The following is a 140,228-nucleotide window of genomic DNA, read 5'->3' as shown; positions in this document are numbered from 1 at the left end:
GGTTCTCGTCAGAAGCCGTGTCGCCGGTGACCATTGGACCTCCATCTTCGACTAAAGGACACGATAACTCGACGACTTTTCCGCCATCGATTAATTCCGACTCCGACGGTGATAAAATTTCAGAGAAATCTGTGATGTGAGCTCTGGCTATTTTCATCTTCTTTTTGGTAAAATCTTGACTGGTCTCTCATGAAAGTTCAATTGGTTCAGTAGCTTCTTGAAAATTAAGTTGGGTATATTGAGTGTTATTGTTGTATGATCTACTCTGCTTATCGTTTGCCCCTTATTCCCTGGATCATCAACTCAGTCTGGCTAACTGATGGTATTTGGTGTTATAAGGTTGATATGTTATGCTTTGGTGCTCTGGTGAAATCTATTCATATGTTGATTGGAGATATGCAATTGTCCTGTGTCACAGCCTTTCCCTTCGAGTTGCTTTTTGCATTTCTTCAATTTTCTTCTGTACAATTACCATGGAAACCAATTCTGTACAATTACCAAGTCTCTTGTTGATTTCCTTTAAGCTTTTCTTTCAATTTGCTTCTGTCCAATTACCATTCAATCCTTTTGTTGTCCTGTTCATTGTTCAGTTTTTGCTTCTGTACAATTACCAATCAAAACAAATCAAGATCAAAATCTGTACAATTACCGTTCAATCTTTTGCCTTCTGCACTTATCTTTGTTTTTCCTCTTCTTTCCTATATTCTTCCGGGCTGTGGCTGTTGGCATTTCCTAGGACTGTACTGTTATTGTGAAAAGTGATAGAAGAAGATAGATGTACTATCATAAAGATGCTGGGGGTGTTGAAGGTGAGAAGATGTGGCCTGGATTGCTTGGTCAGAGTGTTTTTTGGATGTTGGACAATGGCCATTGGTGCAATGATTTGGGGAATTGGATTGAGTGGGAATTGATGTAAGACTGCTTGTGGTTTAACTAATAAACCAAAATAAGTGATTGTTGATATTGCTGCCAATGTTGCTGGTTTATTGTTATCATCAGCTGAGTTGAAGAATATATCAGAAATTCCTGATAACATGTGTTCTTTCTGTGGATGAGAAGTTGTCAAGTTGACAAAGCCTTGGTAGGAGTAGCACAAGGCTTGGATGAGATTGGATGCATTGCAGCTGTCCGCTGATCACAACACAATCATTGAAGAAGATGACCTGTGCATTTGGGATTTATATCATGTGTTCCAACCATTATGCTTGGTACCCAAGCATATGGTTGAGGGGGGATGTTAAGGGTAGTATAGTAATATGGTTTACAGTATATAAAGAAATTGTTGTAATTGTTTTCATTCTATTCCAGTCAAAATGTAGTTGTTTAACTCTCTGCGTTTCTCTTCCTCCTCCTTTCTTCGTCTTTCTTCTTCTTCCATGGTTGAAATTCTAGCATGCGAAGAGTGCACTTCTGGCTACTCTATTCGCTTTACAGATTCGGCCACATAACGGAAAGTAAATGCTTACTCGAAGCCATAATATACTAATAAGATCAGCTTTCCCACTATGTTGCCACCGAAAAACAAGTCCGGTAACACGTAGTTTCATCCTGCCACTAAAAGGTTGAGACCATTTGGAAACTCACAACCTAACTAGGGCAAACCAAGCGCACACAAGGTGCAGTCCGGGACTGAGCCCATGTCGCGCGCCCTGCCCTAAATTGACAGGGACTTATTGCCGGCATATAGCCACAATTACCTAATAAAGACAGAAAACAAAAAAAACATACATTTAATAAAATAAAGCGAATTTTGTTATTAGAACATGTTTAGAACCAATTGTGAGATCTCTCCCGAGAAGTTGTGAGTTCGTGATCGACATTCCAAACCACCCATATAAATATTTCAAAACGTTGAAGATGAACATTTCAAGAAAAATGTGTGCAAGCAGCTTGGTATTTTAACCAAAACGGAGGTAATGCTAAACCATGCAAAGACCAACTTTCATCACATTCATATTACAAAGCAAAAAGATTAGTACTTTTGGGGAAAATTTTTGGTTCTTGTAGTCCAACGTACGTGTTTCTCCTTTGTTAGTATTTTGAAACCCTAAACATTAGAGATATTGAATAAGAATTGTGCTTACAAAAGGAATCATTTTTAAGGAACCGTAAGAGATAATGAATTTTAGCCACGTATATTAAGTTCAACCACTGACATTATAACAACTTAAAATTACAATTTCTCAAAAATTGATCCTTACACCAACAAAACTGCTACTAGATAGTCATTGGTATCACTTAATTGTCGTCAAAATATATCTAATGGCCCTCTTTTGTCGTCAGTTATACATATATGTCTAGCTACACCACCAGCATTCCACTGAAATGTTCATAATCGTCTAATTATATTAGTTTATTATTAACATAACTCCTTTTGACCCCACCTCACCCTTACATATGCCAATGAGAATCAAACCCATAACCTTTATAATGTTGGAATTATATATAACTTACTAACAGGTCATAGCTCACCGACATAATTAATTAACTCTTGTTGTACAATTGAAATGATTAATTGAATTAATGGTTACCACATTAGACCGTAAATCCTTAATTAATGTTAGGCATAATGAAAATTGTGTGAGAGAAACGGCGATCGCTTTCCTTTAGTATTTTCAAATTTTCGCTATTAAAACATGTTGTTAGGTAACCCATTCTGAGAAGTTGTGACATTGCTATATCACCCATATAAAGATTTCAAAAAGTTCAAGATGAATTTTTCATGGAAAATGTGTGCAAGCTTTGTATTTTAACCAAAATGGAGGTAATGCTAAACCATGCAAAGACCAACTTTCAACGCATTCATATTATAAAGGAAAAAGATGGGTAAAAATTAGTTCTTTTAGTCCAACATGTTTCTCCTTTGTTATAGTCTGAAACCCTAAACATTGTTTTTAGACAAGAAAATCAACACGTTTATTAAGTTCAACCGCTTACATTATTGTTAGCTTTATAGAGAAACTCGAAGAAACTTGAAGAAGAAGAAAAAGAGAGAAGAGGAAGGGAGAAAACAGAGCTATATTACCAAAAATGAATCTGTCGAATACAATTGTACCTATAGCTACAATATTCTTTGTATTTATACCTATTTGGCTAATTACACTTTTGACCCTTAACACCCCCCCCCCCCCCCCCCCCCCCCCTCAAGCTGATGGGAGGGAAGCTAACATCAGGTTGCTACAGAATTAAAGGACTTCAAGGCTATACAGGAACCTTGAGTTACACTCTTGGTATTGAACTCAGCTGGAGGACAAGTATCAGCCGGCCAAAATTGTTGTTTACATTGACAGGATGATGCTGGCATAGTTTTAGTTGAGAAGGAACTAACCACAGCTTGAGGTGTTGGTTGATAGGCATATTTATGCTTACAAAGACATTCAGTTGCACTATGACCTGTCTTGGAACAAATCTCACACTGCATATAAGATCCAGAAATAATAACTTGCTTAGGGGCAGATCTTTGAGGACAAGCTTTGGCAAAGTGACCAATCTGTGAGCATATTTGACAAATATCACTAGGAAAGTAAACACTCTGAGAGTACGTTACTATTATAACCAGCTTTAGTAACTTTATCATTGGGATAGGATGGCTGCTGCATATAGCCATTGGTTCCACATGCATTTAATAAATGCTTCCCACTGATTACTTCGTTTATTAATTCTTTGGCTGCCTCAATTTACTCTTTCCCTCCATTTATATATACTGATCTCTCAGTTGTCTTATCACCAGGAGGAAGGTGCAATGGTACAATCTGAATACGAGATCCTGATTTGGTTTGCATATTCTTGATAGTCTCAAACCCCTTGCCAATTATCAAAGCAACCATATTGTTTGGAACTTTCATTACAAACTGTTCATCTCTAGGTTGCATTGAGTTAAATCCCTGAGACAAACTGCTTCCATTGTTGGTACCAAAGTTACTTTGTAGACTTCCATTTTGAGTCACAAATCCAGATGGGGGAGTAAATTATCCATTGAAATTATGAGCAGGATATTGAGGGTTTGTGATTGATATGCATTTGTAGCAGGTATGGCAGGTGGTTTCACAAATCCAAGGTTGGTTGACATAGTGGTTGGTGGTGAAGCATATCCTACTTGACTTGTGCTAACAGGAGACATAGCATATGCACTATAGTGTATAGGCATATTATATGTGTTTGTGCTAGATGGAGTAGAGCAATTAAAATGCATAGCTAAACTAGCTAGCAGGATTAAAGCCACCAAGATGTTGAGAAAAACAAGTAGGAAAATATGGTGAGGTGTGAACAAAATTTCCATCAGGAGGATGAACAATGAAATCAGATGCATTGGGAGAGGATGTCATCATGTAGCCATTACTTGACATATGGGGTCACCCAAAATTTCTATTTTTCATCATGGCATTAGCAGCATATGCAGTATTCATACTAGAAATAGATGTAGTGACATATTTGGTATTATTAGGCATAGTGGTGTGTTGAGGTACACAAGCAAATTGAGTAGTAAGATGTGTACTAGGAGATTGGTTCACATGATTACCAGCAGATGTAGCCACGGGAGCAGAAGCAAGAGAACTTGATTCTTGAACGATGTCAGACTCAAAATCCAATAATAGTGTGCGAAGCTGGCTTAGAGTGATCGGCATCTTACTAGCTCTGATGACAATCTTTATGGTTAAGAAATCAACAGGCAATCCATTCAAGATCAGAGTAACTATATCTTCATCAGAAATATAAACTCCAGCTAATGAAAGTTTGTCTCGAATAGTTTTAAACCGCTCCATATACTTGTCAATGCTATCATTACCTTTCTGAATTTTCCGCATAGAGTTCTGGAGGTCGAAAGCTTTGAACTTTGAAAGTTTAGCATATCTCTCCTCAAGCAAAAACCAAACTTCTTTTGAGGTTTTACTCCCAACAATGAATGAAAGAGCATCTGATGACAAAGTAGCAGCTAGTAAAGTAATCAAGGCAGAGTCAGTCTTCCTCCAATCCTTATACTCTTGTGTAAACTCAGGGGTAGTACCAGCCTCTGTGATTTTGTATTGTGGAGGACAAGGCACAGACCCATCAATATATCCCATTAGATCATCACACCCTACCAACATTGACTCTAGCATGAATCTCCAAGTGACATAGCTAGTGTCATCTATCTAACTGCAGAGTGATGAGATTGCAGAAGTTGGAAAGGAGACAATCATCGAATCGACTGGTATTCATGATTATGAGAGCAGAGGTAATAAGAAACACATAACCAAATACTAGTATAAGCTACTTCTTCACAAGAAAACCAAACAAAGAAATCTGGAGATACCCAATTTCCAAGCCTTCAACTTCTTCACAAGAAAACCAATAAAACTGAGTTGCTTCAATTATCCCCAAAATCTCAGAGCTCAGAGACGTTCTTCTAAATTTCACACTATTAATCAAACTCCCCAAATTTCTGAAGATCAAAGTACACATGCAAGAGCAATTAGAGACTGAAAGTGAACCAAAAGACTGTATGCTAGAGATGAGTAACTTCAAGTAAACACAAAATCAAACACAGGTAATAAAATGATGACTTGAATAGTATCTGAATGTATGTAATATCGATTATCTCTCACATAGAGAAGAGAGCAACAAATCTGAGTCTTGAATTTCAATTCTTCACTTTCAACTTTTCAAATCAAATCACTAGAAATAACTTGCTTCAATCACTAAAAGTATGCTTTTGTACTACAACTCTTCAACAAATCATTGATATATTTCACCAAATCTTGACAAAATCAAATCGCAAAACTATGAAATTGAGCTTATCTCAAGAACAAACACACAAAATCTCTGAAAAGGCCGATCAAGGACACCGAGAAAGTAAGCTTTGCTTGAGTAGCTCGAGCTCCGATGAAGATTCTGGTTCTCCGATGATGAAACCCGGTCCCGATCAGAACCTAGCTCTTGATGCCATGTTACCAAAAAAGAGAGAAGAGGAAGGGAGAAAACAGAGCTATATTACCAAAAATGAATCTGTCGAATACTGATAGGAGCATAAAATGCGACGAATTTATAGTTTAATCCTTTACACTTTTGCTTAGTTATTTCGTTAAAAAGATCAAACTAACTTTGTTATTTTCTTAGGAGGTTTGTGGATCAACCATGGAAAAATAGGAGCTCAATTGTGGCAAGTTAAGGCTCAGATGTATAATACTGATGCAAAAGATGAAGGACAACCATTTATGTGGTCAGAAACAAGAAGGGAAGCTTGTGGAAAACTTCGTGCAAAACAGTTGCTGAGAAGCAAAATATGAAAACTGGAATCTGCCTTATTTTCTTCTATATTTGGACCCCATTTTGAAGATATTTTGAGTGCACCATGGCAGCAATTCTTGACTACATGTGAAAACCAGATATTTCACTACAATAAAGCCAAATCAAGTGATCATAAGAGTCAAGGATCAAGTCAGAAACGTTGCACAAAGTAGGCATCCTGATCAGCTTTCCACCTTCAGTCTTATCTATGAAGCATATTGGAGCTGTCTTTTGGAGACTTTGTTGGAAAGTCTTTTGGAAGGATATTGTTTGGACGTCAATAAATGATATCATAGGGCATTATAGGCCTAAGAAACGTTCAGAAAGATAGCTACAAGGTCGGTGTACAAGCCCATAAAATTGACCAGAAGATAAGGAAAATCTGGAAATTTCTGACAGACCTTATCTTGAAGGCTTTTCAAGGCTGCTTTTGGGCAGCAAGTTGAGGGGATTTTTAAAAGATCTTTATACACTCTTAAAGATCAACATCAAGGCTGTTATCTTGTTAAAAATCACATTCAAAACTGAAATGAAACCGAGTTAAAAGAAGGGCTAAAAAGGCAATCCTAAGTGAGGCAGATAAGGAAGTCACCTTCCTTATCTCTTGGCAGATTGTTTTGAGGCTTCTTGGGGATCCTTTACTGAGTTATACACGTTTTATATGAGCTGTTAGCATGTTTTATATCAGCTGTAAAGGATCTACAAGTCAAAGAATTCAGCCTAAGAAGAGAAAATCAAATAGAACAAGTAAACAAGCTTGGCCTAATTGCAAGAGTGCCCTTGAAACTTGCAACTCCTACATAAAGGGGCCTCCTTCCATGTTTTATAAATAGAGTGACCAACCACATACAGACAAGATCACATAAAAAAGAACCAGAGACACACCAAAGAAGAAGAAGAAGAAGAAGCAAGACTGCAAAATCACACCAGAGACGATCGATCACTGTTTCTCAAAGATCGATCATTGATCGTATTTTTCCCAATTTCTGATTTTTGTTGTCTTCCTTTCTCATGAACTCCTTTGTGTTTTTGATTCCGATTATGTGTAACTAAATTTCCAGTAGCTAGGGAGCTGTTGAAGCCCCTAGACATGATCCATAACATGCTTTGATTTTTGGTTTGTTTTCAATTAATAAAGTTGAGGTTTTGTTTACCAATTTCTCATTGATGAATTCTATGTTTGTATGCTTTGGAGGACTACTTAGTATGCATGCTAGGGTTCTAATACTTTGATGGTTTGATGCCTGGATCAATAGTTGGATTCCTCAAATTATCTAGAGAAGTAATTGGTAGTTTTCACTAGCAAGTAAACAAAATCCTAGGTTTAGCAAGGCTCTAAGTTATTTGCGATGCTTAGTGATTGCTCAAACTCTTTTCAAACTTAATGATCTCTGCATGTTTAATCTAATAAACGTACCTTTAGGTTGCATTGCTTGGGAATAGTCTAGGTGTAGAGCACTTCCTGCCTAGCGTACAAGGTAAGAAAGAGTAATAGGTTGTGTTCAAGCGTACCGAGCCAATCTGAGTATCTTCAACTAAGTTAATTGGTGATAAATTGGACAAAGTGTGTTGTGTGTGATTGTTAGGGGTGGATACTTCCTTCCTAGCTAGTTTCATTATCTTGATATCAACCAACTTCAAATCTGCTTCAGTTTCGTTTTTCTTTCTGTTCTCTGTTTTTCTGTATTTTATTTCCATAGCAAATCAACTCCAAAAATTCCCAAATTTTGTGTGCTAGACACTTTACGTGTCTAGTATACTTCTGTAAATTTTAGTATTTTTCTGGGTTGTTTTAGTTAGGTTTTTAGTTTGTTTTTCGACTGCGGTTCAGTAGGAGCTGCAGTCACGTTTTTGTGACTTTTTAATTATTTTTGTAAATAATACTTTATTATTTTAATTCTTTATCTGTTTACACAATTACAGGAGTACCCTCAATCCCCGGAATGAACGATCCCTGCTTATCCTATACTGACAACTACATTTTGCAGGGTTAAATTGCGTGCTACTTTCTAGCGTGTCAATTTTTGGCGCCGTTGCCGGGGATTGAAAAATCACTTGCTAAATTGTGTCATTTATCGTATATAATTGTTGTATATAAATTGTTTGAAACTTAGTTTAAATATTATTTATATTATTGAACACGAATTTTAATTGTAGGTTGTAAATTGAGAGGAATAGGTGAAGTCTCTTTTGTTAATATTGGTCTAAACCCCTTATTGGTACCTCGTTTAGGTCCCTTAAGGTTGAGGGCGGCCTTTATTAACACTTGTTGAACTGTCTTCACACTTATAAACTTTTTCATCTTAGTAAGTATAGCCTATGTGGAATGGTGTCTAGGAAGGGGACAACGTTCATGACGGGTTTTTGAATCCAGAAGTGCTTGCAAATGGGCCTACACCACTAAGTGGGAGTAGCTCATGCCAAAATGGATTTTTCCTCTCATGTTCGTCCTCCCCCACCTGACCATTTCAGTAAGGTTGCCCAAACGATTTGAAAGGGAGTTTGTGTCTAGGCGACTATACTTGGGCCGCACGTTCACTTGATTTACCGCTTGGAATTTGATTCGATATCAATAATGTTTATAACAAAAGAAATACTTGTTCATACTCTTTACGTGTAAATTGTTTTTGTTTGTTTCACGTTTTATACTTGTAAAAATTGTGACGTTTTATTCTATGAAGTATTAATTTGTATTTCTTTTATTATATAGTTTACTAACTTATTTAATTTTTAATGTTGTTCAGGATTTCCATGAATGTCTGAGCCTTCTAAAATCCCTAGTGCACGAGAGATTGAAGAAGGACTTGCACGTTTGAAGAATCCTCCACAACCTGAAACCAGAAGACCTTCTCCTTTGCAATTCAAGCCATACACATTTAACGAGCAAGGAAAGAGGATCTTACATTCTTCTGAGGAAACCACGTCTAGGCTGAGAAGACGTTAAAATCAAGCGCTATTTGGGAGGCAACCCAATTCAGAATATAATCAGATTTGCTTTCTCTTCCCCTTTTACTCCTCCATTTTCTTTTTGTTTTAGTAGTTATTTTCGTAAATTTCATCCCTATATGCTTACTTATTTCATTGCATGCTTTTAATTGATTACATTGAGGATAATGCAATATTTAAGTGTGGGGGAAGGGATTTATATATTTGTCTTTCATTTTGAGTCCTATAAATATTTTTGGTCTTTCATTTTTGAGTCCTTTATATTAAAAAAAAAAAAAAAAACTGCATTCATTCAGTCTTATTAAATTCAGCTATTTACAAAAAAAAAAAAAAAAAAAAAAAAAAATTAAAAATAATAATAATAATACACTTTTCTAAACCATGTCAGCATCTCCGGAGGAGTTGAGGCTGAGCTCAAGAGAAATGCGAGAACCACCGTTGTTGCCGTCCCAGCCACCGGAGTAGTAGCCATAGCCGTTACCTCCCTCGGAAGTAGTCTTCATGTTGCCACATATGTCCTCACCATGCATGGGGAATAGTGGAAGGGTTTCAATCTCCTGGTGATCTCCTCCTCGTTGTTGCAGGGATGTTTGTCCTCCTGTTGTGCCAAAAGAGTTGTACTGGTATTAGTGTTGAAGTGTGAGGAAGAATATGAAACAAAATTTAAATCAAGAAATCCTTCATTACCAGTAGAATCGGTGGAACCAAAGTTGAGATTAATGGATCTACCATCATCAGTACAACTAGCTGGCCCAAAATTGATGTCAATGGATCCACCAGCTGGCCCAAAATTGATGTCGATGGATCCACCAGCACCAGTAGAACCAGTGGACCCAAAATTGAGATCAATGGATCCACCAGTACCAGGAGAACTAGTTCCCATGGGCACTTGAGCAGCCTGATTGCACCTCTTCATCTGCTTCTCTCGAGCCCTGACATTCTGGAACCAAAAATAAATGTTCTTGCCCTCAACATGTCCATACTGGTTCAGCTGGAGACAGATCTCGTGAATTTGCTCTGCAGTTGGGCACTTAACTCCCTTATCGTAGTAAAGATCCTTGAGGATCCTTATTTGATCTGGAGTAGGAACCCACCTGGCACGGCTTCGCCAGAAATCTGTGTTGGCACTACTCCCGGCTGCTTGGTTGTTTCCTCCATCCTCGATTTGTTGCTGGGTTTGTAGCTCCATCAGTTGCAGAGTTCGTGGTTCCATGGTGATGGGTTGAGGGGATGTGAAGATCGAAGAGTAAAGTTGTCGAGTGTTTGAAGGAGTTGTTGTTAAAGGGATTAAGGATGATGATGGTGTGTTGGAGATCTGAAAGTTCAGAGGAAAGATGGGATTGAATCAACTAGATGGGAGAGAAGATCAGAAGAGAAGGATTGAATCGAAGAAGAAATATTTTGAGTTTTGAAAGAAGAGGAAAGCTGAAGAGTTGGGAGAGAGGGGCTGGAACTCAGGAGAGATTTTCGTTCCTTTGGAGTGAACAGTTGCGCCCTCAGAATGCACCTATTTATAGAGCGAGGTGAGCAGATCTCCACCGTTGGATGGACGATTCCTGTGATTCATTCTACGCGTTGGATTAAAGTCGCCCTGAAACCCGGAAAAGTTGTTGGCGCGTGGAGAGCGTGTAAGGGGACCGAGGGAATCTCGAGGCGCTGTGGCAGACAGCTGTAGCCGAAAGCAGATTTGACTGCCGTAAATCACGGAAGGGATAAGCCGTGACACAAGTGGGCCGTACTTGGGCCTGTCTCGGATCAAGGCATCACTGTAGCTGTGGGTGGAGGCCTGATGGGCCGAGTTTCAGAAACAGTTTTGGACATGATGGGCCGAGTTTCAGAAACAGTTTTGGATGAGTTGGGCTGGGTTTCTGCAACAGTCTTGGATGTTTTGTGCCGAATTGTTGAAACAGTTGAAACAGTTGGTTTAAATAAAAGGATTGGTATGGATAATAACGTGAGCAGCCGTGCTCGAGTGGTTGAGTGTAAAGTTCGTGTACAAGAGGTCTGAGGTTCGAACCTCGCCTCTCGTTTATTTTTATTATGTTCGTTTATGACATAATAAGTATAAAATTTGTACACATTATATTAAGCACAGCTTGTGCTCCAGTGGTTGGGGACAAAGGTTTCGTGCAGCAGGTTAAGGTTTCGAACCTTGCCTCCCCCGTTTTTTTTTTTTTTTATTTATGTCACTCCATCAGAACCCTCCTCCGAAGGCTGAAACCAGCAAGAAGGCTGCCACTCGCCCGCATACCGCTCCTCCAAAGGAGTAAATGGAGGTACAAGTCTAGGCTGAAAGACTTTAAACATTAAGCGCTGCATGGGAGGCAACCCATTTCAAACCGTAGCTGTGGAGGAGTCATCAACGCAGATTTGCTCTCTTAAACTCTATCTCCTCTATTACTATTTTCTGATTGTATCTATGTTATTTGCATTTTTAGTTTTTGTTTTTAGGTTTTCTTGAGTTAATCATTCCTTTCACATGATAATTGTTCATTACATGCTCTAACTTGTTTAACATTGAGGACAATGTATGATTTAAGTGTGGGGGGAAGGATTAATGCTTGTAGTTAGTTTTTGTCATAAAAAGAAAAAACAAAATAAAAAATCGGAAAAATCAGAAAATTTAAAAATCTTTTTGTTTGTTTGTTTGTTTATTATTAGAGTCAAAATGAATTTTGGGTAAATATCTTCTTCATCGTAGGCGCATCCAATGGGATGTGATGTCTAAGGTCTAGTTTGGATATGAGAAGTGCTGACAAAGGGTCTCGTCCCCTGTCAATCCAGTGAGCTGAGCTCCGCCAAAATCGTTCCTCTCTTCACCTGGTCATGTTCCAAAGGAGTTACCGAAAGGAGAAGATGAATATCCCTAAGTCCAAAATGTTTTTTTTTCTTGTATGTTGCGTCACTTTATGTGTTGTTCTTGTTTTTGTTTTGTTTTGAGTCTTAGGATGCTCCTAACGTCGAGGATGAACATGTCTCTGAATTCATGGCTGAAGGTTTTCACAATTGAAATAGGACTTAATTGAATTCTGTGGTTAATCGACATTGTGATACTTGTATGAAAATTTGAGATAGGATTGTAACTTGGTTCATAAAGCATGCTAGGATAAATTCAGAATTTAAATGGCTGTATTTGCAAGACCTCATCATTCTTTGAAAATCCAATGATCATGTGCCATAGATCTTAATGGACTAGAGAATACTAGAACTCGACTTTTGTGACTGTCAAAACTTGTATGCCATAAATTGCCCTGATCTTGGATAGGATAGAAGGCATTAGGGTAACTACCATAGCCAAACAAGCATGTGTCCCCAATAGTGCCCGTCGTGGGACTCCTTAGAATGAACCCCTTTGAGCCTACATTGAAAACCTTTGTTTCATCACCCTCACTACCCTACCATGAGCTTAGTACAGGATATCTCTACCCTTGTGCTAGGGACTTAGTAGAGCATGACATAATGTTTAGGGGTGACGATGAAAGACAAGTGTGGGGTGGGGAAAACCCAAGAAGAAAAAGAAAAAAAAAAAAAAGGAAAGAAAGAAAAATGTCAAAAAGAGAAGAAAAATTAAAAAGAAAACTCTTGGGAAGTTGTTGAAGTGTGGTTTTGGACTTTCAAATTTGTAGAAGGCTCAAAGTTGAAAATTAGGCCTTTGTCCATTCTCATGTTGGTTAGAGTGAAAGTTGGGTCCAAAACAATGATAATTGACCCATAAAAATGGTGACATAAGGTGGTCCATATATGCTCTGCTAGGTCCTTAGGATTTTTGTATCCTTAATCTTCATTTCGAAAATCCTAGCTGAGCCCCATTACAACCCGTTTCAAGTCCTTACTTGATCCTTGAGATGGGCAGCCTTTGGTTAGTGGAGTCAGTTACAAAGTCAAGCTTATGGTTTAGGTCCATTTGTGCACTTAATCATTTCTTGAGGTCTTTAAAATTCTTCACAAAATGCTTTTATTGATGAAATATACAAGCTGTTTGTTGCCTTACTATTTGTTCTCTTGCATATACTTGAGTGTGAAGCTTTTAAGCATAGCCGTTTCTGAGAGAAAAATTGAGAGTATGCCTTGTGAGTTTGGATTGGACTTGTTCGAATCACGCTATCATTCACTATATAACTTAAGTTCTCCATATCTTACTTAGTCATATGAGTGTCACATGTTTATTAACCTTGGAATTATCTATGTGATTAAGTGTTTAACGTGAAAGCCATGAGTTTGATATCTCTGAGACAACAGTTCGGAGCAGTAGAGTCATTTACTTGCTTTTTGTCAAGTCTTTGTTCAGTCTTGTTAGTTTTGATTTTGCTAAGGGACTAGCAAAAGCTAAGTGTGGGGGAATTTGATAGGAGCATAAAATGCGACGAATTTATAGTTTAATCCTTTACACTTTTGCTTAGTTATTTCGTTAAAAAGATCAAACTAACTTTGTTATTTTCTTAGGAGGTTTGTGGATCAACCATGGAAAAATAGGAGCTCAATTGTGGCAAGTTAAGGCTCAGATGTATAATACTGATGCAAAAGATGAAGGACAACCATTTATGTGGTCAGAAACAAGAAGGGAAGCTTGTGGAAAACTTCGTGCAAAACAGTTGCTGAGAAGCAAAATATGAAAACTGGAATCTGCCTTATTTTCTTCTATATTTGGACCCCATTTTGAAGATATTTTGAGTGCACCATGGCAGCAATTCTTGACTACATGTGAAAACCAGATATTTCACTACAATAAAGCCAAATCAAGTGATCATAAGAGTCAAGGATCAAGTCAGAAACGTTGCACAAAGTAGGCATCCTGATCAGCTTTCCACCTTCAGTCTTATCTATGAAGCATATTGGAGCTGTCTTTTGGAGACTTTGTTGGAAAGTCTTTTGGAAGGATATTGTTTGGACGTCAATAAATGATATCATAGGGCATTATAGGCCTAAGAAACGTTCAGAAAGATAGCTACAAGGTCGGTGTACAAGCCCATAAAATTGACCAGAAGATAAGGAAAATCTGGAAATTTCTGACAGACCTTATCTTGAAGGCTTTTCAAGGCTGCTTTTGGGCAGCAAGTTGAGGGGATTTTTAAAAGATCTTTATACACTCTTAAAGATCAACATCAAGGCTGTTATCTTGTTAAAAATCACATTCAAAACTGAAATGAAACCGAGTTAAAAGAAGGGCTAAAAAGGCAATCCTAAGTGAGGCAGATAAGGAAGTCACCTTCCTTATCTCTTGGCAGATTGTTTTGAGGCTTCTTGGGGATCCTTTACTGAGTTATACACGTTTTATATGAGCTGTTAGCATGTTTTATATCAGCTGTAAAGGATCTACAAGTCAAAGAATTCAGCCTAAGAAGAGAAAATCAAATAGAACAAGTAAACAAGCTTGGCCTAATTGCAAGAGTGCCCTTGAAACTTGCAACTCCTACATAAAGGGGCCTCCTTCCATGTTTTATAAATAGAGTGACCAACCACATACAGACAAGATCACATAAAAAAGAACCAGAGACACACCAAAGAAGAAGAAGAAGAAGAAGCAAGACTGCAAAATCACACCAGAGACGATCGATCACTGTTTCTCAAAGATCGATCATTGATCGTATTTTTCCCAATTTCTGATTTTTGTTGTCTTCCTTTCTCATGAACTCCTTTGTGTTTTTGATTCCGATTATGTGTAACTAAATTTCCAGTAGCTAGGGAGCTGTTGAAGCCCCTAGACATGATCCATAACATGCTTTGATTTTTGGTTTGTTTTCAATTAATAAAGTTGAGGTTTTGTTTACCAATTTCTCATTGATGAATTCTATGTTTGTATGCTTTGGAGGACTACTTAGTATGCATGCTAGGGTTCTAATACTTTGATGGTTTGATGCCTGGATCAATAGTTGGATTCCTCAAATTATCTAGAGAAGTAATTGGTAGTTTTCACTAGCAAGTAAACAAAATCCTAGGTTTAGCAAGGCTCTAAGTTATTTGCGATGCTTAGTGATTGCTCAAACTCTTTTCAAACTTAATGATCTCTGCATGTTTAATCTAATAAACGTACCTTTAGGTTGCATTGCTTGGGAATAGTCTAGGTGTAGAGCACTTCCTGCCTAGCGTACAAGGTAAGAAAGAGTAATAGGTTGTGTTCAAGCGTACCGAGCCAATCTGAGTATCTTCAACTAAGTTAATTGGTGATAAATTGGACAAAGTGTGTTGTGTGTGATTGTTAGGGGTGGATACTTCCTTCCTAGCTAGTTTCATTATCTTGATATCAACCAACTTCAAATCTGCTTCAGTTTCGTTTTTCTTTCTGTTCTCTGTTTTTCTGTATTTTATTTCCATAGCAAATCAACTCCAAAAATTCCCAAATTTTGTGTGCTAGACACTTTACGTGTCTAGTATACTTCTGTAAATTTTAGTATTTTTCTGGGTTGTTTTAGTTAGGTTTTTAGTTTGTTTTTCGACTGCGGTTCAGTAGGAGCTGCAGTCACGTTTTTGTGACTTTTTAATTATTTTTGTAAATAATACTTTATTATTTTAATTCTTTATCTGTTTACACAATTACAGGAGTACCCTCAATCCCCGGAATGAACGATCCCTGCTTATCCTATACTGACAACTACATTTTGCAGGGTTAAATTGCGTGCTACTTTCTAGCGTGTCAATTTTTGGCGCCGTTGCCGGGGATTGAAAAATCACTTGCTAAATTGTGTCATTTATCGTATATAATTGTTGTATATAAATTGTTTGAAACTTAGTTTAAATATTATTTATATTATTGAACACGAATTTTAATTGTAGGTTGTAAATTGAGAGGAATAGGTGAAGTCTCTTTTGTTAATATTGGTCTAAACCCCTTATTGGTACCTCGTTTAGGTCCCTTAAGGTTGAGGGCGGCCTTTATTAACACTTGTTGAACTGTCTTCACACTTATAAACTTTTTCATCTTAGTAAGTATAGCCTATGTGGAATGGTGTCTAGGAAGGGGACAACGTTCATGACGGGTTTTTGAATCCAGAAGTGCTTGCAAATGGGCCTACACCACTAAGTGGGAGTAGCTCATGCCAAAATGGATTTTTCCTCTCATGTTCGTCCTCCCCCACCTGACCATTTCAGTAAGGTTGCCCAAACGATTTGAAAGGGAGTTTGTGTCTAGGCGACTATACTTGGGCCGCACGTTCACTTGATTTACCGCTTGGAATTTGATTCGATATCAATAATGTTTATAACAAAAGAAATACTTGTTCATACTCTTTACGTGTAAATTGTTTTTGTTTGTTTCACGTTTTATACTTGTAAAAATTGTGACGTTTTATTCTATGAAGTATTAATTTGTATTTCTTTTATTATATAGTTTACTAACTTATTTAATTTTTAATGTTGTTCAGGATTTCCATGAATGTCTGAGCCTTCTAAAATCCCTAGTGCACGAGAGATTGAAGAAGGACTTGCACGTTTGAAGAATCCTCCACAACCTGAAACCAGAAGACCTTCTCCTTTGCAATTCAAGCCATACACATTTAACGAGCAAGGAAAGAGGATCTTACATTCTTCTGAGGAAACCACGTCTAGGCTGAGAAGACGTTAAAATCAAGCGCTATTTGGGAGGCAACCCAATTCAGAATATAATCAGATTTGCTTTCTCTTCCCCTTTTACTCCTCCATTTTCTTTTTGTTTTAGTAGTTATTTTCGTAAATTTCATCCCTATATGCTTACTTATTTCATTGCATGCTTTTAATTGATTACATTGAGGATAATGCAATATTTAAGTGTGGGGGAAGGGATTTATATATTTGTCTTTCATTTTGAGTCCTATAAATATTTTTGGTCTTTCATTTTTGAGTCCTTTATATTAAAAAAAAAAAAAAAAACTGCATTCATTCAGTCTTATTAAATTCAGCTATTTACAAAAAAAAAAAAAAAAAAAAAAAAAATTAAAAATAATAATAATAATACACTTTTCTAAACCATGTCAGCATCTCCGGAGGAGTTGAGGCTGAGCTCAAGAGAAATGCGAGAACCACCGTTGTTGCCGTCCCAGCCACCGGAGTAGTAGCCATAGCCGTTACCTCCCTCGGAAGTAGTCTTCATGTTGCCACATATGTCCTCACCATGCATGGGGAATAGTGGAAGGGTTTCAATCTCCTGGTGATCTCCTCCTCGTTGTTGCAGGGATGTTTGTCCTCCTGTTGTGCCAAAAGAGTTGTACTGGTATTAGTGTTGAAGTGTGAGGAAGAATATGAAACAAAATTTAAATCAAGAAATCCTTCATTACCAGTAGAATCGGTGGAACCAAAGTTGAGATTAATGGATCTACCATCATCAGTACAACTAGCTGGCCCAAAATTGATGTCAATGGATCCACCAGCTGGCCCAAAATTGATGTCGATGGATCCACCAGCACCAGTAGAACCAGTGGACCCAAAATTGAGATCAATGGATCCACCAGTACCAGGAGAACTAGTTCCCATGGGCACTTGAGCAGCCTGATTGCACCTCTTCATCTGCTTCTCTCGAGCCCTGACATTCTGGAACCAAAAATAAATGTTCTTGCCCTCAACATGTCCATACTGGTTCAGCTGGAGACAGATCTCGTGAATTTGCTCTGCAGTTGGGCACTTAACTCCCTTATCGTAGTAAAGATCCTTGAGGATCCTTATTTGATCTGGAGTAGGAACCCACCTGGCACGGCTTCGCCAGAAATCTGTGTTGGCACTACTCCCGGCTGCTTGGTTGTTTCCTCCATCCTCGATTTGTTGCTGGGTTTGTAGCTCCATCAGTTGCAGAGTTCGTGGTTCCATGGTGATGGGTTGAGGGGATGTGAAGATCGAAGAGTAAAGTTGTCGAGTGTTTGAAGGAGTTGTTGTTAAAGGGATTAAGGATGATGATGGTGTGTTGGAGATCTGAAAGTTCAGAGGAAAGATGGGATTGAATCAACTAGATGGGAGAGAAGATCAGAAGAGAAGGATTGAATCGAAGAAGAAATATTTTGAGTTTTGAAAGAAGAGGAAAGCTGAAGAGTTGGGAGAGAGGGGCTGGAACTCAGGAGAGATTTTCGTTCCTTTGGAGTGAACAGTTGCGCCCTCAGAATGCACCTATTTATAGAGCGAGGTGAGCAGATCTCCACCGTTGGATGGACGATTCCTGTGATTCATTCTACGCGTTGGATTAAAGTCGCCCTGAAACCCGGAAAAGTTGTTGGCGCGTGGAGAGCGTGTAAGGGGACCGAGGGAATCTCGAGGCGCTGTGGCAGACAGCTGTAGCCGAAAGCAGATTTGACTGCCGTAAATCACGGAAGGGATAAGCCGTGACACAAGTGGGCCGTACTTGGGCCTGTCTCGGATCAAGGCATCACTGTAGCTGTGGGTGGAGGCCTGATGGGCCGAGTTTCAGAAACAGTTTTGGACATGATGGGCCGAGTTTCAGAAACAGTTTTGGATGAGTTGGGCTGGGTTTCTGCAACAGTCTTGGATGTTTTGTGCCGAATTGTTGAAACAGTTGAAACAGTTGGTTTAAATAAAAGGATTGGTATGGATAATAACGTGAGCAGCCGTGCTCGAGTGGTTGAGTGTAAAGTTCGTGTACAAGAGGTCTGAGGTTCGAACCTCGCCTCTCGTTTATTTTTATTATGTTCGTTTATGACATAATAAGTATAAAATTTGTACACATTATATTAAGCACAGCTTGTGCTCCAGTGGTTGGGGACAAAGGTTTCGTGCAGCAGGTTAAGGTTTCGAACCTTGCCTCCCCCGTTTTTTTTTTTTTTTATTTATGTCACTCCATCAGAACCCTCCTCCGAAGGCTGAAACCAGCAAGAAGGCTGCCACTCGCCCGCATACCGCTCCTCCAAAGGAGTAAATGGAGGTACAAGTCTAGGCTGAAAGACTTTAAACATTAAGCGCTGCATGGGAGGCAACCCATTTCAAACCGTAGCTGTGGAGGAGTCATCAACGCAGATTTGCTCTCTTAAACTCTATCTCCTCTATTACTATTTTCTGATTGTATCTATGTTATTTGCATTTTTAGTTTTTGTTTTTAGGTTTTCTTGAGTTAATCATTCCTTTCACATGATAATTGTTCATTACATGCTCTAACTTGTTTAACATTGAGGACAATGTATGATTTAAGTGTGGGGGGAAGGATTAATGCTTGTAGTTAGTTTTTGTCATAAAAAGAAAAAACAAAATAAAAAATCGGAAAAATCAGAAAATTTAAAAATCTTTTTGTTTGTTTGTTTGTTTATTATTAGAGTCAAAATGAATTTTGGGTAAATATCTTCTTCATCGTAGGCGCATCCAATGGGATGTGATGTCTAAGGTCTAGTTTGGATATGAGAAGTGCTGACAAAGGGTCTCGTCCCCTGTCAATCCAGTGAGCTGAGCTCCGCCAAAATCGTTCCTCTCTTCACCTGGTCATGTTCCAAAGGAGTTACCGAAAGGAGAAGATGAATATCCCTAAGTCCAAAATGTTTTTTTTTCTTGTATGTTGCGTCACTTTATGTGTTGTTCTTGTTTTTGTTTTGTTTTGAGTCTTAGGATGCTCCTAACGTCGAGGATGAACATGTCTCTGAATTCATGGCTGAAGGTTTTCACAATTGAAATAGGACTTAATTGAATTCTGTGGTTAATCGACATTGTGATACTTGTATGAAAATTTGAGATAGGATTGTAACTTGGTTCATAAAGCATGCTAGGATAAATTCAGAATTTAAATGGCTGTATTTGCAAGACCTCATCATTCTTTGAAAATCCAATGATCATGTGCCATAGATCTTAATGGACTAGAGAATACTAGAACTCGACTTTTGTGACTGTCAAAACTTGTATGCCATAAATTGCCCTGATCTTGGATAGGATAGAAGGCATTAGGGTAACTACCATAGCCAAACAAGCATGTGTCCCCAATAGTGCCCGTCGTGGGACTCCTTAGAATGAACCCCTTTGAGCCTACATTGAAAACCTTTGTTTCATCACCCTCACTACCCTACCATGAGCTTAGTACAGGATATCTCTACCCTTGTGCTAGGGACTTAGTAGAGCATGACATAATGTTTAGGGGTGACGATGAAAGACAAGTGTGGGGTGGGGAAAACCCAAGAAGAAAAAGAAAAAAAAAAAAAAGGAAAGAAAGAAAAATGTCAAAAAGAGAAGAAAAATTAAAAAGAAAACTCTTGGGAAGTTGTTGAAGTGTGGTTTTGGACTTTCAAATTTGTAGAAGGCTCAAAGTTGAAAATTAGGCCTTTGTCCATTCTCATGTTGGTTAGAGTGAAAGTTGGGTCCAAAACAATGATAATTGACCCATAAAAATGGTGACATAAGGTGGTCCATATATGCTCTGCTAGGTCCTTAGGATTTTTGTATCCTTAATCTTCATTTCGAAAATCCTAGCTGAGCCCCATTACAACCCGTTTCAAGTCCTTACTTGATCCTTGAGATGGGCAGCCTTTGGTTAGTGGAGTCAGTTACAAAGTCAAGCTTATGGTTTAGGTCCATTTGTGCACTTAATCATTTCTTGAGGTCTTTAAAATTCTTCACAAAATGCTTTTATTGATGAAATATACAAGCTGTTTGTTGCCTTACTATTTGTTCTCTTGCATATACTTGAGTGTGAAGCTTTTAAGCATAGCCGTTTCTGAGAGAAAAATTGAGAGTATGCCTTGTGAGTTTGGATTGGACTTGTTCGAATCACGCTATCATTCACTATATAACTTAAGTTCTCCATATCTTACTTAGTCATATGAGTGTCACATGTTTATTAACCTTGGAATTATCTATGTGATTAAGTGTTTAACGTGAAAGCCATGAGTTTGATATCTCTGAGACAACAGTTCGGAGCAGTAGAGTCATTTACTTGCTTTTTGTCAAGTCTTTGTTCAGTCTTGTTAGTTTTGATTTTGCTAAGGGACTAGCAAAAGCTAAGTGTGGGGGAATTTGATAGGAGCATAAAATGCGACGAATTTATAGTTTAATCCTTTACACTTTTGCTTAGTTATTTCGTTAAAAAGATCAAACTAACTTTGTTATTTTCTTAGGAGGTTTGTGGATCAACCATGGAAAAATAGGAGCTCAATTGTGGCAAGTTAAGGCTCAGATGTATAATACTGATGCAAAAGATGAAGGACAACCATTTATGTGGTCAGAAACAAGAAGGGAAGCTTGTGGAAAACTTCGTGCAAAACAGTTGCTGAGAAGCAAAATATGAAAACTGGAATCTGCCTTATTTTCTTCTATATTTGGACCCCATTTTGAAGATATTTTGAGTGCACCATGGCAGCAATTCTTGACTACATGTGAAAACCAGATATTTCACTACAATAAAGCCAAATCAAGTGATCATAAGAGTCAAGGATCAAGTCAGAAACGTTGCACAAAGTAGGCATCCTGATCAGCTTTCCACCTTCAGTCTTATCTATGAAGCATATTGGAGCTGTCTTTTGGAGACTTTGTTGGAAAGTCTTTTGGAAGGATATTGTTTGGACGTCAATAAATGATATCATAGGGCATTATAGGCCTAAGAAACGTTCAGAAAGATAGCTACAAGGTCGGTGTACAAGCCCATAAAATTGACCAGAAGATAAGGAAAATCTGGAAATTTCTGACAGACCTTATCTTGAAGGCTTTTCAAGGCTGCTTTTGGGCAGCAAGTTGAGGGGATTTTTAAAAGATCTTTATACACTCTTAAAGATCAACATCAAGGCTGTTATCTTGTTAAAAATCACATTCAAAACTGAAATGAAACCGAGTTAAAAGAAGGGCTAAAAAGGCAATCCTAAGTGAGGCAGATAAGGAAGTCACCTTCCTTATCTCTTGGCAGATTGTTTTGAGGCTTCTTGGGGATCCTTTACTGAGTTATACACGTTTTATATGAGCTGTTAGCATGTTTTATATCAGCTGTAAAGGATCTACAAGTCAAAGAATTCAGCCTAAGAAGAGAAAATCAAATAGAACAAGTAAACAAGCTTGGCCTAATTGCAAGAGTGCCCTTGAAACTTGCAACTCCTACATAAAGGGGCCTCCTTCCATGTTTTATAAATAGAGTGACCAACCACATACAGACAAGATCACATAAAAAAGAACCAGAGACACACCAAAGAAGAAGAAGAAGAAGAAGCAAGACTGCAAAATCACACCAGAGACGATCGATCACTGTTTCTCAAAGATCGATCATTGATCGTATTTTTCCCAATTTCTGATTTTTGTTGTCTTCCTTTCTCATGAACTCCTTTGTGTTTTTGATTCCGATTATGTGTAACTAAATTTCCAGTAGCTAGGGAGCTGTTGAAGCCCCTAGACATGATCCATAACATGCTTTGATTTTTGGTTTGTTTTCAATTAATAAAGTTGAGGTTTTGTTTACCAATTTCTCATTGATGAATTCTATGTTTGTATGCTTTGGAGGACTACTTAGTATGCATGCTAGGGTTCTAATACTTTGATGGTTTGATGCCTGGATCAATAGTTGGATTCCTCAAATTATCTAGAGAAGTAATTGGTAGTTTTCACTAGCAAGTAAACAAAATCCTAGGTTTAGCAAGGCTCTAAGTTATTTGCGATGCTTAGTGATTGCTCAAACTCTTTTCAAACTTAATGATCTCTGCATGTTTAATCTAATAAACGTACCTTTAGGTTGCATTGCTTGGGAATAGTCTAGGTGTAGAGCACTTCCTGCCTAGCGTACAAGGTAAGAAAGAGTAATAGGTTGTGTTCAAGCGTACCGAGCCAATCTGAGTATCTTCAACTAAGTTAATTGGTGATAAATTGGACAAAGTGTGTTGTGTGTGATTGTTAGGGGTGGATACTTCCTTCCTAGCTAGTTTCATTATCTTGATATCAACCAACTTCAAATCTGCTTCAGTTTCGTTTTTCTTTCTGTTCTCTGTTTTTCTGTATTTTATTTCCATAGCAAATCAACTCCAAAAATTCCCAAATTTTGTGTGCTAGACACTTTACGTGTCTAGTATACTTCTGTAAATTTTAGTATTTTTCTGGGTTGTTTTAGTTAGGTTTTTAGTTTGTTTTTCGACTGCGGTTCAGTAGGAGCTGCAGTCACGTTTTTGTGACTTTTTAATTATTTTTGTAAATAATACTTTATTATTTTAATTCTTTATCTGTTTACACAATTACAGGAGTACCCTCAATCCCCGGAATGAACGATCCCTGCTTATCCTATACTGACAACTACATTTTGCAGGGTTAAATTGCGTGCTACTTTCTAGCGTGTCAAATACAATTGTACCTATAGCTACAATATTCTTTGTATTTATACCTATTTGGCTAATTACACTTTTGACCCTTAACAATTATAACAACTTTATTTAATCTCAACAGTTAAATTTACTTTTCTCTTATAATTTCTCAAGAAATTAATTATTAAATTAGCAAAACTCCTACTAGCAGATAGTCATGGGTTTCATTTGGCATCAAAATATATATAATGGGCCTTGATTCGAGCGGACTTGAGAACCCCAATTTGTATAATTTTTCAAAGTTGTTCAACATCACCCCGGCACATTTTTTTCATCAGCACATTTGCCGGCTATTGCGCCAAAGGGAAAAAAATTGCCACTAACTGGACCAATTCCGCAGCCGCGGTACCTGCTCAATTTCCAAGTTCAACAACAACCACTTAATCCGCTCTGCCACTCAAATTTCTCTCCAAAAGAGTTAACAAGCACGACAACAAGAAGAAAGTGTCACTGAAACTTATAAAGAGGTCTTGAGTCATTTATTTGTTTTCATTTTCCCAGTCAAGAAAAAAAGTTGCACTACATTCTAATAAGTACTATTTACACCATGTATATGGATGATCCATAAACCCGAATAACATGATGATCATTTAATTTACACTTGGGAATCAATTTTTGTCTACGTTTGGGTGATGCAAATATATGCAGAACACGTTCTACAAATTATGTTTTATCAATGGTGAAATTAAGATCCATGATAATTTTAATAGAAATAGACTTGACATGGTTTAGCACGTTGGTAGATGCCATTGGAGCACCCATTGAACACACAAGCGTGTCGAAACATGCAGACCCGACCTTGCTGCTAGGCCGTCTTGGCGACAGCCCAGGGCCTCAAAGCATAAGGAGCACCAAATGTAAAACCCCATTATATATTAGTAATATATATGTATTTGCTATGAGTCCATTTTTATAATGATAAAGACAGAAAATGTTAACCAAGAGAAACTGGAAAAGTTAAGATAGTTGTATTTAATCTATACTATTATTAAGAGAAATTGAATTTTTTTACCAATTTAACCCTTATATTAAAAAACTATGAAATATAAGTAATCAATAGGGATAATATAGTAAATTGTATAATAGAAAACAAAAGAATAAAAAAAATAGTAGAAACTGTGGTAGTTGTACAAAAAGTTTTCCCACTACCTTTAACTTTTCTCCACATACAAAGTAGGTTGGCCCTGCTAGTTAGAATTAATGTTATGATCGGGAAGAAATCTGCTGTCCCCAAATCCCCTATACCAACCCTGTCACCTCCTTTAAATAATGCCATCTGTCTCTTCACTAAACAGAAGATTAACACCGTTTACTTTATTCAACTTACATTAACGACAAAAATAATTTATAATACAAGCATACAACCACTTCCGCCGATCCAGTTCTACCACCATCCACACTACAATGACTCTCATTTCAATCTCCATGTATGGACCCATTTTACCCATCACCATCGGCAAACCTTGTATCTATAACTCGTAAAGATGAAGAGATAAGCACCCATATTAGTTTTCAATTAAGAGAGAAATTTTGTTTTGTTTCTGTGTAGATGTGTTAATCCTCAATAAATTTTGAAACATGGATTTATATAGACTCTTTAACAAACATGGATTTATATAGACTCTTTAACAAACTGCTAAGTGGTGCAGGTTTTGGTGGGGAAGTAAAGTGGAGAATAAGAAAATTCATTGGCTATCTTGGGAAGGTTTGTGCAAACCTAAAGAGGAGGGAGACATGGGTTTTCGTGATTTATATGCTCATAATCTTGCTCTCTTAGCTTAGCAGGGGTGGCGTTTAATATGCTATCCTCATTCTTTACTTAGCCGACTTTATAAGGCTAAGTATTATCCTGATGGTGATTTTTGGAGTGCCTCTTTAATGTCATCACCATCCTTTTGTTGGCATGGAATTTTTGAAGCTAGATCAGTGCTTAGAAGTGGGGTGAGATGGCAGGTGGGAGATGGGAGATGGCCAATCCATTCATATTTGGGATGATCCTTGGTTGCCTAGACCTAACTCGTTCCAACCTTTCATTAGGAGGGATGGTGCTCCGACTTTGGTTAGGGAATTATTGCTCCCTGAGTTGTCTTGGAATTCTGATTTTATAGCTCAGTGGTTTGAGCCAGAAGATGTAGCGTTAATTTTGTCTATTCCTCTTAACCAACGGAGTGTCTCTGACAGATTGATTTGGCATTTTGACGCAAAAGGTCTATTCTCAACTAAAAGTGCCTACAAGCTTGCTATTAATTTAGTTCATGTAGATCCCTTCTGCCTCCAACCCTTCACCTATTGTGGAGACATGGAAACGGATTTGGAATGCTGGAATCCCTGGTAAGGTGAAGGTTCACATGTGGAAGGTATGTGCTTCTATTCTTCCTACAGTGGCTCAACTTCGAACCAAGAGGATTTGGATTACTGATGGTTGTGTTTTCTGCAATGATGGAGATGAATCTATTCATCATGTTAGTAGAGATTGTTCCTTTGTGCATGCTATGTTAAGAAAGGTTCCAAGCTTAAGTTCGGTGATCTCATCCAGCAGTGACTATCAAGCTTCGATGTTGGATTGGTTATCTCACTCTATGCAGACTATTTCTTCTGAGCTTTTTGACTTTCTTCTGTATCTGTTATGGGCAGTATGGAAGGAGAGGAATCAAAGAGTGTGGAATGGTAAGAACCTTGATTTGGAACAACTTTTCTTCCAGGCAGCCTCTAGTTTCTCATTGTTTACCTCCCTTCATCCGGGTAGGAGTCCCAAAATAAAACGTGCTTCAGCTCCATTGGGTGCCTCCTCCGACAGGGTGGCTTAAGGCAAATCTGGATGGAGCATTTGATAGCAGTTCTAACATGGGAGGGATCGGTGTTGTAGTACGTGATTCTGAAGGGCTGATTGTTGGTGGCTCTTGTTGCAGAATTTCGTCAGTTATCTTCTTGTAATTGAGGCTCTTCCTGGGAAGGCTGCATGTGCTTGGGCTGTGGAGTTCAACCAGTCACCTAATATCTTTGAAAGTGATTGTCTTCAGTTGGTCAATTCTTTGAAGTCTGAAGAGGAAGATCATTCCATGATTGGGAGGGTGGTTGATGACATTTTGGTCCACTTAACTTCTATTCCTAGTTCTTTCTTTCAACATGTTTACAAAGAGTCCAATTTGGAAGCACACAAGCTTGCAAAGCTTGCGTTGTATTCTAATGTGTTTGCTAATTGGAAGGGTTCTATACCTTCCACCATTAGAAGCCTTGTTGCTTCCTATTGTAATACTTCTTCTCATTGAGTAATAAAATTCTATTGTCCTCCTATAAAAAAAAAAAAAAAAATTAGAGATTTTTTTTTTTTTTAAATACTCTTTAACAATTTAGAGATAAGGGGCTTAACGATAATTCTCGCCTGGGGCCTCTAAAGACTCAGGACCGACCTAAAAACATGATACCTATTAACACCATATTTTCTTGAAATTCTCCTTACCATTTGTGAAGTCCCGTACTTTTGGTTTGGCCCAAAACTAGAAGAGCTTAAAGGCGCAAAGACAAAACTCAATACAAACTTTGTGTATCAAACTGAAAAGAAATAGAAATGGGCCAGAGTTTTCACGCTATTCGCTACCTTCCATTTCTAAAACCTCTCTCTCTCTCTCTCTCTCTCTCTAAAGCTAACACTGACAAATGAACCTATCACTATACGTATCTAGTTTTCCAACTAGGAATTTGCACCAGCATGCATATTACAGCTACCAATTTCAGGGTGTCATACACAATGCACATGACATGTATAGTACGTTCTTTGTGAAATTTGGCTGGACTCACTCAACTGCTTTCCTAAAATCCGAGAGCTAACTACTTGAAGAAAACAAGACTGAAACTTTGTGGGAAATTTTCTGATATTACTTCATAGAATTAAACTGATTACAAGAGTCACTACAAGAGAAAACGAAAAATGTGATGAATAGAATTCCTCACAAAAAGTCTAAATTCCTCGCTTAAAGTGATGAGCGAGGAAATCAAGTCGTCGCAAACTTTCCTTGCCTAAACCCCCTCACGGATTACTATATGCGATGACTTTTGGTTTCCTCACAAATTAAGAATTGCGAGGAACGCATATTCCTCACAAATTGAGAATTGCGAGGAACACCTATTTCTCTCGTATTAATATTTGTGAGGCTCTTGTATCCTCATAGTTAAGAATATGTTGTTCATTTCACAATTCTAATATATGCTGTTATTTTACTTGCTGGAAGCCTTGAAGATAAACAACAAATAAAAGGCATAATTAAAGAATTATCAATCACTTTGGACTTATTAAATAAAGAATAATTATTACAACTGCAAGAACAAAAGATCTTGGAAGATGTTTAGTTCCTTAATTACATATACAAAAGATACTCTCTAAGTAGAGGTCCATGAAAATCAAGGCATCAATTGAAATCCTCCATACCAAGACACCTGGGAAGTCATCCATGCCTTCAACATTATCAATCCTGGTGCAAAGCATGCCATTGTTTTTGCTAGTAAAATACACCCCTGTAATTTGTTAAAGATCATCCACTAAAAAGATTTTAATTTTGCTCGACTATTATTGGAAGCTTGTCGCTCAAAGTCACTTGTATGACTGAAGATGAGTATCCAATGATATGCCTCTTCAACGAGCTTTGCCCTGAAATCTTTCTTCCTCTTCTTCATTTTCTCCTACAGCAAAATGAAAAGAGATGACTACATAGCTGACAAACAAATCCAGAAAATTTATATCATAAGTTCAGTAATAATCTGACATTGATCAACCCACAACAAAAGTTATACCACCACCAAAAACCTATCAAAAAGTAGTAGCTTGAACAATAAATCCTAATATCCTATTCAGCATAAATGAAATCAGCACAATCAAAGACCATAACTAGGGAAAAGCAGGATAACAATACTAGTCCAGTTGGTACTAGTTCAAAAATACAGGTGGTGTCAGCTTTATTATAATAGGGTCTCTGTACCTGCTAGCTCAAAAATACTGCCGACATAGAAACAGACCCTGTTGATCCCCCCGAATTGTTGACAGACCATCAACCTAACTCTTATCTGATTTTAAATAAAAAATAGAGCAATGATTGAGCTGAAAAGGCAGGGGAGGATGAAAGTTGACTTTAAAGTTTCTGTAGAGAACAGCTATTACAATGACTGAGCGCGAGTATCTCCTTTGAAACAAATCGAGCATTTTGGCTTTCGGGAGATGGTCAAGTGTTGCTATATAATCCTGCAGAGGTACATAGTAGATGGAATTTATTCACATTATGATGTTGCAAGTTCTACAACGTATCTTCAATGTGGATATTAGGAAGATGAATAAGAAGCTGGATTTCCGCTGCTTCATGTGATACATCAACATCTTCACCACGAAGTTTCTGTAGTGCAACTTCAAACTCTTTGTGTTTTCCTGTCTTTGCCTTCATTCATGATGAGATGAGGCTATAATCTATGTCACTTTATTGGACTTTACCATAAACTAAATAGAATAATAGAAATGAAAGTAGTCTCTTACCAACCATCTTCGAGACTCAGGAATGAAAAAGAGGCCGAAAATGATCACAGCACACGGAATAAGTCCTGCAATCACCACACAAATGAGCCCTCTGTTAATAGTGTTAGACAGCATACAGTATTCTAATTACAAGCACAAGTCGAAGAAATTCACCTATTAATGCTAGAGCCCTCCAACTCACTACTATCCCAATTATGTATGAAACGGACACTCCAGCACAGATCATTAACTGTAAAACAAACAAGAGTCGCCATCACTTGTTTGCTCTTGCTTGCTGAAAAATCAAAGCCAACTTACGAAAAAAAGGTACTAGTAGCTTCAAGGATTACATTCTTATTACATGTTTACCTGATTTGCAGTAGTTAGCCTTTCTCGAAGATTTTTTGGAGCAATTTCAGCTATGAAAACATGTACCTTATGTTGCAACAAACTTCGTTAATAACATATGTAGAAGTAGCATATATTGTTAACTTATCTTAGGAGTGTTGTGTTCTGTACTTCTATGATCCATCATATTGTGGTCTCACAAAATGCTCAAACAACAATAGAGGGAAGGAGTCACTCACCACGTAAGAAAAGGCTCCCATTCCATAACCATTTGCCAGCCTCCCACTGTCAAGAGGCCAAATACTCTTCAATAGCAAAAAATGTAGAATAACTCAATAAGGTCACAAGCATAAAGCACAGATGATTTCAAGAGTAGCATAATACAAACCTCAGCAAAGTATATAGCTAGCCAACCTGCAACACAAAAAACACTGGACAGTCTCATGGCCTGCATACAAGTTATACAGTCCAGATATTGTTAGACTGAGAAAAGCAGTGGACTAGTTTAGTCATGGATGTTCTGAAATAGGTGGTGTTCCCTGTATATTCGACATATTTACCCCTTTTCAACCAATGAAATCAGCGATGGGACCAATCGTGATAGCACCAATCATTGCACCAAATGTCAAAAGGGAGCCAAACATTGAGTACTGCATACAAATATAGAGGGAGAGAGAAGAAGCTTCAGTAGGCGATCAAAATTCAAACTTGAAATTGCAATTCAGTAAATTTAAAAGAAAAGAATCAAATCAAATTGATATACAAGTCCAAATTGACCAAATAACATATACAAATGGATTAAATTGAACGAATGTTGGCATCAAATTCAAAAAAAAAAAAAATCAAATTGAAAACCCTCGATCACTGACCGAACTAAGCTGCAAGGAGCGAAGGCAAGGCAGAGGCGAAGGCGGAGGCCGATTTGATAATCGAGAGGTTGGAGAGCGACCTGATTTTGGCGGAGGTGGAGAGCTGGTTTGAGATTTTGGCCGGCCAAGCAATTGTCGGACTGCGACCGCCTCGGAGGTGTTTTTACAGGCCAATCTCAAGGACGCGGACAATCTCGGTAGTGCTTCCTCCGTCGCGGGAAGCGGGAAGCACGTGGGCGATGCGAGTGGTGAAGTTCTTGAGCTCCTCAACAACGCCGTTGAAGGCGGTTCCGCCGGAGAAGACGAGGAGGGAAGGCTGGGCGGCTGGGATTGGGTTGCGAGTGGAGGAGAAGGAGCAGCGGCAATGGTTAGGGTTTTGGAGCGGGAGGAGATTTTCAGAGAGAGAGGGAGAGAGTGAGCAGAGTTTTTTTTCACAACTAGAGTGAGTAGAGTTTGACCGGCCTTCTATCTCTTTTTCATTCGAGAGGGAAGTTTAATATTTGGCTGAAAAATTTGGCGCTTTTAGCTCACGGCATACAAGGAATTATAACCAAGGAATTAGAAACTTCCTCGCAAACTATGAGAATTTGTGAGGAATTTTTCCTCGCAGATTTTTAACTATTTTTAACAACTCTATCTTAACAACTACGGTAAGATATGAACAGTGGAAGTTAATGTACAAACCAGAAAACCAGTAAACTAAGCCATCCTGCAGCCATCCTGCTACTGCCAATACTCCCCCTCAAGCTGGATCAAGGGGATTCATTGATCCAAGCTTGCCCAAAATCCTGAGAAACTGAGCAGTGGGAAGTGATTTGGTGAAAATGTCAGCCAACTGATCATGGCTTCGGGTGAAGTGAGTATCAATGATCTTGGATTGAACTTGAGCTCGAATGTAGTGACAGTCAACTTCTATGTGTTTGGTTCTTTCATGAAACACCGGATTAGAAGCAATATGCATTGCAGCTTGATTGTCACAGAAAAGGGACATTGGTTGACTACTAGGAAACCCCAAATCAGATAGAAGACCTTTTAACCAAATGAGCACATAAGCAATGGAAGCCATAGCTCTATATTCATCCTCTGCACTAGAGCGAGCAACAACTGTCTGCTTCTTGCTCTTCCAGGTAACTAAGTTACCACCAACAAATGTGCAGAAACCGGTAGTTGATTTACGATCAAGAGAGTTCCCTGCCCAATCAGCATCTGTGTAACCCATGATTTGAGTGTTACCATTGTTTTTAAACAACACACCCCTTCCAACAGAGCCTTTGAGATAACGAAGAATTCGTTTAACAATGTGAAGATGAGCCAAAGTGAGAGAATGCATGAACTGACTGACAATGCTTACTGCATAAGCTATATCGGAATGAGTAATGGTAAGATAGATAAGCTTACCTACCAGCCTTTGGTAATAGCTCACATTCAGGAGAGGCTCACTTTGTACATCAAATTGGAGCTTGCTGTCAAGAGGAGTGCAAGCAGGCTTGCAGTCCTGCAGATCAGTATCTTGTAAAAGATCAAGAATGTATTTTCTTTGGTTTAGAAAAAGACCTTTCTGAGAAGTGGCCACTTCTATACCAAGAAAATATTTGAGAATGCCCAAATCTTTCAAAGCAAACCTATTTCGCAAAGATTGTTTAAGAGTATTAATCTCTTCAATATTGTCACCTGTCACAATTAAATCATCAACATAGATAAGCACCACAAGCTTACTAGTTGAACCAATTCGAACAAATAAAGAAGAATCTGCATTACTTCTTTGAAAACCAACTTCCTCAAGTACTGAACTGAGCTTGGCATACCAAGCACGAGGAGATTGCTTTAAGCCATAAATAGACTTGTGAAGCTTGCAAACTATCTCAGGATCATGGGATTGAGGATGATCGGGAGGAAACTTCATGTAAACCTCTTCTTCAAGATCACCATGTAGAAAAGCATTTTTTACATCCATTTGATATAGAGGCCAAGCATGATTGACTGCAACTGATAACAAAACTCTCACTGTACTCATTTTAGCAACAGGAGCAAAAGTCTCCTTGTAGTCTACTCCATATGTTTGAGTAAAACCACGAGCTACCAAACGAGCCTTATGTCTCTCCACAGAGCCATCCGAATGAAGCTTCGTTTTGTAAACCCAACAACTGCCTACATCCTTCTTCCTTTAGGAATTCGAACAACACTCCACGTATTATTGTCATGAAGTGCTTGAAGTTCATCTGCCATAGCTTGCTTCCATACATCAAGCTGATTAGCTTCCTCAAAACTTTGAGGTTCATGAGTACAATCAAGTGCACTTAGAAACGCAGAATGAGCAGGGGAAAAATTCTTATAAGATATAAAGTGTGTCATCGGATACCTTGCAGTGTAGGTTTTATAGTCTTTGAGCTTTGACGGAGGACCTCGTTGTCGTGGAGGATTTCTACGAAGGAAAATTGCATGTGGAGATACCAAAGGGTTTCTACGAAGAATAGCTGCTGGTGGAGAGGCAGGCTCAACAACAGATTGCATATCAATTTCTGAATCAGAGATTACAGCTGGAACTTCTTGAACTGGACTATCATGATTGATAGACGAGTTGCAATCCTCATCAACAGGAAGATCAGGATTGACGTCAGGATTGACAGGCAAGTTGCACTCCTCATCAACAGGAAGATTAGGACTTGGAAACGAAACAGATAGAAACTCCCCCTGACCAGTATCACATAGTTTCTTAGTGAAATAGGGAGTTACTTCATCAAATCTCACATCCCTGGAAACAATAAGCTTCCTAGTAGCATAATTGTAGCATTTATACCCCTTTTGAGTAGATAAGTATCCTAGAAAAACACACTTATTGGCTCTAGGATCAAGTTTATCACGTTGATGAGCTTGAATATGAACAAAGCATGTGCAGCCAAAGACCTTTAAGTGAGATAGATCAATCTTTCTCCCTTTCAACACTTCAAGAGGAGATTTGAAACCAAGCACTCTACTAGGAAGTCTATTGATGAGATATGTGGCAGTGAGAACACCTTGAGACCAAAAATTTTTTGGAACATTCATTTGAAACATAAGAGCTCTGGTCTTTTCAAGAAGGTCTCGATTTTTTCTTTCGGCAATCCCATTCTGTTGAGGAGTACCAACACAGCTTGTTTGATGCACAATGTCTTGTGTGCTCAAGTATTGTGACATGTTATTGGACATATACTCAAAACCATTATCGGATCGTAAAATATGAATAGATGATGAAAATTGAGTGATGACAAGTCTATGAAAATCCTTTAAAACATCCACAACTTCACTTTTTAGTTTCAAAAGATACAACCAAGTAATCCTTGTAAAATCATCTACAAAGGTTACAAAATACTTAAATCCATCATAGGACTCAAGAACTGGACCCCAAATGTCTGAATGCACGATTTCAAAAGGATTACTAGCGCTAGACAAGGAAGAAGTAAATGGCAATCTAGAGGATTTTGATAAATGGCAGACTTCACATTGATTAGTTGCCTTGCACATATTTGGGAACAAAAAAGACAACACTTTCTCAGAAGGATGAGCCAAACGTTGATGCCACAGGTGATGATCTTGTGCTAAACTTGAACTAGCTTGAAAAGCCTTGGAGACAAAAGAGTTTTTTGACAGATAATAAAGTCCATTCAAGAAGAAACCTTCACCAATCTTCTTCTTGGTGATGAGATCCTGAAATATAACATTATAAGGAGAGAAAATGACAAGGCATTTTAAGGTATGTATAATTTTTCAGACGGATAGAAGTTGAAAAGGAAAGGAAGGAACATAAAGCGCACTTGACTCAATGAAACTAGAAAGTAGTTTTAGTTTTCCCTTTCCCAAAACAGAAACTCCTTTGCCATTTGCTACTGAAACTTTAGAAGGAATGGACAATTTTTCAAAATCATGCAAATTTTCAAGCTTATTTGTCATGTGATCTGTAGCTCCTGAGTCTATAATCCAATAATCATCCATAGCACAAACATTGAGAGCAGTTGAGAAGGATTTTAGAATACCTGAAGCTTCTTCAAACGGGACACAGTCAGTTTCAGCAAGAAAACCAGCAAACTTTCCAAGGAGTGCAGTGTGGCCTTCAATCCCAGCCATGGCTGTTTCTTCACTTCCACCATGCATCTGCTTCTTGCTGAGATAGGCCGCAAATTCATTGATTAGAGTAGTGGGATTGGAGGTGAAGTTCAGCATACCCTCAGAAGGAGTAGAAGAAGCTGCTGCAAGGTTTGCTTTTGGTGGATTCCAACCCTTTTGAGGACTTTTTCCTTCCTTTAGGAACTTTGGCTTCTGTTCAGGATGGAGAACCCAGCATCTATCCTTGACATGTCCAACACCCTCACAGTAGCTGCATTTTAAGTCAGGTCTCTTGCCTTTGTACACTTTAGCTTCAGCTTGCCTGTGATTAGAAGCATAAGCTCTAGATTCAGATGCACTTGTCTTGGTCTCCATATTCATCACTTTTTTTCTAACTTCTTCTCTTTGAATGGTGGCACACACATTGTTGAAAGATGGAAGCTCAGTATTCATGAGAATATGACTTCTCAAATCTTCATATTCTGAACTTAAGCTTGCAAGGAGCTGAAAAATCTTGTCCTCCTCAGCTCTTTTTAACAAGACACTAGCCTTAGTAGTATGAGGTCTATAAACATCTAGTTCATTCCACATACTTGTAAGGTTACCAAGATGCTGAACAAAGGGCTTACCTTCTTGTTGAAGATCAGCAATATCTCGTTTAAGTTGAAAAACTCGAGCAACATTATTCTGATTTCCATACATCTCTTTGACATGATTCCAGAGATGCATAGAGGACTCAGAAAAACTGAAAATTTCTGCTATTCTGCTCTCCATGGAGTTGATTAGCCAAGACATGACGAGTTGATCCTTGCACAGCCAAGAATCAAATGTAGGAGAGTCAGCTTTAGGCTTCTGTATAACTCCATTGACATAGCCAAGCTTAGACCTTCCTCCAAGAGCAAGTGTAACAGCTCTAGCCCAAGAAAGATAGTTGAATTCATTCAACAAAACAGAGCTAAGACGTTGGTTTGGATTTGACTCCACATCGGAAGAATTTGCAAGAGGTTCATCGTCTTTTAGAACCAGATTTCCCAGCCATCTTAAGCTAGTGAACTCAGGAACTACACAAGAAAGAAAACCAGACTCAGGCCTTGAATGCCTGCTCTGATACCATGAAGAAAACAAGACTGAAACTTTGTGGGAAATTTTCTGATATTACTTCATAGAATTAAACTGATTACAAGAGTACACATTTATACAAGGGGGAAAGACAAGAAACCATACTTTTTAACCTCAACTAAGCCCATAACTATGTTTAACAACTCTATCTTAACAACTACGGTAAGATATGAATAGTGGAAGTTAATGTACAAACCAGAAAACCAGTAAACTAAGCCATGCTGCAGCCGTAGCCATACTGCTACTGCCAATACTACTCTCTTCTGTATAAATTCAGACATCTTGTCCAGACCTCATTACCAATTTTCCACACGGAGAAGAAAACCATTCAGGCCACAGGGATAATAATATGACATTAAGAGATGGTGAAGATGGTGAATTTTTTTAGTTGCTGTTATAGCATTTGCAGCAATGTTACATAGTACAGAAGCCGTAGACTACAAAGTTGGAGACGACTTGGGTTGGACTATACCTCCGGACGGTGCCGACCCGTATGCAGACTGGTCACTGGACTGCCGAGCATACCCTTGTAGTCGGCGTTGATACTATAAGTGAGTGTAATACTGGCTAGCCACTTCTCTGAGTTAACTTTCCATTAGCTTAGTTTTCAGGATCTAGATATATCATGATCATGGTGATAATGTTGTTATTTGTGTGCAGCATTTGACTTTCCAGTAGGAGAACAAGACGTGGCTTTTGTGACAAAGGAGGATTTTGACACGTGTAGAATCGCTGTAAATCTGTATGTAATTAGGATCTTATTTAATTAGGATATCCTGTAATTATGGAAAGATTGTTTCCTATTAGAGTTAGACTACTTGTACTTGTATATATACCCTCATTGTGGGATGAATAGATTTATCGAATTAACCCTGAATTGAAGTATTCTTTTCTACTTGGTATCAAAGCAGGTTCAATCCTTTGAACTTGCGCTGCATCCTTTGAATCCTGAATCCTGAATCCCGAAGAACACCACAAACCGCTGCGTACCACCACCGTTGAAATCAAACCATCCTGAATTTCAAACCACCATCACCCTACCTTTTTTCGAAGAAAAAAAAAAAAAAAACTTTTTTTTTCAAAAACATTCATATCCATCTTGAAACACTTGAAAATCCAATCCTGCGAAAATCATGAATTCCTCAATGATGCAATCAGAGAAACAGGCTATGGGGCATTCGGTGACTACCGAATTTTCTGTTATGGCTCAACGCAAACAGGGTCCTCCAGGCTTCTCAGGACCTTCTCCACACCGTCCTCTAGGTAAACCAAATCCATATGCAAACAAAAGGTGCATTATCTGTGGGGAATTAGGTCATAGTAAGGAGCGGTGCTATGAAGTGATTGGTTACCCTGATTGATGGGACTTCACCAAGAAACCGCGAAAGAATCTGGGCAAGGCCGCTGTTGCTACTACAGAGAAAGTTTACCTAGACAATGCCTCTGCTAATGTAGCGCAGTCAGGTATGAAGGGTAAGGTTACTTTTAATAGTACATGGATAATTGATACAGGTGCATCTGACCATATAACCAATGACCCAAGTCTTGTGAAAAACCTTAGACGTTCCCCTCAAGCCGTTGTCTCTACTGCTGATGGTACTCCAACTCCGGTCACCGGAGAAGGTTCTATTGCTTTATCTGATACCTTAACCCTTGAATCTGTCTTAGTTGTTCCATCACTAGCTTATAATCTCTTGTCTGTTGGTCAAGTTATTTTAGCTCTTGCATGTATTGTGACCTTCTATCCGTCTTTCTGTGTGTTTCAGGACATTCTGACTCGACGGATTCTTGGTTATGGTGTTAGAAGGGGGAAATTATACTATCTGGATCTGACAGAGACTGGAAAGAAACAGAAGCATCTTTTGGGACAAGCCAATCAGATCAACGGGGTAGAGAATGCGAAGGAAGCTGTATGGTTATGGCATCGCCGTTTAGGTCATCTATCCTTTCGTTATCTTAAGAAGCTGCAACCTCAATTGTTTTCAGTTGTTAGTGATTTGGATTTCCACTGTGACATCTGTGAACTGGCCAAGAGTCACCGTATTTCATATTCACCAAGTCTTAATAAAAGTCCTATTCCTTTTATGAAGATTCACTCCGATGTCTGGGGTCCTGCGAAAATTCCTTCTCTTTCTGGAGCTCGGTATTTTGTAACGTTTATTGATGATTGCACTCGCATGACATGGGTGTCGTTACTGAAGAATAAGAGTGATGTATTTGGAATGTTTACCGAATTTCACAAAATGGTGGCAACTCAGTATCAACAATCCATCAGAGTGTTTCAGTCTGACAATGGTGGAGAGTTTGTGAATGGCCCTATGATTGAGTTTTGCCGGTCACATGGAATTCGTCATCAAACCTCCAATTCTTATACTCCTCAACAGAATGGTTTAGCAGAACGGAAGAACAGGCAGTTGATGGAAGTTGTTCGTGCTTCCTTATTTGGCATGAATGTACCTCGGTCCTATTGGGGAGAAGCAGTAAAATCAGCAGCATATCTTATCAACCGTACTCCTTCACGGGTGATTGAGTTTCAGAATCCTCATCAGAAGCTTCATACACTTTTGACCATCCCTTCTATGCCTAATTTGGAGCCCCGGGTGTTTGGTTGCACAGCCTATGTTCATATTCCCAAGCCTCAACGCAGCAAGCTTGATCCCCGTGCCCGTAAGTGTATCTTTGTTGGTTATGCTGACTTCCAGAAGGGTTATCGATGTTATGATCCCCTTACTGGCACTATACATGTCTCTCTTGATGTTGCTTTTCGTGAATCCGAGCCTTATTACTCAGGGGGAGCTTCTCAGTCTTCCCTTCAGGGGGAGAGAGGTTGTGAAGGGAATCCTCGTTCTATTATTGATTTTGATGTCTTTGAAGACTTGGAAAATTTGGAGGATACATTTGAGGGTAGAAATTTGGAAACAGAAAATGCAGTTGCCGAACAGAGCATTGTGAATTCCGAAATAGACAAGCGACTGCCGAACGAAGTGTTGCGAATACCGAAACAGAAAATGCGACTGCCGAACAGAGTGTTGTGAATTCCGAAACAGAAAATGTAACTGCCGAACAGAGTGTTGTGAACTCCGAGACAGAAGAGACGACTTTTCTGGATAGTTTGAATCAAAATCAAGACGTATCTGAAGCTCACACACAAGATATTCCCCCTTCTGCATCACCAACTGAAGATCCCGGTCAGAATGATCCTCCTCAGGTACCCCTAAACTTTAATGAATCTTCTGGGTTAGAAAGTGTCGAACCTAGGAAATCATAAAGGGTTACCAAGGGAATTCCTAAGAAACAATATGAACCAGATATCAAAGCCAAAGCTAAATACCCTATAGCTAATTTTATGTCTAACCATAGGATTTCTGGGTCACATGCACTTGTTGTTGATCAATTATCTACTGTATCTATTCCTAGTAACGTGCAGGATGCATTGACGGATCCAAAATGGACAAAGGCGATGAATGAAGAATTGGAAGCTCTTCAAAAGAATGCAACATGGGAGCTAGTACCTATGCCGGTTGGAAAGAAGACTGTAGGGTGTCGTTGGGTATTTACTGTGAAGCTTAATGCAGATGGAACTATTAGTAGATACAAGGCGAGGTTGGTTGCCAAAGGATATACACAACGCTATGGGATTGATTATGAGGAGACTTTTGCACCTGTGGCAAAGATTAATACTATCCGGATTCTAATCTCACTTGCAGCAAACAAAGATTGGCCCTTGCACCAGTTTGATGTGAAGAATGCGTTTCTTAATGGGAATTTGGAGGAAGAAGTGTACATGGATGTGCCCCCAGGTGTTAAGAATTACCCAAGTGACGTTGGCAAGGTGTGTAAATTGAAGAAGTCTTTGTATGGCCTGAAGCAGTCTCCAAGAGCTTGGTTTGGAAGATTTTCAAAGTCCATGAAAGCCTTTGGGTACAGACAGAGCAATTCTGACCATACCTTGTTTATCAAACGCAAGAATGGTAAGATTACAGCTCTTATTGTGTATGTTGATGACATGATTGTTACAGGGGATGATCCGAAAGAGATGAATGAATTGCAAAAGTATCTGTCAAAGGAGTTTGAAATGAAGGATCTGGGACAACTGAAGTATTTTCTGGGTATTGAAGTTGCAAGGTCTAAGAAGGGGATTTTGCTTTCACAAAGGAAGTATGTCCTTGATTTACTTGCTGAAACAGGGATGCTGGACTGTAGACCAATGGAGACACCCATTGAGATGAATCACAGACTTGCTATTTATCCTGATCAAGTTCCAACTGACAAAGGGAGGTATCAACGTCTTGTAGGAAGGTTGATTTATTTTTCACATACTAGACCTGATATTGCTTATGCTGTGAGTGTTGTTAGTCAATTTATGCATTGTCCTAGTGAAGAGCATATGGATGCAGTCTTTCGTATTTTGAAGTACTTGAAGATGGCGCCAGGTAAAGGGTTACTGTTTCAGAAAAAAGATGAATTGGAAGTTGTTGGGTACACAGATGCAGATTGGGCTGGTGATAAAACTGACAGACGTTCTACATCTGGGTACTTCACTTTTGTTGGAGGGAACCTTGTCACTTGGAGTAGCAAAAAGCAGAAAGTTGTTGCCAGATCAAGTGCAGAAGCTGAGTTCCGAGGTATGGCACATGGAGTCTGTGAAATGTTGTGGATTCGTAATGTCTTGAAAGACCTGGGTTACAAGCTTAAAAAGCCTATGGATTTGCATTGTGATAATACAGCTGCCATTGAGATTACACATAATCCAGTTCAGCATGATAGAACAAAGCATGTGGAGGTTGACCGTCATTTTATTAAAGAAAATCTTGACAGAAAGGTTATTCGCTGTCCATTTGTAAACTCAGAGGAACAATTAGCTGATGTTCTTACTAAAGGAGTGTCTAGGAAGGTATTTGACAGCTCAGTTGACAAGTTGGGCATGATAGACATCTATGCACCAACTTGAGGGGGAGTGTAGAATCGCTGTAAATCTGTATGTATATAATTAGGATCTTATTTAATTAGGATATCCTGTAATTATGGAAAGATTGTTTCCTATTAGAGTTAGACTACTCCTTTGTACTTGTATATATACCCTCATTGTGGGATGAATAGATTTATCGAATTAACCCTGAATTGAAGTATTCTTTTCTACCGTGCACCACCACAAATCCGCTATGGGAATCACCGGTTCCAGATGAAGTTACACTTGTTCAATCAGCGGGCACATTTTATTTCATTGGCACCTTCACCGGCCACTGCGCCAAAGGCCAAAAGGTTGCCGTTAACTGGACCAACTCTCCAGTCATGACTCCTGCTTAGAGTCCAACCCCAAGTTCATTTGCTGCTGCTGAAGCTAACAGTAATGCAAAGCTGCCGCTCAAGCATCTTTCTAAAAGAGTTGACAAACACAGCAACAAAAAGAGTGCCATCGATCAAAGTTACTAATTACTTGCTAGCTAGTATAATTATGAAGAGAGCTAGCTATTATGTTTCTTTATCTTTCATCTTTTTTTCTTTTCTTTTTTCAATCAATAAGAGTTGCTATAATCTTAGCCGTTTAAATTAGTACATTCGATTCAAATACACTTGTCTCATTCAATTACATAAGCATTGTCATGACTTGATAGCACCGAAGTTTACACTAAAAACTAATTAATAAGCTGGAAACCCAATATTTTTATAGAATGGTTCACATTCATTTACATCTGGACATAATTACTAATATTTACTATAGAATGGAAACCGTAGGTTTGCAACAGCTATCTTGCAATCCTCCTGCCGGATGCCATACACAAGACAAATACCACGTACAAGATCTCATGTAATTTGGCGGGGATCTCAATATATAGCTTCTGAAATCTGGCTGATACCTTCTCCCTATAGAAATCAAAAACCACGAAGACACTTAACATTTCGTACACAAGTACACATACAATTAATGAAGGATCAGGAATCTAGTTCAGCTGTTCAGGCCGGTGGTCAAAAGCTTAAAACCATGAATGTGAAGCATGTCATGGTGGTCCTTGCGATAGCATTTGTAGCAACAATGTTACATGGAACAGAAGCTTAAGTCTACACTCTACAGAGAACGTAGGAGGCGACTTGGGTTGGACTATCCCTCCCGGTGGCGCTGCCACTTATGCATGCTAAATGGGCTTCAGACATACATTTGAAGTTTATAACGATATTATAGGTAAAGTAGTACTTCACTGAATTTATAATTTATATAATTTTCATTCTTCACATAAAACGCATGAGTTATGGTTGTTTTTCAGAGGCGGAGAGCTGGAGAACATGACGTGACTGTATTAAGCAAGTAGCACTTTGACACTTGCAACACCACGAATCCCATATTTCAACTCCAGAATCCTGGGGAACCAATTAGTTCTTCCAGTCCCGGCCCAATTTATTTCACGTGCAGATTCGCCGGGCACTGCGCCAAGGGGCAAAAGTAGTCATCTATTTCACTTCCCAGTTCCCCCACCGCCTGGGGTAGCTCCAAGTCCGCCAAGTGCTTCCGATCAATCTGCGACGACTCCGCATCTCAAAGTAACTATGTTGGCGTGAAGAGATCCTTAATCGATCAATCTAAACACACCCGCAACGAAATTTATTTCCTTGCTAGCTTGTAATAATATGGTAATATGACAACTATGTTGATTTCCAATAGTGATCTAGGTATACAAATTTCCCGCAAGTTTTGTCCAGGGCTATGTTTTTTTACCATATATAAAAAGCAAGTTTCAAAGAAAACAATAATTAAGATCACATTTACATATAGTGAGTGCGCGTAACGTTAAATTTTGGATCCAGTGCACCCACATACGGGATACAAAGGCTAGCTTGCAATTTTTGGCTGGTGTCATACACAATGCAAAAGATCCGCAATATATATGTCATATATATACTTTAGATTTTAGAAGACTAGCTCACTCTAACTGCTTCCTAAAATTCGAAATGTTGTCCCTGTATGAATCCAGACACCGGCTATCCTAATTAGCTCCGAAACAAAAATCACAATTAATTGAGAAATCGGTGCGGTAGTTAAAAGTTAAGAGATTGAAAAAGAATCATATGACGGTCCTTGTTACAGCATTAGTGGCAGCAGCGGCAATGTTGTATGGAACAGAAGCTGAAACATATACAGTACGAGATGACTTGGCTTGGACTATTCCTCCACACGGCTCTGCCACTTATGCTTCATGCCTAGTTCATGGGCATTTCCCCGAGAGATGAACTGTTTATAATAGTAGCTATTATCTGTAGTGAAATACGCAACCTAATTAAGAACATATCTCAATTGTCGATGGAAAGATGGGCAACCAAAGCAATAGTAAGCCATGCGAAAGGTCGAATAGTCCAGTATCAAATGCCAAAAAGGGTTCTGATAATGACACAGAGCTAGTAACGTGCAACAGGTGTAGGTCCTAAACTCCTAATTAAGCTTCTGCTTCTAGCTTCCCTAGCCTTGGAGCTAGAGTTCATTAAATAAAACAGGATGATAATATTGTCAATCTACTCTATCATGTATTTTACTATTTTACTACTTGCACTTAATTTTTGTAAAGTTAAAAGTGGAGTGTCAAAATAACTCCCTCAAAAATATCATATTTACACACAAAATTGAGACCTGAGAGAATTATAATTTTGTGGATGCTAATTTTTAATCTTGAAGCTAATACCAATTATTATCATGAAAATTTGGTTAACTGGCAAGGTCATTGTAACCTCAAGTTCTGTTAGGGCAGCTGAAAAGAATGTTTTTTTTTTTATCCTAATTTTTTATTAAATTATGAGCATACTGACCATAAGCTCCAACCTAAGGCCTGCAGATTTCTGTTTTATACATAGAATTCAAGGGGATAGAATTTGAACGTTGATATATACTAGCAATATACAATTAAAATTGACTTTTTATAACATCTTTAGTATCGACTCTCGATCATTGACATTGACCATCATTAATAAAAATAAAATGCAATTATTTTGATAATCTCGACGTATACTTGTTGTTTTACTGTACCAAATATATACACAGCTTGCAATTGCTAGCTGGATGTGATACACAATGCACATATGAACTCTCTATGTGAAATTTGGCAGGTCTCACTCAACCGCTTCCTATGATTCAAGGCATACTCTCTCTATATATTCAGAAAAAATCACTTATTTCCTTTACTACTACTACTACTACTACTGCAACAACAGCGGAGGATTACGATCGAGATGAAAACCATGAACATGATAGTTGTTGTTCTCGCAATGGCAGTAGTATTGTTACATGGAGCAGAAGCTGTACTATACACAGTTGGAGACGACTTGGGTTGGGCTATTCCTCCTGGTGGCGCTGCTACTTATGCTGCATGGGCTGCCGAGCATAGCTTTGTAGTCAACGATGAGCTAGGTGAGATATATGATCCATTATTGTCCATGATGATCGATCTTTCATTACACTGTACTTGATCGTTGTTTGTTTGTTTGTTTTTTGCAGAGTTCGACTTTGCAGTAGGTGAACAAGACTTGGCCTTAGTAACCAAGGATGATTACGACAGTTGTAACACGGCGGATCCCTTGTTGCTATTCCAGGAGGCAGTTACACTTCAGTTTATCGCAAGCGACACATTTTATTTCACCTCCACCTTGGCCGGGCACTGCACCAAAGGCCAAAAGATTGCCATTTACATCGGCGCTGCCCTGCCTCCTAGTCCCAGTCCGGTTCCCAGTCCAACTCCATGTCCTTCTTCATCAAGTGCTGATGACGCCCTAACGGTAACGGCCAAATTTGTGTCTCACAAGATCATGGCCAAAGGAAACTAGTTTCTGCTTGTAACGATCCATATATGGAGAGTAAATGAAATTGAATAATAAATACACTTTGTACCATGTGTCCATTGTGTCATGTGATGTAATCTGAAAATGTCAATAAGATGATGATTAAACACGAAAATTATGTTTGATTATTTTTCAGCTGAGTTTTTATAATTTATTATTTATTGAAGCACGAAAATTATATCATTTCGTTAAATATTATGAGAAAACTCGTCATTAAAAACATTCAATGAAAAACATAAAAATGAACACACTTTTGTCGACCCGAGTTATCCTCCGCAAACCTAGCATATTAGTAGTGTATGCTTTTTGTGTTTCGAACGAACAGAATCATTCTTATACGTGTATAAGAAAAGACCAGTGTGTCATACGCCGGTCCGAAGACTCGAGCACATGCCACGGGCTTTTTGCGATCCAACGGAATTCTCGTATTGGGTCGGAACTTTCTTGTTTTGTTGGGCCTTATCTTTTTTGTATTTGTGTATCCGTTTATGGGATGTATTTCGTTCGGCCTTTGTGTACAGTATCTGCGAACTCCTTGTCCTCATAGCTTGTAGCAGAATATGAAGCTTTCTCATGACTTACCTAAAAGGCGATCAGAGTTATCTGCCCACTACTTAAGACGGAGGACCTCAGTGTTAAATTCCTAAGTAGCTAGTTATACTTATATATACAAGGGTAAGGCTAATTTGGATACTTGTAAATTAAATTGTACTGCACTATTGGATTTATGATCGATTAAGCCTTTTCGGCTAGAACTTAGCCAAGGTAATAAGATCAAGTCCCATGCCAAGGCCTGCAAATTAATCTGTGTTTTGCCGAGTTTAAAATACAAAAAAGAAAGGTTAAAATCCATAGTGATTTTAGACTCTGTACGTAGCAACTATCAGTTAAAAGGTTCACTTTGGCGGCATAATTAGTATCGACGCTCATTGACTCATCACTGCATATATCAATCAAATAGGAAAATAACATATGAATACTCAATTAGTTTTGATAAGAAATATATACTCATAGAGACTGCAATTGCTGGAGGTCATAAACAACAACACAATGCACACTTATGATATTACACAATGTGAAATCTGGGCGGTCTCGCTGAAATAGTACTTCTAGCTATAAATACAAGGTCGATCCCCCTCTGTAAATTCAGACAATTAATCACTTGAATTATACAAATACAAACAGAAAGATCGGAGGTGAATCAAAAAAGGATTAAAGCCATGAATGCGAATTATGTGATGGTTCTTGTTATAGCCATGGCAGCAACAGGAGTACTAATGGTACACGGAGCAGAAGGTGCAGAATATGTATAGTAGGAGACAACTTGGGGAAGACGATTCCTCCTCATGGCGCTGCCGATTTTGAGTCATGGGCTTCCTATCATAGCTTGACAGTCGACGATATTCTAGGTGATCCAACTAGCACTTCTTCTTAACCTGTTTGTGTCCGGAGAAGTGTTCATTTTTGCTTATGTATATGTTTAATGTATTGCTTGTGGCTTGTGCAGTGTTCAAGTTTGCAGCAGGAGAACAAGACTTGGCTTTTGTAAACAAGGAAGATTTTCTCACTTGCAACACGGCGAATCCCTTTCATGTTTTTGACAACCAAACTACATTCAAATTTCTTTCCAAAGACAGATTCTTTTGCACCAGCACCTTCGCCGGCAACTGCTCCAAGGGCCAAAAAGTAGTCGTTGTTATTGGTCTCCTGTGGATTCCACTGGTGATATTTCTCCTAGTCCAAGTCCAAGTTCTGCTGAAGCTTCCTGAAAAATTTGTGCCTCTCTAAAGTAGATGGATACTCAATTCTTTACTAGCTAGGCTATATAAGCTTGTTAATTATAAGAAGGTCAAGATTCATTGCATACCGGACTATACCTCCAGCAGTAAATTATGGCCCCGATATTTATTCATTTTGGGTAACGACGCTTTAGGTAAAACTACTCTTTTCAATTTGGCCAAATCTCCAAGTTCTACCGTTAGTCCGTTACCACTTTGCTTAAGGTATATTAATTTCATGAGTTCTTGCCAAGAAAAGATGTTCAATTCCTAGTTAATTTCCTACCTTTCGTCTTTCTACTAACCTTTGCATCCAGTTTTGGAGGTGCATGTGTGATTAGTGGAAACAAACTAATTCAACAATCTCTTGCTACATAAATGATATTGTGCATATCGAGTATTACTGCTTTAATTTGTTTTTCTTTCTCTTTGTTTTACAGTCTTCGAATTCAAATAAGGGAATGACAATTTAGCTTACGTCGAAGCAAAAGATTTCAAGAATTATAACATAAAACAACCAATTTTTGTGAGGAACAAAACATATGACTTTAAGTTCCACAATGCATGCCAAGACATATCATCTTATTAGCACCTTTTCCACTGTTCAAGAGGACAAAAAATAGCTATGGATATCTACCCGCTTCCCAAAATTTTGATTGAAATGGACTCTGTAACTCCAAATTTGAATGAAAACATTTAAAGAGTGAAAGAATTGACATGTTCGAGTTTATTACATAAATGATAAATTACATATACATGTTAATAACGACTATGATTTTTAATGTATGTAGTTTGTCAATGATGGGTGTCAAACTGTCAACATGAACTAGCTGTTGTGTCATGCATTATGGGCGATTCAAATTTGATACTCACAGAAATCCTATGCTGCTCCAATATTTTTCTGCTCTTAAAAGAAGTACCGTACTACCTACCATATAATGTACTAGAGAAGGTTCGATTCAAGAGATATATATAGTCTTTCTATGCTAAAAACCTCCTTAGATTTTAAATCTAAGGAATTAGTTAAATAGACTCACTTTTAGATCGCATATCCATATCTCGACCATCCAGTTTTTAGGTCCTAATATATAGATCACTTCAGTAAATTTTCAGTCAAATTGATGATCGTTAAGATATCGAATTAGATTAAATCAATGAACGAACCGAATCTGTCCAATCTGAACCGTTCGTGTTCATAATTGTAAGTTACAGTTTTGAATGTCTTAATGATTATCAAATTAGCTGAAAATTTGCAGAAATGATATACTCATATATTTATAAAAACTGAATGGTCGAGATGTGGATATTGTTAAAACTCATAGTCATAGTGAAAAAGCTTGAAATTGAAGCAACAATGGTGAACGAAACCCTAAGCTATAGGAGGAAGACGAAGAAAAAACAGAGATAGAGAAAAACAGAGAGGCAATTGGTATTAAACTTTTGGTAATCGTACAGTTTGTTATAACTGAATGAGAATGAAAAATAGCTAGCATGACTATTTATACTACTATTTCTGTTACTGGTGTAACAAACTGCAGCAGATCACGACATGTGTTCATCATGATGCAGTCCATTTTTCAACTTGACTTTGTCCTATACTCTTAACATCCCCCCTCAAACTAGTGCTGGGATCCCCAAGCACTAGGTTGCAGCAGAGAATGGTTGAACATCAGAGAATGTGTTTTCAGCCAGGAGGAATGAGAGGAAGTGATTGCCATAAATTCGTAGACTCACAAGCATGCCTGCAATGCATTAGATTTCTGTCCGGAGTGGAAGGAAGTAGCCAAGTTCCTGGTGTTCGCAAAACTTCAATTTTCTTGAGTGGAGCTTGCTGCAAATGAGGGTGAGGAGGAACTGATAATGGGTATGCAGATGTAATTGTTAGAGGCTTGACAACTTGTGATTGAAAAGAGTTGTTATTTGGCTCAGTAGCAGTGGAGGGTGGCTTTGGTTGAGCTCAAATGGAAGCAGACAACGCTTTAGGTGATGCACCAACCTGAATCTTCTTCGTGTCCTCATTTGCAGAACTTTTATTAACCACTTGCCTTGCTTCAGTGATAGACATAGCATCTTTTGAGTTGGTACTCTCACATTCAATATCCTCTGGATCCATATTTCTCTCTTGCAATTCCACACCCTCATCATCTTCAGGCTTCAAGGTAACAACAACAGAAGTTTCTACCACATCCAGAGTCTCATCAACCTGATTCTCTGTACTCAAGGTATTCTCCTTTATATCCTGACCATTGCCAGCTTCCTTCAAATATTTCATACTAAATTCAGTTACTCGAGCAGAATTAAGATTAGCACCTTCATTGTCCAATTTTTCATCAGTAGGTACTACCTCCAAAACTGAGTTATCCATCTTCATCACACCATTGTATTGAGCTAATGAAGGAGATGCAACGCTATTCCTAACCAAACCAGTACGAGGAAAGCAATTTCCACCATTCATCATAGCATTAGTATTAAATGAAGCTTGATAACCATTAGAAGTACCCATACCAGATTGAAATCCATTGCTTTGTTGAAGCCCACCACTTTGTAGAATGAAGTTACTGTTGGGTTGAGAAAATCCCCAATTATACTGGATTCTTCCATTAGAATTGACTTGTGGCTGTGCATAAGTTGCATGGGAATGATGAAAGTCACCAAGCTGTTGTGTTGCACCAGTAGATGTGTATGGAGTAACAAAATTTGAGCCAGAGTTGGGAATCAGGAGACCATTAGGTGTAGAAACAAAATCCATCATGCATCCGTTATTTGGCATAGATTGCATAGCAAAGTTCCCATTCGATGCCATAGTATTACTCATGTATGCAGTAGCAATGTTGACATTATTTGACAAAATAGCCGACTGTGGTGCACAAGCAATTTGAGTAACTGGACTTGTAGGAGTACTAGTAAGAGCACTGATACTGGACTTGGCCACAACAGGTACATGACATGTAGAAGAGTTATTATAATCAATATGATTTTTGCCACGTTGGGGCACAGTAGTAGAGGGTATAACAAATGAACTTCCAAAATGAGAGTCAGGGAATGACATAGAGCTATTATTTGCAACCACTGTAGTTAAGGGTGTCACTAGATGAGTTTTATGCTTCAATTCAAGTTCAAATTCAGCAAAGAGAAGTAAAGACCTTAATTCCTCCATGCTTATAGGATTTTTTTTCTCTTATAATTTGTCTAGTGTGACCATACTCACAAGGGAGACCAGCAAGAATCAAACTTTTAACCTCTTGATCTGATATTCTAAGACCAACAACAGCTAAATGATCTCTAACAGTTTTGAAGCCAACAAATACTTGTCTATCGAATCTGCACCTTTTCTGATATTTTGCAAAGTAGACTTTAATCGCATAATGTGAAATTCAGAATTTGCTGCATAATGTCGTTTGAGAGTGATCCATACCTCCATTGAAGTTTCACAGCCAATTACCAATGTAAGAGCCTCAGCTGAGAGAGTGTTGGTAATCATAGAGATAACAAAACTATCTTGTTGCAGCCATTTTTCACAAGCTCCAGTGTTATTAACAGAGGGAGAATCATAATCAGCCCTCTGACATTGTGGAGGGCATGGATAAGAACCATCTACAAACTTGAGCAATCCATGACCACGAAGGTAGTGCTGCATCAAAAAATGCCAAGTGGGGTAATTTGTATCATCAAGATGAACAGAGACTGTATTGCAATGTTGACCTGAGGTTGCCATATCAAATCTTGAAGATGCACAAATATCTGGATCTTAAAGATGAACTATTTTTTTCTGAAACTTTGAAGATGAACAGCTACTAAGCTTGTGACTACTGTATGAGCTAAAAGACTGGATCTTGAGAAGCAATTGCTTGAATTTCTTGCTGGTAATTGTACAGACTCGATTTTCTTGTTGATTTCAGTTGGTAATTGTACAAATCTTTGGTATTTGACTGGTAATTATACAGAAATGATGAAGAAGATGCAATTTCTAGGGTTCTTGATCTGTAATTTGGGAATTTCTGTTGGTGATTAAACAAAGAGGAAGATTGCAGCGGAAAGAAACGAGATGAGCACAGGTTAGGCCACCATGATTGCAGCGGAAGAATTGTAGGATGAGCTATGGTCAGGCCGCCATGGCTTTGATACCATGTTAAAACTCATAGTCATAGTGAAAAAGCTTGAAATTGAAGCAACAATGGTGAACGAAACCCTAAGCTATAGGAGGAAGACGAAGAAAAAACAGAGAGAAAAACATAGAGGCAATTGGTATTAAACTTTTGGTAATCGTACAGTTTGTTATAACTGAATGAGAATGAAAAATAGCTAGCATGACTATTTATACTACTATTTCTGTTACTGGTGTAACAAACTGCAGCAGATCACGACATGTGTTCATCATGATGCAGTCCATTTTTCAACTTGACTTTGTCCTATACTCTTAACAGATATGTTATCGAAAAATGAGTCTATTTAAGGAAATCCTTAAAATCTAAGGAGATCCTTAGCATGGAAAGACTATATATATATATAAGCTAAAGTTTATTGTATATAAAAATATATATCAAATTGCAAGAAATTTAATATTCGATTAAGCACGTAGATGTCTATGGCCAAAAGAAAATTGAAGAACATATAGAGCCACCTTGTTTGAAAACTCTGGCAAAATATTGAAATTGTGACCACAGTAGCTACTAGCTAGGTAGGTAGGAAGGTTCCTCAATATAAGAAAATGAGGTACTCATGAAATACATGCATGACAATGATGCCCGACCAAACCAATTAACAAAGATTCAAGTCATCCAACTGACCATGTTGTTCTAGATATCTTATATATCTTAAAATTTTCTTAGAAGAAGCAACTGAGGAGAGGTATGATGTATATAGGGAAAATCGTCCAAACAGTGTCTGAACTTTTCCAGACTATTAATTTTCATACCTATACTTCAAAAAATATCAAAATGGTACCTGAGTGTTTGAGCCCGACCCAATTTTCATACCTAGTAACAGTAAAATCGTTAATGGAGTTAACTTTTAAAGGATATTTTCGTCATTTTACTATTCATCATCTCCAACCTCTTCTTCTCCTCCACCCCATCACCGACACCTCTCTTATTGAGTAGCTTTCGACCTCAGTAGAGTATAGTCCATACTCAACTCAAACATGCTAAAGAGGGAGGAGCATGTAGCCAAAAGATCGAAAGGAAAGAGAAGCAACGAAAAGTTGGAATGGATAAAAACAGAGAACAAAAGTTGGAATGGATGCCGTACCAAAATTATGAGCCATGTAATCCCCAAATACATGGAATCACAAACCCCGAAATGAAAGCACCCACATTCAAACTCAAATAAGGTTACCAATTTTTCCTTCAATTAATGATCTTCAAACTCAATCCAACAAAATTCAGATCAATTCCGATGTATCACAAGATCTGCAAAATTGATAGTAACCCACAAACAAGAATATGTAAAAGCTCAAAACTTTACCCTGATTCATTGATTTCATTCACAAACAATACCCAACTCAATAATCAAATCTATAAGCAAAGCTCCTCAAATCATAAAACCGAGACAAGAAACAAAAGATTTCTCTCACTGTAAATTCCTCAAATCTGACCAACACTTTGAAGGACTTCAAATGATCTTCAGTTTACCCAGCAAATTCCTTCTTTGCTCCTCACAAGTTTTCTCTCACTGCAATTCCGAAACAAGCAATTCAGACCCAAACAAATTCCTCATACCATCTAAATTTCTGAATCAAAACAAAGAATCCCAAAATGCATTAGCAGTCATGTCATGTTCATCATCCAAGTGATTCACTGAGCAGTAATATTTCAAAACGCTAAAATCTTCCAACATCACAAGTACACAGCAAATCAATACATAACCCAGAACCATCAAAGACCTTATCTTTATAATCTATTAAACCAAAAAAACCCATCAATATAAACAATTTCTGAGAAAAACCCATATATGAAAAGAAGGGAGCTTGGGCAGTAGCACGTTGTGGGCATGTGAGATGAAGAGGAAGTCTTGGGCAGTAGCACGTTGTGGGCATCGTCCAATATCAAATGACAACTTGAGAGATGGAAAGATTACACAGGTTTCATGCCCTCCAATTGATAAACCCTCAACTGGGTACCCTTCAATGGTTTCGGTGGAGGAGAAGAAGAGGATGGAGATGATGAATAGTAAAATGACGAAAATATCCTTCAAAAGTTAACCCAGTTAACGATTTTACTGTTACTAGGTACTGAAATTGGGTCGGGCTCAGACACTCGGGTACCATTTTGATATTTTTTGAAGTACAGGTATGAAAATTAATAGTCTGGAAAAGTTTAGACACTGTTTGGACGATTTTCCCATGTATATATGATGACAGAGTTGTTCACTTAATGAACAGTTTTTTAGAGATTGTATGTGACAGGTGCATCTGACAGCTGAAGATAAATGTATATTTTTAAATTATTATATTTTAAGTATTTAAATTTAATACATGTTGTTGAGATTTACTTATTTTTTACCGTCCTTAGAGACTGTTTCTTTCGGTGAAGAACACTGTATATAATGATTTATTTATGTTTCCATTCAATTTCTAGAAGCCTGGTTGATCGAGATATAGACAAATTCCTAAGGCATATATCAGCGCGCCTCTTTCTAATATTTGAAAAGTAATAATGATTGACTGGACCTGAGCTTAATCAGAAAAGCCCTGCAAATTAAGTACAATAATCGAGGTTGATTTGGCCAGTACAAGGACTAAGAAGTTAGGCCGATGCACGTTGTGTTATATATTATTATTCTCAAGTTGACTTAGCAAATTAGTATTCTATGCAATCGCGGTTGATTTGAGGACATATAATTAGTTATTATCAAATTTTCTGTTTCACCCACCTCCCTGCTTTGTTAATCAAAATGCTGAAAGACAATGGTTCTATATATGTTTCCATGTATAGACTTCATAGATTCTCTATTTTATTAATGTATGTACACTGAAGTGTCCCGAATCATTTTAAAAGAGTATGTAAATGTAACTGGATCCTTTATTTTGGTTAAAAAGATTATTTATGCTTTTAATTATGTAGTATTTCTCTTGCTTCTAGCGGAAGAGATTTAAAGTTCTAATTTTTTTTTAAACAAAAATTAAAAATTTGAACCTTCATATACTCTATAGAGATACCATTAAAAAAAACCCTAAGACCCTCAGTTTGACATCTCGTTCTCGTCCGGCGGCGGCCGGATGGCGGGGCTGGCCTCCTTCCACACCGTCGTCATGGTTTTGCTGCTGGACGGGAGATCTAATGCCCATGGGATTGTCGGAAGGTTTTGGCTCGGTTTCCGTCAGAAAGTTCGGCTGGGATGGTGCGATGGGTGAGCGTGCTTCACTGGTCCGGTCATCGATTCATACTGCTGGCTTCTGGGATCGACGGTGGCGCGTGCGGTTGCAGGGCCTACAGGGATGGGTCTTCTGTGCTGATCCAGGTCGCGGAAGCGTTGGCACTGCTCGGCTTGGATCGCCGGGACGAGATGGTGTGGTTAGGCGGGCGTGGCAATGTAGGTCTTGCGATGTGGGTCGGGCGGATCTTGGCCGGACAGGTGTTGTACGACGGCGTGGTGGAAGGGACAAGGTGGATTGGCCCGAACCAATGATGGGCCTGGTGCATTCCTTGGTGGACTCCCCTTTTGGGCTGGCACTGTTTGTTGGGCTTCGGTTTACCCTAGTCCATAAACTTCTAAATTTGGGCTAGGGTTTAGGCCCTTGGCCCAACCCTATGTTTTTAGCTTTTTGTCTAATTACACTATGTTCCCTTGTATTAGGAACCTAACAACCCTATGTGGTGGGGGCCTATATTCTATGTCTCCATTTTATCCATAGTTTACAGGCTCACTTTAAGTGAGCGGTTAGTTCGAATATAAGTGGTATATTTCTATGTATCACAGTAGTTTTGCTACAACTTCTTGATCTGTCTAGTTGAAGGCAGCAGAATGATATTTAATGGTCATCTTGGCATGCGTTAATTAAATCCACATTCCTTTAAAAAAAAAACTAGGTCTTAATCAAATCTCTTTGAAAAAGAAATAGTGTTAAGAAATGTTCGGGTAAAGGGTGGGAAGAAATTTGGTCTTATAAAGATGGATCATTTCCGAAGCAATATATAAGAACTTTACGAACTATGACCTTTTGAATCAAAAGTTGAAATTACAAGTTCGAAATGGTCAATTGCGCGTTACCCTAGCTAAAGATCTTGGCTCATTTCTATTGATTATCTCAATCTCTCTTCTCCGAGTCGTGGTTATGATCTTTATTTTTTTATCCCATCTGTCTAATTCTTTAAAAAAAACAACACCAAGCGAATTTGTGCATGATTTGCTTTTTTTTTTTTCTTCTTTCTATTTTTGTTTTGATCGATCAACATTGGATAATTTCATGAATAGTGGACCAAATCAAGGAAGACTTTTTTTTTTTTTTTTTTTTGAAAAGATCAAGGAAGACTTTTTGTCCTGATCAGATTTTGCATCTTTCTCATGCAATATTTGATTCCATCAACGCATCCACATCAATTTTAAATTGGTCAAAGGGTTCTAGACCTCCTTGAATGGTCGAGGACGCATAGAACAGAGGAAGTTCCCCTTTAGCTATGACAATTGTTAATCGCCAAAACTTGCCCCACAATTTCTTCCTCCTAACAACCTCTATAAAAACACCACACCTCAATCCTCATATCTCACAAAAGCACTCTCTAACATATAAACAAGAGAAAGAAAAGAAAATCGAGATCAGGACCAGTACTCTGCTACTAAGAGACAAATATGGGTAGTGAACTCAAATATTTCGCCGTTCTAGCCATAACAGTGGCTGCCCTCCTTCACTCCACAGCAGCAATAGAAACCCACGTCGTTGGAGATGAATTCGGATGGATTGTTCCTCCCGGAGGTCATTACGCTTACGAAGCCTGGGCTTCCGGGCACAAATTCTCCGTCGGCGACATTCTTGGTACGTGCACGTAGCGGTACTGAATATCAATACATGTATATGTGTAGCTTTATTGAACTTCTGTTTGTTTCTGTTGTTCAATTTTCAGAGTTCAACTTCACAACTGGTGACCAGGACGTAGCCATGGTTACAAAGGAAGCTTTCGATAGCTGCAATTCCACAAGCCCCATCGAGCTTAAAACAACTGGTCCGGCCAATTTCACATTGGATACGATTGGGTCGTACTATTTCATTGGAACCATGGACAAGCACTGCGAGTTGGGACAGAAGCTAGCCATCAACGTGACTGCTCATTCTGGATCACCTACTCCAAGCCCTTCACCTAAACCTAGTCCTACACCAAGAGGCCCTGTGACTTACGTCGTCGGCGATCATTTTGGATGGATTGTCCCACCGGGCGGTGAACTTGCTTATTCTGCTTGGGCTTACGGCAAGACTTTCTATGTTGGTGACACTCTAGGTAAGTAATTAAGTATTAAATTATGTTCAATTAACTACGAGATAAGATGAGTATGTTTTGAGATTTTAGAGCCCGAGACGAACTATAAAGACTTTTAATCTCTTAGATGTTTTCATGTATGTATGTGAAATGATAATATGATTATACTATAACGTATACTGTGTTTATTTCAAGTTGAAAACTGGGTTATGTACGTATGTGCGTTGATGTTGATGTCTTGCTTAATTATTAATCTTCAGAGTTCAACTTCACAACCGGAGATCAAGATGTAGCCATGGTCACAAAACAAGCTTACGAGAGCTGCAATTTTAATAAATCCCAAATCACAATATTAACAACTGGACCGGCCTATATCAAGCTGAATCTCACAGGCGAGTATTACTTCATTGGCACCATGGACAAGCACTGCGAATTGGGACAAAAGCTAGCCATCAACGTGACTACAAATCCTGGTGGCCCTTCAGCCTCCCCTACTCCTGCTCCTGCTCCTGCTCGTACTGGTCCAGTGACTTACATCGTCGGCGATCAATTGGGTTGGTTTGTGCCCGGTCAATATGATTATTCTGCTTGGGCTAACGGCAAAACTTTTATCGTTGGAGACACGCTAGGTAATTGACAACACTAAGCTCTCTATAACTTGCATATTAAAAAATATTTTTATATTTGATACACCACACTAAGCCTACATATATATCAATTAAGGGTTCATGCGGTTTGGTTTAGAAAATTTTGAACCCTTAATTTTTGCCATCACGTGTCATATTTTAACAATGTGATGACGGCTGACTGGAACATTTCTCTACTCGGCGCCGGATATACATTTTCCATGCTGTCTTTGTAACTATCCTAACCTCGTGCTTTAATTGGTTGTAGTTTTCAACTTCATCAACGGGACACAAGATGTAGCTGTCGTGACCAAGGCTGTTTTTGACAACTGCACCACCAATAGCACCCTAGCTGTTTTTAAAAATAGTCCGGTGAACATCATCCTCAACACCACCGGTGAACACTACTTCACATCCACCTACGATCGCCACTGCGAATTGGGACAGAAGCTAGCGATTAACGTGACCGCCAAGAGCACAGGAACGGCCACGTCTCCCTCGAGCTCCACAACGCCTTCTTCATATGCTCCGTCAGCTCATTCACCGGCCGCTTCTGGTCCATACAACTCTGCCGCCCCTTCCACCATTAATGGCAGTGGCTACTTCTTCACCTTCTTGCTCATTGGATTGGCTTTCTTCCATTGATTATATTTACTAGTTAATCCATGTCTTGATATTGTTTATTTGTAATCGATCATCAGTTCATTACAGTACATACCTTATAGATGAGAGGCTGTATTGAGTTTATTTGATTTATACATTCCGTTTTTTTATGTACATAAGGATTTCGGACAAAGCTATTTGATTCATGGCTTGTCGTCCATTAGTTGATCCTTGTAATAATCATTGTTGTACTTTCCTTTACTCAATATAAATAATTACAGCCAATCTACATTCACGAATATATTTTTCTGATTAATTCTTTGGGTTCATTTGCATGTGATGTCATATGATAAAGTCCAAATTAGATTAGAAAATAATTAGTCCAGGCTAATTGTCAGTCACTTGGAAAGTTCTAAGAAACCACTCATATTAGTCGTATATGATCAATAATATTAGTCTTTATCAATAATCAAGTTTTTTTTTTCCCTTCCACGAAGTCAAGGCATCTGGGTTTTAATTTTTATTGGTATGTCAAATTAAGTCTTTATCAATAATCAAGTTTTTTTTTTTTCCCTTCCACGAAGTCAAGGCATCTGGGTTTTAATTTTTATTGGTATGGCTGGACCGCTGGAGCTAGGTCTCCATGCTTTTTTTTCTTTTTTTCTTCATTTTTTTTTTTAATTAAAGATGATCAAATAAGGATTTCACTTCTACCCCTATGGTGACTCGAACCCATGACCTGAATCTTAAGTACTGGGTGCTCTAACCACTGAACTCACATCACTTCATCAGGTCTCCTTGCTTAACGTAGGGGGATTGGAGATAAATTAATTTCGAGACATTACAAAGATGAGGGCAGATATTCATATAGTAAAACCCCACTACGTAGTACGTACCAAACTAGCTAGTATATGACAGAGAATCGTGGTCATTGGATGTTAATATATTCTAATTTTTTTATGACGGAAATAAATGAAGGTACTTTCTTTTCAGGGCTTCTCCTTGTTTCTCTAGTCGTTTTTGCCGGTAATGGGTGGCGGCCTTCTCGTGAAGGCTGGCCGGGTTATTTGGATCGGGCTGGGGCCTCTGAGGCTGATGACAGAGGCTGGTCTTAGGGTTGTACTGGGCAGGACCGGTCCTGAGACTCTAACAGCCTGAGGCGAAGAAATAAAATGAGGCCCCTCATATATATATATATATATAAAAGCAGTACAAAATCTTGTTTAGAATTAATATATGAATGTTGATTCGTATATAAATTTCTGAAATACAAAAGTAGTTAAAAATAATTAATATATAGGCTAGGATTTTTTGTCAACATTTTTATATGGAGAAGGAAATGAATTAGTTATTAATATGAAAAAGGAAAAGAAAATGAATTAATTGTTTGTTTTCATATGAAAAAAAAAATCAGTTTTCATAAGGAAAAGATTTTTATATGAAGAAGGAAATGAATTAGTTATTGATATGAAAAAGGAAAAGACAATTATTATTTGTCTATTTTTATATGAAAAAGGAAAAGAAAATAAAAAAATATAAAAAAGATAATACGGCTGCGAGGTTCAAACCTTGGTTTGTTTGAAAAGAGACAAACAGCTTGCCGCTAGAGCAACACGTCTATTTGTGATTGTGATAGAAAGAAAAATATATATAGTATATATAACATATATACACAATTAATTTCTCGGAGGCCCCCGGAAACCTGTGGCCTGAGACGGCTGCCTCATGCGGCAGCCCTCAGGGCCGGCTCTGGTGCTGGGATCACGTTTGCAGGTAGATGGAGGTGGACAGGCTATCCGGGTCGTGGGTCGAGAGATCATGATCCGGGTGTGCACGGGGAGTCGGCGGCGCTGCTGTGTTTGGGGTTAGTACCTTGGGTGCCCTGAGTAGAATTGGGAGGGCCTGGGCCTTTACTGGGGCTTAGGCTTCTACCTTGGTTAGGATCTGTTTTGTTGTTTTTAATTTTTCTTTTTATTTTGTCAAGATGGATGGGGAATCTTCAACCTCTCTGCTTGCTTGCTTGCTTAGACGAGATGTCCCCAAGGCTGGTTACGCCATATGTGCCTCTTTCATGCCTCATGGGTAGTGATGAGTTGATGACTAGATGTTGGATGCGCTTCATAGGATTTTAAAATGTTAAATTGCTTATGTATTGGCTTTTTTTGCAGGCCCAAACTTGAGATTTTGAGGCTTGAGGCGAAAAATAAAAATGGGGCTACATTTATTATAGAAAAGAAAGAAAAAAAGTCAAGAGAATATTTACAAAAAAAATTGAAAAGAAAAATAAATACACAAACAAAAAGAGGATTCGAACTTAGGCTAGGAGTAACATAAAAGAAAGGATTGCAATGCTTGGGTAAAGTTTTGGTTGTTTCCCCGACAAATTTTTACTCTCAAGCGTTGTTAGTCTCTTTCGATCAAAAAAGCGTTGTTAGTCTCTAGCCTATTTATGATTGTTGATCTAATGCAATCAACTTCCATTTTCATTAAAAAAAAAAAACTTACAATTTGTTTACTTAATAATTTTTTTAAATGCCCCCAGAAAAAAAAAATTAAGTGTCACGCCCCGAATTTTGAATAACATAAATTCAAATCCGAAACATGAATTAATACAACTCACATAAATACAACCTGAATTTTTTTCTCAAAACAACCACACCTCACATCGCTCGATATTACATAAACCAAATCTCAAATTTGTTTATTACAGCACACTCTCACCAAATTATATTGTAAGGCTCAAATGAGCATAACTCACCTCACAATTACAATTGCTGTAAAACTAAAACAAATTCTCTAACCCGCACGATCACCGTCCTGATTCTCCTGACCTGTAGGATTACCCGCTACACAATTTGAATAGTGTACCGGGATTGCAACAACACAAACCCGGTAAGCTTTTGACAGCTCGTATGAGTAAAAGAAAGGATTGCACGATTTAAAGTAACCAAATCGACTCAAGCATAAATTTAACTCAAGTATTTTCTTTGCATAATAATTGAAGTGTACAACGTCACTTCAAGCATCAATCAACTCACATCTCAACATGACTACTCAAAAACAAACAACTGTTTACTCAATATATACTCACAGGCTTATGATTTATTTATATAAATCATCCCATGCAGTATATTATACTTACAGGCTTATGATTAATTAGATTAATCACCCCATTCAGTATATCATACTTACAGGCTTATGATTAATTATATTAATCACCCCATTCAGTATGTCATGTCATACCCAAGGGCATATGATAACTCGTTTATCCCCCAAGCAGTATGATGGTAGACAGACTAGAGCTCTAACTGTATCGTAAAGTGTCACCTGGGCCAAGGTTCACCTTACGAATGACTGCTTTTCTCAATTCACTCGACTCCTCATTTAATTCATCTCAACGACTCAACTATCGCACTTTACTCAATTACCCATTATCATAGACAACACAACATCTAAGATAAATCACATATTCCAAAGGGTAATGCTCAAAATATAACTCAGTAAATTACACCATCCAATATATATTCCACGTAAATATATATATACGTAGTCACCCACACAAGAGTGACCACTAATACCAACTATAGTTCACATGCAATAAAATCTAGAAATTCATTTTTATAGTTTAAATACATTTTACTTACCTATGGACCGTAGTCGATCAAGTCCATATAATTTAAAACAAATATTTATTTTCATAAAACAATTTCCACAATTTCTCAATTAAATAAAATCACCGAATTTCGGTTCGTGAATGAACCATGTGCGATTTACTCACCTCGATATTCCCGCTGCGTCTTCAATTCAACACAATATACACCGAAATCGTTCACCCAAGGGAGACCGTCAATCACCTAATCACACATGACCTTATCTTAGCCAATAGCTCAAAAACATACTCAAACGACAATCCAACGGTCGGATCGAAATTAAATGATGATCCAACGGTCGGATCCTCACGGATCGCCCTTAGGATCACCCTCCAAAAATCATCACGAAGATCCAACGGTCAGATCTTCCTGAATCGTCCTTACTAACATCTTTACAAATTTATACGAAAATCCGACGGACGGATTCTCACGAATCGCCTCCCTAATCACTGTTTTGCATTTATACGAAGATCCAACGGTCGGATCTTCGCCCATGACCACACAAAGCCACTGGGACAGTCATAAGATCATCATATCAAAACTACAAGTCCATCTGACGGTCCTAACTTCACAGATCACAAATCTAACAATCGAAATCGATCTAAACTTAAAAATTCATAACTTAATCATACGATATCCAAAAATTGCGTATAATATATCAAAATGATCGTATTGAAATATAGAATCTGAAAATGTACAGAAACCATATTTTTGATCCCCGGAGGTGGCCGGAAAGGGCCGCCGGAGTTAGTGGCAGAGCCGCCGCCGACCACCACCAATGGTGTCGGGGCCGGGCTGCTCTTCTTCCTCTCATCATGCTTAACAACTTTCATAACTACCATGTAAGCTGAAAATGACCGGAAGTGGTTGAAATTACCTAAAACAGTCGAGGTGGCCGGAATTTTTCCAGAAACCGGCGAGAATTTGCAGAAACCGGCGAAGCTCCGATCAACGTAAAAATGTCCTCCTTTCGCTTCGATTCCTTCAGGAGACTTGTTCAGAACTTAAAGACGAACTCACTGGTTCAAGAATCACTCAAAACGAAGCTCTACAGCTCGAGATATCTTGATCGAAAGCGTCGGTGGCCGGAAAATTTGCAGAATCCGGCGAGCTCCCGTTCGACGTAAAAACTTCCACTACTCGCTTCGATCCCTTCTGAAGAGTTGTTCAGAACTTCAAGGCGAGCTCACTGGTTCAAGAATCACTCAAAACGACGTCCTGTAGCTCAAGATATTTGAATCGATAGCTCCGGTTTCGTTCTTGATTGGGTTTGACTTGCAGCCACTGCTTCGGGCCACGCCGCCGTGTGAGGCTGCTTCTGGGAGCTTCAGGAAGTTGAGGCGAGCTCGAGGATGAAGTTTGGTGAGGATTGATGGCCTGTAGCTCGAGTTATCACAATTGGAAAGAAATCGGGGCTGGACGTACCCGGTCTCTTCGCCGCCGTTTCCGACTGTGCCGTGACCCAAAACCGCTGCAGGTAGCTTCGCAAGGCTGAGATGATGCCACTGGAGGCTGTCCGGCGTTGAATGATGGCCTGTGGAGGAAAAGAGAGCTTGGAGAAATTTTTGCTTTGTTTCGGTATCTTTCGGACGAGAGAGAGTGAGAGAGAAAGGTCGATAGAGAAACGAAAAAAAGAAACAGAATGATGGCTCTCCGACAAGAGGAGGACCGTTACAGCTAAAGGGAGGGGTGAGAAAACTAAAGGAAAGGTGAAATGTTTGTCTTTGATTCTTTCACGAGATGGTATTATTCCTCTATCGAGGTTCGTATTATTCCTCCGACGAGTTTCGTACAATTCCTCTAACGAGGTTATTACATTAAGCCTTACGAGACACTGGCCTGGATACGGCCGATTCACGGGCCTCATGTCAGATCTAGCTCTGTTTTTTTGTTAGCCTCACGTGGGTAGATCGTTATGTAATCTGCTGGATTATAAAAGAGTTGACATATCATTATCAAAAAATAAATAAATAAATATATATATATATATATATATATATATATATAATTCTAGAGATCCTTGTACAAAAAACAAAAAATTAAGTCAGTTACAAGTATATATGATCATAACAATGTCTTAAATTAACAAATAATATTAGCTCCACAAAACACACACTGAAAATGGCCACAAAAGAACGTGAAGTGTTCATAGTCGACTTGGATATACTTAAGATGATACACGTACTGTCTAATGAAATTGCAATTTTGCTATTGAAGTAACAAATTGAATGGCACCTTTGTCTACTGCCTTGCTTTTTGTAATAGTTACCGAATACTTACACACTATATCTTTAATAAAAAACGTAATCCCTGATGAAATTGCAATATGTTTCTACTAAAGTAATAATTTGCATCACACTCTTGTTTACGTAGTCGACTTCCTTGCTTTTATGAGTTTATCTTCTATATATTCTGATTACCTAAATCGAATACTTGCACACTTTAAAAGACAGTGAAAAGATGCAAATGTTATTGCACAATCTCTTGCTAGACCTTGTCATCCAACATAAGATGAAGTACGTTCTCGATCTCCAATATGAATAAATGCCCAAAATTATGCATGTAGTTTCAAGTGTAAAGATTTAATGTATGAAAGCCTACGACATAAGTGCTTGATATAAAGTGTTTTTTCTTTTGGTTAAATCACTAAATGCTTGATGTTGAAATTAGGAGAAGAATATGCTTTAAAGGATTGTTCTTCTAAGGCCACCAATCTCCAAACATTTTTTACATTTTTCTCCATAGACTCATACATCTACATCAAATCATCATTCTTTTTCTTTTCTGCATGTTAAAAGAAAATTGTTAAGAACACCATGAATTGGCCAAGTCCATTATACAAAGTATCATTAACGAACCCACATTGGTTCACAACCTAAGTTTGACTAGTTCTATCTTTCACATTCATGATTCAATTGAATTTTGGAAAGTTCTTGGTAAATATTGGGAGTCACTTTCTCGTAGACGTCTTTCCCTTACTTTTTCTCATCTGTTTCAGTTTTTATGTATTTCCTGTATGGAATTAATATGAAGAAGAATTCCCTTTGCCAATACATCCAAGTATCCAACGACCAAGATTTTTTCTTTTTCTTTTTTCGTTTTTTTTCTCTTCTCTTAGATAATATAATATCAGCATGACTAGACAACGCAAAAGTCAGTCAATGTTTTTGTTTTTTCGATGACAAGTCAGCCATTTGTTTGTTTAGGTGAGAGCTGAGCTTTCTCAGCCTAGGGCCTCTTCTTCACGCGGAAAAACCTAATTTCTGGAAAGTCCCATATCACGGCAGCCATCATCAAATGTGAGACGTTGATACAGCCCACCCATGCAGACACGTGGCTTCCATCCAACAGAATAGAACGACCAAAGCATGTGGACGTCGCATAAGCCTTTCCCTATATAAAGTGTAGAACAGAATGACGGAGATACAAACCAAACCCTTCTCGCTGCCTCCTATCTATCAAAATCAAGAAGGTTTAAAGAAGCAGAGCAAAAACAGAACAAACAGGGGCGACCTGAATTATAACCAAGAAGAACACAAAGCAAAGCAATGGCAAGGAACTTGAACATGGCGGTTTTCGCAGCCCTAGTGGCAGCTTTGGTAATTAGCTCTGTCTCAGCAGTCACTCATCAAGTCGGTGATGGTTTGGGCTGGACCATCCCTCCCGGTGGAGCTGTGGCTTACAGTACATGGTCATCAAACAATACCTTTAAAGCCGGCGACATTCTTGGTAAGCCGAAAAATCCCTATTTTTTTGCTCATGTTCAATGATTTCAATTATATGAAAGAACCATAATTAATCCTTCCCTTCTTGAATGGCTTTCTAGTCTTTACATTTGCAAGCGGACAACACGACGTCGCAGAAGTGACCAAGGAAGCCTTCGATGCCTGCAATGCAACCGCTCCCATTTCCTTGACGACCAACTCACCAGCAAACCTTACCCTTACTTCTGGAGAGCACTACTACATCTGTACCTTCGGTAGCCACTGTGGCACCGGACAGAAGTTGGCCGTCAACGTTACCGGAACTACCTCATCCCCTTCTCCGGCTCCCAGCACGAGTCCTCCTACTTCGTCGCCGGCTCCGGTTCTTGCTCCTGAGCCAAGCAGCAGTGCTAGCCCCCCTGCACCTTCTGCCCCAGCACCAAGCCCCTCAGCTGGACCCACCAATTACACTGTCGGAGACACCGCCGGATGGAATGTCATCGGCAACGATACTTACAGCACCTGGGCTTCTAACAAGACCTTCATGGTTGGTGACATTCTAGGTAAATTGATTGACCCAAACTCAGGCTAACTCACTTTAATTGGTAGAAACCGCTTTTACTTTTAGTGCTTTTGTTATCACACACACAATATTCTTTGAAGATGCTTATTCCCAATAAAACTACTTTAGTAAGTGCTTTTCTAAAAAGCATTATATTTGCTTATATAATTTTAAAAGCAACTTTTATCTAGTTTTTATTTTATAAAAAAAGGCTTTTGGTTGTTTTAAAGAGGTACCGATCTGCTAATGTCATTTAGGATCAAACGGGCTCTAACTCAAAATGTGAATTTGGAGCTACTAATTTGCTTCTTTGTATCAAACTAAATGTCTAACATGGGTGCATTAATTTCTTATTGCAGTGTTCAACTTCTTGAATAGATCACACGACGTGGCTGAGGTGACCAAGACAAATTACGAGTCATGTGGCACCTCCAACACACTCTCTTTCTACACAAACCCACCCGTTAGAATCACACTTAACACAACCGGCGAGCACTTCTTCATCTGCACTTTCCCCAACCACTGCAACAACGGCCAGAAGCTCGCTATCACCGTTAAAGGCACCACCACCACACCGACCTCCGCCCCCGCACCTTCTCCAGGCGGCTCTGCCCCTACTCCAAGCACTACTGCCACTCCACCAAGCACCGGCGCCACCCCACCAAGCGGCGCCACCACTCCTTCCACCCCTGCACCCGGCAGTGAGCCACCTAGTGCCGCGACATCTCTTGGCGTTGCTGGCCTATCCGTCACCTTCTTGTCCATTGCTGCAGCTTTGTTCATGTTTTAAGTAAATTAATCGTGACAGTATACAGTTAATTTTATTTGTGTGTAATTCATTTTAGGCGACCACAGCTAGTGTGATTGTTACTGTTGTTATACAGATTGATCATCTTGTTTTTTTTCATGAATAATTAATAAAGCTGGTTTTGACATTTCAGCTTAATTACTTCGTTTAATAAAGATTAATCTAGATCGTTTCGTTTCAGACTTTTCTGCCTACTTTTTTCCAACCACTTTTGTTTGATTTTGCTGGACCTGATGACCATAAGAGTAAGTTGTAAACGTTTGAGTTTGACACGGTGCGATTAGACCCTTATCATCTAGATTTCTTTTTGTCTCTGTGTTTTGCCGGCATTATCATCTAGAATTAAGTAGGTTATTTCACTTTCAAAGCAAGATGGGTGACCATTTCCAACTCATGTGAAATATGAGAAAAGATTCATTTCAGAAAGGCTGGCTAACCGAGGCACCATTTGAAAACTCCTAATTAATTCATCCATTGTTATGTATCATTTAACGTGAATGTATATAAACGATGATGGCTTCATTTTTTTTAATCGGCCCTAGACCCAGACCGACCGCAAATATATAGTTCATCATGGGCATCATGAAGAAATAACTTTCAATTGTAGCTGTCACTGTATATAGACATGACATTTCTGGCCAAACTAAGCTATTAATAGCGTACTTATTCAAAAAAGCTATTAATTGCATATTGCTTCAAGAGCTTTTGCAATTGGCCGGTGTGTTGAAATTTCAATTAATGACAACCTTATGATACACTGTTTTGGGTCTAATTCGAAGCTACATTAAATATTTGGTTAGATATAACATAACCACATGGCACACGCAGGACCCCAAAAATCGAGATAGGCCACGTGGTTTCGATCCAAAGCCTAGAGACCCTCAGATATAGGGTCTTTGTCCCATTATCAAAATGGATTGGAATCAATTAAAAATGGCCATACCTTGTCCATGCTGCTCCATAGTCAACTTTGGTTGTTAACATTTCTATTAAGAAAGAAAATTATTACTATGTCACAGAATGACTTTTAAAACAGAACTCTTTTCCAAAGGTAGCAAATATTGCCCACCTCTGCGTTCCCAAAGGAAGTTTTATGTTGTAGCATACTTGTATAATTGAACAACAAATAAAAGGAAGCACATACCTAACCCTTTCTCATTTTTCTCTTCGCACATATACGTTTCTCATTGTAAATAAGCACGGACATAGACCAGAAACAGAGGCTACCGATCGAGTTAAGAGAGAGAGAGAGAGAGAGAGAGAGAGAGAGAGATGAAGAAAAGAAAGACAAGGACAAGTTAACACGTATTTGAATTTGAGGTTTGTAATACATAACCCATGATTATATATAGCTTTATGTCATCATCACAACCTAGTCAGTGTAGTCATGACTCATGCTTCGGTATATATAATATCTTCCTGTTTTTTGTTTTGCCGAAGTTATGATAAATTATCATGAATAACAATAGTTGATAGTCAATAATTTAACATTGTTCATCCAGAACTAAAATATATATGAAGGCAACAAATTAATAAAGCGCACTCCTAATATATGAGCCTCGAACTAAGAACAGGGCAGATCGACAAACTGAAGAAACACATATACCTGAAGGGAATAAGTGAAACATGTCTTTATATCTTTTTAGGGTTGAACTAAAATATCGAGTTAGTGTTGAGACATGAGGGTGACCTCATAAAAATCTTGCTTGTGGTAGTAACAATATTCCGAACTGAGAAAAGATTACCATCTGGCATCTACATACATTGACTTGAATCATAAAGGTTTCGTAGCTTCCGAAAATATCACGGGGGTCTTTGCTTCCAGAAAGACCGCAATTCTTTAAAGAAAGAAATATGTTGTCGATGTAAAATACGGTATATTGTTTAATATTATAAAAGAAAACAGTCAGCGTCAAACTTGTTCTAGATGTTGATAAAGTTGGCATCAGTAGTCGCCTATTTTGAAAGTAAGGAATTTGCTAGGTACGTACAGTACGATTAAATCTAAGTCTAGCTAAAGCTTGGCTTTTGCTCATCATTCTCTTCGTATAAGTATTCGTCACAAACCGGTTCATATGCAATAACATTTCCAAAGCAAGAAAACACAGAGATATTCATATCAAACATGGTTAGTTCTCAACTAGGGTTAATTGGGTGCTCGCTTCTTGTTGTAGCACTGGCCTTACTGAAGGGTGCCACCGCTGAGAGCTACACCGTCGGAGAAGATTTAGGCTGGAACATTCCTCCTGCTGGTTCAGTTGCCTACTCCACCTGGGCCGCCTCGAAGCGATTTCAGCTCGGTGACGTAGTCGGTAAGTTACTAATTCTCGATCATTTCTTGTGTGACGGATCGATCTCTGCATGGCCAACTATTAGTAGCGCTGAGATGAACGTAGGTAGCTAATATGCTTAACATTTGTTGCAGTGTTTAAGTGGACTGGGCCGCACACGGTGGCTGAAGTGACACAGGCTGATTTTTCGAGCTGCACAAAGTCGAACCCCATTGCTCTCTATGATTCCAGCCCGGCAAGAATTACGTTGAGCTCGCTTAACGGTACTCGGTACTTCATCTGCACCGAGGACAATCACTGCAGCGTTTTAGGACAGAAGGTGGCCATTACAATCGGAGGAACAGGTCAATATGCACCGGGAGATGATAACAGTGATGATGATGACGACTGGTGGAGATGGAACAGTGCTTCTTCTCTCACCATTGGTACTGCCTTGTCTGCAGTCATATCCACTGCAGTCATATTTTTCTTGAACTATATTTAATAGTACACATGTTAATTAATGGAAGATTTTGTATCATTTTTTTCATGATTTTTGTATTCCATTGGCCAAATCGGTTGGTTATTCAATGTTTATAAATGATTCCCGTTCAATGTTTGGCAAAACTTGATATTCGTAATTAAAAGAGTTTCGTGAACTAGCTAGCTAGAAGCCACCATAATGAATTGATTTGAAGTATACAAATACATATGGCAGATTGATCTGGGGACAGACCAAGCTAGTGTTTGAATTTAATACAATATTGATTGCATAAATGAAATTACTATACAATGCAAGCCCAAATTATGAAATGATTTAAGCTCCCACCAATTTACCTCTGGAAACGCCAAAGCTTAATGAATTATAAAGTATATAAATATAGTGAAACAAGTATTTTCATAGCAAGTGAAACTAATAATGTACATGCCTATATAATCAAGTCCCCACGCTCATATGGAAAGTAATGTTAACAGTGTTCCTGCAAGTAAGAGTGTAAGACCAATGATTCTTATGGAAATTAAGTAAGGTTAACACTTAACAGTGCTTGTGCGAGCGAGGTTAAGCACATCAAAAGATGTGGTATGATATTCTAACACGGGAGTTTCTATTCATACCTCCAATATTGGTATTTGGACCTTTCTCTTTTTCTAAATAATAGTTGACTTTGTCAACTCATGTCAAATTACCAATAAAGACATAAATAAGGAAAAAAAAAATCTCTCCTTATCTCTACGAACAGTAATACTCTTCAACTTGGGGAAAACTTTCTCTTCCAATGTAAACGCTAAAATATATATCGCCAAAAGTTATTTAACGTTGTAATCAAAATTTTCAGAATTTGACTTTGTCCTCTTAAAGTGATAGACTTCCTTGCTCAGATAGCTGACAATTTACAAGATCTATCACTGCGCTATAAAAAAATAAAAAATAAAAGGAGAGAAAATGAGAAATACAAAGACACCTCAATTGATGAAGCCTTACTCATTCTGAATGCAAACAAACATATGAACGAGCGACGATAAAAAGCAGTACTCCAGCACGTTTATATGATAAACGCAGCAATGGGTAGTTGTCCACAAGATCTTCCCGCACATCATCAGTCAGAGCAATTTTATGTGGAACTATTCTATAGATATGATAAAAAATTCAACCCTATGATATAAATCTATATAGAATGCACTAGACTCATGGTTGATTATTGTAATTTCCTCCACTATCCCATACATATCTAAAACAAAAGAACCATGTTCATTTCAAGTTGCTATTGAATCAGTTTAGAGACAATGACACCTAAATGCAATGAAAATAATACTTGGAAAACATATTTGTACGAGATGATGAGCAAACATGGTATTGTTGCCTACGCTAACCAAGAGTTGACAATTCATTGAAAAAGTGCTAGCACCTCTGTAACTCATATATGGAGGATGAACTTCCAAAAAAAAAAAATTGCTACAATTCCAAATCTTCAAAAACTAAAGGAGGTCCAACTAATGATTTTTGAAAGTATGAATAGAATCTAAAAAAAAAAGGGGTTTTATTGATTTTATTAGACGATGGGCATTATATGAAGATTAGAGAGGTGTAGATAGCAAAATGGTTATTGGTAAAAGTAAGTTGGAGGTCTATTAAGTGGGGAGGTCCAAATGTCAAATTTGGAGATATGAATAGAAGCTCCCTTTTAACACTTTGAAAATCAGTCCCAAAACTTTATCTCAAAATTTATTTTTTTATCCAAAATCATGATTTTCACTTAAAATTGTGGACTCACGCAGTTTTTTTTGGCTAAAATTACATATGTCCACTATTTTAGGGGAAAATCATGATTTTGAACAAAAACATCTTCCATGATTGTTTTCTACCGTGTTGGAATAGAATAAGTTATTCACTTATCCTTTGGCGTACTAAATCTCACTTGCATGAGTACTCTTAGCCTATATGAGTTGCAATTAGCCCATATAGTAATAATCACATATTGCATCAATTGTACAATCCCTATATGAGCTTATGGACTGTAATTAGCCCACATAATCATAATTTGTCAAAAAAATAAGAGCAATGGATATTTTTCTTTAGAAAAATGAGAGATAAAAAAGAAAGTTCTCACTCTATCGCTCCATAAAATTAAAAGAAAAATATTGATGATACAAAGGAGAAGGACCAAAACCAAAACATCTCAATAAAAAAACAAGCATAATATATAAAATACATTAAATTTAAAACGAAATTAAGGAAGACCAAACTAAATCATTAGTATAGTGTGAAGCGATAAATGAACGATGTGACTATGATGGAGCTCACGATTGCAAATAAAGTCCCAACAGCCAGAGCTGAAGCTGAGCTTGGTGGCGGCGGTGGAGTAGTTAACGTGGGACTGATAACGTTGGTAACGTTGATGGCCAGCTTCTGGCCACTTTCACAGTGATCGTCTATGGTGCATATGAAGTAGTGAGGACCAGAAGTATTAAGATCGATAAGAGTGATCAACGAGGTACTTAGTACCTTGGCAGTCTTTAAGCAGTTATCATATTCATCCTTGGTTGCATTCGCCACATTGTGCGTCCCACTCCACCTGAATTCTGTTCATTCAGCACCGCAAGCATTAAACAATTAATGCACAATGATCACCAACTATTAATTGGTACAACATCAATATTATTCTCAACTTAACTGAAAAGCTAATGAATCAATGGATTAAGAAGGTGATTTATGGAAATAAAAGCTTACGCAGTTGGTCGTAGAGATAGAAAGTGGTCGTGTTAGCCCAAGTGGTGTAATCTGACTTATTGGAGGGGACAGTCCAATTGACACTGTGAATTCCAGCAGCTGCACCCTTCATTAGCAAAGCCACCATCACGAAGCTCATCAAAGCCACACGGCTATCCATCTCTTCGAGTAATGTGTTGCTCAGGTAGTCCCTGCGAGTCTCTGCGTATTACTTGGTTAGGAATAAATGAGAAATTAAGGTGGATAGTAGTGCTACTCAATTCAAGTTTGGATATGATTTTCTTCCAAGTTGGAGTAATTATAGGTAGAGAAAAATGATGAGGTGGGTGGTGGAGGATTAATTGGCTCATGAATACAGCAGCATTGGCACTTTGCACATGCGGGTACGTGCAAGTGTGAATTATTGAATTGAGGTTGGAATGTTCTGCTTTGCGTGCTTCACTTGAACTCGCACCATGGCACTCTAGCCAGAATAGGTTGCAGGATGTGTACGAGTATCATAGGCCAGGTTATGAAAGCTGGCAAATTCAAAAGACAGTGTGCTTTTCTTTTCTTTGACTCGTCTCCACTTTCCTCAATTTGAACCGTTGTTTTCCTCACATGGCATATTTGTTGGGAACTTGGGATAAGGTAAAAAGTGAACAGGATATGATTCTGGGTTCAGGGCAGGCCGCCGGTGCCTTTTCTCTCATCTGTAGCTAATAATCTTCAAAATCATCAACCCAAGATACCTCATAGGCTCATTGAAAAGAAAAGATTTAGAAATAAAAGACCAGGTCTTGTGTTATCTCAGGAAGTCCGATTCAAAAAGGGCCGGTCCGAGTCTGAGACATGAATTAAGAGGCATTACGCAATGAACTGGTTCAACAATCACAGCTGCTAGCTTATTCAAAGTTCATGATTTGCGGCGGAACGCAACGTGTTTTCATGCAATATCATAACAAGTTTAATAGTTCAAGGTTAATTAGCCAAGTCGTACATGTATTACCATTGCGGCCTATAAATACCATCTGGCTAATGTAATTCTATGCATCGAAAACCATATTTGAGTTCTGACTTCCAGCAATTGATCTTCTGTAGAGAAACTGAGATACAAGGTATTAGAAAATGGCAAGCTGCAGGGATAGTATGATAGCTTGCTTAAGCTTTAATGGTTGTTATGGTGGGTTTGATGAAGGGTGCAACAGCAGCAGAATAAGTTGTTGGTGACAGCTTCGGCTGGACTCTTCCCCCCAACACCTCCTTCCATTCAGATTGGGCTGCCTCTAAGACATTTCAGTTGGGCGATGTCGTTTGTAAGTCCTTTAACACTACTTACGATTCTTTTTATTTTTATTTTTTTGGACTCTAATTGGTAAACAGCTTGGTTGAGCAGTTTTACTAATTGTTCCGTCTTCTGTATTGCAGCATTCAATTGGACTGGAAATCATACTATGGCAGAAGCAACTAAGGAAGAATATGACAACTGCAGTGACCCGGGAATCGTGATTGCTTCTCCGGTGAATGTGAATCTTATTTCTGCTGGTTCTCTCTACTTCATCTGCACCGTTGGCGACCACTGTGAGCAAGGCCAGAAGGTGACCATCACTGTAGGATCCTCCTCTCCAACATCTGCTCCACCACCGCCTTCAGGCGCCCATACTACTGTTGCATCTTTACTACTTGGGCTCATCAGCTCCACACTAGTCATTTCCTTCTTCACTTGCATGTGATGATGACATGTTCGATTCTCTATCATCAAGTCTGTCATGTAATTACAATAAATTGATGTTCGATCATAGTAACTTGAGATCAATGATATACATCAGTTATAATATATTACAATTCTTTTGAATATAAATGGTATGATTCTATCAAAGTGTTGTTGGCACTTGGCACAGTATGTTCTCTATTGCTGTAAATCTGCAATGTATACCCAACTGAAGAACACACTTGTCCATAATCAAAAGCTAAAATAAACATGGGTTTTTCTTTTCATTTCATTTTTGAAGATTTACTAAAAATGGTATGATGCCATCAAAGTGTTGTTAGCACATAATTCTAAATTCTCCACTTTGAGTCTCTCCTATAAATAACCTTCATTTGCAAGGCCAAGACACAGTAAACACTTCTGTTCTTTAGAGGGACTGAGGGAAGAACAGTAGAACACACTTCTGCTCTTATTTCTACTGGTTCTCACTACTCCATCTCCACTGTCGGTGGCAACTGCGAGCAAGGCCAGAAGGTCGCAATTACCATCCGATCCCCCAATGCCTCTACTCCTATTGCTGCTCCGCCATCACCACCACAACACCACAAGGTTCAATGCTTCTGCATCTCTCACCCAGCACTGTTGTCTCTTTATTTGGGGTCACTGCAGACTAGTATTTTCTTTCTTTCTTCTCTTACATGTCAAGTCTTGGTCTTTCTTGTCATATGCAACAATAAATGATCATATACATCAAAGTGTACTAATTTTTTTGAACAGGTCACAACAATGCCCCACTCAGTATCTTTTCTTGGTCACTCGGTATGTTTTTCAACAGTCCCACATGTGAAATCAACAAACAGAAAATGCAAACTTCAGGTACTTTCTCCTATGGACTAGTCATTCCACTTACACCAAACACCACAACGAGATAATATACATCCCAGATCCAACTCAGCCTGTCTTCCCCACAACCATTGTGTGCAGTGTACACACACTATAAACCCTAAACCATTCTGACAACAAAGGATTTCTTTACAGACCATCAGAGAATTGATAATATTTAGAAGAATTGAAAGTATCTTAATGATCTTCAAACACTGTACTTTCTCAGTCTGAAGATCAGCTAATGACAAGGCAAAGCTATAATCCATCATTAAAAAAAAAAAAAAAAAATAGCAAAGGTTTTCTCTTCTAAGGACCATTTCAAAGTTAAAAGGATTCAATCTCATTATTCAACATTTAAGCTATAGGAACTGTCGAGTTAATAACTAAACAAAACAAAAAAAAGAATTCCTTAATATTTCGTTTTGGTCTTGGGGAGAGGAGATTCTGGGGAAAAACCAATGTATTGCAGCGAAGTCCTCAAACATTGAAGTTCCTATATGCTATCATCTTAAACAGTACCAGAAATTCTCATATCTTTTATACACAAATTTGTTTCTATCATTTTCATTCAACTTTAAAAATGTAAGTAATTCAATATTGGCTGATCTTAGTAGTTTCTGTCAGATATGCAGAAAGTTTCATGTTTCAACCTTAAGCTATGTCACGTTTACATTGATCATATAGCATGACTCATAAAAGGAGCAAGTAACATGAACTTGTGAAATTTCACAATCAGAGCTACATAAGAAGAGAGTTCTCATAAAAGGATTCAGAACCTTATATTGAGATATTGAACTTTAAAGCATATATATACTACAAAAAGAAAAGAATGCCTACAAACCTGGCCCTGTAAATCGACCAGGAAACTTGTTGGGCTGGCCAGGTGGCTGGCAGAAAAATTGCCCATCCTCTTCATTGTTTCTAAAAGTTGCTTTGCGCTTCTTTAAAGTTGGCTCCAAACTCCGATCTTCACCCTCTGAATTCCACATGCTTGAAGTGGACTCAGAGGGATCATAAGCAGTCTTAGTAGGAAAGAAACAGAACTCCTTACTTATAGATGGTGAATAATCGTTGAACTTTCCACCCTCTTGAGAATTACTCGAACCAATATCTTCCGTTTCACTGGCGAAGCTTCTATCAGTACATAAATGTGAGACAGGACCCAACCTCAAAGATAAATCATATTCTGCTTCTCGTGGCTTCTCCTGGATGTCCATGACATCTACTTGGGGAATTCTGTGTGACACATTTTCAGCCCTTTGACAGGTGAAAATGTTCTGCTTGGTAGGCTCCTGAATTGATGTAACTGGTGTACCAACATATATAGTCCTAGAATGTGCATTTTCTGGGACCTGAGGACCTAACTGGGATGCTTCAGTTTGATAGTGAGATCCATAATACAATGGATATACTGAACCTAAGTTCAATTGGTTGTTGGTTGACATTGTTGTTACCTGGTTATGGCCACCAGGAAGATTCTCAAGGGAAAATGGGTAATGCCGAGGGTTAGTCAGGTTACTACTTTGGTTGGCATGACTGTGAGCTTCTGGGACCAAATGTGCAGAACTCACAGCTGAGGGTCTTGCAAAGTTTGATTGATTTCCCGGGTGATGTGGAGGAGAAAACGGAGGGCGTCGTTCATCAGATGGTCTATCCAAAATCCTAGAGGGTGGAGAAGGAGAAGGGGGTTCTTGTGGTCTCGGAATGAGGTAACTCCTTGGATTACTGTGGCGTTGGCTTCTTGAAGCTCTTACCGCAACACAACCCAGATTAAGCGCAGCTGGCATACAAAATCACACTTGTAGTTTATATCCATTTCACACAAAAATTTTGCTTGCAAACTAAACAAGGCTTGTACATTGAAAATAACATCAAGCCACGAAAAGGAATCAGTAGAATGGTTTACCTTCAACACACGGCGGCAAAAGGTCCCCGGTTTCAGTGCCCTCATCTCTTCGAATAATTGTGTTAATGGCGTCATTTGCTCTATCCCATAGCGTATCAGAATTCATGTACTCAGCCTAAAAGCAGTAACACTAAGCAAAATGAGCAAAAGGGCACAGAGCTAAGAAAAAGTTGAATGCAAGAAGAAAATCCTAACCGAAAACCCAGCTCAATCGAAGAGAAGCACCTCTGAATTGGCTTTGGAATACATGATTTCCTCTGCTCTCAAAACCACCATGGGCAGCTTTTCCTGCCACTCCTTGTTGTTCTTCGTTTTGGAGCTATGAACTTCACTGACGACCCTGAATCAAAAAACACAGTGGGCTGGGCAATCAACAAAATGTACAAAAGCAGAGACCTTTGCACAAAAACAAAAACAAAACCAAACCCAGAAGAACCTGAACATCTGCTGAATGATGGAGCCTCTCATGGGTTGGTGCCTATCGCTATGCCAAGCCCGCCTGACGCACTCATACGGCCTCGGACCCGGCCTTGGCATCTTAAAAAAACACACAAGCAGAGAATAGCAAACGCCCTCAAAGGCAAAAGAAAGAAGCTGGCCAAGGAAAAAATTGAGTCTCTGGGGTTTGCTAGAGTCTCATGGAGCTTTAGAAATTACAAGTGATGGGCTCCCGTCACTATTTCCCCACCTTCATTCTCTAAGTTTGTGCAAAGGGACAGTTTTTGCTGGGTAGTACATGGGGAGAGAGGAAGGGTAGCTTTCCAATGCTTTTGTCTTCCCCCAATAATTTAGAGAGTTTACCATAGTTTTTGAGGTTCAATCTTTTCTTAAGTGAGGGATCCTAAAATAGACTTATTATGGCTTGTGGGTGGGTGGGTATCAAACTATCAATTTTGTGCCTCTGTAAAAATTTGTCCCTCACCATATACCCATTTAGCAATTTGGCCCAGACACAAACAAGAGCTTAAAATCGACACCCTATCTTACTTAGCAGATTCAAAATCATGTTCCAAAAAATTTAAATGATGGTAAAGAATGTTAGGTCAATTATAAGTCACAGATAGATACCTGATACCTATCTAGATTCTAGGACTTGGAAGATGAGACAAACAAGATATGGGTTCTAATATCTCCTTTATTAGTTTTTTAACTTGTGATGGTACCTCTTGTCCATTGCACTTGAGTTGGAGTATCAAGTATGGCCTTACAGAGATGTTCCCCAGCTGACCAGGGATTTTATGGTCAATCACCGTCCGATTGAAATCGGACGGTTGACAACTCTCTAATTTTTTAAAAGATGAAAGCTGTCAACCGTCCGATTTCAATCGGACGGTGATTGACCATGAAATCCCTGGTCAGCTGCTGACCAGGGGAACATGACTCTATGGCCTTATAATGCAATTGAAGGACTCATAAGTCATAACCTCAACTGCGTACCTTAACCTCCCCAACGGTGTATTGGTGGTCCACAACGATCCGTATGGACCGTTGGATGCATTGATATCGTCAGTGGTGATGAGATTGACGCATCCAAATGGTACCTCCAGGGGCCTCTCACATTAGACATAGTGAATAATTCAAACATCGTGGCATTGTGCAGCTCACGGTGTTTATGTTGGTGTTACTGTTTTAGCAGAAAATATGCAGAGAAATCTAACCCACCATTTTGAAGCGAGTGCATTATTTCAGTCCATAAATAGAAAAAAGAGAGACATAACTTTTCTGCAGCAGCTACAGCACTGTAAAGGTGAAGCACCCTTTGCATTGAGTATTCACACCACCCTGACACTACATTGCATGTCTTGTCTGCTCTAGAAAATGGCTGCACGGTAACTAGTGTGGCACACGGGTAGTGTTCTGTAGTGCGCTCAGGAGTCTTGAGACTCCACGGCCGAGAGTCGTTGAATTAGCTCAATGTATGGAGTACACCGCAAACAGTAACATGATTAGCTCATTGTGTGAAGCACATGGCAAATGTCTCCCGGTTTCAGAGTTTCAAAGTGCACACTAGTTATGTAGAGGCATTTTCAAGTTGAGAGAAAGACAGGGGCCACTGTGTAGTGGATAACAATTTCTGCAGAGAAGGAGAGGGAGCCAAAGTTGATACTTGAGTGAGTGAGTGCCAAAGGAAACTGCAGGGAGGAGATAGCTTACCTGCTTTTCACATATGGTACTTGCAAATTGTTTAAGTACAAGTATTTTTTATGTTTCTCTTCAAAATATTTGGCGTTTGCTTTGTCTCCAGCTGATTGCAAGCTGTGTACGTGGGTCTATCTCAGACTGATAAAGATGTCACTTCATTTTTTTTTTTGGATAATAAAGATATATTACTTCATTGCTTGGAAGCCTGGGATCAATGTCAGGGCTCAGGACACACCTAATCTGATTATGATATATCTTTTCAGGTGACATGTATATATGATCAGAGTCAGTCCACCATTGTGATCATGTTCAATGAATTGGGCTTTTCTGTGCCAAGGTTTCAGTTCTCTGGCATTAGAGAGGGCTACATGTTTAATTTAAGCATTTTATCAACACGTTGTGACTTGTTAAAAAAAAAAAAAAAAAAGGAAGAAAAAGTTTCAGGGATGCTAGAGGTTCCTCGCCCCATGTATAGATGCAGATTTCATCTTCAAAAGTTTAAAACTACAGTCAATCAGAATTACATTATGAATTCATTCCACACCATGAGTTCCATTCTCCTGACTCTCCTATATATATATATATATATATGCAAGTGAATTCATTTCCTTCCGTCTTTCTAAAGTAAGCCCAATAATTCGACGGTTTAAATACTATGTGTGTAGCTGAGTAATTAAGAAACATCCTTGTTAAGTATTTTATCAAACACCTTATGATTCTATTACTTTAACTCGGACAAAGAAGAAGAACAAATCAAGAAAACTAAACATGTATTATACCTCAGTAGGGTTCACATCTCATCTGATCATAACATATGCTGATAACACATGCCCTCCTCCTCCTCTTCTCCATGTGTATACTCGCAGGTAAGCTACAGAAGATTGTGTATTGTGCTGTTTTAGTAAAAGCAATAACTTATGAGTGAGAGTAATGTCAATCGAGTCATTGTTCGATCCAATCCAACAGTAAAGTCTATTATTCACTTGGTTGTCATTGAGCCCACCCAACAAACAAATATGTCCTGAAAGATTATGAATCAGGCTTTCACTTGCTACTTGATGAAAGCCACGGACCTAAATTAAAGTTGTATAGTTTTCCGGTTTCAAAATTTCAATATTCTAAAGTACTGTAGAATACTCGCATCATTTTACCATTTAATATTTTTAGTTTTTAACCAAGGTAACGAATTGAAGCATCTGTGGCTTGAACGTTGTTTTAATGGTCATCGTTTTCAGACTGTTCACGAGGGCCACCTCACTCAGACCATATATGCATTATGGACTAGCCAGCCCACTAGGCCTGCAGGACATCTCAATCACAAACAAAAAAGGAAACTATTAACTAATAAATTTGATTCTGACCAGTTTTTGTCCTTGTTCCAACTGAAATACTTGCCTCTCTCCAAGTTGCAATGAAAGGTTTTCTGGGAACCAAACCAATTGCTATAATGTTGCTTGCAGCTGCCATCATCAATGCTCAACTTATACAAGTCATTAGGATGAATGCACCAACACAAGCATAGGGTTTAAGCCATACGTAACAAGATCCCACTCTTTATTGCATGTGTCAATGAGATCTTACAATCTGCATTGTCATCCACCATTCCACCGAAAATTCACTATTTTTCATGTTCATTATACAATATATTAAAGTTGGTGATCACGTCCATGGACTTAGAGCAACTCCAACAGATTCCCTATATTTTGATTTTTTTAGAGATTGTTGTAAAATAGGGAATCTGTTGGAGTTGGAGAAGAAAAAGAGGCTAAAGCTTTTGCTCTTCTTTAAGAAAAGGAAAAACTTGACAGAGTCAGGATTCGAATCTGTCTCCTCCAATATCAAGTCAAAAAACACCCCAACCAACTCGACTGAAGTTGATTTTAGTTCTTTTATACTTTTTATTATTATTAATACGCTGTTTGATAGAATAAATTACTAATTTCTTTAGACAATTAATTTAAACCTCTAACTTCTAAGATATAATTTCAGCAATTCTAGATTTTTAGTTTTTCGACTCTAACATTCCTAAATACTTATGCCATGTTGTAGAAATATTAATTCATTTCTATTTATTGATTGAATAGCTTTACAACTTTATAGAATTTCTAATTAGAATTATATATTATAAAAATACCAAATATTATACGGGCAACTTCAAACATTTACTCTAAATTATGTTACCTAGAGGGTTTGCTCTGCTAGGGTTGGGAGAGGGCCGCCTCCGGCCTCTCTGTACCTTCCTCCATCGTCGATGGACTGCTGTTCCGGTACCGCTCTCGGTGTCGGTTATCTTGCGCATGGCTCCTGTCATGCCTAGTATCAGGTCGTGGTTCATATCTCGCCCTGTGACATTTTCTTTTTCTCAGATCTCCTCTGATCGGGCTGCCATTCAAAGGGGAGAAGCCATGGCTGTGTTGCTTTCTAGGATCGGATTTGCACCGAGAATCGAGAGTCTTCGGCCAACTCGGGCACGACTCAAGTCACCGACGTGCGGCTTTGGATTGGTGGCAGTGTGGCTGAGTGAGGGGATCTGCCAGGTTTCGACCCAGTTTCCTGGTGCGGTGGAGCGGCAATTAGAGGGGAGCAGAGAGTGTATTCTGGGCGGGATCTGCGTTCTGGTTGGTGGCCTTGGTGGCGGAGATCGGTGTCAAGTTGGAGGGGCTGGGATGCTCTTTCTCCGACAAAGGGAGGTGGAGCAGAGATCGAGGCCATGGTCAGGGAAGGGATGGGTGTCCAGAGCGTTTCTGGGTGCCCAAAGCAGGTTGAGAATTTGGGCCTTTGCTCTGGTGGACGGCCCAAGTAGGGTGTTGGGTTGGGTCTTCATGTTTGGGGCTTTGCAACTGGTGTATGAGCCCATTGCTGTTCGGGTTCGCATTTGGGATCCAGGAGACTTTCTCTGGACCCTAAATTGTTATGCACTTTGGATCTGCTTCTTTGGTTACTTAGGTAGGAGAAAACGGATAACTCATGACTGTGAGCTTCTGGGACCAAATGTGCAGAACTCACAGCTGAGGGTCTTGCAAAGTTTGATTGATTTCCCGGGTGATGTGGAGGAGAAAACGGAGGGCGTCGTTCATCAGATGGTCTATCCAAAATCCTAGTGGGTGGAGAAGGAGAAGGGGGTTCTTGTGGTCTCGGAATGAGGTAACTCCTTGGATTACTGTGGCGTTGGCTTCTTGAAGCTCTTACCGCAACACAACCCAGATTAAGCGCAGCTGGCATACAAAATCACACTTGTAGTTTATATCCATTTCACACAAAAATTTTGCTTGCAAACTAAACAAGGCTTGTACATTGAAAATTTGGGCCTTTGCTCTGGTGGACGGCCCAAGTAGGGTGTTGGGTTGGGTCTTCATGTTTGGGGCTTTGCAACTGGTGTATGAGCCCATTGCTGTTCGGGTTCGCATTTGGGATCCAGGAGACTTTCTCTGGACCCTAAATTGTTATGCACTTTGGATCTGCTTCTTTGGTTACTTAGGTAGGAGATTGCTCTCTATTCGGTGTATTTTTTTGCATGGAGTAGGCAAGGTTGGTCACACTACCGGCGGTTACTTTGATAGAAGGTTACCCTCTATTCGACGTATTTCTTTGCGTGGAAGTATGGTCGGCCATACTATTGGTACCGTTTTACATACCCCGGATTATATCCGGTGCTTCATCAAATGCTTAATTGCATCCCTCATTACCCTTGTTAGGTTTTATTTCCGATGCATTTTTGCATCTAGTATTGTTCTTGTTATTTTATATTTTGATGTAGTTTCTACATCTATAAGTTGTAGTTTTTCTTTTGATTATTATTAATAAAGTGGTTGATGAATTCTCTCAAAAAAAAAAAAACATTTACTCTAAATTACTATAATTCACTATGAAATGAAGCTTGGTCACCGTTTGTTTTTTTTTTTCTCTTTCTTCCCAATATAATAGATAATTGATCAAATAAGTAGTTCACAAAGTTTCACTTAAAATTTCAATGATTTTCTCCCAATTTCCATAATTTTTTTTGAAAATTTATCGATATAGAAACTTTCTCGATATTTCCATCGTAATTTCCATTTTCCGAACCATCAATATTTCCTCGATGCTCGATATTTTGATCATTGGTTTCTACTCAATAGCTTTCTCAGCGATTTGTGAAGATTGAGTTGCTTCATCTACATCGTGATCTATCGTTTGATGATCATTGCGAAGATGACGAAATATTCAATTTATCTATAAATCTGAGATCTTCTTCATATCATTTTTGTTCTTTTTTTTTTAGGGAGTTCTATCATTCAGACCATTTGATTAATCATCGATTGATCTGGGTCTTTTAAAAGAAAGGATTTCGGTTGCACACATACCCAATTGGTGCTCTCTTGAAGATTGAATTATAGAACATAAAAAGTATTCCTCTTCCTTGGAGGAAAAGATTTGAGTATCATAAATGGGCTCAATTAAGTGGATCAACCTACCCTTTTCTTAAGCTCCGTCAAAATTACACCACTTTGGATTTGGGGTATTACTACTTATTAAAAGCACAAATTGGATTTGATGGACCCTCATAAGATCTTTGAATTAACCAAATAGTGTGGTATACCAAATTTGGTCGAGTGCTCTATCATAAAATTCCATGTCTAGTATTTGAGTCCTAACTAACTCTTATAAGAAGATTAATTTGACTTTATTAGAATACATTCGTAGATTTGAATCCAAATACTAATTGAGCGAGTGTGTCAGTAACTTTCTAAACACAACCGAATTAACTTGATACCTCATCCCGATAAAAAAAAAAAAAAAAAAAAAAAAAATTACATTTGAATTTTCATTGCATTGATCTTGATTTAGCTCTCACCATTACAGAGCGAAAGTTTAGAGCCTTCAGACCAAGCTATCAATCCGGGCAAGAAGAAGAAGCAAACCAGATCAGAAAATGACCTGAGATCTGTTTTTCTTCACCTCACCAGAAGAAGCGGAGGAGGAGCCTTCTCTCTCTCTCTCGCAACCATGTCGAGCCCAAGACCCTCACCGGCGCCGACGTCCACCGTCCAAGACTGCTGGGACTGCATGCTCCCTGGCCCACCCAGCCGCAACAACTTCGGATCCGCCGACGTCAGCCCCTCCGGCCTCCTCGCATTCCCCGCCGGCAGCTCCATCTCCGTCCTCGACACCCGCTCAATGCAGCTCGTCGTCTCCCTCCCTATGCCTCCCCCCACCCAATCCCAATCCCAATCCTCCTCCGCCGCCTCCACCGCCACGTCATCACTCTCCCCCTTCGTCACCTCCGTCCGGTGGACCCCGCTCCCTCTCGGCCGCGACCTCCTCTCCACCGAGCCTTCCAGCTCCCACCTCCTCCTGGCCGCCGGCGACCGCCAGGGCCGCATCGCCCTCCTCGACCTCCGCCTCAAGTCGCCGGTCCTCTGGTTCGACTCCGACACCAACAACAACTCCCGCCTCGCCGTCCAGGACCTCTGCTGGGTCCAGGCCCGACCGGACTCCTACCTCCTCGCCGCCATCTTCGGATTCTCCTCCCTCTCCCTCTACGCCTCCTCCACCGGCCGCTGCTTCTGGAAATACGACGCCGCGCCGGAGATTCTCTCCTGCATCCGCCGCGATCCCTTCGATTCCCGCCATTTCTGCGTCGTCGGACTCAAAGGCTTCTTGCTCTCCGTCACCGTTTTAGGCGAGACGGAGGACGAGGTGGTTATCAATGAGCTTCAGATTCGGACCGAATGCAGTGAGCTGCTGAAGCTGGAGAGGGACCTGGCCGGAGGAGGAGGAGGAGGAGTCGCCGGGAGCACGTCGTCGTCGTCGGCTTCTGCGGCGTTCCCGCTCTACGTTGCGAGGATTGCCTTCTCGCCGCAATGGAGGCACATTGTGTTTGTTACGTTCCCCAGGGAGCTGGTGGTGTTTGATTTGCAGTACGAGACGCAGCTGTTTTCGGCTGCATTGCCTCGGGGGTGTGGGAAGTTTCTGGATGTGTTGCCGGATCCGAATAACGAGTTTCTCTACTGTGGTCATGTTGATGGGAGGCTTAGTACTTGGCGCCGAAAAGAGTATGTGCTCGAATTTGATTGTTATGATTGTGATATGTTTAAATTTCGAAAATGTAATCACAATGTAGGAGGGAAAGAGATGCTAGGATTGATGTTCGTATAGAATTACCGGCAAGGAAATGTTTACCTTTCGTTTAGTGTAATGTAATGTTATAGATATACTTTTGACTGTGATTAGACTTGTTATCAGTTGGCATTTTGAATTTTTTTTGAATCGTTTAAGGGAATGTACTTATTATGCATGTCGTGTTATATGCAGAGGAGAACAGGTGCACATAATGTGTTCAATGGAAGAGTTGTTGCCCTCAATTGGCACATCTGTCCCTTCTCCATCAGTTCTTGCTCTGGCCATTTCCCAATCAGATTCGACCTTGCAAAACATCGGCAAGATATATTCTGATCAACCTGATTCTCCTTTCTCTGCCGTGGATTTTGATAATCCTTTTGATTTTTGTGACGAACCTGTTGTTCTCTCTAAAACCCATTTGATCTCCATTTCTGATGATGGAAAAATATGGAACTGGCTCTTGACTGCTGAAGGGCCTGAAGACAATCGCAAAGATGATAAAAACCTGGATGTGGTTTCTAATATCACTGAAGTGCTGGTTTCTGGAACCAGTACAAATACTGTAGTTTCTTCTACTGGAGGAGTTGAGATGGAAGCGAGTAAGCAATCAGAACAGAGCAATGGTGGCAGAAGCCGATCTTCAAGTTCTACCATCAGCCATTCAGAAATATCACTTAAGGTTGGTTTGTAGATTATCTTTTCCACTGTCATGGTAAATGGCTTTCACTGGTTGGTTCTCTGTCTGGACAATTTGTCATGTTGCATGAAAAATGGATGCTAGTTTGATGATTAGATGGTACTTCCCTCCTTATATAATTTATGAGACGTAGGTATTCATTGGTCACACAACCTACTTTGCATCCCCCAATAAAGGCACCCACGACCACTGGTACACCGTACGTGCAGTGCCTATGCACAACACACTATAATATATGTACGTTAATGGTTGTATGTAGATCAAAGAAGACCTGGTTTATATGTATATACTTAATAATTGTAAATTCAGTTCATCTAACTGCTTTCATTTCACATTAAATGCCATGTTGCACCAATGGTGACATAATCCTAACACCAGTTTTTGTTATTGGTGAATGAAGAGCTAAAGCTTTAAATTTAAAAAGTTGAAGATTATTTTTTCTGTTTCTCGATTTTCTTGTTGTTATAGTCATATAAAGTCAAACTGTCATGCTGCGTATTCCATTTAGGGCAACATTAAGATTTCCAATTCATGCATGCTTACAAAGCCGAATTACTGATGCAGATTAGCTTAGTAGGACAGCTTCAGCTTCTTTCTTCAGCAGTGACTATGCTAGCTGTACCTTCGCCTTCTTCAACAGCTACTTTGGGCCGTTAGTTCATCCTCTCATAATTCTAAAGCATATTTTTTATTTATGAACTAGCAGCTGGGATAAATTTTGATACCCTTTAAGTTAATTATTTGTAAAGGTGGGGGAAACTATCCTGTTGTAGCTGTTCCATTGGTTGCCTTGGGAACTCAAAGTGGGATAATTGATATTGTTGATGTTTCTGCCAATGCTGTCGCTGCAAGTTTTTCTGTTCATAACGGGACTGTTAGGGGATTACGATGGCTTGGAAATTCTAGACTGGTTTCATTTTCATACACTCAGGTATGTTGCATGTGAATTAAAATGTCATCAACTGTTTGAGGTGCATCATAGTAGATCCCTAGCTGAGCTGATTTGATTCTCGGAATTGTCTTTGATTAATGCCATTTTTCATTTAAAGAAAAAACTACAGCAACTATGATAATCTCTAGTTCCGATGAAAAAATCATTATACTTTCCAGTGTAGGTAACATAAACTTTTGTTGATTTAGGTAAGTGAAAAAACTGGAGGTTTTATCAACAGGCTAATTGTGACCTGTCTTAGAAGTGGCCTAAATAAACCATTTCGGGTTTTGCAAAAGCCTGAACGTGCACCCATAAGAGCTTTAAGGACTTCTTCCTCTGGAAGGTTTGTACCTGTGGATTATGAAATTACTATAAATTTATTATTATTAAAACATAATTCGATAATGTTCTTTTAACTTGTGGCCTATTATGAACGGCTGTCTTCTTCCTTTTAGTGCTTTTTTATTTCCTTCCCTGTACTTTCATTTGTGTGGGTCCATACAGTTTAACTTCTGAGCTACTCATTGTAACGTTTTTGCTTATTCCAGGTACCTTCTTATTTTGCTCCGTGATGCACCAGTAGAGGTTTGGGCTATGACAAAGACTCCTATAATGGTAAATTTGTTAATAATTTTGGTTCTTCTTTATTCCAACTTGAAATAGTTTCAAGCAATTGATTCTTGTTATCCATTACATAATCTAAACAGAAATTTACAATTTTTAAACTATTGTGAAAAGAACCCGCCTATTCTTCTTTATATGCATATTTCAACTTCTCCCACTTGTATAATTTTTATTTATTTTTTCTTTTTATCTTATAAGGTGGGATTAGAGTCTAAAATTCTTGATCCCTCGTCTTGGTATTCATTATGCTTCATATCTCATGTAGCTTAGATCACTAGCACTTCCATTTACGGTTTTGGAATGGACTCTCCCAACAGTTCCACGCCCTCCTCAAAATGCACCTGCTAAGCAATCATTACCCCCCACAGATCAGACATCTAGGGCATCAGATGGGACATCCTCCTCTAATGCATCATCTGATTCTAGTGAGTTCATTTACTTGATAAGCTTTAAGTTTTCCAGTTGCTTGTATTGCTTCTATTGATTGGATAAACTGTTCAAGAAGCAAAAGTAATGTTTTTAAGTTTTTCTGGAATGTAGAGGGCTCAGATGGATCCCAAGATGACACTTCCGAAAGCTTTGCGTTTGCACTATCAAATGGTGCTCTTGGTGTTTTTGAGGTTCATGGCCGAAGGATTCGTGACTTCAGGTAGTTGTCTTTGACAATATGACTACTGCATTCTGAGTTCTGTATATTAATGCAGCTACACTTTGACTTCCTGTTCCACCCTTGTTGGTCCTAATTGCTCAGGCATATTAGTTTCTTTCAGATGAAGAAGATTAATATAATATCTAATATCTAATATCTTGTAAAGGTGCTTCTTGACTAGTAAACTTGGTCTTGTAATGAGGTTTTGGATCTCTTCTGAATGGAGATGACAATTGGAGAAAGTGTCACATATTGAATATTTTAGTATAAATTTATCACAAACTTTTATATAATTTCAGTTTTTTCTCATAATGGAAGTATTTATCTTTTGTTTCCCAGACCAAAGTGGCCTTCTTCTTCATTTGTCTCATCTGATGGACTGATTACAGCAATGGCGTACCGTTTCCCTCATGTGGTATGTATCACAGATTTTGTACAAATTATTTTAGTTGGTACTAGTATCAAATCTCAATTACCCCTTGATATCCATTATGTGAATCAATTTTCAGGTTATGGGGGACAGGTCGGGAAATATTCGCTGGTGGGATGTAACAACTGGGCATTCTTCTTCATTTAACACTCATAGAGAGGGTATCCGGAGAATTAAGTTCTCACCTGTTGTTCCTGGAGACCGTAGTAGGGGGCGTGTTGCTGTACTATTTTATGACAATACATTTTCCGTATTTGATCTTGTAAGTGTTAATAAACTATATAACTATTCCTTTTCATTTTCAATATGCATATATTATATATGCCACTTTTGGTTTTGAATATTGCTGGACTTCAGAGTCAATGACGTGTTTTTTTTTTTCTTTTCCAACTTCGGTTTTGAGTAGGCAGTGGTTGAAATATTTGTAGAGTGTACTTATTGAGTTCATCACTCATATCCTGATTCTTATTGAGTTCCTAACTAACATTTCCTGAAACTATTAGTCTTTGTATACTGATTAATTTTTTGTTACCACCATTTGGTATCCTAGGTGCTTTATTGAGTACTGAAGTCTTCCCTTCCTTCCCCCCCCCCCCCCACACACACACACACACAAAACTTAACATTTCCTGAAACTATTAGTCTTTGTATACTGATTAATTTTTTGTTACCAGATACCATTTGGTATCCTAGGTGCTTTATTGAGTTCATTACTCATCCAGACTCTTGTTGACTTCCTAAGTAAACATTTCTTAAAATTCATAAGCATAATGTACTGAACTCTCTCTCTCTCTCTCTCAAGAGAAAGAAAAAACCAGATACTAACTATACATTTGGTCTTATAGGTGCTTTTTATGGATCTATTTTCATAGGATGTGACTAAGCTTTAGGTATTAACATAACCCAGTGCTCCTTGATCCATATATATAAGTCTGCTATTTGTTAAGTACAATACCTCTTTGTCGAAATGAAGTGATTACGGCTGGAGTTAAGTTGAGATGCTTTTTCTTGTACCTTAAATTGTTAGTGATTTTCTTATCATCTGTCCATAACTCAAATTGCAGGACTCCCCAGACCCTTTAGCGAATTCTCTCTTACAGCCTCAATTTCCTGGAACCCTTGTTTTGGAACTTGATTGGTTGCCTTTGCGAACTGACAAGAATGATCCACTGTTATTGTGCATAGCTGGAGCTGATAGTAGCTTTCGCCTTGTTGAGATCAATATGTATGTGTAAGATTTGTTGGCTTCATGAATAATTTATATTATGTCAACTTATTTTAGTCATAATGGGGTGGGGACATGTTCATGATATGTATGGGAGTTGTCTCTTTCTGTGCATTAATAATCTTACTCTTGTGCAGAATTGACAAAAAACTTGGTTTTGCACACCAGCCCAGATCTATAAAAGAAAGGTTCCGTCCCATGCCTTTATGTTCTCCGATACTACTTCCCACACCACATGCCCTGGTAATTACTATTTTTATATTTCTATTTTCCTTATTGAATTGTACTGAAACACTTTGTTATGTTCCAGTTGTATTGATTATTTGTTGATCATGCCTTTTACCATGGGAGGTTTATGCTTGTATCACATATGGCAATGAATCCATTTAATTCAACTCAGTGATGTTTAGTGGAGCAAAGGAAAGAGATCCATGAATTAAATTTTTTACTGAAAAGTAATAGAATTTACTGAGAAAAGTTAAGATTGGACCCAATAACCACATTCGGTTTCATTTTTTTATTGAGAATTTAGTAGAAGTTCAGTACTGACCCACAAGAATTTTGTTTTTCTTTAATTACAGGCACTACGCATGATCTTACAATTGGGTGTAAAGCCCTCCTGGTTTAATACTTGCAGTACAACTTTAGAGAAGAGGCCTCACCTCATTCCGGGAACTCCCAAGTCCAGTGAGGATCTTCGCAGTTACATGATGGATATACAAACTGTTGGTGACCCTGTTGTACCAGAATTGCTGCTTAAAGTATTAGAACCTTATCGAAAAGAGGGTGGGTCAGAGATTCATGGACGTTTCTACTCATGTTGCAGCTAACATTTGTTATTATGTTGGTATGTTATGTTCTAATATGTTCTTAATGTTACATTTGCCAAGGCTGCATACTGGATGACGAGAGGGCTAAATTATATGCAAAGGTGGTGAACAAAGGCTGTTCTGTGAGATTTGCCTTTGCTGCTGCAATTTTTGGTGAATCCTCTGAAGCTCTTTTCTGGCTGCAACTGCCTCATGCTCTTAACTATTTGATGAACAAGTCCATAAATAAGTCTCCACAGAAAGCCACTGTATCAGCATCAGTTCCAGAGCTTGATGATGCCTCTATGCTGAGTAGGATAACATCAAAAGGAAAATCAGTTTCTGGAAGAGAAAAGAAAGCTGCAACAGTAAGTCATATGTTCTAGAATAATCTTTATTAAGTTTTTGAAAAAAAAAAAACTTTCAGCTATCGCCCTTCTAAGTCTAAAACATCTTTGTAAGTGATCTTCCATTGATAGAAGTTGTCTCCACATTAAAAAAAAAATTGGTCTTTGTGGTTACCAGAGCCAAGGGCAGCTCAGGTTGATGGCTTTTGAACAAGAAGAACTGTGGGCAAATGCAAGTGAACGTATTCCATGGCACGAGAAGCTAGAGGGAGAAGAGGCTATCCAGAATCGTGTACACGAGTGAGTGCTTCATATCATTCTCATTTTTATTGAATTTTTTTTTCCTTCTCAGTTGTACCGGTTTAGTTAATATAATTTGAACATATTTTTGTGGTAAAACTCCATATATATACTTTCAATAAATATGCAAGACAAAGTACAAGTAGCCCAATTTTAGCTGAGCTCTCTTATCTTCTTTAAAGACTTGGTCCCAGGCTTGCACAGAGTAGACTGTAGATGAATATCCTGATAGAAATGCAATCTTCATAGTCTCAATGACTCATCTAGTTACTTGTACTATTCAAATTTAGGCTTGTTAAGAAGAAAGCAAAACTTCTTAATGTACTTTGTGGTGATTAAACTCTATGAACTCAACTTATTTATGTTCTTGATAATCTAGGCTTGTGTCGGTCGGGAACTTAGAAGCTGCAGTCAGTTTATTGCTATCCACTCCTCCTGAGAGCAAATACTTCTCTGCTAATGCTTTACGTGCAGTTGCTCTTTCTTCTGCTGTGTCAAAGTCTCTTCTTGAACTGGCTGTTAAGGTGAGAGTGCTTTAAACTCACCTCATGATCTGAAAATACATGTTGTAACTGGAATAAAGTGGTTTAACTGTATAAATTTTGGGTACTTCCCCCTGTAAATTAGGTGGTTGCAGCCAACATGGTCAGGACTGACAGGTCGCTGTCGGGTACTCATCTTCTCTGTGCTGTAGGAAGGTATCAAGAGGCGTGTTCCCAGGTATGTCTTTAAACTAATTTCTGTTCCAGACGTTTTTTTGGTCTGTATCATCCTATTGTGGCTTGGATGCTGTAGAATCTTATCCGGCTTGTATCGGGTTTGTATGGGGTGATACTTTTGTATGACCACTTATGCGTCTGCTTAGCTCATGATGTTTTGAGGGGGGAAAAATAGATGGAGCAAAGTATGAATCCAGTGGTCATTAATGGGTATAAGAGCTGGGGTGTTTTCTGGGTTCGGTTAGTTGTTTACCGAGGGGTGTAAATTTTCTCCACTATACATCATGCATTTAAGTGGTCTCCATATTACTTTTCTTCTTTCACTGATTTTAATGTCATCTCGTATGCAGTTACAAGACGCGGGGTGCTGGACAGATGCTGCTACTTTAGCTGCCACCCATTTGAAAGGATCTGATTATGCAAGGTTCTCTCCTAGCTAAATATATGTGTGTTTGGTTTATTTTGAGAACACGTTAATTGATGACTTGACTGCCGTGTTAATCAATGTTTGGAATTAAGCATTTTCTTGATTCATGGAGATTGTCATCCATGTGGTTAAGGAATCTTAGTTAATCTTCTTTTGTTGTTCCAGGGTGTTGCTAAGATGGGCTGCACACGTCCTCCGTGCTGAACACAACATATGGAGGTTTGCCATTTCACTTGTTACAGTTTTCTTTTCAGTTGTTTTCTCAGACATGTTCTAAGCCTATCGATGATCCAAATGCAGGGCTCTGATTTTGTATGTTGCAGCTGGTGCAATGCAAGGGGCATTGGCAGCACTTCGTGAGGTCCAACAACCTGACACTGCCGCTATGTTCATTCTTGCTTGCCGAGAAATTCATGCCACCATCATCTCTGAATCAGGAAACTCTGATGATGAATCCAAATCTTCAATCAAGGACAAGCTGCCACACTTGCCTGGGTTGGGACCAGAGAATGAAGATGTTATTGCAGTCGGTGAATATTTTGGGCAGTACCAGAGAAAATTGGTGCATCTGTGCATGGACTCACAGCCATATGCTGAATGAACTCCATTGACTGTCACTCGGTTGCAATCTGGTCATTCGATCTGTACTTTATGTGAGAACAGGCAAATATTTGTTTGAAAAACAACTCGCAGCATCAGCCATTCAGCCAGTTGAAGATATCTCATAATTTTAAGATGCTCTTTCTGGATTCATGGGGAAAAGGCAATTTTGTATAACAATGTGATATATTCGACGACCTGAGAAAGATATGTTCTCAGCCAGCTGAGAATGAGGGATTCGGGTTTAAAATTGAATTCGTATATTACCGCTGCAGCTGTGTTGTGATATAAGCTCATAAAGCTTGCTTTTTTGGTGTGAATTACAGAGGCACTGTATAAATGTAAACATGTATCTTAAAGTATAGGCGGTTTTGCCAGCTATTTTCTGGCTGTTTCCAAAAGCACTTTCAAATAGAGAATCAAAGATACCTTCAGTGCTCTCTCTTACTGGCCTTAAATATGTTTTTCACCAATCCAAAAATCACTATTTGAATTATGTTTTCAAATATATTTATACTGTAAAATCTCAAGTTCTCAACTATAAGCCCGCAAGAGTAATATATAAAAAAAAGAATTCGCAAAAGAAAAAAAGTGGAGAAACGAGAAAATCAATTGTTTAATTAAATGCATGTGAAATTAAATAAAAGTAAAAAGAGGAAGTGAAAACTTAATTAAATGCATGTGAAATTAAATAAGGATAAAGAGAGGAAGTGAAATCTTATCTTTTAATTATATTAAAATGTGAAATACACGTGGCATGAAATGAACAGAGAGGATATAAAGGATAAGGTTGTAATAAAAGAGGCAGAAAAGAAAAGATAAGACTGAAAGAGAAAATTGCTACCATTCCTCTCTTCCTTCTTCTTGGTAGAACCAAAACCCTTTGGTATTGCTTTCGGTCAATCCGCGCCTGGTTTACAAATGGACGTCGATCACGATCACGATCACGGCTACGGTTCTCATTTGGTTAGAATGGAAGCGGCGGACGTCGCCTTCGGATTTCGGCCTCGTGATGTACCCGAGAGACTGGTAAATATCACTACTACTCACACCTTTTGTTTTCTTTTCTCATAGATAATAGATTTGATCCTGTTTTCGTAGTGTTATAAGTATCGAGTGCTCTTCATTCAGTAATTTTTTGTTTTCTTTCTAAAACCCATATTGAAGATAGGCATGAGTCCATGACATGTTGGTAGGGTTAAGTTAACTCTACCAAAACATAGAAAAGGAATGCACTCGATACTTATAACACTACCGCAGATGAATAAATTGGAAGGTATTGTTTTTGTGTGTGTGTGTGTGTAGATATACGATGACGAAAGCACACCGGAAGAAATTAGCATAGATGGTGAGAGTCACTGGATACAGAAGCAACTTGAACTGTTGTTTGGTCCATTGAGCAGCAATGACATCTCCAGGTTTTTGTACATGCACCATGTGCGAAAACTGGATGTAAGTATTTTTGTTATCCAATGAGCAGGACTCAATTCCTAGCTATATATTATATGAGTCTGTTTCTTATTCCTGTTCTTGTTTTTTTTTTTTTAGATTCCTTTTATTGCAATGTACGGGAAAGATGACTGCCTTAGCTTATTGAAAGATCATCCTGAACAACCTGAAGAAGAAAAATCTAAAGTAAAGTGGTACAGGATTCTGTGGGCCGCTCAGGAATTGCACAAAAAGTGGTTGCTGTTTCAGAATCAGAAAAGGGCTTTGCGATTTTCCTACACTAAGCGCTTTGAGGAAGAATCTCGACTAGGACTCATACATGATAAGGCGGCTCCACAGCTTTTTGAATCAATTATCAACTCACTCCAAGCTGCAGAGTCACAGAGGGAGGTTGAGGATATCAACAGCAAGTTTAACTTGCATTTCCCTGCAACTGAGGGTCCGGCTACTATTGTTATCTGTAGTGATCCAGGTGTCAGTAGAGCTAAAAACTCGTTGCTTACGGAATATGGAAGGGCTTTGTTCAATAAAGTCTCTGTGGCACCGCCATATCAACGGAATGAAACTGCACCACCCAGGGTCATGGCTTGCTGTTGGGGCCCTGGGGACCCTGCAACAAATTTAGTGATGTTAGATTCATGTGGGGAGATTCTAGATGTACTTTGCACCGGGAGTCTCTTACCTGGACCATACCCTTCTTTGATGAAGCTACTCAACAGCGTATGAATTGTGATCAAGAACGTATTTTGAAGTTTGTGACTGATCACCAACCTGATATCGCTATCATAGGAGCGGCTAATATGTCTTGTCCTCTCCTGAGAGAACAACTGCTTTGGGTGAGTGTTTACTGTTAAGTAAGCATGCTGCTGATTTGGTGTTCTGTTGCATACAACATTATTATAATTTCCTGGAAATGCATGTCAAACATTATTGAGAAGTAGACCTTTCATTGTGCCTGATTATCCTTTTTGGTCTAGCTTTTTAAATTTCAGATAGAAGTTCCTTTTCATTTTGAAGTTTTTATTTTTAATAGAAGTATGTTTGCTGTAAAAGAAAATAATGCTGGGAAATGTCTTGGTGCAATTAGTCAGATGAAATGAAGTCATGGATTTTCTGTTTGTTCTTTCAATTTATTTCATCTTGTATGGATTTTTCTTGGTGGGGTAGCTGCATGCGTGTCATATTTCAAAAATACATTGTTAGTAAACCTGATGATTTTATTTATACTCTTGCCATTATCAGGTGAGTGATACAATGATGATGAAACCTAACAGTAGAGCAAGCCCCCTAAGGATTGTGTATGGGGATGAATCTCTGGCTCGCCTATATGAGAATTCTGAGATTTCATCGGAGCAGTTACCTGGACGATCAGGTACAGATATGTTTATTGACCTGTAAATCTCATGTGCTATTTTTGTGAAGATGTCTTTTGCTTGAATTTATTTTGATGTCAAGTCTTATCATCAGGCATTGCCAGGCGGGCTGTGGCTCTAGGGCGTTATCTTCAAAATCCATTGGCAATGGTTGCCACATTGTGTGGAGCTGGAAGAGAAATCCTATCTTGGAAACTACTCAATTCTCCTGATGAGAACTATCTCAACCCGGACGAGAAGTATGCAGTGATTGAACAGGTCATGATAGATGTGACAAACCAGGTTGGCCTAGACATAAATTTGGCTATAAACCATGAATGGTTATTTGCACCTTTGCAATTTATTTCTGGGCTTGGACCTCAAATGGCAGCATCTCTGAAGAAGTCATTGGTAAAATCTGGTAAAGTATCTACTCGAAATGAGTTTGCAACATTACATGGGATGGGTGCATGGGTGTATGTTAATGCAGTTGGTTTCTTGCGTGTGCGGCTGAGTGGGATGCTTGCTGCTAGCAGCATCAGCAGCCAATTTTTTGCTCTGTTGGATGATACAAGAATACATCCAGATTTATACTGTTGTGCAGAACAAATGGCCCAAGCTGTTTATGGTGACATGGATGTTCTGGTGCAGAGCATTAGGGATCTACCTAGTTACCTCGAGAAGCTTGACATCGAAGCATATGCTAGAAGCACAGGATTGCATTATTTGATGCAAACATTGTGCTGTATAAGGGAAGAGTTAATACAAGGGTTCCAAGAGTGGCGTAAAAAATATGAAGAACTAAGTGATGATGACATGTTCTATATGATGACCGGTGAAACTCGCGACACCCTCTCGGAAGGAAGCATTGTGCAGGCCACAATTCGCAGGGTGCTTTCCAAAACAGCAATTTGTACTGTGGGAGCTGGGTTGATTTGTTTGCTCTGGAGAGACGACTTTAAAGTTGATGGGAGGGAAATTTCAGACTTATCACAAGTAATGAAGGTGGGTGACACTATCACTTGCAAGATCAAATCTCTTCGAAAGAAGCAATGGGATGTGAAACTCAGTAGTTTCTAGACGGAGATGAGAAATAACCAATATCAGGACATTCAGTATCTTTGATGCTTAACTAGTAGGATGCTCTCCTTTTGCTGTCAGACTATGTGTTTTGATTATTTACTTGTGTGATGACTACATCTGCTAGGATTTAAGTATTGATGGGATGACTATCTGCTGGTCTATTATGTTCAATTTTACTTGACTAGGCACTTGTGATGACTAAATGCGTATGTTTTTTTAAAGTGAATTTCATGAGGATTAGCAAATGTGTTGGACTAATTACTAATTACTTGTGTTTATACTGAGAATTGTTTTTGGTCCTTCTGTTTGTTTAGATTCTTAGTTTTTCCAGGCCTGGATGTGATTTCTGGTTTGTCTTAAATTTCAAGCCTGAGCAATATTGTTTCAGGGGGTCTTCCCCAGAATTTTACCTTCAAATTTTAAATCTTTAGGGCCCTCCCCTGTGCTTTGTAGATCAAAGAGTTCTTTGTTATACTGAGGATTGTGGTTTTCGACTACCTTCTTCTTTTTGGCATGGATTGCTATATCACTATTGGTTTCAACTTAAATTAAGATCTAGAGCAATCCCTCCAAATCCAGTTTCGCCAACCCATGTAGCGGCGTCACCTCCTCTTATCTCCGAGGCGCCACCTGCAGCAATGACCGAATCTACAGTCCCTTGATTTGTCTTCGAATTTCATCGGCGGCCCAATTCCGTTTGAACCAGTTATCCGGGCCGATTCCCGAATCTACAGTCCCTTATGCTTCAAAGTATTATTTTTTTTTCTTTTAATTGTCAAAGATGAATTTCATTGGAATATCAATCAACACATCTAGGAACATATTAGCCTCATCAAAACCTTTCCGAGATAGGACACAGAAAGAGCATCAAATTTCACACGCACAACAAACTAATTATTTCTTACATTTAGTTTGATGTACTGGTGAAGCCATGATGGCCCCGACCTCAAACAAAGTTACGGCTGTCGACTGATCACGCTAAAGTGTCTCCTTTGCTAATCGGTGAGCAACTTCAATACTTCATTGCAATTCTGCTTGACAAATTCCCAGCTGCAGTGATCAAATTGTCCCAGCGCCTGCTTTGTTTCGTCCAATATGTGACCTTCATCACTCATATCCTCCCAGGGTCATACAGCAAATAAACAATAGTTGTGAAGACCAAAGGTGCATGTAAAGAGTTTGGTGGCCCATAATAAATTGTTTTTTTTTTAATTGTAAAAAGAAGAAAGTCGGTTTTTTTGTTTTTTTTGTTACTATATTTTAGCTATCATTAAATAGAGTTAACATTAAAGTAAACAGAGGCTAAAAGCCTAAAATAGTAAGATTGGTTAATCAAAAATTCAAAATAAAGTTCTATTCTTCTCTCCTCTGCAAAGTGCAAACTGAACCGCGCAATCATAATCATCCAAAAACTGCTCATAAGGTTTACATGGCACATCTACTAACAAAGTTCACTACAGCAATAGTGCAATGTCTACAACATCACTGAAGCTCAAATATGACACAGTCAACACCTAGAATAGCAAACTCTGCTGAAGCCAGAACCCCAAATTTCTGACATCTGGTCTCCAACTCGACCACTCCATTCCATCCATGGGTGCGAATAAAGTCAACAAGCACGGCCATATCAACATGGTGGCGGATGGTAATGGTATCAAAGCCAAGAAGGAGACGCAAACTGTCAGCATACCCTCGCAAAGTGTTCAGTGACTCCGGAGCCGGTGTGTCCTCTGGAGGCACATTCATCCTGCAAACAACAGTAATACCAACTGCTAATTAGGAAGATGAGTTTCGCTTGCTCCAATCCTCAACAGACAAGACCAGGCACATGCAAACAGACCCACAAAGAAATCATATGTAGGAGGAGTTTACTGATTTGAAGACTACAGTAAGGGGATTCATCTACATTAAATTCATATTTGACCCAAGTGTTACTAATAAACAGAAAGAAAATAGAGCATAATTAAACATACTCGACCAAGAGGATCGCCCAATGGTAGAGAATAAAAGAATTTAACTAGAATCAGAGTGTCTGATAGTTTGGTGAGAGAGGACCATATGGTGAACGATGAAGTAAGATAGGAGATGTGGTGATGTAAATTGCTGTGAGTGATGAAAGAGGAGAGGAATCAACGTCTTCTTTTTAGTAGCGGACAATTGTAAGAGTGTCAAATTTCAGATAAGTGCATGTACATATATCATTAACCTAGATATGAGCTAGACAGAAGAGAGAGAGAATTTGTTTGGACGCAGCCACACAACCGAAACTGCAATGCTTTGGAAGTAAATACACAAAACCTTAGGTTTAAACCAATCCACAACATTCAACAGAAAATTTAATCTTGTAACAAGCATTCACACATAGCTAGACAATAACTTATAAAGAATAAAAACATGTTGTGTGTGACCATTCCATTTGTGTAGACAAAGATCTGTGATTAACTTTAGAGTCTTTCAACTTCACTCTTTCTTACACCACCAACAGCCCCTCTTCATCGTTCAAGTTTTTCCAAAATCAAAATCACAGCTCACAGGAGGAAAGTAACTTTCTATTATTCTGTTATGGAATCCTCGATAATGTAAAAAATGTATAGGAACAGACTGGCTCAATTGCCCAAAATTTCACTTTCCCAAAGACTTGTACAAACCCTCTGTGAACCTGCTCATCCAGCCATTTTCATGGTAGCCATAATTGCTTCTGATTGCAGCAATCCACAAAGGTTCTCTCTGTTGGTGTGAGTAGTGGAATGGTGGCATACAAAGAATAGTGGAGCAGTAGGTGACAATGGTGCGGTGGGTGACAATGGTGGTAGACAGTAGTGGCAGAATTATTAGGAATAGGAATATTATTCAGTTGTTTAGTAGGTCCTTGATGTATATATATACTCCATTTTGGAGAAGAAATGAATCATCTGAAAAACTCCCAATCTTCTTGTTCTTTCTGACTTGGTATCAGAGCAGAGATCCAATTTGGACTCTGTTCCGCTGTGGTTTCTTTTGCCTTTTGGGATCTTTTGATTAATACAGATTGAGTTCTTTTGGGTTCTTTTGATTAAGGCACACCTAGCCATCACCAGAGACACTAGCCAATTCCTTTCTTCCGATAAAACACTATCCAACCCAGAAATTGTTCTTTCTCAAGAGGAGCACAAAGCCATCACTGGAAACACCGATTAATACTCTTCTCCTTTCTGGGTTCTTTTGATTAAAGCCATCACTAAAGCCATCTCTTTTGGGTTCTTTTGATTAAGGCACACCTAGCCATCACCAGAGACACTAGCCAATTCCTTTCTTCCGATAAAACACTATCCAACCCAGAAATTGTTCTTTCTCAAGAGGAGCACAAAGCCATCACTGGAAACACCGATTAATACTCTTCTCCTTTCTGGCTCTGCAGCTCCAGTCCTCTGCTGATCTCCGAGCAACCGATTAATAGTGAAAGGCTAAAGAAAACAGAGCCAATTTGGAGTGCAGCTGCAACACCGACACACCACTATACGCCGCTGGGTTCACCGCCGAAAATGAAGCCTCGTTGATCAGTGGAGGATCCATTGAGGATCCATTTTTCTTCTCAGAGACCCAATCCTTTTGCAGATTGGATCGTGTGTTTCTTGTGTGAAGTGAGCTGTTTTTTTGGAGAAAGGAAGAGTGAAAAAAAAAAAAAAACAGAAAACCAGAGCAAAATAAGAAGAAGAAAGTGATCGGAGAAAGTGAGAGAGAGAGAGAAAAAAAAAAAAAGGGTGCCTGCCATCACTTTATTTATGAAGAAACTTCCTTTCCTTTTTCTTTTATCCACCACGTGATAGTCCGCTACTTTCTTCCTTTCTTTAAAAACCACTTCTTCTTTTTCTTTTATCCACCACTCTCATTCCACCACTTTTAACCTTCTCAGTTCTCTAATCCTTCTTTAGGTACCAAAAAAAAAAAAAAAAAAAAAAAAGTATTTACTTTCGTTCCTTTGTATTTATAGTTTGTTTGACGGGGTGTTTAAAAAGGAAGTAAGATGGTGGATTTGATCCTCAGTGACTCTCAGGCTGAAGGAGCTACATCTATGGCTCGTGAAGTTGTGATTGTTCAAAATGTAACAGATAACTCAAGCTTTGGTGTCAAGCTTGATGGTAGCAACTATCAGTTATGGCAAAGACTTATGAAGATCCATATTCAAGGGATTGGAAAATGGAGTTATGTTATTGGTAGCACTGCAAGACCTGCTGCAGGACCAAAAGCTGATGAATGGGACACGGCAAATACTAACGTGATGGGAATTCTTCTAAAAGCAATGACTCCAGAGGTAATGCAGTTATTTGCTAATTTTGATTCTCCTAGAGCAATTTGGGACTCTGTTGCTGCTACTTATTATGATGGAAGTGACTTTGCTCGTGTTCATGAATTAAATGTCAAAGCTTTCAAAATAACTCAAAGTGGACAGCCTGTTGCAACATTTTATGCAAATTTGAAGACAATCTGGCAGGAACTTGATCAGAGAAATCCTAATCCTATGACTTGTGAAGCAGACATCACTTCCTACAGGAGTGAGCAAGATAAGATGCGTGTTCATGTTTTTCTTGCTGGTCTAGATCCTCATTTGGAAGGGGCAAAGAATGAGTTATTGCGTCTTGCAACTCCTCCAACGTTGGAGCAAGCCTTTGCCTATATTCGAAAAGATGAAGCCAACAAAGTTGCTGCAAAGGGTCTTCATACTGAAATTTCAGTTTTAGCAGTCCAGGCTAGATCACCTGAACCTTTATCTTTGTCTCCTCAGTATGGGAATTCATCTCATGTTCCATCTCCAAGTCACTATCGACCTCGAAGTCAGGGGTACCAACAGAATCAGAATTATAGCCGAGGGATGGCTCCAGTCAATAACCAAATGACTTGCAACTATTGTAAGGAAGTTGGTCATTTCAAGAATCAATGTCCTAAGCTGCGAAGGTTTAATTCTAACCATTCCGGTTGGAGAGGAGGAAGTAGAGGTCAGAGAGGCAAAGCAGCAGTCCAACTGGTGCCAGAACCTGATTTCTATGGTGTTGAAGGGCAAGACCTCTCTAAGGGTACTGTTTCCTTGACTAAGGAAACTCGAGGTAAAATTGGTATTGCTTTACATATTTCTGACTTTACTGGTAGTGATACATGGATAATTGATTCAGGTGCATCTGATCATATGACCTACGACAAGTCTTTCTTTGTGTCTATGTCATCTCCTTCTATATCTCATGTCTCTAATGCAAATGGTGTGTCTTTTCCGGTCTTAGGTATTGGGTCTATTCAGGTTACACCATCCATTGTTTTACATGATGTCCTTTATGTGCCCTCGTTGTCTCATCATTTGTTATCTGTATCTCAATTGAATTCACAGAATAAGTGCTCAGTAACCTTTTATCCAATGTATGTTGTTTTTCAGGATCTATGCAATCGGGTGATCATGGGCAAGGGAGACCTGAGGGGGAGACTGTTTCATTTGGATTGCATGTACGCAGGACAAACACAAAAAACAGAACAACCTTTAGCCCTGACATCGAGTTCTGATCGACTGAGTGAGTTATGGTTGTGGCATAGGCGTTTGGGTCATCCATCTTTTGGAGTTATGAAGAAGTCCATGCCTTCGTTATTTTTGGGAATAAGTGATTCTAGCTTGCATTGTGAAACTTGTGCTTTGGCTAAGAGTCATAGGTCTAGTTATCCTTCGAGCTTTCATTCTAGTACTATGCCTTTTGAGTTAATTCATTCAGACTTGTGGGGTCCTTCTAAACATTCTACCCTTTCTGGAATGCGATATTTTGTGTTATTCATCGATGACTTTACCCGATTATCTTGGGTGGTTCTACTTAAGTCCAAAGATTCTGTCTTCTCTGCCTTTACAGCATTTCATAGTCTTGTTCGTACTCAATATGATGCTCATGTTAAGGTTTTTCGTTCCGATAATGGGGGTGAGTTTATTAATCATTCTTTTCATGAATATTTCCAACACCATGGCATAATCCATCAAACTTCCTGTCCACAGACACCTGAGCAAAATGGGGTGTCTGAACGGAAAAATCGTCACCTTTTGGATATGGCTCGATCTCTTTTGCTTAGTGCTAACATGCCTAAGTACCTTTGGGGAGAAGCCATTTTGTGTGCTTCTCATCTTATTAATCGCCTTCCATCTGCCCCTCTTCAAGGTTGTGTCCCACTTGAGGTCTTGTCTAACTATGTTTCTATCCCATCATTTAATACTCTTCCTGCTCGTGTCTTTGGTTGTGTTGCCTATGTTCATCTGTATAAAAATCAAAGGACAAAATTGGATGCTAGAGCCCTTAAGTGTGTGTTTGTTGGGTATGGGTCTCATCAGAAAGGTTACAAATGTTATCACCCTCAATCCCAGAAGTTTTATGTCACCATGGATGTTACTTTCAGTGAAGATGTTTGTTATTTCTTGCCTCCTGTGACTCCTAGTCAGGGGGAGAAGTCTTGTTATTATGAAGATTTGTCTAATAGGCAAAATGAGTATCTGGCATCTGAGTTCTCAAAGTTGGAGGACCCATCGTCTAATATTGAAAAGGAAAATAGGGAAAACAGGGGTTCATCCAGAGAAGAAGCTTTGAGCAATGAATTACCAACTGGTCAACCGGATCAGTCTGACCGGTCGGCCGGGGAGACAATTTCCGATCAAGTGGAAGATGAGGTTCTGCCGTCTTCTGATGGTGTTTTAGACAATTCTTCAGTCTCTCCCTCCTCTTCAGCGGTCTCACCTGCTCAATCATCACCCGAGGTATGTCCCAATCCTTCATTGTCTAATAGTCCTTCTGTGTCAGGTAGTGTTTCTACCAAAACCTTACCCAGTCGTTCAACCCGTGGTCAACCTCCGAAACACTATGAACCTACTCTAAGTGCTAAGACTAAATACCCTGTTGCTAATTATGTGTCGACCCATAGGTTATCTAAACCATATGTAGCCTTTGTGAATCAATTATCTTCTGTGTCTCTTCCTAGTAAAGTGCAGGATGCCATGAAAGATGAGAAGTGGATGAAGGCAATGACAGTCGAGATGGATGCTCTTGAGAAGAATTGTACGTGGGAGTTAGTATCATTATCACCCGGGAATAAGACAGTTGGTTGTAGGTGGGTGTATACAGTAAAACATAATTCGGATGGTTCAGTGGACCGGTACAAGGCAAGATTAGTGGCTAAAGGCTATACTCAGAAGTATGGAGTGGATTACGATGAAACATTTGCACCAGTGGCCAAAATTAACACAATTCGGGTACTTCTTTCGTTAGCTGCTAATCTTGATTGGCCTTTGCAACAATTTGATGTTAAGAATGCATTCTTGCATGGTGATCTGCATGAAGAGGTTTATATGGATTTGCCTCCTGGATATGGTACTTCCACTGGAGAGCAGGTGGTGTGCAAATTGAAGAAGTCGCTTTATGGCTTGAAGCAGTCTCCCAGAGCTTGGTTTGGCCGGTTCACCAAGTTCATGAAGAAAATTGGGTACCGACAGAGCAATTCAGATCATACCTTGTTTCTTAAACATCGGTGTGGTAAAGTGACTGCCTTGATTATTTATGTTGATGACATGGTTGTGACAGGTGATGACATTGAGGAAATTCAAAGGTTACATGGTCAGTTGTCCTCTGAATTTGAGATGAAAGATTTGGGTAATTTGAAATATTTTTTGGGAATTGAAGTTGCTCGTGGCAAGGATTGTATTGTGTTGAGTCAGAGAAAGTATGTCCTAGACTTGCTGGCAGAAACAGGTATGCTTGGTTGTAAACCGGTTGCTACTCCTATCGAGCAGAACCATCGGTTAGCAGAGTATTTAGATCAAGTACCTACAAATAAAGGGAGATACCAGAGGTTAGTTGGACGGTTGATTTATTTATCCCACACTAGACCAGATTTGGCTTATGCAGTTAGTGTGGTGAGTCAGTTTATGCATAATCCCAGTGAAGCCCATATGGATGCTGTATTTCGTATCTTGCAGTATTTAAAGTCTGCTCCAGGGAAGGGATTAATCTTTTCAAAATACAGTCACTTGGATGTTTCCGGATACACAGATGCAGACTGGGCAGGTAGTATTACAGATCGGAGGTCTACTTCGGGCTACTTCACATTTGTGGGTGGTAACTTGGTTACTTGGAAGAGCAAGAAACAAAAGGTGGTGGCTCGCTCTAGTGCTGAAGCAGAGTATAGAGGAATGGCTCGAGGACTTTGTGAGATGTTGTGGTTGAGAAATTTATTGAATGATTTGGGGTTCAGACAGAAAAAGGCTATGCCGCTTTATTGTGATAACAAAGCTGCAATTGAAATTGCTCACAATCCTGTTCAGCACGATCGCACGAAACATGTGGAGGTAGATCGACACTTCATTAAAGAGAAGCTGGATGGACAGATCATTTTGTTTCCCTTCGTTCCTACTGAAGAACAGTTGGCAGATATTCTTACAAAGGCTCTCTCGACTAAAGTTTTTCATGACTCACTTGACAAGTTGGGCATTCGTGATCTGTATGCACCAACTTGAGGGGGAGTGTTGGTGTGAGTAGTGGAATGGTGGCATACAAAGAATAGTGGAGCAGTAGGTGACAATGGTGCGGTGGGTGACAATGGTGGTAGACAGTAGTGGCAGAATTATTAGGAATAGGAATATTATTCAGTTGTTTAGTAGGTCCTTGATGTATATATATACTCCATTTTGGAGAAGAAATGAATCATCTGAAAAACTCCCAATCTTCTTGTTCTTTCTGACTCTCTCTATCCAACGGAAATTTCTAAAGCCATTTTGCCACAAAGAATTACCACATAGAAATCTCTCCAATTGATTAACCATGCCTACATTAGTAGAACTCTTGCATAAACCCTAGACCCATACAAAACATACCACAGCCTTCATGTATAAACCACCCTAAATCCACACAAAACAGACCACAGACTTCATGTATAAACCCTAAAACCATACAAAACAGACCACAGACTTCCGGTTGTTATTGATTACCATACAAACAAAACTCACACCCACACCCTTTGATCTAAATCTACAGAGCTAGAAGAATTAGAGAGAAAGCAAAACATATATCAGACGGAAATGAAAACGGAGAATCTTCGGGGAGGAGAACGAACCTGAAGCAGAGAAGAAGAGTCGGAGAGAGATTTGGTTGCGTCTGGTGCTTCGCCTGCGGAGGAGAGTGGAGTGGTGAAGCAGAGGGTGAGAGGGGGAGTGGAGACTATATATAGGTAAAAGAAATTGCGCTATCTATCTGGGTTTGTCCAAAACAAACAATAAAGAAAAAGGGAGCTAGGTAGGTCAACGACAAATTATATGCTGCCACGTGTTCTTTCTGATGGACAATTCCTACTTTATATATATTCTTGAGCGCGCGCTCATTTTTGAAGTGAAGCGCATTTGCAATTAGAGACGGTCGTGTCTCATAAAATTTATATGTTTTAGTGACAATCTTCGATCTATAATATTTCTTTTAGGGTTTCTTTAAGCTCACTACTAAATAGTTTTTATTTTATTTTTTAAATTAATACTTCAACTTTTGTCAAACTGATATTTTATTATTATTATTTTTTTTTCTTTTTCAAACTGATATTTTATTATTTTTTAATTCAACCTAATCTTGGTTAAACACATCGAGAAAACCGTAGAGCACCGTCACTTTTTTCTTCTCTTCTCCGTTTGGCCCTTTGCCCTAGGGGTGTTGTTGTCAGACAGGCTGTATTTTTTCTCCGGCTGGTTATTTTAGTTCTTTAGTTTTGAGGTACGAAAGTTACTAGTAACCGATAGTTCAGGAACTGTTTGTGATTTTTTCTCCCATAAATATGACTTGCGCTCACCTCATCAAGAGTATCCATTATAGCCTAGAGCAAAGAGCCAAGAGGGTGGAGATTGTAGCAGCTTCCTTTAACTAGATTAGCCAAAATGCTAGAATCAGTCTCAATCTCTAACTTTTTGCCACATTAACATATCAAACTTGACACAACTGTTTAGTTCCAAATTTATTAGTCATATAGTAAACCTTGACAAAAAAACAAAAAAAATTGAATCCTAAACCCTTAACAGCCTTCAATTTCTTTTGAACTCTATTATTACCGGGATCAAAGTAAAAAATTGTGCAACATAAAAAAACATACACAACTATACAAATGTAACTATGATTATATGCAACTGTGACTCTGCTGAAAAAACTAATTGCTGGATCCTTTCCTTAGTACTTGGAAAGTTGGAAAAAGGCAAAAAGCCATATCATCAAAACGATTGAGTCCTCCATTTTCCATAGAAATGGGCGAGCAGTCTCAACAGTATCAACAGGTAGATTTTTTTTTTTTAGAATAAGAGATCATAAATTAATATGACCCTTGATCATGGTCAAAGAATAGTACAAAAAGACTACTCCCAATAGACAATATAAGCTCCGAGTAGTCTATGCTAACAAAATCAACTTGCCTTGTAGGCAAAAACTATTCTACCTAACCCTACTACGCCAAACACATCATTATGGTACGAGAGAGCTGGATACTTCTATAGAGACTACTAGAGAAGCTTCCACTGGCATAGACATTATTCTAAACTGCAACTAAAAATAGATCAAGCCACTACTACATCCTTACCCTTGGAGGCTTTAGGTGTACCCCTCTCAACTGGTAAAGTAAGCTCTGGTAGCCCATTCGCAAGTTTCTCTGTTTTCTTCGAATTCTTCCCTTTCTTCATAGGTGAGGTTTTCACCACCTTGCAATCAACTTTCACTTTATTCTTGACACCTCGAGGACGGCCACGCTTCTTCTTGCTCTCTTGTGAAGAATTCACAGCAACTAATCCCATTGTTACATTATCCAAATTGGTTCTACCAATCGCAAGACTAAGCCGTGGCTTCTTTGGCGAAACTCCATCATCCTCCATCCGTTTCCTTCTCAGCCCATCAATTAAAGTCTTCGTAACCAACACCAACTCCCCATATAGAGGTTCTAGGTTCTGGCCGTCCCTATTGATTTCCAAGCCAACTGCACTAGCCTCTCCTTCCCTCTCCGGTTCCACTGTCAAATGACCCCCATGGCCATCATCCTCAACTACATCTTTAGTGCCAGAGGTACCCTCCCCAGAAGGACGGGGTATAAGAGCCCTCCATACTCTAGCCTTAAGAGTCAAGGCTGGCATGAAGCGATTCAAACTGTCAGTTCCCTCCCCACCTCCTTGCGCTCTGAACACCAACGAAGGTCCAGCTACCGGTGTGCCATCCGCTCTGACCATAACCCGATCCAAATTTCTGCTGGTCGACTGCACCGCTTCCCTCAGAGCCTCATCGAAAGGCGGGCCTGAAACAGGGCAATCCCACATGGGTGAGCCTGCCACTGTCGCTGCACCGCCCATACATATTTTCAAAGATGAATTCCAGATTAACATCTATGCCATCCTCTATCGTGAAGCAGAGACGAAACACCACTGGTTGCAACAGATCAACTTCCACTCTAATCCAAATGTGACCCGTGTCGCATTTGATAAAGTAATATGGGGTTCACATCCAAAACCAATTGACAATTGATGGAGTGGCCCAAACCCTTATAAACCCATAGGCAAGCGGTCCCATTTTTCTCATGTGGGATGTATATATTCTCAACACGCCGCCGCACGTGTGGCGAATCTTCAAGCCATACACGTGGACAATTTTGGGTGACGTGGAGCCCGTGTGGCCTCGAGGCATGCACACGTGGGTAACCCGCTCTGATACCATGATAAAGTAATTTGGGGTTCACATCCAAAACCAATTGACAATTGATGGAGTGGCTCAAACCCTTATAAACTCATAGGCAAGGTCTCATTTTTCCCATGTGGGATGTATATATTCTCAACAGCATTCTGTCTTGTCCTTTTGATGGAAACACCCTAGTGCACACCCCAACCTACGGAGGCATTGATCAAAATGGAACATCGGAGGAAGGCTGTCACGCCCCGGATTTTGAATAACAAATCCAAATCCGAAACATGAATTAATACAACTCACATAAATACAACCTGAATTTTTTTCTCAAAACAACCACACTTCACACCTCTCAATATTACAATAAATCAAATCCTCAAGTTAATTATTACAACACACTCTCACCAAATCAAATTCTAAGGCTCAATGAGCTTAACTCACCTCACTATTACAAATGCTGTAAAACTATAACAAATACTCTAACCCGCTCGATCACCGCCCTGATTCTCCTGACCTGCAGGATTACCCGCTACACCGTTTGAATAGTGTACCGGGATTGCAACAATACAAACCCGGTAAGCTTTTTGCAAAGCTCGTATGAGTAAACGAAAGGATTGCACGATTTAAAGTAACACAATCAACTCAAGCACATTTTAATTTTGTTTTGCATAAGAATTGAAGTGTACAACGTCACTTCAAGCATCAATCAACTCACATCTCATCATGACTACTCAAAAATAAACAACTTCTTACTCAATATATACTCACAGGCTTATGATTTATTTATATAAATCATCCCATGCAGTATATTATACTTACAGGCTTATGATTAATTATATTAATCACCCCATTCAGTATATCATACTTACAGGCTTATGATTAATTATATTAATCATCCCATTCAGTATGTGATGTCATACCCAAGGGCATATGATAACTCGTTTATCCCCCAAGCAGTATGATGGCAGACAGACTAGAGCTCTAACTGTATCGTAAAGTGTCACCTGGGCCAAGGTTCACCTTACGAATGACTGCTTTTCTCAATTCACTCGACTCCTCATTTAATTCATCTCAACGACTCAACTATCGCACTTTACTCAATTACCCATTATCATAGACAACACAACATCTAAGATAAATCACATATTCCAAAGGGTAATGCTCAAAATATAACTCAGTAAATCACACCATCCAATATATATTCCACGTAAATATATATATACGTAGTCACCCACACAAGAGTGACCACTAATACCAACTATAGTTCACATGCAATAAAATCTAGAAATTCATTTTTATAGTTTAAATACATTTTACTTACCTATGGACCGTAGTCGATCAAGTCCATATAATTTAAAACAAATATTTATTTTCATAAAACAATTTCCACAATTTCTCAATTAAATAAAATCACCGAATTTCGGTTCGTGAATGAACCATGTGCGATTTACTCACCTCGATATTCCCGCTGCGTCTTCAATTCAACACAATACACACCGAAACCGCTCACCCAAGGAAGACCGTCAATCACCTAGTCAAACATGACCTTAACTTAGCCAACAACTCAAAAACATACTCAAACGACAATCCAACGGTCGGATCGAAATTAAATGATGATCCAACGGTCGGATCCTCACGGATCGCCCTTAGGATCACCCTCCAAAAATCATCACGAAGATCCAACGGTCGGATCTTCCTGAATCGTCCTTACTATCATCTTCACAAATTTATACGAAAATCCGACGGACGGATTCTCACGAATCGCCTCCCTAATCACTGTTTTGCATTTATACGAAGATCCAACGGTCGGATCTTCGCCCATGACCACACAAAGTCATCGGGACAGTCATACGATCAACATGTTATAATTTGAAGTAAAACCGATGGTCAGATCTTCGCAGATCGTAAACCGAAGATAAACCGTAAAAACGTTAAATAGTAACGTCAAAACGTAAATCCATTATTTATCCACATTTTCTAAAATAACCTTGTAATATATCAAAACGCTCGTATGGATGCGTAGATCATCGTCCAGATAATATAAACTCAAAATAAGGTCCGACCCGCCGCCACAAGCGGAGGTCAGACGGTGGTCAACGCGGCGGTCAACGAAGGTCAACCACCTCTGATGCAAAAGTCGTCAACTACAAACTTCTTCAAAATGAAAGGGTGATCAACTTTCATACCTGGAGCTAAGCCTGGTTCGGCCTAGATCGTCCTAGATCAAGCGTTGAAGTTGGATTAATCTCGGCCGCACGATCGGATCCTAGATTGAATCAGAGGCGTTCAAAAAGTCAAACCTTGATCTAGCGGTCTACACTCAAAATCGTGATGAAAGACTTACATGGGGATGATCAGGGGGAAGAGGAGATCACGAAAATGGGAAGGATCGGCCCGTGCAACGCCGGCGTCGACGTTTTCCGGCCGGGTCGGTTTCGCTCGTCTGGGTGTCTTCGATCCAGCTTTCGGGGCAGCGGCGGGCCAAGACCACACCGGAGGGCGTCTGGGCGTGGAGCGGCGATAACGGTGGTGTCCGGGTCCGGGGCTGGAGGACGCCGGAGGAGGGCCGTTCGGCCGGGTCGGGTCGAGCGGTTCGGCCGCGTGGGAGAGGAGAGAGAACGGAGGGTTTCGGGGACTGTTTAGCAAAAATTAGATTTTTTCGTCCTTAATGAAAAAATCAGAAATTTTTCCTATTTATAGAAAATTCCCAAATGTCAAATATTCATAACTTATTCATACGAACTCCGAATATTGTGTTCCACATATGCACGAGATCGTATCGACGAGCCCTACAACTTTCATGCAGGAAGTTTTCCCAAATTCCGTATGTATAAAAAGTCAATTTCCACGAGCCCCTAAATAACGTTCGATTTCGAAAATTAATCGTTCAAACTAATTCCACAACTTCTCCGAGACTCGTACTCGCTCCCACTATCGTGAAATCATTTCTAAAAAATCCACGGAATTTAATTTGGATTTTTCGGGGTATTACAAAGGCCCTTGATCTTCACCCAGAAAGCCAACGAGTTCAATGGCACAACCCTAATCTACCCAATCCCATCATATGGCGCTAGAACCATCGGCGCACAGTCAAAGCCCCAGGGGCCGCCACAGAGAATTTTGTTCCAATCAGACGGGTCCGACAGAGTGAACATGAACCTATCATCATACTCTTGCACCGTGTACCTGCCATTAAGTCTCCAGGCCCTTATGAACATCCCCATGAAAGAGCGTTTGTTGAACGCCCTAGCAGTCAGAAGTTTGCCAACCAAGTAAGTTTGCGATCTCCGCAATCCCTCACCTCGTGGTGGCCTTAAATCCACCGGCCTTCATTCATCAGCCAATTAGAGATGCCGCCAGTCTTACCGCCATCTCATCCACAGCGTCCATGATCACGACACTAAGCACAGAGAAACCTAGGGTTTTCTTCTTCGTACATAACTTGCTCCAAGCGGCTAGGTTTTTTTTAGTTCTTTTTAGTATCAATAGGTAGATGAGGCCGATCAAAATATTTAAAGGAACCATAATGGTTTGAATAATCCGACCGACAAATCTCCATGCCAATGAAGGTGAGAGCTCCAAGTCAACCTCAAACCAGTTCTTCAAGAGGCCATTCCCGCCTCCATTATCGTCAAAGCCTGCCTATATGGGCACTTCCTTGGCAACAACCTTGGATAGTTGACTCAACTATCGTTCAAGTCTTGAGCTTCTTCCAAACATGGTAAAGTAAGGAGAGAAATAATTTTCATGACAAGGTGGTCAATCAAAAATTGACCTTGATTCAAGCTGTGACTTATGAAGACTGCTAACCCATGCTTCGAATTGCAAGAATATTTTGATACGACTACTAGACATCATCTCATGTACATGGGCTAAAGCCGAATTGTCCAAACTTGTTATGTAAAATTTGGCGGAGGGTAGTGGGCCGGTGGCTGGCGGCCGTCTCAAAGGTACAACGATATCTTCTCTCCTGTTTCACTGTTTGTAAGATTTCATGGTGGGAAAGTTCTGGTATTGTTGGTGCACAAAAATTCGGAAGGAAGATTACCCAATAAAAATTTTCCTCCTTATGGGAGAAGGGACCTGCAAAACAGAAAAACACTCCGACGCCTAAGTAAATATTAATGTCAGAAGAATTAATAAAAAGAAATTGGATTGATACTTATTACCGTTTGTTATCCATCCTCCTAATTCCTCCATAAGCTTGAGAATTTATAGTCATTCATTCATTGGTCCTCACTTCATGGTTCTTGGCCCTTACTCTATGTCGTAGTGGGAGGAGAGGTATTTGCACGTTCTCCACTCCTCTACCCTTTTTACTGTCTTTCTTTTTAACTTGTTGTTAATCACTTTTGGGCTTTGATTAGTAGGCTTGATTTAATGGGTGGAAGCCCAAAGCCAAAATTTTACACCCCCCAGGTATTCCTCGGTGCTATGGTACTGGTGCATTGGCTACGACTGATACAGAAGTTGGAGCGGATGGCATTGGTACGGTGGTTAGGCTTGTTGGCTCTACTTCATGTTCTAGCTAGCATCTAATTAAAGGCCGGTTGTGAAGCGTTGGCGACGTGGTTGGTGCTTCCTCTTAGTGGCTAAGATTGGTGGATGGTGGTCCGTGGTTGTGTATCTTCTGTAGAGATGGATTTCATGTTTCCAATTTATCTATTCCATCGACTTTGGCCTCGCTCAAATATTAAACCAGTACGTTGAAGGTTGACTATGGTGGACATTGCATGTGTTGACCAATATTTTTAAAGACGAAAGCGTAAGGCGGTGCGTTTTGACACGCCTCGTGAGTAGTTTAATCCTTTCCCGCAATTTACAAAAACATATATAACTAGTTATATATACGAAAAACTAAAATAATAGTTAAATAAATGCTTCAAATTTTAAATAAAAGTTAGATAAGTCTAAATTAGATCAAGGATATACTCAGGGATGGACTGATGGAGCCAGAAAATTTTATTTGTTTGGGGTATATAAAATTAAATGATGGGTAGAACCCCATATTGAATAAAATGATCGAACTGAATGCATTAGAAATCCTTAAGAGCATCTCTAACAGTATAGACCAAGACTAATTTATTAAAGCAAGTTCCAGAGTTATGTGCCTTTTGATCGATGTGCACTAATTAGAGAATAGATGAAATTGTCTATAAACTGTATTATAGTGCTCGGAAGAGGAGATCAGGAGATCTTTGCTCAATAGTATACTCACCTTTTATGCTAAATTGTTTTATTGTTGTATTAGGATTTAGGAATCTTCGGACAAGGATTATAATATTATATTTTGAAATTAGAATGCAAGAATACATCTAATCCTAGTCTAAATCCAGAAGGACCTGTAAACCTATAGGGCTAGAGTGAATTATTTCGTAGTCTTATTAGATTTAGAGCAACTAGTCCTATAAGATTTAGAGTCTGTACTCTATATAAGGGACCTCTTTTGGAGTTTGGCCAACATAATTTCCATTATATTTCATTCTCAAAGAAAAAAAAAATTCCATTATATTTTAGACGTTTGTTATCTCTGAGCGAGAAAAAGAAGATAAAAAATAATCTCTGTTTCACCAAACATGGCGATCGAAGAAAGTAACGCAGTTACGACATCTGTGTTGATCGAAGACATCGACATGGAAGAAGCGCACAAGGAACCATCCACAGTCGATCGGGATGACCAGATTTTGAAGCTTGATTTTTCAGAAAGAATGCAGGTTCGTTCTTTGTTTTCATATCTATTATTTTGGCACTCAGGAACTAATTTATTTTGTGCAAGAATATAATCACACCCCTTAGAAAAGCAAAGGCTATCCGACGCAAAAGGTTGCCCCTGCATGAAAAAGCTTCTTCATAGTCCTACTGTGCTATTCTTGTCCAATTCAATATCCTTGTTGCTATTGGATTTGAATTTTTCTAGGGCACCTGCAGTCAAAGTATCAAGTGCTCATTATCAAATTTCATGTAGCTTACCCTACTATTTTCTTTTCTAAAACCTATACTAGAGATAACCATGACATGTTACTAAGTGTGATAAAGGTTAGTCGTTTAAACAACTCCACATCATAGAAAAGGAACATACTGACATTCTGAAACGTTTCAATCACCTAGTTCCCTTGCAGATAAATTTATTGAAAAATATTATTTTTTGTGTGTAGATATACGATGATGACGAAAGCATACTGGAAGGAATCAGCATACATGATGAGAGTCAGTGGATACATAATCAACTTGAACCTTTGTTTGGTTCAATAAGCGCGGCAGGGATGACATCTTCAGGTTTTTGCAGATGCACCATGTGCAAAAATTGGATGTAAGTATTATTCTTATTAATGAGCAGGGTTCAATTGTCAATTTATCTGATTCTTTTTTCCATAGCTATATATGAGTCTCTTTCTCATTTATCTTCTTGTTTTTTGCAGATTCCCTTCATTGCTATGTACCGAAAAGAGGACTGCCTTAGCTTACTGAAAGATCCTGAACAGCCTGAAGAAGAAAAATCTACGTTAAAGTGGCACAAGGTACTGTGGGCCATTCAGGAATTGCACAAAAAGTGGCTGCTGTTTCAGAATCAGAAAAGGGCATTGCAATTTCACTACAATAAGCGCTTTGAGGAAGAATCTCGACGAGGACTCTTACATGATGAGACTCCACAGCTTTTTGAATCAATTATGAAGTCACTCCGAGCTGCAGAGTCAGAGAGAGAGGTCGAGGATGTCAACAGCATGTTTAACTTGCATTTCCCTGCAGGTGAGGGTCAGGCTGCTATTGATATCAGTAGTGATCCAGGTGTGAGGAAGTATGTCCGCAGCAATTACTTTGATTTCGTTGAAGTATCAGTCACGAGCACAAAACCTGGCTTAAATATGGATTGTCAAAAAAAGCCATTGAATAGATTTGAGGATGCACAATGGTTGCTTGTCCAAAAGGCTGAAGAGGAGAATCTTGTACTAGTTACTATTAAGCTGCCCGAAGACCGTCTGAATAAGTTGATAAGCGACTTAAGCAACTACAATCTTAGTAAATCTGCACAACTGTGGAACGAGCAGCGCAAGTTGATATTGCAAGACGCTCTTTCCAATTTCCTTCTGCCTTCAATGGAGAAAGAAGCAAGATCCTTGTTGGTCAGTAGAGCAAAAAACTGTTTACTTATGCAATGTGGAAAGGCTTTGTGGAATAGAGTCTCCATGGCACCGCCATATAAACGGAACCAAACTGCACCACCTAGGGTCATGGCTTGCTGTTGGGGTCCCGGGGACCCTGCAACCACTTTAGTGATGTTGGATTCATGTGGGGAGCTGCTAGATGTGCTTTGCATAGGGACTATCAGCTGGGAGAATCTCACCTGGACCGTACCATTCTTTGATAAACCTACTAGACTGCGTATGGAAAATGATGATAAACGTATTCTGAAGTTCATGAATGATCACGAACCTGATCTTGCTATCATAGGAGCGACTAATATGTCTTGTGATATGCTGAAATTACAACTTCTGGGAATTGAATCATTACAGGTACCCGAGAAAATGATCCCCCTAAGGGTTGTATATGGGGATGAAACTTTGGCTTGCCTGTATGAAAATTCTCAGATTTCGGCTGATCAGCTACCTGGACAATCAGGCATGGTCAGGCGGGCTGTGGCTCTTGGGCGTTATCTTCAAAATCCACTGGCAATGGTTGCCACACTTTGTGGACCGGGACGAGAGATCTTATCTTGGAAACCACTCACTTCTCCTTTCGATAACTTTCTCACCCCAGATGAGAAGTACGCGATGATTGAACAGGTCATGGTAGATGTTACAAACCAGGTTGGCCTTGACATAACTTTGGCTACAAGCCATGAATGGTTATTTGCACCTTTGCAATTCATTTCTGGACTTGGACCTAGAAAGGCAGCATCTCTGCAGCGGTCATTGGTAAGAAGTGGTGAAATACTTGCTCGAAGGGAGTTGGCTACGTTGCATGGGCTTGGTAGAAGGGTGTATCTAAATGCAGTTGGTTTCTTGCGTATTCAGCAACATGGGTTAGCTGCTAGCAGCACCAGCAGCCAATTTAATGCTCTGTTGGATGATACAAGAATCCATCCAGAATCCTATTTGCTTGCACAAGAAATGGCCAAAGACGTTTATGATGATAAGGATGCAATGGAGCTGCAGCGCATTAGGGATCAACCTAGTTACCTCGAGAAGCTTGACGTTGAAGCATATGCTAAAAGCAAAAAACTTGAGAATAAGATGCAAACATTGTGCGGCATAAGGAGAGAATTAATACAGGGGTTTCAGGATGAGCGTAAAACATATGAAGAACTAGATGAAGATGACATGTTCTATACAATGACAGGTGAGACTTGCACCACACTATCTCAAGGAAGCATTGTGCAGGCCATAGTTCGAAGGGCTCTACCCAAAACAACAATTTGTACTGTGGGAGCTGGATTGATTTGTACACTTAAGAGAGAAGATTTTACAGTTAATGGGTGGGAAATTTCAGACTTATCTCAGGTACTGAAGGTGGGTGACATTATCACTTGCAAAATCAAACGCCTTCGAAAGAAGCGATTGAATGCGGAACTTTGTAGTTTGTAGAGAGTGAGATGAGAAATAATTGATATCAGAGCATCTTGGTCACTTAATTACCTTATCGATTACTTGTTATGCTTTAGTTTGCACAATGGGATAGAAAGCAATTATACAGAATTAAGACCCAACTCAAGAAAAATTTGCTTTCTTTGTTTTCTGTTACCACTTTATCTTCTGCATCAAATACGAAAACAGGACGAAATTGATGGATCGCAAATTCACAACTTCTATTTCTCTATGAAAACACTACATTCATCACTTACATATCATTGATCTGCTTGATAAAATGGGATATCTGCAAAGGGGCTTGAAATCGTTTAAATAGCAGCAACTACTGCACTTTACAAAAACAGAGAAAATATCTCAAACACACTTGTAGCACCCACTAATGTGAAAAATGTTTTAAGCATCCACCGCATCTCCCTTTCATGACAATGATTGCGATGAATTGAAAATCAACATGATTTCTCATTCAGATAGAGCATATGAAAATCCATGCTCAAAGCGAATTGATAAGAGTGTTCTCCATGCTGTAATGAAACACCCACATTTTGATTGAGAAGACGCTGTAATGCAGATCTAGTCTTGTGAAACTTTTTCTTGAATTCACTCATTCCACATTTGTTCGTTATATAGGCAGGGCTGGAATGTCAATCAAAGGGGTAGAAAATCTCTCCCTCGGGATGGCTAACAAAAAGGGATGAGGGAAGGCAGAACAAAGCATTTCATAATCATATTGATAAGTAACGAGGTAATTACACTTCCATTTCGCAAGCTTCTTCAGTGGTGACAACAGACGTTGTAGATGCTACTCGGCTAAATTTTCCCTCATGGACTTGCTGAAGATGCAGAAAAGTGTTAAGGTCCCAGAATTACTTGGTACCTAATTTCGTCGTCTCAAGTAATATGATAACTGGATTTGGCCATTCAGATAACTTACCCTCCAAAACTGCTTGTACCCATTAAAAGAATCTCTTCCGACATCGAGCAGATCCAAGCTCCTCATACTCAGCCTTGGTAACACACATTGCTTCAAAATCAGGACTTGATGCCAAAACTGATCCCCCTCGCCAAACACCTAGTATGGGGCTGGAGAAAACATGGCAAAACTTCAATAAAATGGAAGTAGGTACATGAGTAGTGTTATGTGGTACGAGAAATCTTACTCTTCTTGGGGAGTTATCTTCACTTGATAGTCATCAGGAACAAGAGGCCGCAGCTCTCTCTCTCTGCAATATCAATACAAACTTAAGTACGAAAGAATGCTTTAGTATTAAATCCTACAAACTTATATGGAAAGGAGAACAGTGCATACAGTCTATCAGCAAGTCGAGGAAACAATGTGCTTCCGCCAGTTAAAATGATGCTGGCCAAGAAAATTCAGTCAAACTAATCAGTATTGAAAATGAATTATACTTAAACAAAAATGCAAAGTTTTTCAGGTCACCTTTCATAAAGTACAGGGTGAAGATGAGGATGGCATGAACTGACAGCTCGAACAATGCATTCCGCTAGTCCAGCCTGATTCATTCCTGCAACAACAGATTCATTTATAACAGCTAACCAAAGATTCAAATACTTGGAAAGAAAGGGAGCAATATATAAGACAAACCCAAATCAGCAGGATGGAAGATCATCTCCGGCACAAGGAACCTTTCATTTGTCAAGTCGAATTCCTACACAAAATCATCAAACAGCTCAAAAAATTGGCAAACCAACACAAGCAATAGTCTAGTTCCAAAAAAAAAAAAAAAAAAGACAGCAGAATTACATTCTTGCTCAAATCAATCTTCTTTCGCTCCTCCAACTTGTCCACAACTTCAACCCGATTCATATCCATCTTCTTGGCCACTTCTTGAAGCGAATCACTGTCTCCTATGGCCAAGTACCTCTTTGCCTCTTCTGGGTCTTTAACATACCCTTGTGTATGCGTAACACCATCAGGCAACACATATGTGCACCTGAAAGCATTGTCCTTTCCATGCTTCCTGAACACCCAAAACTAAAATCAGCTTCAATTCAACAACCAACACAACAAAACAATAAAGGCTCCTACTTTCCCCAAAACTAAAATTACTCTTTCACCAACATTCATCAAAACTCAGAACTACAATTAGATCAAATTTAAGAACAAACAAAAAAACTCTAAACCCTAAACCCTATAATAACACAAGCAAAGAACTCAAACTAGCTCAAATTCAAGAACGAACAATATAAAGTCCCATACTTGAACTAAAATTAGATCAAATTCAAGAAAAAACGATAAACCCTAAACCCTATAATAACAAAAGCCCAGAACACAAAACCAGCTCAAATTCAAGAAAAGTCACATACTTTGCAATCTGGAGGTCACGAGTCACATTCATGGAGACAAAGCAGAGCTTCTCCTTCACATCGTCAATAAGAAACGTTTCGTCCATAACATTCACAGAGCGGTACGAAACGAGCTCCTTGAGGTAATTGGTCAACGCCTTTCCCCCCAGGTCAATTCTCTTCGCGGCGTAGTTGATCGGAAAGTTCTGGAACACCGGCACGGCGTGGGTGAACGAGAATCCACAATCGACGACGAGGCTGCATTGGGCCTTAACGGGCCGGCGGCTCGCCTCGTAGAGGTGGGCCAGGGAGGGCGCGTGGGCCACGTAGAGGGCGGCGAAGTTGAAGTCCTCGAAGACGAGCTCGTCGGCGGCGCGTTGGATGGAGGGGAGGGTGAAGAGGGGCTCGGTTAGGAGGAGGGAGGATTGGGCCGGGTTGACCCGGAGGACTTGGGAGAAGAGGTGGGCCCAGATCTCGCGCTGGAGGTCCGGGTTGATAAGGTAGCCGCGGTCGATGGGGCGGCGGACGGCGGCGGAGGTGAGGTCGATGGGGTCGGTGGGGGAAGGGGTGAGCCATTTCTTGGAGGAGAGAGGGCGGTAGACGCAGTTGGGGATTATGGCGGCGGGGTCGCGCTCGCCGCCGTACCCGGCTTTGATTAGGCCGCCGCCGTTGTCGAGAACAACGACGCCGTTTTGGTGCATTTTCGGGTGGAGGGAGGAAGAGAGAGACTGAGACTGATACTAATTGGCGCGCAAAGAGGCCCCTGTTGTATGCGAAATCCTAGTGCAACAATAAATAGGCTTAGTTAGAATACCATATAAACTCTAATGGGTACGTATATATATATATATTGCAATGCAGATATCTTACACCGTTTACGAGAAAACATTGGCTTTCGTGAGTTTTGGGGCTGCCATGGACGCAAAGCAAGACAGAAAGATATTTGTGGGTGGGATAACAGGGGAGGTTGATGAAGATATCTTGGAAGAACACTTCAGTAGATATGGGGTGGTAGAAGAGTGTGTGATCGTTTTGGATAAAATCACTCGTCAACCTAGAGAGTTTGGTTTTGTTACCTTCACTGACCCGTTAGTGGCTAAGAGAGTACTGGAAGAAAACCACACCATCTTTGGCAAGAAGGTTAAATTTACTCGTGTTAAATTTCATGAAATCTTTGTATTATGTTTTCAGTTTTTCGTGATCGCTACCGTAGCACATGCATGTTATTCATACATGGTTTTCTTCATGTAATATTTTGTGTTTTTATCACTTCAACCACTCATGTATGGATTGCAAAGAACTAAAAAAAGTCTTCTTAAAGTAAACGAAATTTTCAATGAAGTAAAATAGGTTATTGTTTGTCTTTGTTGGGTAATTAGTCTTTCTTTTTTCGATATGGAATTTCGAATTTTGATAATGCAGATTGATGTAAGGCCTTCGGAACCAAAGCGTGAGAGAAACCAAATTTATCAAGAAGAGCAACATGTTCAACATCAAGGTTACATCCCTAAAAAGATTTTTGTGGGAGGTTTACCACATGATCTAACTGAAGATGAATTCAGAGACTACTTTGCTAAGTTTGGTGCAATTGATGATGGAATCATAATATATGACAAGGAAAGCAACACACCTAAAGGTTTCGGATTCATTACTTTTGAATCTGATGATTCTGTTGTCGATGTCTTGCATAAACAGAAAAACAAACTTCATGAACTGAAAGATAAGCATGTGGAGGTAATGAGAGCTCTTCCTGAAGTTAAGAAGAACTGGCATGGTATGTGGAGATGGCTTCAATTTGACGATCTTGCTTTCGGTATTGATCGTTTTTTTTGCTATAGTTGTGGAGGTGCTTACGGTTATGGACACTTTCAAGGGTGTTTATATTGGCCAAATCCGTATCATGGGGTTTGGAATATTATTAGGGTTATCCATGCTAATTGGATTGGTGGTGAAGTAGTTGATCAAAGTGCTTGGAATGGTTATTCTGATCAAAACAAACTTACTCATGTAAACTCAATCACAAGTTGCTGAACTTCCATAAATTAAAAAGCTCAATTAGCTTGATCCATACAACAAAACAGATTATGGGTGTTTATCATATGAAGATATAAATATATTTCTATTATGTTTTTCCTTTTGTTTCATTCCTGTAGTTCAAAGTCTCGTTGAATGTTTTCACAGCAAGTTACTAACAGCAACATATCATTTATCATATGAAGATATAAATATATTTTTATTATGTTTTTCTTTTTGTTTCATTCCTGAAGTTCAAAGTCTCGTTGAATGTTTTCACAACAAGTTAATAACAGCAACATATCCTTTACCCCAATTTCAAAATGTGGATTGCAATCAGAACCCCTTTTTTGCCCACTTGCCAATTAGATTCATCCCCGCCAAAATATTTTCTGTAATTATTTTGGACTTGAAAGCTTAACTTTATAACGATCAAGTGGATCAGTATTTTATAATATCAAAAGCTGGAATGTTCACACTCCATAGTACAGAAATAAAGACACAATGGTAGACAACAGAAGGTAGTACAAGAAATCTTGTAAAAGAAATGAAGTAAAGCATGGTATCTCTGTATACAGGCTTAATCCAAATATTATAGGTAGATATTTGCAGTATGTGATGAAGAAAATGGCCGCCAATTTTAATAGGGCGCATAGTAGTAACCTCCTGGCTGCGGCATCCCATAAGGCATCATTGGTTGAGGACCATAGTAACCAGACCCGCCGGAAAGCTTGGCCAAACTCACTTGCCCTTGCATCCCATCTTTTCCATATTGCTGCCAAAGAAGCTGTTCCTGCGTAAGCAAGTGTTGCTTCCTCTCCATGTCGGCTATTTGAACATATGAAGGAGGTGGTACAGTAAGGGAGGCAGCGAAAGGATCTTGCTGTCCCACAGCTTGCACTGTCCCATCCGGTGCAGGCAGGGCCAACACCGGCGTAGAACCCTTGCCTGGTGGCAAGGGCATTGCCACACTACTTGCACTCCCACCACTCAATTGTGAGGTGCTCACATGCTGCCTCACCGTCCCTTGATCATACATTCCATTCAATAGCAGAGGATCAAAACCACCAGCCAAATCAGCCTTCTGCTTCGACAGATTACTAGCTGTTTCAACCAATGCCAACTCCCAATCTGCTTTACCGCTGTCAGCAGCCGGCGTCTGCCACGCTGAGGTCACTTCAGGCTCTCCATTTGAATCAAACGCTTCCCAGGACCCATTTGGATTAGTAGTAGCAGTAGTAGGAGGTCCAGAGAACAATGCCAAAGCCAACTTGTTTCCTTGCTCATCAACTGTAACTCCATCATCCCTCAAATTCACCAACTCATCAGTCACCCTCTGAGGCTGTGAAGCCGGCTTAGGCTGCGCAACAGGTGCTGGCGGAGGAGGACTAGGAGTGAAACTCTCCGGTGCAGGAAGAGCCTTGATCTCATTCACATTCACATTCACATTCTGTTTCACCTCCTCATCAACATAAACCCTCTCCTCCCTCTCAGGTGTACTCTTTGGCCTATTTGTCTTCTCCTTCAAGTAACCCTCAAGTGTCCCCAAAAGCTTATCAGTTATTCTCAGCACCTCCGGGTACTCAGACGTCCTCGCAATCCCCATATCCTTGCACCAATTATAAAACAACAACAGCTCATCAATCACCTTCGCCGCATTAACATAAACATCAAACGCCTTGACACAATCCCCGTACTCCATCTCCCCAAACCTATCCAACAAAACCCCCAACGCCTCACATATCTCCACATACAGCCTAAAACTCTCCTTCACAACCCCATAAAGCGCAACAATCACCAACCTACTAGTCTTGGCCATACCCGCCGGCCTACAACCCAAAACTCTGTCGAGAACCCTCAACAAATCATTCAACCTTCCCAACACTCTCTCCGGCCTCATTTCCCTAAGCGGAGTACTATTCTTGCCCTCTTTTCTCTCCAATGACTCACTCGACCTCGCACGCCTCATTCCATACTCAAACTCACTCTCCTTCTCCTCAAATCTATTATCCACACCCCTCGACTTCCTCTCCGCCACCTCAAACTCCGCCTTCTCATCCAAATACATACCATAACACCTCACAAACCCAGCATGATCCCACGAATTCGAATGCGCCTCGTCCCGAAACTCCGCCATGTTCAAAACCCTCATCCCCCTCCTCGCCGCGTACACAACCTCCTCCTCGAACAGCGCGTGGCCGTCGATCAGCAGCCTGTGCACCAGCATCAGAGCCTTCAGCGCCACAATCCAGTCGTGGGTTTTGCTCAGCCGCTTCGAAATCGTCGCCACCGCCGCCGTCACGTACCCGCGCGAGTGTGACGTCAGGCCGACGATCTCCCGGATGTACTTCTCGTCGGCCGGGTCCTCGTCGTGGGTGGTGGCCTTCACCACCAGAACTTCCAAGTCCGGCGCGATCGTGCCGGCCACCTTCGCCAGGCTAATGCTGGTCTGATCCTTCACGGCACCGATCGCCTTGCGAATGGTGCTCGTTGACATTGCTACAAAGATTCGAGATTTCCAAATCGATTCTTACCTCAACTTGGGCTCTGCTTTTTGGAGTACTGCAGAGTTACAGTGATCTGCTGAGTTGGGTCTCGGACGGCGGAGATGGTGTCCGTACGATCGGAGTTGGCTGTGATTGGGAAAGAGGGTCTCTGGACTTTGGGGCAAAGCTAAGCGAGAGAGGACGGCATTTGAGGAGTCTGCAGAGACTGCAGCTAAGCGCGTAAAAAGTTTTGCTTACTGTTTCTTGTTTTGGGGTTTTTTCGGGGGTTTTTGACGTTTTATGGACTTTTATGTGGCAGTGGCACGTTGAATCTTCAAGGCAAAGGTTTTTTTTTGTAATTAATAATATATCATACCAAGCAAAGTAAAAATGGGTTTAATTATGGTAGTGGGTTTTACTATTTTACTCTATAGTCATTATTTAGGGTGGATTTACTTCCCTTTTCTAGATTACAAATTTAGGTAATTTAACAACTAAAATTTGATTTTGCACATATTTGATGTATGAGTTTTTGTGTAATCTGATATACGATGAATTTGAAAACCGTTGATCAGAGCGGACAATGAATTGGAATAGTGGAATGCTATCTTATCAAGAGATTCGAAATTATATATGTTATGTACTAAACGATGATAGCCAAATTGAAAGTTGAAAATAATGTAAGTTATGTTGGACTAATAAGCATAGACGATGTGATACGAGACCAAACTTTGAATCTTCATATTGGTCCGGTTTGTACGGTTGTGCTTGTAATATAAGTTGGCTTGAATTTATGCTATGATATGAGAATAAGCAGCTGTTAAATAAAATAGTTGAGTGTTTGATAAATTAGATTTTGAAAAATGCTTATACTATAGTACTAAAAACAGTGACAAAGTGTTTTACTTAAGTTAAAACTAAAAGTGCTACAATAAAATAAGCTGCTTCTATAAGTTAGGTCGAGTGAGCTTTTGCTTTTGGCTTCAAAAGAACTCTAGCTTAAAAAAAAAACTATTGTTTCTCCATTGTTTTTAATTTAAGCTTTCTCAAACGCAGCCATAATTATTTGCTGAGATATTCAATTTGAGTCAATAACACACTAACTCCATATCAGTTCAACTATTAATTCAACTGTTGCTTAATCTAATCTTTAGACTTTCGAATTCATCGAAAACATTTGAATTCATCGAAAGCAAAATAAATGAAGTCTTTTTTTTTTTTTTTTTTTTTTTTCTGTTATAGAGTTTTTATTTTCTTTTCGGCCAATTTGTTATATAGAGTTTCAATTTCACACGAAAATCCAACTCCGAAAAATAGTTGCTTTTCAAACAAAACATATATAAAGCCAATATCTGAATTCCGAAAAGCCGAAACCGCCTTATTCCCTCCCGCCGACGATCGCCATCTTTCTCTCTCTTCAATCGCAGCCACCGCAAACACCGTCGCCTCTCTCTCTCTCTCTTCCCCGGCCGAGTCGACTCAGCGATTCGCAATGTTCTTCCTCCGAGTCCACTCAGTGGACACCAACCACCCCGTCAGCCTCGAAGACGCCGAGTTCACCACCATCTACGCCGCCAAGGTCGCCGCCGCCGCCCAATCAAAACCTAGGTTCAGCGAGCGGAGAGGAATCGCGCACCTCTTTCGAACACGAGGAAACTCGTCGCTGCCGAGCCACGGCGCCGAGTCCACTCTCCTCTTCGTCGTCGCCGTCCCCAACTACCTCTCCTTCAACGACTTCATCCGCTTCTGCGAGCCCCGCCTCGACCATGTCGCCGACCTCGTCTTCATCAGGTATACCTTTTCTTCGTTTCACAGAGAGAATCTAAACCTTTTCGATTTTGAATATTGAACGATTTTGTTGCTTTTTTGTGTTAGGAATTGAAAATTAGGGTTTTAGTGATATCTGTGGTTTGTGTTTGCTTTAGAGTGGAGTAGATATAGACTAACTTATTGTGTGTTCAATTGGATTAGAAACGATGCCATGGAAGATCGGTACAGTGTTGTGATTAGGCTTATGGATGAGATGAAGACAGATACATTTTATGGCAGTTTCAATGGGAAGAAGTATTCGCCGGGCGAGGTTCGATGAGCATTTTCCTCTTACTGTTTTAGTTGTGTACATTGTTCATCTTGAGCTCATGTGTTCTGATTTTTGATTGATATATGTTTTCTTCAGGCTGAGGTGTGCCATATACTGTTTCTGGCTTCAGTGGACTACACAGATTCAGCTGAAATAGCTGGGACTCCTCCAGATTTATGTACCGAACTGCCTAGTTGCCCAGTTTGCCTTGGTAGGTCACGGTTTTGTTTATTCTTCCCTTGGATGAAGATGTATTATCCTTGTTTTTGTTCATTTCTTGTGTAGTGAAGTACTCTTGTACCCCATACTGATATTATTTTGTTTCAAATGTTAGAGAGATTGGATGCGGACACAAGTGGAATAGCAACTACACTATGCGACCATTCATTTCAATGTCCTTGTATCTCAAAATGGACTTATTTGTCATGCCAGGTGAGACTTTATATGTGTTTAAGATTGTTGTAGTTCATAGTTGGTTATATGCCAGGTGAGCTGGCTCTCTATTTCAGAACTACACTATGTGACCATTCATTGCATTTGTTGAATTTCTAGACCTTGCAGATTGTTGAACATTTTTAAATTACCCAAAGGTGATGTTGGTAGGTTACAAAGTCCATTTTGTTAGTAGACATCAAAAGCAGCATTTTCTTTTGACCACTCTTTTAGGAGTTTTGAAACCCCAAGTTTTTTCCTAGCCTGTAGTACTATCGCAAGGATGAACTTGAAACAAGCACCTATGCTAACCTCCTTTCTGGCATACTTATGGATGTAATTCTTTGGTCAAAGGAAAGACATGTATAGTTGTCCTGATTCCTTTGCAGATTAGAATGAAACATTTCTATGCAAGGGTATGGTCTCGGGTTTCTGAATTTCAGTTCGTATATTTCTTGAAATGGCATTGGCTCCTTCAGTACCCTCATATAGATTAGGCGTCGGGCAACATTAGGGAATTTGATTCTCCTACTATGTTGAAAAAAGTTGCTAAAATATTTGTGTCCCCAGGTTTGCCGATTGTGTCAACAGCAGGATGACAATCCAGCTTGCTCTGTCTGTGGAATATTGGAAAATCCTTGGGTTTGTGTAATATGTGGTTTTGTAGGGTGTGGAAGGTAAAGATGCTGTAGTTTTTTTTGTTTTTTTGTTTTTTATTCTTACTCTGATAACTTCGGTCCCCCAAAGAATACCAGTAGAGAATAATTGATATTTATTTTTTCTTCAATAAAGATATAAAGAAGGCCATGCTGTTAGGCACTCGGAGGATACACAGCATTGCTATTCTCTTGACTTGAAGAGCCAGCAGATCTGGGATTATGTTGGTGATGCTTATGTTCACCGCCTGAACCAATCAAAAGTTGATGGCAAGCTAATAACGGATGTCAATTCTCACTGTCGAGAGTTGGGAGGAGATTGTGACAGTTGTGAATGTAGTGAGGATTCTGGAATTAGTGGAGCCCTCTATAGTAGCAAAGTTGAAACTGTATGTACTTCCTTCAAAAAGAATTCTTCTGAACTTATAGATTTCCAAATCTTTATGTTTAAATTTACTAGAAGGGAGAGCTTTCAACTTAACAGTTATCTGACTCAGTTTTTATTAGTTAAGGCACTCTATGTTCTTATTTCACTCTAGCTGGTACTATTCATATTTTCATTTTCTTATGTCTATTAGCTCATCCTTAGATATTGTATTTGACAACAGATTGTTGACGAGTATAATCGACTTCTTGCAAGTCAGCTTGAGACTCAAAGACAGGTAGGGTTTCTTCCCCGTCCATAACCCATTCTTTCTGATCCACAAATGTGGCTGTTGGTGAATAACAAGTATACATTATCATCCAAGACTAGTTTTTTTTTTCCTCTTGATTCATATAAGTGCTGTTACTTCCAATTATATGGTTTAGTCCAGCGTATTTTATCCTGTCTTTGTGTTTTCTTTTTTGTTCCTTGAATTCAGTACTATGAATCTCTACTGATGGAGGCCAAAAGTAAAGCTGAAAGTTCAATTTCAGAAGCATTGGAGAAGGCTGTAAATTTGAAGATACAGGATATTCAAAGTAAACTGGAGAAATCTCTTGAGGAAAAAAAGGCTGTTGCACACGTGAGTGCTATTGGCTCATTTGAAAATTATTTCAAGTTTTAGTGAATTTGATAACAACTTTTCCTGACGGTTTATTTTATGTGATTTACTATATTGCACCTGTTTTGATGTTTCTGTTTGTGTTCTTAGATTCACCAAACTCTCATCGAGGAGCAACAAACCTTGAGTGCAAAATATAAGGAAATTGAAGAGAGGTACTTATCTCCTAGTCTTTTTAATCGATAGATGTGCATCTTTTATTGTTAGAACAAACTCTCCTCTTAATAATAGTATAGATAATGCTGTAAGATATGCCATGAGGGTGATAAGTTGTGTATATAACTGAAATAGTCTCCTTAACTTTGTCTGTTTATTTCTTCCTACCTGCCAACCAACCATCAGAACTGAAGTCCTTGTATATTATAGTGCTTAAATGGGCCAGACAGACAATGTAGTTCTTATATAGGCACTGAAATTTTTCTCGCCCCAGGGTTGAACTCAGATTTAACTTGTTCTTTTAGGGAAGCTACAACAATGAGGTTAAGAGACGAGAAGATACTTGATCTGGAAGAACAGGTATTACACTTGCAAGTTTCTAGTTGTGTGCTTTCTTTATTAGTGTTGGCTTCTTAACGAGTTCAAATAATGTTGGTCACAGATCAGAGATCTTACTGTCTATATTGGAGCCCAAAAAACACTGAATGACATGACGAACTCCGATGATATCAAAGGGGGATCACTCTTACCTGTACCATCAAAGCAATCTTCTTCGGCCAAAAATAGAAGACAAACAAAATCTAGCAGAAGACGGAATTAGATAGTTTGAGAAGAGAATCAGCATCTCGTTTGGTCACGGCTTTTGGATGCTGAAGCATTTCAGCATCTTATGATTCTTATCAGATAGGAACTGATGTTGTTATTCTAAATGGGATGTACAGATATAACCTGAACAATGTTGGGATTCGAAAAGTTTTAAATGTAGGGGTTCCCCATTAGTCGACTAATTCCAGGCAATAGTTTTAAATGTAGTCAAAAGTTTTAAATGTAGGGGTTCCCCATTAGTCGACTAATTCCAGGCAATAGTAGATTAGACTAGCTTTCTACAATGGCAGACAACTTACTACTGGCAAGAACTAGTGTGCTGCACATGGAGGTCTGCCTGTCTATTGCAATTAATGATAAAGGAAAACCATTAATATTTTTAGGAAGTTTTGTCGGAAAAAAAAAATATTTTTTTTTAGGAAGTTTGGGCAAACGCCACCTATAAAATAAAGGAACTTCTTCAATTTTTTGTGGCTCATAAACTCAATAACCAATGAAGGTTCCTTGAGCTCCATCTGCACCTCAATGGACTCCTCCTATTAGTTAGCTGAAGATTAATATGGACCTCAATGGATGAATGGTTATTCAGAGCACCGCCGTGCACTTGCACCAACATAAATGAATGGTTAGATTGCATTAAATACACTTTTTGTTTATTAAAAATAAAGTTGATAATAAATATCAAGGGTTGAGATTATTTTATAAGGGTTGGGTCACTTGCACCGTCGGTGTATAGAATAATTTCCAATGGATAACTCCTCCTTTATTATTCGTGATGACCAGAGTTACCTAGTTGGTTTCTCCTATCAAAAGTATGGCGACGGCGTTACCAAAGTTTTGGTTTCATAATAGTCGAGCTATTGATTATTTGTTTAATTACACTTCTATGTATGGTTAGGTTTCTGATGATAAATAATAATAAAAAAGTATGGTTAGGTGCTTCTCACAACAAAATGCAGCTAATTTCAATCGGTTCTTTTAAAGGAAAGGAAAACCATTAATCACCAATTAATTTTTCCGGATGGACCTGAACCCTAAAGCTATGGAAAAAACTATAAACCATTTGCTTCCCTATAGATGTGAGGGTGTCACTACTTAAAAGAAACTTGATTTTCTGTTTATGGTTGGTGTTCCTTAAAAGCTACAATGGCTAATTTCTATCTTTTCTGCCAAAGAAAAGGCAAACAATTAATACATTTTGGAAAATGTTTGATGCGGAAACCAGTTGGCTTGCAACCTGTCTCTTTTGAGCGTGTGCGCAGGCGTGCCAGCACCGTGGGGTGCAGTCGTCGACGCAGTCCCTTGACCTGACTTCTTCTTCAAGCGTTGTGGACAAGGAGAGCACCAACCTCGCCACAAGGTTCTTCTCTATGCCTTCCGAGAAAGGACTTCTTGCCTTACGGATAAGGACTTTGGGTGTGATCTCTTCGCGTCACCGAATCGATACTCAACGTTGTAGGTTGAGCAGAGCAATCACTGGGAAGTTTGGAGAAAGCACAGGGTTTGCTAAAGCGTGACTTTAGCTTCGCTGGGTTGCGAGGGCGTTACCCTTGCTTCGCTGGTAGTATCGGTGGCAGTGGCACTGGCAGTCGGCTCTTGGAGAGACTGGGACTGGAAGTACGGTCGCCGGGTTGATCTGGTGATGCTGACAGTCGGCTCTTGGAGAGACTGGGACTGGAAGTACGGTCGCCGGGTTGATCTGGTGATGCTGACAGTCGGCTCTTGGAGAGACTGGGACTGGCGCGCGGTCACCGGGTTTCAACGAGGTTGAAGGTTTGCTCCGGGGAGGCTTTGTAATCGCTAGGATTGATTGATTTGAGAGAGGTCCTTGATTCGTCCTTGAAACCTGGTATATATACCTAGGGTTTCGACTGCTCCTTGCCATAGAAGGATTATTGATTGAAGTTTCCTATTCAATCTCCGCTACCTGACTCCAATAAAGTTTCGTTTTCCTTATGGATCACGGAATGGGTGAAGCTGTAACCCAAACCCGAGTAGGCTTATTTTTGGGCCGCAGGTATCGGCCCGCTGTGCTAAATCCACTAAAGGATCTTGCCAAAATTACTTTTGGGCTCAAACATTGCCCCCCAGGCCCCGATATCAGGCCCACGAAAATGTAACTGATTGAAGGGGACTAAAACGACACGTCTGGTGATCGAGACGATGTCATTAATGAAGGTTGCGTTTATTCGCTTGGGAAAACGTCCTTTCGTCTCATCGTTTCCCTCACAAAATATTTTATTTAAATACCGCAGCCACTCCAGACCTGTCACATCAGAAACCCTTCCAGTCTCCTAAACCCAGAGAACCTCTCGCTCCATACCCACTTTGAAGAAACCCAGCAATGGCTCCCCCAAAGAAGGTGATCATCGATCAGGAAGAAGAGCTTACTGATAACATCGCTCGCACTTGGGGAACCAACATCGGTGCCCGCTGCCGCATCCATACTTCCGTCCAGAGACCTCTGCTTCTCAGGCTTCCAAACCATCATGCCGGACTGGGTCCGGCACCGAGAGATTCCATTCCCGCTGACGCTCTCGTCCTCTATAGCCTGCCCATCCGTCGACCCATTCAGGTCCTCCGGAGGACCCCTGCAGATTTCAGTAGTTGGGGTGCGCAGAATCATCGGGCAAAAATAGGGCATTGGCCGTCCAAAATTAGCGCAGATGACCTTTCCTGGTATCGTGAAGTAAGAGCACGAGATTTGGCTCGCTGGAACGTGGCAGGTATTACCCACACTATCGATTTATGCTTTCGCCTTCCTCGCGGTGGGAATCGCTCACCACTCGCTGCCTTCCTTTGCTTTTGGCATACTGCTACCAATACTTTTGATTTTCGATTTGGCCAAATGAGTATAACATTGTTGGATATCCTCACCATTACTGGATTGCCCATCGATGGCGAGCCCTACCTGCATGGCCAATTCGACTCTGACACCTTCACATCAACCATGGACCAAACTGGTCGCAGTGCTCATAGCGGCTCCTATCCGCGGTGGCTGGCTTATTATCGTAAAGAGCGCAATGCGACTGGTGGCATTGCTTTTCTGGAGTATTGGCTCTGCAAGTTCATATTTTGTACTTCTTCCTGTAAGCCCACTGGCGCCTGGACTCTTCTGGCAACGGCCCTCTACAACGGCCGCCGCGTGGGGTTAGGACAACCAGTGTTGGGTGCCCTCTACCGTACTCTGTACCAGGCCACGATGCATCCTTTTGAGACTAGCATTTCTTGCCCCTTTTGGATCCTTGATTTCTGGATTCAAACTTACTTTCCATTCTTCCGCCGCGATGACATTTCACTGCTACCACCGGCTGATGCCCTTCTTTGTCAATGGTTTTGTCGCGAGGCGAGGTACATATCTCCACCCTATTCTGAGTGTTTCTCATATTTGTACCTCCTGCACGAGATGCCCTACTGCGATCTAATACTTAATAGGAGATTCCCCGCTCCTCTCGAAAATGGGTTCCTTCCTGGGGCTCCTAATTATAGTGGTTGCGCGCGCTTGGCTTTTCGCTGCGCGATCTCTTGTTCAGACATTAGGCTCGCTGCTGACGAACTTAGTTATGAGCTTTATGCTCCCAACCATTTTGCTCGCCAATTTGGTCTTATCCAATTGGTGCCATTTCCCCTCTATGATGCCTGGAATTACAATACCTCTTGGCGCAAAATTGGCCCCTTAAATGGACCTCCGCCAGAACAAAGCATGCTTGTACTGGTCGATTTCCCTGACTGGGTTGATAACATCGTCCCCGTGGATGGGACCGCCGAAGATTATGATCAATGGTGGAAGGAAGTATCTGTTAACTGCTGGAGGCAAAGGGATGACGAACTCTTCGCGACCATCTTCGAAGAATTGAGATATCCTTACGACGCTGATACTGAAGAACTTGCTCGCTTTCATGAAGATGAAGCAAGACCTCCACCACCCGAACCGGCTCCGCGACCCGCGCGAGCCCCGCGCTTGGTTCAGGCTGGAATTGTAATTCGCGAGCATCCTCCACAGGTAATTGCCTTAGCTTGTTCGTTGTTTCCTTGATCATTTTTACCTCCAACTCTTTCCCTTAACTCCAAGTTTATAGCAGGGACGCGCACCGCCTTCAAGCAATCGCGCCGTGGGTGTTTCTCCGGCCGCTAAACAGAAAGCAAAACTGACCAAGCCTGAGGTAGAGGACTCTTCCTCTGATGATGATGACCTTCAAACTGTAAGGATTCTCTTCTTAGAACGTATATTTTAGCAGCCTTCTCAAATTCTAATTTGACTTTGTTTAAATCCTGACAGATTGCTGCTGCTCTAGCACGCAAACGCAGTCGCGCTGAATTCCGGACCAATCCATAGGCAGAAGATTAACCAGTCGCTGATCGACTGGTAATACTCCTCTAACGTGAGCATTGATACTTTGTTTTGCTATGTATGGTTTTATAACGTCTCTCCGCTTCAGGTTCGTCGTAGGTTTTCGAGGCAAGTTGGGGAAGGATCCTCCGCTGCCGGCGAGGGTGTGTCTGGCACACAAGCCCAAGAAACCAATGGTGACCCTCCCTCTGCGATCAATGCTGCAAACAACATGCAGTTGGTTGTAGTCCCAGCACAAGTCATAGATGACGGCTCGCCTGAGGTTGAAGAAAGGATGTCGCTCCTTCATACCTCCCGCGAGGAACCAATTCTCCTCCTAGAATTATAGTGCCTGATTCAGGTCCAACCTCCGGTGAGATTGCCCCAGTGCCAACAGCAAATTTTCGCGAGCTACCTGTTGAAGAGGTACCTCTCTTAACAAAAAATGTTTTATCTTTACCCTTGATTTGGTCATTCTGAAGATGTTTCTTTCTAGGGTCCAAACGTGGAAGCGGTAGTCGGAGAAATAGCGGACGAGGATCCTGCTGAACCTGTTCCCAATGTGGTTGGTCAGGAACCTGCTCCCCATGCCCCCCAAGTCATTGAAGTCGAGGAAATAGGAGAACTTCCTGAACCACCTGTCGCTGAGCCTCTTGAGGCCCCTGTCGCTGAGCAACCTACTCTGTCCACTTTAGAACGGTTAGCTCGTGTGCTCGAAGTGACCCCACCTGGGGTCGTAGATGATGCCAGAGAAGGCCTTCGTCTCCTCTTGGGTCCTGATATTCTGATTCCTGGCGCGCCCGCGAGAGTTTTGGAGTATCTGAGGGTGCTTCTCCGCGAGGGTGCTATCACTGAAGACCAATTTCAAGAGGTTGACCAGCTGCTGCAGAATCTCTCGCAAGGGCTCAATGAGAGGGCGGTCGCGAACGCGCAAGCCAGGCAGACTGAAACACACTACCAGACCCTTACTCATCAAACGGACACTGCGCGTGATTTCTTGGGTGACCAGGCTAATCTCATCAGGGATCTGACGCTCGAGAGGAACCATCTGAGGTCCCAGATTCAGGCTCTTCAGGCCCGGTTGACTGATGTCACTGCTAGGCTTGCCCATGCGGAGCCTCAATTAGAACAACCCCTTGCTGCCTTCGAGATGCTGTCCCAAGAACTGGCCCAAGCTCGTGTAGCAGCCCAACAAGCCGCACAAGCTGCTGCGGATGCTAGCTTTCGACTGGACGAGCTTTTTCTCCGCTTGACCCACGCAGGCCGGAGACTTTTGGGCCTCTAGTATTCCAGTACCAGGCCCATATTTGTATGAACAATATTATTATTAATAATTTAAATATTTAGCCCACATTGCTTAGCCCAAATATATGTTCAAATTTTTAGGCAGTTTAGCGTTTAATTTTCCTTTATTGCTGTTGAAACTGTTTGAAAAGATAATCTCGAAACAAAGCGATTACCTCCTTGAAAATTGCCCCGCTTCCCACGCGCTTTCAATTATCTTCATTTCCGAGATCCTTGCATTCAATTCCAACAAGACTCTTATTGATGGTGTTGAAAATACTTCAACTGCCCATCGCACAGTTGAGGCCACTGAAGTTGGTCCTATAAATACCTGTACTTTGGAGAATAAAAATTCAAGCAAATATGGCTTCCCCAGTAATAGTTTCACAAACCCTACTTCTCTTCCTTCTGTTTCTGAAATCCTCTCCTCACGATCTCAGCCTCAACCCCAAATTCTTAGGTTTTATGGCTTAATCTCAATGCCTGGGTAGGTCTTATGGCCTAATCTCAGGTCCATCCGCATGTCTTTGGTCTCTGGAAATCCGGATGGGATTCCCAGGTTTCAGTTAGGCTGAAGAACACGCGGCGCTCCTAACGCGGCGGAACCAGATTCTAAGGGATCCCTCTCCTCAGATTTCTCGCGTGGAGCAGGAGGGAGAAGGGCGGAAGGCCACTCGAGGCCGGCTGTTCTTCTTCCGCAGCCTACCTCCGGGGTCAGACTGTCAGACTTCTGTTTTTCCCCTGGAGGTAGATGTGGATGTGAGTCGCACTCTCTCTGAGACCATCTCCATCCCGGAGGGTAATCCACTAGAAGGGTTGGGATGGATTATTTCCTTCCCTCTGCCTCCGGTACAAATGAGAGCAGCTGCGACTCAGATCAGAGGAGGGATGTGGGTGAAGAGAGGGAGAGTATACATGATCATAGCACAGCCCCCCTTTGTCACCACAAGATCCAGAAATTCTAAGCAGATCTGCAACTCTTATGATTTTTAAGCCACTTTTGGCCTTGTAAACCGCAAATGTAATTGTTTCGATTTGTACTGCTTCTGACCGCAAAGCCACTTTATGAATGAAAGTTTCTGAGTATTTTTTCAAAAAAAACTGTTATAAAATAAGGCCTCATGCATAGGCCATTACATGTATTCTTAACACCTATTGTCAAGGAATTTGAATTTGAAATAATTGAAATTGCTTGAAATAATTGAAATTGCTATAAGGCCTCAACGAAGGCCTGGATGTATAGAATGTTGCCCCCCTAGTGTTCGTAGGTGAAGCAAATCCATGAAACTAAGGCCACAGGAGAGGCCTGAATATGAAGGGATGATGGGAGCCGATGAAGACTATGGTTGCCCCCCTGTCTGGGAAGAAGGTGGATCTGGGGGGTCCTCGAATTCCCAAACACTAGGGTAATATTTCTTCAGGAACCGCCCGTTGATGGGATTGCGATGGATGTCGCCGTCCAAATCTTTGAGGTGAAAGGCCCCGCGCTCCAAAATGCGGTGAACAACAAAGGGTCCTTCCCATCGCGGAGTCCATTTACCGTGACCGGTCAATTTCTCGCCAAAGGGCAGAACAACTTTCCAAACAAGGTCACCCTCTTTGTAACTACGGACACGCGTCCTCTTATCATAGGCACGGGCGATACGCTTTTTTCCATCACTAAATTATCCAAAGCCGCTAAGCGCTGCTCGCTCAGGTCTTTGTGCTCTTGCCACATCGCTTGGACATAATCTTCGCCGATCAAGTGATGCTGATCCTGGACGCGCAAGGATTGAACGTTGAGTTTTAAGGGTAAAACTGCGTCATGACCAAACATTAGTGCATAGGGTGTTGTAGCAGTGGGATTCCTCTTGGAGGTGCTATAAGCCCATAGTGTCTCATACAACGTGTTGTGCCACTGGCGAGGGTTTTCAACAAGCATCTTCTTGAAAAGGGTGATAATAATCTTGTTACTGGCCTCTGCTTGACCGTTGGACTGAGCATAATATGGAGTGTTGTGGATGAACTGTATGCCCAAGTCGTTGACGAGCTGCTCTACGTCACCACCCATGAACGCTGCCCCCCTGTCTGAGACAAGCACTTCAGGGATACCAAACCTGCAAATGATGTTATGAAATATAAATTGTCTAATGGTGGCACCTGAAGCCTCTTTCAAAGGCTCAGCTTCGACCCATTTGGTGAAGAAATCAGTGGCCACAATGATGAACTTGTGTTGGAGGGAGGAATGAGGGTGAATCATCCCAATCAAGTCCAATGCCCAGCCTCGTGCAGGCCAAGGCTTAATAATGGGTTGCATGGGAATATTGGGGATGTGCTGCACTGGACCGTGTGCCTGGCAATCTTGACAGACTTTCGCGAACGTAATACAGTCCTTCAAAATGTTGGACCAATAATACCCATGTCTTCTGATAAGCCAACGCATCTTAGAGCCCGCTTGATGGGCTCCACATACTCCCGCGTGTGCTTCGCGCATTAATCGCTTTGCTTCGCGGCCATAGACACACCGGAAGTCTATGCCATCTTCCCCACGCCGGCGCAGCTCGTCACCCCTGAGGAAGTAGTTTAAGGCAAGAAAACGAATCTTCCTGTCTGCTGTAGGATCTGGCTGCTTGAGGTAATCGATCAACGGAATTCGCCAATTGACGTCAATAGGCTCTAAGACTGCGACAACCGGATCGTCAGGCGGGTCATGCCGCGCGAGCCACGAAGGCAGCGTGTGGCGCTCGACTTTCAGAATGCGCTCACGAACCCCATACTTCAATGTAATGCCTGTAGCCAGTTGAGCAAGCTCATTGGCTGCGAAATTGCACTCGCGAGGTATGTATTCCAAATCCGTGTCATCAAACTGATCCAGAAGCTCAATGGCGCGATTCAAATATGGAACGAGCAAACAACTTGCACACCTGTACTTCTCTTGGAGCTGATTTATCACGAGCAGAGAGTCACCGCGTACCTGAACGTCCCTTACTCCCAATTTCAGTAAGACTTCTAGGCCAATAATAAAGGCCTCATACTCTGCTTGGTTATTTGTGCACTTAAACTCCAATTAGAAAGAATAAGAGAAACTGCTAATGTTTTCCAGAACAATCCCTGCCCCTGCTAATGTTTCAGTTCTGGAGCCATCAAAAAATAATACCCAGGGTTGCAAGGAGACGGTGGCTTGATACCATATGGCGTACTCTGGAATGTGCGCCAAATCTGGTCGAGTTGTGGTGGCGGTCGCTATCTCTAATTCCTTCACTGTGGGGATATCGAACATAGGGTGATGTGCCAGAAAGTCTGCAATAGCATGTCCCTTCACTGCCTTCTGTGGAACGTATTGTAGCGAGAATTCGGATAGAGCCAGTACCCACTTGCCAATACGACCTTTCAGAATAGGTCGCGACAACATGTACTTAACCAGGTCGGTTTGAGCAATGATGCATGTAGTAAAGGATAACATGTAGTGTCGCAACTTGCAAGCGGAGAAGTACAATGTGAGACACAGTTTTTCCATAGGAGTATACCTTGTCTCGCAATCCGTAAGTGTCCTACTGAGGTAAAAAATGGCATGCTCGACACCTCCCTCATCATCTTGGGCGAGTAGGCTGCCAATGGAAGCCTCAGCTGCTGAAATGTATAGCTTTAATGGAAATCCAGTTCTAGGGGGAACAAGCACTGGTGGACTCGCTAAATAGGCCTTGATTTTGTCGAAAGCCTCTTGATGTTGAGACTCCCATACAAACTCGTTCTGTCCTTGCAACTTCAACAATGGAGAGAAGGGTTGGATCTTACCTGCAGAGTTAGAAATGAAACGTCTCAGAAAGTTGATTTTACCCAGCAGACGCTGTAGCTCCTTCTTCGTTCGCGGAGGGGATGCGTTGATGACTGTGCTTGCTTTATCTTCAGGGACCTCAATTCTCCTTTGATGGACAATGAAGCCCAGGAAATCTCATGCTTGAACTCCGAACACGCATTTGGCGGGGTTCATCTTGAGTTTGTGTTGTCGCATGCGCCCGAAGACCTTCCTGAGATCTGTGATGTGGTCCCCTCTCTTCTTAGACTTCACCACTACATCATCGATGTAAACCTCTAAAATCTTTCCAAGGATATCATGGAAGATTAGGTTCATGGCTCTCTGATAAGTTGCCCCAGCATTCTTCAGCCCAAACGGCATAACCACATATTCGAAAACGCCCGCGAACCCCGGACACCGGAACGCGGTTTTATGTCTGTCCTCCTCTGCGACCGGAATTTGGTGATACCCTGTTGTGCCATCCATGAAGGACAACAATTCATGTTCTGCTACGGCGTCTACCAACATATCCGCTATCGGCATGGGGTAAACATCTTTAGGTGTAGCGATATTAAGGTCTCTGTAGTCCACGCAGACCCTCATCTTGCCATTCTTCTTGCGAACTGGCACTATATTGGATAGCCACTGATTGTATTTGGTCACCCTGATAATGCCCGATTTATGCATTTTTTCGACTTCCTCTTTGACGAGGACTTGGGTTTCTGAATTCATTCTTCGCGGCTCTTGCTTCACAGGCCTCTTGTCAGGGAGTGTTGGCAGCTGATGGCAAACCAAGTCCGGTGACAGGCCGGGCATATCTTCATATTTCTCCGCAAAGCAGTCTTTGAATTTCAGTAATAGGTCAATGAGCCTCTGTTTTTCGCTAGGCTCTAAGTAAGCGCTGATAGCCACTTCCATAGGCTCCTCTGTTGTTCCAAGATTGACCTTCTCGGTAGGGTCTCTGACCTTAGGAGGTGTATCGTCCAGCGCTGCCGGAGCGAGCTAAATTTATACCTCATCTTCCTGTTCTTGATCAGAGAGTTCTTCATTGACGATTTCTAAGGTCGCGATTCGATCATAAGCCTCTTTTTCCACTAAGTACGACGATAGCCGTTCGTACAGCGAGTGAAGGGCCTCTATCCCTTCCTCCGGAAGGTCGTAATCCATTAATCTTTTAAGGGTTTGGGCACAGCGTGGCCAGGCCGTTCCAGGACTTCTTTTGCGAGCGAGAGCCCCCACTGTGCCAGATCAGAGGCCGTCACCCCTGTGGGGCGGCCTTTGTTATCGATGCCACTCACCTGCAATGGAGTAATAGGCTCCAAGTAGTATATGGCATCTACATAATTCGCGGAAACTGGGAATGGACGAGGATCCGCTTTGATCACCCCAGCCTTATCTGTCTCCCTGTTCCACATAATGAGTTCCTAATGGAGGGTTGACGGAACACAATAACTCCTGTGGATCCAGTCTCTGCCCAGGATAGCACTATAGGCCGCATAACAATCTGTCACAAAGAATGCATAAACTCCCTCTGCGGGGCCAACCTTGATGCGCAAGAACAGTAATCCCAGGGTCTTTGTCACAGTCCCCGCGAAGTTCTTGAGTGTAAGGGACGTAGACTGGATTTTCTCTTTCTTGATCCCGAGCAAGTGCATGGTCCTGGTAGTGATAACATTAACGGCAGCTCCGGTATCAACCATGATCTTGCTAACTTTGGTACCGCCAACTTCTGCTGTGATGTATAAAGGTCGCATGTGTTGGACCATAGCAGGTGTTGGCCTAGTGAAGCTCATGAAGAATTCTCTGCTGTTGGCATCCTCTGTTTCAAGAAAGACAGCCTCCTCCACAGGTGTCGTGACCGCTGACGTGATCTGCAAGGGTTGTGCACTACTTCCCTCAGCTTCTACACAATCCTGCGCGGCGACCGGTAGTGCATACCTCGCGGGCAGTACGTAAACCATGTTGCAGGATGTATCAGTCATAACTGTCTCATCCATGTCCTTTTCCAGGTTCAGCTTGGGTTCGTTGACAGGGGTGTCAGTGTTGAATTGCTTAGCCAGCCGGTCTACCAATGATTCCTCTGTAAGACCTTTTACCTCACATTGCTCATGTTCCTGTATCCCGGTAGCCTGCTTAGGAGAGCTTGACTCAAAAGGGGCGACTACTACACTCTGGACCTTTTTAGGTTTCCACTGTAAAGTATCGGTAGTCTTGTCTTTGCCCCCCAGTCTCTCAAAAATTGAGGATTTGGCCTCTGGGTCTTCACGAAACAACTTGCGCCTGATATGTGGTCGCCTAGTCGGCGAACTCTCCCTTCGAGCTGGCGGAGGTTTCCTTTCGTCGGTGATCCTGCAAAAAACACTGGGCTTAGATGCCCCTGTTGCTGAGCTCGCTTGCTTTTGGAAGCTGCGGGGAGTCATTAATGGCTTAGCAGCTAGTGCCTCCATCTCCTTTTGATACTGCTCTGGTGATTTGACCAACTGCGAAGGTTTGATCAGGCCCTGGTCCAGAGCCTCTAGAGCGCGCTTGGCTTCCCCAAACCTGCGCTGCAGTTTCCTCTTCTTAGAAGGGCTTATTTCCACTGCCTTTCCCTTTTCCCTAGTGTACCACTTGCGTTCCTTGATGGTGGCGGTTGAAGCAGGTGGGATATAGGGCTTGTTCATAATGTCTTTGTGCTTGGTCGTAGCCTTCTCCTCTTGTTTCCGATCAACCGCGGCCGCTCTTAGCTTCTTGAACATATTGGAGTCCTTTGGGGATGATGTTGACTCCATTTTATCTTTTTCTCTAGGGCTAGAAGGTTGATAGTTTCTCGATGGCGAGGCCCACTTGATGGGCGGGAGAGAGCCAAAACGAAACGTCTGCTCCACCTCTTCATGTGACACTTAGATGCCACACTCTTCTTTACATCGCGAGCAGAGGACCACGGATGAGGCTTGACCAACTGGTTTAGCTTTCTTCTTTGCAGGAGTCTCATCCTCGTCGGACTTTTCTTCTCCCCCCTTTGTGTTCAAATCCAAGGTTGGTTTCCTCCGACTCTGCCTTGCCCAGTTCACGTCAACCATATTGATCCCAGTGTTAGGAAAAGGGTTCAGGTCTACTAATGCCGATGCGGTCGTCGGAGCTTCCACCTGTAAGCTGCCATTATTGAGCCATACCTGAATCTGGTCCTTGAGCTTCACGCAGTCAACTGTATTATGATTCCACAAGTTGTGGAATTTACAGTACTTCTTCCCTTTCAGCTGGTCCAGTCGAGGAAAAGGTCCAAAGTCTGTCTTCACCATCTTCGCTGCAATCATTTCATCCAAAATCTCATGTGCCTTGTTGGCATCATATGTATATGTCGCGAACTTAGGTTTGGTGAAAGCCATTTATTTGAGCTTGACAGGCTCCTTGGCAATTTTCAGTTGTTTCAAGGCCGGATTCTTTCTTCCTGTCAGTTCATAAGCAGCGACATCATTCTCCTCTTCCTCATCCTCCTCCTGCACCATCTCTTCTTCATGATGATGGTAATAAGGGTCATAAGTAGCTGGCTGGTAGTGCAGGGCTGCAACGGTGCGATGTTTTCCTGGCACATATGTCCCTTTGGACGCATTCTTTCTTGCGTCAGTTTCTCTGAGAAGATGTTCAA

General features: G+C 40.1%; 13 protein-coding genes, 2 long non-coding RNA genes and 2 pseudogenes across 18 annotated transcripts; 11 read left to right on the top strand and 6 right to left on the bottom strand.

The window, feature by feature from the left end:
• The first annotated feature begins 25,389 nt into the window (after positions 1-25,389).
• LOC133726892 (uncharacterized) lies at positions 25,390-26,698 on the top strand. The gene is made up of 3 exons (XM_062154526.1): positions 25,390-25,599; positions 25,691-26,227; positions 26,339-26,698. Exons 1-3 carry the CDS (start codon positions 25,390-25,392, stop codon positions 26,696-26,698), a joined length of 1,107 nt encoding a protein of 368 aa, XP_062010510.1.
• Positions 26,699-28,947: 2,249 nt separating this feature from the next.
• On the bottom strand, positions 28,948-30,568 carry LOC133726995 (uncharacterized). The gene is made up of 6 exons (XR_009854965.1): positions 30,144-30,568; positions 29,835-29,924; positions 29,663-29,722; positions 29,514-29,579; positions 29,101-29,361; positions 28,948-29,012 (listed from the first exon to the last, which is right to left on the bottom strand). It is a non-coding gene; the product is annotated as an uncharacterized LOC133726995 (long non-coding RNA).
• A 2,668-nt stretch (positions 30,569-33,236) lies between these two features.
• LOC133726891 (early nodulin-like protein 14) lies at positions 33,237-40,649 on the top strand (the record flags this gene model as incomplete). Its single annotated transcript, XM_062154525.1, has 4 exons — positions 33,237-33,261; positions 35,731-35,871; positions 36,003-36,060; positions 40,481-40,649. Coding segments are annotated over 4 exons (393 nt in total), but the record flags the coding sequence as incomplete, so codon positions are not given.
• A 2,858-nt stretch (positions 40,650-43,507) lies between these two features.
• On the top strand, positions 43,508-44,290 carry LOC133726951 (umecyanin-like). The gene is made up of 2 exons (XM_062154588.1): positions 43,508-43,734; positions 43,822-44,290. The coding sequence occupies exons 1-2, from the start codon at positions 43,557-43,559 to the stop codon at positions 44,145-44,147; spliced, it is 504 nt and encodes a 167-aa protein (XP_062010572.1). The 5' UTR covers positions 43,508-43,556; the 3' UTR covers positions 44,148-44,290.
• Positions 44,291-54,586: 10,296 nt separating this feature from the next.
• On the top strand, positions 54,587-56,880 carry LOC133726950 (blue copper protein-like). Its single transcript, XM_062154587.1, has 4 exons — positions 54,587-54,911; positions 55,000-55,371; positions 55,611-55,979; positions 56,245-56,880. Exons 1-4 carry the CDS (start codon positions 54,728-54,730, stop codon positions 56,619-56,621), a joined length of 1,302 nt encoding a protein of 433 aa, XP_062010571.1. The 5' UTR covers positions 54,587-54,727; the 3' UTR covers positions 56,622-56,880.
• A 2,270-nt stretch (positions 56,881-59,150) lies between these two features.
• LOC133726949 (uncharacterized) lies at positions 59,151-62,040 on the bottom strand. The gene is made up of 3 exons (XR_009854954.1): positions 61,107-62,040; positions 60,358-60,433; positions 59,151-59,425 (listed from the first exon to the last, which is right to left on the bottom strand). It is a non-coding gene; the product is annotated as an uncharacterized LOC133726949 (long non-coding RNA).
• Positions 62,041-63,643: 1,603 nt separating this feature from the next.
• LOC133710037 (blue copper protein-like) lies at positions 63,644-65,441 on the top strand. Its single transcript, XM_062136013.1, has 3 exons — positions 63,644-63,958; positions 64,056-64,496; positions 64,855-65,441. The coding sequence occupies exons 1-3, from the start codon at positions 63,778-63,780 to the stop codon at positions 65,283-65,285; spliced, it is 1,053 nt and encodes a 350-aa protein (XP_061991997.1). The 5' UTR covers positions 63,644-63,777; the 3' UTR covers positions 65,286-65,441.
• A 1,857-nt stretch (positions 65,442-67,298) lies between these two features.
• Positions 67,299-68,164, top strand: LOC133726948 (stellacyanin-like). The gene is made up of 2 exons (XM_062154585.1): positions 67,299-67,615; positions 67,729-68,164. Exons 1-2 carry the CDS (start codon positions 67,429-67,431, stop codon positions 68,076-68,078), a joined length of 537 nt encoding a protein of 178 aa, XP_062010569.1. The 5' UTR covers positions 67,299-67,428; the 3' UTR covers positions 68,079-68,164.
• Positions 68,165-70,125: 1,961 nt separating this feature from the next.
• LOC133710027 (umecyanin-like) lies at positions 70,126-71,111 on the bottom strand. Its single transcript, XM_062136002.1, has 2 exons — positions 70,803-71,111; positions 70,126-70,654 (listed from the first exon to the last, which is right to left on the bottom strand). Exons 1-2 carry the CDS (start codon positions 70,960-70,962, stop codon positions 70,326-70,328), a joined length of 489 nt encoding a protein of 162 aa, XP_061991986.1. The 5' UTR covers positions 70,963-71,111; the 3' UTR covers positions 70,126-70,325.
• A 1,098-nt stretch (positions 71,112-72,209) lies between these two features.
• LOC133710010 (uncharacterized) lies at positions 72,210-76,120 on the bottom strand. Of its 2 annotated transcripts, none has more exons than XM_062135984.1 (5): positions 75,720-76,120; positions 75,509-75,623; positions 75,284-75,398; positions 74,219-75,157; positions 72,210-72,545 (listed from the first exon to the last, which is right to left on the bottom strand). In XM_062135984.1, exons 1-5 carry the CDS (start codon positions 75,818-75,820, stop codon positions 72,334-72,336), a joined length of 1,482 nt encoding a protein of 493 aa, XP_061991968.1. In that variant the 5' UTR covers positions 75,821-76,120; the 3' UTR covers positions 72,210-72,333. The 2 variants fall into 2 exon arrangements, with proteins under 2 accessions (XP_061991968.1, XP_061991974.1); XM_062135990.1 differs by lacking the exon at positions 72,210-72,545 and adding an exon at positions 72,604-73,505 and having other exon boundaries at positions 75,720-76,117.
• Positions 76,121-82,210: 6,090 nt separating this feature from the next.
• LOC133710000 (uncharacterized) lies at positions 82,211-91,726 on the top strand. Its single transcript, XM_062135974.1, has 20 exons — positions 82,211-83,457; positions 83,717-84,203; positions 84,786-84,873; positions 84,971-85,152; positions 85,362-85,498; positions 85,704-85,770; positions 86,045-86,204; positions 86,320-86,428; positions 86,768-86,843; positions 86,938-87,120; positions 87,923-88,083; positions 88,221-88,326; positions 88,665-88,869; positions 88,974-89,260; positions 89,418-89,539; positions 89,919-90,063; positions 90,167-90,259; positions 90,609-90,682; positions 90,851-90,904; positions 90,986-91,726. The coding sequence occupies exons 1-20, from the start codon at positions 82,409-82,411 to the stop codon at positions 91,284-91,286; spliced, it is 4,086 nt and encodes a 1,361-aa protein (XP_061991958.1). The 5' UTR covers positions 82,211-82,408; the 3' UTR covers positions 91,287-91,726.
• A 389-nt stretch (positions 91,727-92,115) lies between these two features.
• Positions 92,116-95,328, top strand: LOC133726947 (transcription elongation factor SPT6 homolog; annotated as a pseudogene).
• A 17,095-nt stretch (positions 95,329-112,423) lies between these two features.
• LOC133726890 (transcription elongation factor SPT6 homolog) lies at positions 112,424-115,436 on the top strand (annotated as a pseudogene).
• A 193-nt stretch (positions 115,437-115,629) lies between these two features.
• On the bottom strand, positions 115,630-118,759 carry LOC133709980 (actin-related protein 6). 2 transcript variants are annotated; one of them, XM_062135959.1, is made up of 9 exons: positions 118,607-118,759; positions 117,758-118,516; positions 117,195-117,411; positions 117,036-117,099; positions 116,871-116,955; positions 116,739-116,789; positions 116,590-116,652; positions 116,364-116,512; positions 115,630-116,262 (listed from the first exon to the last, which is right to left on the bottom strand). In XM_062135959.1, exons 2-8 carry the CDS (start codon positions 118,435-118,437, stop codon positions 116,386-116,388), a joined length of 1,287 nt encoding a protein of 428 aa, XP_061991943.1. In that variant the 5' UTR covers positions 118,438-118,516; positions 118,607-118,759; the 3' UTR covers positions 115,630-116,262; positions 116,364-116,385. The 2 variants fall into 2 exon arrangements, with proteins under 2 accessions (XP_061991943.1, XP_061991938.1); XM_062135954.1 differs by lacking the exon at positions 118,607-118,759 and having other exon boundaries at positions 117,758-118,553.
• LOC133726889 (heterogeneous nuclear ribonucleoprotein 1-like) lies at positions 118,592-119,928 on the top strand. Its single transcript, XM_062154524.1, has 3 exons — positions 118,592-118,876; positions 119,159-119,743; positions 119,890-119,928. The coding sequence occupies exons 1-3, from the start codon at positions 118,592-118,594 to the stop codon at positions 119,926-119,928; spliced, it is 909 nt and encodes a 302-aa protein (XP_062010508.1).
• A 238-nt stretch (positions 119,929-120,166) lies between these two features.
• Positions 120,167-122,513, bottom strand: LOC133709975 (probable clathrin assembly protein At4g32285). The gene has a single exon (XM_062135945.1). It carries the CDS (start codon positions 122,244-122,246, stop codon positions 120,390-120,392), a length of 1,857 nt encoding a protein of 618 aa, XP_061991929.1. The 5' UTR covers positions 122,247-122,513; the 3' UTR covers positions 120,167-120,389.
• A 1,027-nt stretch (positions 122,514-123,540) lies between these two features.
• LOC133709966 (BRAP2 RING ZnF UBP domain-containing protein 1) lies at positions 123,541-127,565 on the top strand. 2 transcript variants are annotated; one of them, XR_009846411.1, is made up of 12 exons: positions 123,541-124,026; positions 124,207-124,315; positions 124,412-124,526; positions 124,650-124,747; positions 125,318-125,424; positions 125,540-125,792; positions 126,012-126,065; positions 126,267-126,410; positions 126,540-126,604; positions 126,911-126,965; positions 127,048-127,358; positions 127,419-127,565. XR_009846411.1 is itself a non-coding variant. In XM_062135931.1 (11 exons), exons 1-11 carry the CDS (start codon positions 123,728-123,730, stop codon positions 127,204-127,206), a joined length of 1,458 nt encoding a protein of 485 aa, XP_061991915.1. In that variant the 5' UTR covers positions 123,541-123,727; the 3' UTR covers positions 127,207-127,393. The 2 variants fall into 2 exon arrangements, 1 of the variants encoding a protein (XP_061991915.1); XM_062135931.1 differs by lacking the exon at positions 127,419-127,565 and having other exon boundaries at positions 127,048-127,393.
• Positions 127,566-140,228: the final 12,663 nt, after the last annotated feature.

Source organism: Rosa rugosa, chromosome 1 (assembly GCF_958449725.1).
Source record: "Rosa rugosa chromosome 1, drRosRugo1.1, whole genome shotgun sequence".
Classification (NCBI taxonomy): domain Eukaryota; kingdom Viridiplantae; phylum Streptophyta; class Magnoliopsida; order Rosales; family Rosaceae; genus Rosa; species Rosa rugosa.
This window is presented reverse-complemented; position numbering and strand designations above follow the sequence as displayed.

Excerpts from the sequence above, each read along its gene's own strand:
- LOC133726892 (XM_062154526.1), top strand. The coding sequence starts at position 25,390 with ATGGGAGATGGCCAATCCATTCATATTTGGGATGATCCTTGGTTGCCT. Across the intron at positions 25,600-25,690 it reads TTCCTCTTAACCAACGGAGT|ATCCCTTCTGCCTCCAACCC; the intron begins GTCTCTGACAGA and ends TAGTTCATGTAG. Across the intron at positions 26,228-26,338 it reads TGGGTGCCTCCTCCGACAGG|AATTTCGTCAGTTATCTTCT; the intron begins GTGGCTTAAGGC and ends CTCTTGTTGCAG.
- LOC133726951 (XM_062154588.1), top strand. The coding sequence starts at position 43,557 with ATGAAAACCATGAACATGATAGTTGTTGTTCTCGCAATGGCAGTAGTA. Across the intron at positions 43,735-43,821 it reads TGTAGTCAACGATGAGCTAG|AGTTCGACTTTGCAGTAGGT; the intron begins GTGAGATATATG and ends TGTTTTTTGCAG.
- LOC133726950 (XM_062154587.1), top strand. The coding sequence starts at position 54,728 with ATGGGTAGTGAACTCAAATATTTCGCCGTTCTAGCCATAACAGTGGCT. Across the intron at positions 54,912-54,999 it reads CTCCGTCGGCGACATTCTTG|AGTTCAACTTCACAACTGGT; the intron begins GTACGTGCACGT and ends TTCAATTTTCAG. Across the intron at positions 55,372-55,610 it reads CTATGTTGGTGACACTCTAG|AGTTCAACTTCACAACCGGA; the intron begins GTAAGTAATTAA and ends ATTAATCTTCAG.
- LOC133710037 (XM_062136013.1), top strand. The coding sequence starts at position 63,778 with ATGGCAAGGAACTTGAACATGGCGGTTTTCGCAGCCCTAGTGGCAGCT. Across the intron at positions 63,959-64,055 it reads TAAAGCCGGCGACATTCTTG|TCTTTACATTTGCAAGCGGA; the intron begins GTAAGCCGAAAA and ends ATGGCTTTCTAG. Across the intron at positions 64,497-64,854 it reads CATGGTTGGTGACATTCTAG|TGTTCAACTTCTTGAATAGA; the intron begins GTAAATTGATTG and ends TTCTTATTGCAG.
- LOC133726948 (XM_062154585.1), top strand. The coding sequence starts at position 67,429 with ATGGTTAGTTCTCAACTAGGGTTAATTGGGTGCTCGCTTCTTGTTGTA. Across the intron at positions 67,616-67,728 it reads TCAGCTCGGTGACGTAGTCG|TGTTTAAGTGGACTGGGCCG; the intron begins GTAAGTTACTAA and ends CATTTGTTGCAG.
- LOC133710027 (XM_062136002.1), bottom strand. The coding sequence starts at position 70,962 with ATGGATAGCCGTGTGGCTTTGATGAGCTTCGTGATGGTGGCTTTGCTA. Across the intron at positions 70,655-70,802 it reads CTATCTCTACGACCAACTGC|AATTCAGGTGGAGTGGGACG; the intron begins GTAAGCTTTTAT and ends CTGAATGAACAG.
- LOC133710010 (XM_062135984.1), bottom strand. The coding sequence starts at position 75,820 with ATGCCAAGGCCGGGTCCGAGGCCGTATGAGTGCGTCAGGCGGGCTTGG. Across the intron at positions 75,624-75,719 it reads ATCATTCAGCAGATGTTCAG|GGTCGTCAGTGAAGTTCATA; the intron begins GTTCTTCTGGGT and ends TTTTTGATTCAG. Across the intron at positions 75,158-75,283 it reads TTTGCCGCCGTGTGTTGAAG|CTGCGCTTAATCTGGGTTGT; the intron begins GTAAACCATTCT and ends TTTGTATGCCAG.
- LOC133710000 (XM_062135974.1), top strand. The coding sequence starts at position 82,409 with ATGTCGAGCCCAAGACCCTCACCGGCGCCGACGTCCACCGTCCAAGAC. Across the intron at positions 84,874-84,970 it reads TTCAACAGCTACTTTGGGCC|GTGGGGGAAACTATCCTGTT; the intron begins GTTAGTTCATCC and ends TTATTTGTAAAG. Across the intron at positions 90,064-90,166 it reads TTCTTGAACTGGCTGTTAAG|GTGGTTGCAGCCAACATGGT; the intron begins GTGAGAGTGCTT and ends CCTGTAAATTAG.
- LOC133709980 (XM_062135959.1), bottom strand. The coding sequence starts at position 118,437 with ATGCACCAAAACGGCGTCGTTGTTCTCGACAACGGCGGCGGCCTAATC. Across the intron at positions 117,412-117,757 it reads CGTGACCTCCAGATTGCAAA|GAAGCATGGAAAGGACAATG; the intron begins GTATGTGACTTT and ends TTGGGTGTTCAG. Across the intron at positions 116,956-117,035 it reads CTTCCATCCTGCTGATTTGG|GAATGAATCAGGCTGGACTA; the intron begins GTTTGTCTTATA and ends CTGTTGTTGCAG.
- LOC133726889 (XM_062154524.1), top strand. The coding sequence starts at position 118,592 with ATGCAGATATCTTACACCGTTTACGAGAAAACATTGGCTTTCGTGAGT. Across the intron at positions 118,877-119,158 it reads ACACCATCTTTGGCAAGAAG|ATTGATGTAAGGCCTTCGGA; the intron begins GTTAAATTTACT and ends TTGATAATGCAG. Across the intron at positions 119,744-119,889 it reads ATCAAAACAAACTTACTCAT|TTCAAAGTCTCGTTGAATGT; the intron begins GTAAACTCAATC and ends TCATTCCTGTAG.
- LOC133709975 (XM_062135945.1), bottom strand. The coding sequence starts at position 122,246 with ATGTCAACGAGCACCATTCGCAAGGCGATCGGTGCCGTGAAGGATCAG.
- LOC133709966 (XM_062135931.1), top strand. The coding sequence starts at position 123,728 with ATGTTCTTCCTCCGAGTCCACTCAGTGGACACCAACCACCCCGTCAGC. Across the intron at positions 124,027-124,206 it reads GCCGACCTCGTCTTCATCAG|AAACGATGCCATGGAAGATC; the intron begins GTATACCTTTTC and ends CAATTGGATTAG. Across the intron at positions 124,316-124,411 it reads AGAAGTATTCGCCGGGCGAG|GCTGAGGTGTGCCATATACT; the intron begins GTTCGATGAGCA and ends TGTTTTCTTCAG.